Here is a 144,179-nt window from a genome sequence, read left to right on the forward strand (position 1 = left end):
AAACAAATCAGGGAGGAAGGTTCAGTCCAGTCTGTTGGAAACAGGGTAAGCACCTGCCTCCCCCTAGGACTGTCTCTGCTTCCTTCTGCCCTGCCCTCCCCAGTAAGAGCTACCCCAAGAAGGCTCTTATCCCTGCCACCTTCCACTGATATTTCGCTATAAACTGTGAGACTCAACTAACAATGATTCCTTCTCCTTCCATCTTGGGGTCTCTACTCTGGTCAACTGCCATTTTATTAGAGCCTTTCTTGATGATTTCCCTCAGACGTCACACAAGCGGGAAATATCCTCTGAATTCCTCTTGCTCGTCTGCAAAATGTATTTCTTAGTCTGGTCAGCGAATGGTATGAATGCTCTGGTGAGGCTTCCTGGGCCCAGTCCAGCCAGAGCCCTCCGGCTTTCAGTGCTGCAGATGAGGAATCTGCTGCCAATGTTTTTTTTTTTTCTTCTTCCTTGGTCAATTATCTGTTTATTCTGTTGGGAAGTCTCTTTGATTTTATCTGTGGATTTCAAGAATGTCACCAGGAGATGCCAAGGGTGTATCTTTTTCTTTAATGTAACCCTGCCTGGAACTCTACCAACCTTTTCAATGTGCAAACTCATGCCCTCTTCTGCTCAGGGAAAATTTCTACTATTATTTATTGATCATATTCACCATCTCCAGACCTGCTTCCTCTTCTCCTTCCGGAGCCCCTAACATTCACAGGTAGATGAAAAGACATCCGCCAAGCCTATCTTTTCTTTCGTGACTTCCACCTGTGTTTCTGGTTTTCTGGGAGGCCTTTGTTTCCCAGAAACAATCTTCTTTTCCACTTGATTTTTTGAATTTTCTAAATTTGAAAATCCTGGTTCTAGAACCTCTTTTTTTGGGCAGTGTCTGGATTTCCCTGGGTTTTTGAAACCTAACATTTGCCCAGTATGTGCCCCTTGACTTTCCTTCTCCCTCCAGCTGCGGGTCCCTCAAGGCCACTCCATGTCCCCTGCAGCCAGGTCCAGCTGTGGGGTCCCCTTCCAGTGGGTGCATGCTTATGCCTCTGGCCCCAGACCTGCCCGGGGGCAGCAATAGCTTTCAGCAACCTCTGGGACAGAGGGCAAGGGAAGGAGAGCGCGGAAAGACTCGAACCCACCCGCCTCTGTTGGAAGGCCCCACTCAGGACTCTAAGGACAGGAATTAATTCCCACTTTCTCTTCTGACTTGTTTTTGTAGAGATAAGGTTTTGTCATGTTGTCCAGGCTGGTCTTGAACTCCGAGGCTCGAGTGATCCTCCAGCCTTGGCCTCCCAAAGTGCTAGGATTACAGGTGTGAGCCTCTGCACCCAACCAAGTGCCTTTGTAAGAGACCTTAGCCCCCTTGCCTCTTCTGCCATGTGAGGACACAGGGAATCAGAAAGTGGTCCCTCACCAGACACTAAATTTGCTGGCACCTTGATCTTGGACTTTGTCTCCAGAATTGTGAGAATAAATTTCTGTTTATAAGCCACCCAGTTTATGCTTTTTGTTTTTTGTTTTTTTTTTGGTCACAACAGCCAGAATGGACTAAGACATCCTCCCTGGGGAAAGCCCCCATCTCAGCCCCCCTGTTTCTCTGCTTCATCACCCAGCACCCACTGGAATGTCAGCTCCACCCCGGCAGGACCTTCTTTGTTCCCCCCACTGGACAGGCCTGGCTGTGAGTATGGTGGGATCTGCGCATGGGCCTGCTGGCTGACAGCCTGTCCTTCTCTGTGCTGGTGAAAAAGAGGGTTTGTTTCTTATTTCCAGCTTTCTAAAACGTATTTTTAGAATTACAAACATCAGAAACACAGTTCCTATCTGTAGGGCTGCAGTGGGCCAGAGTAAGATGGAGCCAGGGAGAGAGGAGAACACAGCCTGGCTTACCTCCGGGTGTGGGGTACAGAGCCAGGCCCTGCCGTGCCAGCTGTGCCTCCTCCCAACCCAAGCAAGCAGGCAGCCCAGCCTCGGTGAGGGGATCCAGGCTCTGGTCTGTCTTGCTGTGTGGTGTTGGCCACAGGTTCCCCTCTCTAGACCTCTGAGGTTAGAGTCGGCCAGTGGGTCCCTGTGGGGCTGGCTCACTGCCTTGGAAAACAGCCAGGAAGGCAGATTTCCAGGCCCCACCTGAGACCTAGGGAATCAGCCCCGGGGAGCAGGTGGAGATGAAACCCGCATTTAAACTAGCCTCTTTAGTGGTTCTCAGGTGGCTGCGGGGACTGTGGGTTGAGACCGTCTCCAAGGATAGATTCAGGAAGATCCAACTCAGTTTTGCTTTTAAGTCTCAGCTCAGCCCCCTCCTGGCTGCATAGACCCATGAGCCTTCTTGCCTCAGGTTTGTCATCTGTGAACCGGGCTGGGGAGGATTCTAGGGGCCGGTCCACGCACAGAGAGGACTTCACACCGAGCCGGCAGGACGCAGAGATAGTGCCCGCCCTGCTGTTCTAGGGCAAGATGCTCTGGCTCTCTGCCCATTGCTGTCCACACCTTCGCAGGAAGTGGATGATACATGTTAATTTAATTAATCAGCTGAAATCCTGAAGGCTTCCTAAGGGCATCTTTTCAACTGTCTGGATGGGTCGGGGGAAATCCCGGCCCCACAGCAGGGCTCCTGGGCCCAGCTAGCAAAGGTCCCAAATAGCTGCGGAAGACCTAGGAAGAGGTCAGGTGGCTTTATGGCCAGGAGCTGGGGCCTGAGCTGTCGGTTTGAGGCTTGGCACTGACAAGTCAAAATTCTGCCCGACTGGTCGCTTTCTTGCTATGAATAAACATTTGCCGTCATCTGAATTAATCTCCAGCCTCTCAGCCACTCAGTGGGAGTGACTCCTCCTTGCCAGGGGGTGCCCTCTGGGCCTCAGAGGGTGAAGGACCTGGGACCTCTTGTGAACAGCGCATTCAATCCCACAGTTGCCACCACGGTGTGTGAGTTTCTTGCATTGCCATTAGTTGGGAGCATTTAGTTTCCCAGGGCTACCATTCGGGTGAGCTGTGTGGGCTCCTGGCAGGCTGGGTGCCATTCAGAACCCGCTTCGCCTTTGAGGGGGTCATGAAGACCGAGGAGGCTTTGCCCAGATTGTAAAAGGACCAGAAACTCAATGGGGAGTGATATAAATAGACACATGGCAGAGTGCTTCTTGGAAGCCAAAGGTGTGAGTGCTGTTAGATTCTGGACCACAGAAAGGCCAAGGTGCACAGGCGGCAGCCCCACCTTTGTTCCTTCCTGCAAAGCCTGAGTACGAGCTACCATGGGGCTCACGGCAGGAGAGGCGGGGGGCAGATTAGCTTTGTGCTCCCACATCCTCAGAGACACAGGAGACTAGAGTCGGGAAAGCCAAAGCACTAATTGAACTGAAACTTGGGGGAGGATTTTGGGACATCCTCCTGCCTTGGCACTTTGGGAGGCAGAGGCGGGAGGATTGCTTGAGGCCAGGAGGTCGAGGCCAGGAAGTCAAGACCAGCCTAGGCAAATTAGTGAGACATAGTGAGCCCCTGTCTCTACAAAAACAATTAAGGAATTAGCTGGTGTGGTGGCATGCACCCAAAGTCCTAGGAGGCTGAGGTGGAAGGATCACTTGAGCCCAGGAGTTCGAGGTTACAGTGGACTATGACTGTACCACTGCACTCCAGCCTGGGTGGCAGAGCAAGATCCCGTTTCTAAAAAAATAAATAAATAAAAGAAAAAGGATAAGTAAGTCGTCCTCAGAGGAAAGGAGATGGCAGGGAGGGCAGCCGGCTCTTTCAGGCAGGTACAGCGGTGTTAACAGGGGACAGAAAAGCAGCACCCAACCCAACCGGCTTCTGCCTTCTCCACTGTGGAAAGCAGAACAAGAAGGCATGAGAATAAGGCAATAAGGGAAAGCAAAACCCACCAAAAGTGAGCAGTAGGAAGGACCTGCAGGCAGGTCACCACTGAAACACAGGCAAAGTTTAGGAGCTGAAAAATTCTAAAACTAACAAAATGACTTTTAGGAATCATTGAAGATAATCATGGTGTAATTAGGGCTAAGAGGTGGGAAAAATAAAAGCCAGCAAAGATTGGCACAATTCCTTCAACATTCTTTCAACGAGCATTTGAGAAAGCTCTAATGTACAAAGGTCACACTTTTTTTTTTTTGAGGCAGGATCTCTGCTCTGTCACCCAAGCTGGAGTGCAGTAGTACGATCACGGCTCACTGCAGCCTTGACCTCTGGGGCTCAGGTGACTCTCCTGCCTCAGCCTCCCAAGGAGAATTCCAGAGCAGATTCTTAACTGGATAACGTGGGATTGTATAGAAGGAGCAGATGAATGCTGGGGCAAAGGCACGGATCTCTATCTTGGCAGGGCACTGCCCAGAGGCTGGGCAGGGAAAGCAGCAGTCATAGGAGAGGCTCAGGCAAGGCCCTGTGGGAAGTGTTGGCACCATGTAGAGTGACTGGTGGGTGGGCCTGTGGGACTGAAAAAAACAAAACAAAACAAAACTAGCAAATGGATGCTTATCTTACCTTTCCAAAAAAAAAAAAAAAAAAGAAGGTCTTTTCTCATCTTTAAAAGGATTAGCACTGCTACCTCCCAGTAAGAATTAAAAATGAGAAAACATAAATAAGGCACCCACCCGGTGCAGCTCCTGGAACACAGCTGAAGATCAGAAATGTACAAAATTCATTTCCATTGTTTAATAATATCCACATTAATTATAACTTTAAGAAAATTGCTATGACTTTCCTTCTAGTACGGCGTTGGTAAGAAAAGCAGAAAAGGAAAAAAAAAAATTGGCTGGGCCTGGTGGCTCATGCCTGTAATACCAGCACTTTGAGAGGCTGAGGCGGGCAGATCACCTGAGGTCAGGAGTTCGAGATCAACCTGGTCAACATGGAGAAACCCCGTCTCTACTAAAAAATACAAAAATTAACTGGGTGCGGGGCCGGTGGGGGGTGGGCGCCTGTAATCTCAGCTACTCAGGAGGCTGAGGTAGGAGAATTGCTTAAACCCAGGAGGCAGAGGTTGCAGTGAGCCAAGATCATGCCACTGCACTCCAGCCTAGGTGACAGAGTGAGACTCCATCTCAAAAAAAAAAAAAAGAAAGAAAGAAGAAAGAAAGAAAGAAAGAAAGAAAGACAGAAGGAAAGAAAGAAATTCAAAATTTTACCTAAATGAAAGGACACAAAACAAATTCACATGATACCTGGGAACAGGGACAAGGCTGCCTTGAGTTCTGCAGGGAGCATAGTTGGGAATCCTGAACTCCTGGAATTCAGCATCGCTATAGTGGCTGAGGCCCAAAGGACTATGCAATGGTGTGTGTTTGCACGTGTTCCCCCAGGGCGTGTTTCTGCTCCCACCGGCCGTCCTGTGCCCTGGGCACTGCTCACCTTGGTCTTGGTCTGCATGGCCATGTTGCTGAGGAAAATAAAGGAGTTGGGGTCGCTGGCACGCATTTTGGTCTGGACTTCCTTTTTGGGGCAGAGAAGGTAGAATGCAACAGGGCAGGTTTAGGATATCTGATCCTGGAGGCGATGTCCCTTGTCATTCTAAAGTAAAGATCCTACAGGGAGAGTAAGGATCTTCAAATTTGTAACTGCAAGCCCTAATGGAGGTTTGTGGTCTTAATTCATGCTACACATGCAGTTTAAGGAATCTTTAGCTGATAACTTATTTTAAAGTCCCAGGTTGTAAGTTCCCTCAAAGGCTAGTCAAAGCAAATGCAAATTCTCTCCAAATTCTTAAAAAAGAATCTTAAACCCAGACTCAAACAATTCTCCCAAATAACCTTCTAAGGAAAGTCAGGTTACACAAATCTCCAAGTATTCAAGTAAACAAGATCTTATGAATGAAAACCAAGAAAGCATGGCAATATCAGACCGATAAAGACATCAGGAAAAGCAATTGTCTTAAATCATGCAATAGATGCTACTGACATGTCAAAAAAAGAAGATGGGAGCCTGTAATCCCAACACTTTGGGAGGCTGAGGTGGGTGGATCACAAGGTCAGGAGATCAAGACCATCCTGGATAACATGGTGATACCCCGTCTCTACTAAAAATACCAAAAAAGAAAATTAGTCAGGTGTGGTGATATGCACCTGTGGTCCCAGCTACTCAGGAGGCTGAGGCAGGAGAATCACTTGAACCCAGGAGGGCGAGGCTGCCGTGAGTTGAGATTGCACCACTGCATACCAGCCTGGATGACAGAGAGAGACTCTGTCTTAAAAAAAAAAAAAAAAAAAAAAAAAAAAAAAAAAAAAAAAGGTCAGGAGGGGAATGAAAAATGTGGTTAAAAGAACAAGAAAATGAGGTTTACAAAGGATTCCTGCATCTCACAGAATGGTGAATTATATATATCTAAATGACTCTCCTATCTGAAACAACTGACATGCTGGATTTGAAACAAAATCATCTTAAATATGTATTTCCATTTAGTGAAAATGAGGAATAAGCTAAGCCCTCAATGATGTGAAACCACGAAACCAGGGAAGTAAACAAGGGCCAAAAATGGCTTTCATTTTTGGGAGTCTTGCTGAAGCTGGAGACCTGGAGCTCCTGCTGTGTAGACTATGTGGGTGGCGGAGGGCCAGAAGATCAGGTTCAAGGAACACCCCAGGTAATCTTGAAGGTAACCTGCAGAGAAAGCCCAGAGGGCCATATCTTCACTGTAAATAAGCAAGAATTCCCATAGATTATGTTCAACAAAATAAACAAACAAGAAAAATGTTATAGTTAAGAAAAAAAGCAAACATATAGAGTCAAGCCCCTGTAACTGAGAATCAGCAGGGAAAAAAGCAGGCCATATTAACAGACCTGCAAACCCTTCAGATACTATAATTATGAAAAGCAATAAGGCAGTTGGGGCTAGTTATAGCAAAACACAGATCGAATCTCCCCTAGAAAGAGATATGGCCTCCCCAGAGAGGGAAATATTGAGAATAGGTAAGAGATCTGGTGGCTCAGAGCATTGAAAGCTGATTAATCAAAAGAAAGAGGATGGCATATCTGTTAAATGGAATATTATTTGGCCATAAAAAAGGAATAGAGTACTGTCACATGCCACATACAACATAAATGAACCGTGAAAACATCATGCTAAGTGGAAAAGCCATTCACAAAGGACCATAGATTGTCAGATTCCATTTCAATGAAATCTTCAGAATAGACAGATATTTAGAGACAGAAAGAGGATTAGTGGCTGCCTTGAGATCCGGTTGGGAAGAGTATGGTATTTCTTTTGATAGAAGTTTCTAAAATTAGATTTTGGTGATGGTTTTAAAACTGTGAATAGACTAGAAACCATTGAATTGCACACTTTAAGTGGGTGACTTTTATAATATATGAAGTATGCCTCAATACAGAAGTTTAAAAAGAAAGAAAGAAAGAAACTTGAAAGTATACCGGACCAAAGGTGACATTCTTGGGTGAGGGAAGAGAGAGACCCTCTCATATTGTTTTATATTATACAATATAATTGTATAATATACAATTATATTATATTCAAAAAAGGAAAAGGAAAAGAGAAGTGAAATGAAAGGCAGGTAACCTCAAAAAAGGAAAGAGAAGTGAAATGAAAGGCAGGTAACCCGGTGCCTAGGAACCAGACCCAAAACCAAGGAACCAGACCGGAAACCAGGCCTGGGCCTGCCTGACCTAAGCCTGGTAGTTAAAATTTGACCCCTGACTTAGCAACTGTTGTTATCTATAGATTCCAGACATTGTATGCAAGGACTTTGTGAAACCTCCTGTTCAGTGCTGTTTCACTGGGACCACCAGTGCTCACAGCCCCAGTCATGTACCCCCTGGCTTGTTCAGTGGATCACGACCCTCTCACATGGACCCCCTCACGTGGACCCCCTTAGAGTTGAGAGCCCTTAAAAGGGACTGAAGTTGAGCACCTGAGGAGCTTGTATTTTAAGACGCTAGCCTGCCGATACTCCCAGCTGATTAAAGCCACTCCCATCACTATCTTGGTGTCAGGGGCTTTGTCCGCGGCTTGTCCTGCTACATTTCTTGGTTCCCTGACCCGGAAGCGAGGTGATTGGCGGATGATCCAGGCAGCTCCTTAGGCGGCTTTAGCCTGACCTGTGGAACATCCCTGCAGGGGACTCCGACCAGCCCCACAGGGATCCTGAGAGCGCTCCCGGGTAGGCATTTGCCTGGGTGGGACGCCTAGCCAGAGCAGTGTGTGGCAGGCCCTGGTGGAGGATCAACGCAGTGGCTGAACACCGGGAAGAAGCTGGCACTTGGAGTCCAGACATCTAAAACTTGGTAAGACTAGTCTTTGAAACTTGCTCACTCCATTTGGGTGGAAGCGTGGCCTGATCACCCACAGCGTGCCTTTATCAGGACTTTGGTTGTGGTGTTGACTTAGTTTGAATTGCTTGACAGGACTGGTCTTAGGAACTTGCCCACTCCATTTGAGTGGAAGCGTGGCCTGATCACCCATGGCGTGCCTTTATCGGCACTTTGGTTTTGGTTTTGGTTTGGCTTGAATTGCTTGACAGGACTGGTCTTGGGAACTTGCCTACTCCATTTGAATGGAAGAGTGGTCTGATCACCCAGGGTGTGCCTGTACCGGCACTTTGGTTTTTGTTTTTGACTTGACTTAGATTGCTTGATACTTTGGTTTTGGTTTTGACCCAGTTTGGATTTCTGGATACTCGATTTTGGTTTTGATTTTGGTTTGGTGTAAACTGCAAAAGTGTGTGTGTGCCTTTTTACCTGTTCTTTGTTTTGTGGTGTGCGTACGGTGTGAGAGTGGTGTTTTGTCTCGAAGAAGCATGGGTCAGGCACAAATAAGCCCACCCCACTAGGAACTATATTGAAACATTTCAAGAAAGGATTTAAGGGAGATTATGGTGTTACTATGACACCAGGAAAACTTAGAACTTTGTGTGAAATAGACCGGCCAGCATTAGAGGTGGGTTGGCCATCAGAAGGAAGCCTAGACAGGTCCCTTGTTTCAAAAGTATGGCACAAGGTAACCTGTAAGTCAAGGCACCCAGATCAGTTTCTGTACATAGACAGTTATAGTTGATTTTAGACCCACTTCCCCGCCACAGTAGGTAAGAGAACAGCAGCATAAGTGGATGGCAGAGACAAGGAAAGACCAGCAGAGAGAAAGGAAAGAGACAGAGAGAAAAAAAGGCAAAGAGAGAGAGGAAAAGACAGAGAGGAAGAGACAGAGAGACAAAGAAGGAGTCAAGAAAAGAGAGAGACAGAGAAAGAGAGAGGCAGAGAGGAAGAGACAGAGGCAAAAGGAAAGTCAGAGAGACAGAGACAGAAAGTCAAAGAGAGAAAAAGAGAAAGAGAAATATACAGGTAGTTAAGAAAAAAACAATATACCCTATTCCTTTAAAAGCCAAGGTAAATTTAAAATCTATCATTGATAACTAAAGGTATTCTCAGTAGCCCTGTAACACTGTAATACCACTTTTTTGTCAGTGTAAACAAGGGCGTATCCCGAAAGCACTGAGGCCTTCTTATCAAAAATCCTTAACTCAGTAACCCGCAGATGGCCCAGATGCATTCAATCTGTAGAGGCAGCTGCTTTGCTAACAGAAAAAAAAAGGCCATCTATACCAACTCTAAGTTAATTTAGAGTAAACGAGGTCTTATTAATAGCAAAGGATAATTGAAATCCCAAACTTACAAGGTTTTCAATAAAAGTAAAGTTTGCTAAAAGTTAACAGTGTAACATGTATTATAGTAACTTCCAATCTTGTGGCCTTAGACAGTCTAGTCCATAGACATAAAGAAAGTTTGCTTTAAAAAAAAAAAAAAAAAAAAGAGAATGGTTATCTTAAAAAAAAAAAAAACGGATAAAAAAAAGGAAAAAAAGGGAGAGGCAGTATTTATGTAAAAGGAGTGTTATATGGTAGATTCTTGTCCTGAAATAAATTAACTGGTTGTTTAAAGAAAAAAATGTTTGCAATAAGTCAGAAAGTTGAGGCATGTCGAAGAATTGTCTGTGAAAGTCATGAAAGAAAAAGAAGTTATAAAAAATTATTCAAAAAATGTCGTATCATTTAAAAATAATAAGGCTTTCTCAGTACTATTGAAAAAACAGTTTATGTGCAAGGTGTGTAAGAAAAGTAAAATATACCTTTGGTAAAAAGATTATAAGGAGGCATAAAAATGTGGATTTTTACCTACATTAAAAGGTTAAAAAAATTGTTTGAAAGTTTAAGAAAGTTTTAAAATGTCAATTGTAAAGAAAATACTGTGTGTAAACATATTAACTAAAGTTAAAAAGATATCAGCCAGTTTTTCTGTGAACTGGACATTAAAGGAAAAATGCAACAGGTTTCTCTGAAAGCACCGACCTGCTCTTTAACAAAAATTATAAAAGGTTAAAAAGAGTCTATAAAATCTTACCTTATGGTCAAGCATGAAAAATTGGATAAATATGTCTACAAGGTTTCATTAAAATTAAGTTTAACATTAATAACACACTAATATAAAGGTAAAATTTAGCTTATCTAGTATAAAAATCATACAAAAAGCATTATTAAATGTAAAATGGTATTTGGCTTTCTTTGGTCTAAAAACTAATAAAAATAGGTGCTAAAGAAAACATTCATTTTAGTAGAGGATCATAGAAGTTAAAGACTTAAAACAAACTTTGGCAATTAAGACAGCATACCAAGATGCAAATGCCTGGTTGGAGTGGATCAAATATTCCATCTGCACGTTAAACAAAAGAATTGTTATGCTTGTGCACATGGCAGGCCAGAGGCCCTGATTGCTCGCCTTCCACTAAGGTGGTCCTCCAGTTGACCAGGCATGGGCTACATAGTAGCTCTTTTCAAGGATTCTACAGCCTGAAGTAATAAGTCATGCCAAGCTCTCTCTGCTATGTCCCAAAGTCTGGCAACCTGTGGGTCAGCCCCCGAGGGCCTTCCAGCCTCCATCTCCCAACACTAAGTTCACTTTGTGTCTCTCACAACAGGGAGGAAACTTAGCATTCCTTGGAGACCTGAAGGGATGTGATGAGCTTAAGAATTTTCAAGAGCTTATCAATCAGTCAGCCCTTGTTCATCCCCGAGCAGATGTGTGGTGGTATTGTGGTGGACCTTTACTGGGCACTCTGATGAATAACTAGAGTGGCACTTGTGCTTTAGTCCATTTGGCTATCCCTTTCACCCTGGCATTTCATCAACCAGAGGAAGAAAAAAAAAAAAAGACATCGTAAAGTGAGAGAAGCCCCTTGTAGGTCTTTCAACTCTCACATCTGTTTAGATGCAATTGGAGCCCTGCAAGGAATACCAGATCAATTTAAAGCTTGAAATCAAATAGCTACAGGACTTAATTCAATATTTTAGTGGGTGACAGTTAATAAAAATATAAATTAGATAAACTACATCTATTACAACCAACAGCAACAAGCCCTCCATGAGTTAAAAGAAAAACACAGGTTGGCCCCAGCCCTGGGGCTACCTGACCTGACAAAACTTTTTACACTCTAGATGTCAAAAAAAATGGCAGTTGGAGTTTTAACCCAGACTGTAGGGCCCTGTCCAAGGCCAGTGGCCTGTCTCTCGAAACAACTAGACGGGGTTTCCAAAGGCTGGTCCCCCATGCTCTGGTGACTTTAATAAATACCAAAGGACACCATTAGCTAATGAATGCTAGACTAACTAGATACCAAAGCTTGCTCTGTGAAAATCCCCACATAACCATTGAAGTTTGTAACACCCTAAACCCTGCCACCTTACTCCTGGTGTCAGAGAGCCCAGTTAAACATAACTGTGTAGAGATATTAGACTCAGTTTATTCTAGTGGGCCCAACCTCCGAGACCATCCTTAAATATCAGCAGACTGGGAGCTGTACATGGATGGGAGCAGCTTTGCCAACCCCTGCAAAGTCACTCTGAAAAAGACAACAAGCCCTGCTCCAGTCACACCCAGAAGCTGACTGGTGCATGCATGGCCAAAGCATGAGAACTCATCGCAGGACTCATTTTCCTTAAAATTTGGACTTGTACAGTAAGGACTTCAACTGACCTTCCTCAGACTGAGGACTGTTCCCAGTGTATACATCAAGTCACTGAGGTAGGACAAAAGATTGTTACAGTCCTATTATTTTATGGTTATTATAAGTGTACCAGGACTCTAAAAGAAACTTGTTTGTATAATGCTATTCTATCCAAGGTATGTGCTCCAGTCTCTCAATGTTATGTTTGTGAAAGAACTGTAATAGGAGATCAATGGCCATAAGAAGCCCAAGAATTAGTGCCTACAGACCCAATTCCTGACGAATTCCCAGCCCTAAAGAATCACCCTGATCATTTCTAGGTTCTAAAAGTCTCAATTATTGGACAATATTGCATAGCTAGAAAAAGGAAAAAATTCACTCAATCTGTAGGATGACTTAGTTGCCTAGGACAGAAACTGTATAATGGTACCACAAAAGCAGTTAGATGGTGGAGTTCAAACCACACAGATAGAAATCCATTCAGTAAATTTCCAAAGTTGCAGACTGTTTAAGCCCACCCAGAATCCCACCGGGACTAGATGGCACCCACTAGGCTATACTGGATATGTGGACATAGAACCTACGCTAAGCTGCCTGACCAGTGGACAGGTAGTTGTGTTATTGGCACTATTAAACCATCTTTCTTCCTACTACCCATAAAAAACACGCGAACTCCTGGGCTTCCCTGTCTATGCTTCCGGCAAAAAGTGAAACGTAGGCATAGATAATTAAAAAGATGATGAATGGCCTCTTAAAAAAAGTATACAATACTATAGGCCTGCCACTTAGACACAAGATGGCTCATGGGGATACTGGACCCCCGTTTACATGCTCATCTGAATCATATGGTTGCAAGCTGTTTTAGAAATCATCACTAATAAAACTGGTTAAGCCTTGACTATTCTAGCCTGGTGAGAAATTCAGATGAAGAATGCTATCTATCAAAATACACTAGCTCTGGACTACTTGCTAGCAGCTGAAGGAAGGGTTTGTAAGAAATTTAACCTTACTAATTGCTGTCTACACATAGATGATCAGGGGTAAGTAGATGAAGACATAGTTAAAGATATAACAAAACTAGCACATGTGCCCATGCAAGTGTGGCATGGATTTGATCCTAAGGCTATGTTTAGAAATTGGTTCCCAGCACTAAGAAGATTTAAAACTCTTATGATAAGAGTTATAGTAGTAATAGGAAACCTGCTTACTGCTCCCTTGTTTGCTACCTGTACTTCTTCAAATGATAAAAAGCCTCATCGCTACCTTAGTTCACCAGAATGCTTCAACACAAATGTACTATGTGAATCACTATCAATCTATAGCACAAAAAGACATGAATAGCGAAAATAAGAGTGAGAACTCCCACTAATAAAAAGTGAGAGTCTCAAAGGGGGGAAATGAGGGAAGAGAGAGACCCTCTTATATTGTTTTATACTGTTTTATACTCAGAAAAGGAAAGAGAAGTAAAACTAAAGGCAGGTAGCCCGGCGCCTAGGAACCAGACCCGAAACCAAGGAACCAGACCCGAAACCAGGCCTAGGCCTGCCTGACCTAAGTCTGGTAGTTAAAATTCAACCCCTGACCTAGCAACTGTTATCTATAGATTCCAGATATTGTATGGAAGGACATTGTGAAACCTCCTTTTCGGTTGTGTTTCACTCTGACCACTGGTGCTCGCAGCCCCTGTCACATACCCCCTGGCTTGCTCAATCAATCATGACTCTGTCACATGGACCCCCTTAGAGTTGTGAGCCCTTAAAAGAGAGAGAAGTTGAGCACCTGAGGAGCTCGTATTTTAAGACACTAGCCTGCCGATACTCCCAACTGATTAAAGCCACTCCCTTCACTACCTTGCTGTCTGAGGGGTTTTGTCTGTGGCTCGTCCTGCTACATGGGAAGGCACCGTTTCCGAGGTAGATGTTCCTTAGAGATTTTTAAATGAAAGGGAAAAAGGAAGTGAGCCATGGAAATTAAACGTCCTTAGAAAAATTTTAAAATCTAGTAAAATACTACCTCATCTCTGTTCCTGAGTAAGTCACCATAAACAACAACAGCAACAACAAAAACCCCCTCTTTTTCTGATAGCAATGAAAGCAGAGACCCTTAAACTCAGAAACCTAGTACACTATTCAAACCCCATGTCCTTGTGTGGTCCTTGCATAACCCTGCACAGTCTCAGACCTCAAGCTCCAGTAGAGCGATGATGAACCAAGACTGCCAGGATTCCAGCCATTCCCCACCTGTTGCTGTGGCATGGTCCAAATATATCATTCATCAACAAGACATGTAGTGAGTAACTCCATGTTCTTGGGACAGAACTGAGTCAAATGACAAAGGAAAGAAAGGCAGCCCCTTAGAAGTATGATGAAGAAATTCACCACATTTCTTTGTAATAGCGATTTCTTTTTATGCATTCAAAGTGTGGCTTGACTTGTACGGATTTGAGTTCTATGAATTGTTAGGATTGTGTTACATGGCTGTGAAGAAGACATTTTTATTTTATTTTATTTTATTTACTTATTTATTTATTTTTGAGATGGAGTCTCGCTCTGTCCTTCAGGCCAGAGTGCAATGGTGTGGTCTTGGCTTACCGCAACCTTTGCCTCCCAGGTTCAAGCAATTCCCATGCCTCAGACTCCCAAATAGCTGCGACCACAGATGCATGCCACCTTACCTGGCTAATTTTTGTATTTTTAGTAGAGACAGCGTTTTGCCATGTTAACCAGGTTGGTCTCAAACTCCAGATCTCAGGTTATCCACCTACCTTGGTCTCCCAAAGTGCTGGGATTTCAGGTGTGAGCCACAACACCTACCCAAGAAGAACCAAATTAACCAATGAATATGAGGTGGCCTGTAGAATTGAACAAAGTATTGTATGTGTTTGGATGTCTCCTAAAATGAGATACCACAACGTAAAACTTGTCAGTTTTTCAACAATCAGTAGAGGGAGGTCCATCCTAAGATGCTCCAGTAACAGAAAAGTTAACACAAAGGTGGTGGTGTGATTAGAGGTAATGATAAAATTGCCTTTCAAGGGCGTAACTCTTTTAAAGTTTATATCCATCAACATCCGGTCTTCATGACAGCCTGGCTATGAGCCCACATCTGATGGGTGAGGGAGTACAAGCTAGCTTGCATTTGCTGAAGATGACCTAGCAAATGATCAGCAGAGGAGGGCCCAGACATGCCTCAGCACCAGGGTCACTCAAGGGGACAGAATGTTAACACCTTTCTGCAATGGCCATAACAAGATATTATTTTTCCTAGTTGACATTCCAGCTGGGATTATCCCTACAAATATCTTGGCATGAATGTCTGAAAGAGGCTGAATAAATCCACCTCTGCTCTGTTTCCAGAAGTTGTCTTTATCCCAAGGGTTTGCAACCGCTCAAGTCAGTCCCTTTTTTCTTTGGATAAATATAAAAAATTTTTGACTTTAAGAAAAATTCCTCCTTGAAGTAAGCAGAAAGTTATTTCCAAGTAACTTCAACCTATGACTTCTCATCTGCAAAAGGAACGTTAAAATGTCCTCTTTCTACTTGACAAGTTGCAGAAAGAGGTGACATTCTGCTTGAAAAGGTGGGTGGAGCTAAACAACCTCAATGTCCTCACTTACCCTGTTCAGGAGGGAGACTATAGGCAGAGAGCCTATCCAAGCTGTGTTGAGCTTATGACCTACAAAACTATGACATAATACAAGTCTGTTGTTTTAAGCTGATAAATTTGTGTTAATCCATTATGCAGCAATAGAAAACTAATAATTCTCAGTGTGCATTTTATTATGCTTCTTTTTAAAGCTACTCCCTCCAAACTTTGCAGCTGATATCCTGGTGAAGCTATTATTTTTTAAAAGTTCCTTTGTAGAAAAGTTGTCCAATTAAATTCAGAAAATAGTCACTAGGCATCTTTTTGATGCCAGGCACTGTGCTAAGCACTGAAATATAAAGATGAATAAGAACTTCAACCCTAAAAGACCTCGAAGAGAAACTACACAAATAGACACGACTATTATCTGAGTCAGAAAGTTCTGAGAACCATGAGGGTATAACAAGTACAAGCTGTGAGAGTTCAGAAAAGGGAGAAATCATATCCAGCTGAGGGTGTCAAGAAAGGTTGTCTTGAGGTGGCTGTGGGGAAGAGGATAGGAAATCAAAAAGAAGCTCAGAAAAAATTTGAGGAAGCAGTGAATGTCCTTGTGGAAAAAGAGGCCTCATTTAAATAGCTAAGCCCACCAGCAACCTGACTAAGGTTATGGATATCATGGGAAAAAACCAACATGGTGAGAGATGGTGGTGGGATTCACTGAGGGCTGGGCTAATGGGCTTAGGAATTTGGGAGAGCCTGAGAAGCACGAACTCATGAAAACCAAGAATAGATTGGCTGGGAGTTGCAGAGTAGAACAGGCAGTTTTAGTAAAGGGAAATTTTAGAGTTTGAGATTTTAGAATTAAGCAATTTTCTATTATGGTGAGGGTTGGAATGGGGCTGCCAAGTCATGTGACTGGGGTGGCATAGAATTTGAAGTTGGTGAGGTATGGAAATCAAGACAATGTATAGCCAGAGCATTAGAGGGACATCAACCTTAACATTGTCTGATGCATATTTCTCATTGCCACTATACCTGGCACAGCACCATTAAACATAGAGGGCTAAATAAATGTTGACTTGAGAGGCATACAGAAAAGTGAAATAATCACAATGAGATAAAGTCAATCTAGATTTTTTTTTTCTGCATTATGCATATTGAAATTTGGTGTTGAGGAGAGGCAATAAATGGGTAAGAAGGCATTCTTTGCCAGGTGTGGTTGCTTTTAAATTGATTGAACTAATTGGTGAGCAACTTGAGAAGAGTGATGTCTTGAGACCTCAACCAAAGATATAATGTAGGCAGTGCACAGAAACAACCTGGTTTTTGTTATTTTTCTGTCATCTTGCCTCATCTGGCAGAGACAATTTCAAGACTAATTTTAGATTTTCAGGACTAATTAATGATTCAATAAAATAAACGGATACATCATGACCTATAGCTTTCCCTCCTCTTTGCCCCAACTCTTCCCTTCCCCAAACCATCAACATCCACATAGACTGAGGTGTCCTCACTTGTGTGGCTTTTTATGGCCTCGCATAGATGAGGTCTTTCCCAGCATCTGGGAAGCAGCTGAGCAGCCGTCTCCAGTGAACATTCATCAACCTAACCGACTACCTCCAGCCACAACTGCCTCTCTTTCTTGAGATCAAGACCTGCCAACAAAATGCCACTTTTGAGATCAAGCAAGTTCAGGGTAATTATACTTTCCCCAAGTCACATCAGCTCTGGATGATTTTCAGAGCTATTTCCAGGTCTATTTTAAGGGATAACTTGATGTCGCAATGCACAAGAGTCAATAGGATACATAATTCCCAATGACTCCATGCTTGCCCATGTTCCTGGTTTCAGAAAGCTTTTTAAAGAAAAGCTCAGGGTGGGCTCTCTCAGCAGGGAATACCACATTATTATGGCTTCCCAGAAGAGGGCCTATCCCCCGCATCACTCCAAGCAGGATCAAAGAATCAGAGTCTCTTCAAAGAACAGACAGCAGGCACTATGGGTGAAAGGCCACAGATGCCCTACAGATGTGGTTGGGCAACTATTTTCTAGGTTTTACCAAGCTGGTTTATAAGTCTATTTGAAGACTGAGAACAGATTTCAGAGAACATCTATTTATTCTGGTTACAGCAAAATAAATAAATGAATGTTTATGTTACTTTCAATGAGCTAAAATAACTATTTACAAAGACAGACAAGACCTGCTTTAAACAAAAATATAAAATTCTACAACTTTGTCCTCTTTGCCACCACCTCCCTCTTTAAGCACTTCTCATCCTGATCCTGATTCTGGGTTCTTCGTTTTGTTTGTTTGTTTGTTTGTTTGTTTTTATGTGGGTTCTTTTTTTGGTTCTATGTGAATTTTAGAATTGTTTTTTCTAATTCTGTGAAGAATGATAGTGGTATTTTTTTTTTAAGCTGTACTTTCTCTCTCTCTTTTTTTTTATTATACTTTAAGTTCGAGGGTATATGTGCACAACGTGCAGGTTTGTTGCATATGTATACATCTGCCATGTTGGTGTGCTGCACCCATTAACTCGTCATTTACATTAGGTATATCTCCTAATGCTATCCCACCCCCCTGCCCCCTCCCCACAATACGACCCGGTGTGTGATGTTCCCCTTACTGTGTCCAAGTGATCTCATTGTTCAATTCCCACCTATGAGTAAGAACATGCAGTATTTGGTTTTCTGTTCTTGTGATAGTTTGCTGAGAATGATGGTTTCCAGCTGCATCCATGTCCCTACAAAGGACACGAACTCATCCTTTTTTATGGCTGCATAGTATTCCATGGTGTATATGTGCCACATTTTCTTAATCCAGTCTGTAACTGATGGACATTTGGGTTGATTCTGTCTTTGCTATTGTGAATAGTGCCACAATAAACATAAGTGTGCATGTGTCTTTATAGCAGCATGACTTACAAACCTTTGGGTATATCCCCAGTAATGGAATGGCTGGGTCAAATGGTATTTCTAGTTCTAGATCCTTGAGGAATCGCCACACTGTCTTCCAGAATGGTTGAACTAGTTTATAGTCCCACCAACAGTGTAAAAGTGTTCCTATTTCTCCACATCCTTTCCAGCACCTGCTGTTTCCTGATTTTTTAATGATTGCCATTCTAACTGGTGTGAGATGGTATCTCATTGTGGTTTTGATTTGCATTTCTCTGATGGCGAGTGATGATGAGCATTTTTTCGTGTGTCTGTTGGCTGTATGAATGTCTTCTTTTGAGAAGTGTCTGTTCATATCCTTCGCCCACTTTTTTGATGTAAATTTGTTTGAGTTCTTTATAGGTTCTGGATATTAGCCCTTTGTCAGATGAGTAGATTGCAAAAAATTTTTCCCAATCTGTAAGTTGCCTGTTTACTCTGATGGTAGTTTCTTTTGCTGTGCAGAAGCTCTTTAGTTTGATTAGATCCCATTTGTCAATTTTGGCTTCTGTTGCCATTGCTTTTCGTGTTTTAGACATGAAGTCCTTGCCCATGCCTATGTCCTGAATGCTATTACCTAGGTTTTCTTCTAGGGTTTTTATGGTTTTAGGTCTAACATTTAAGTCTCTAATCCATCTTGAATTAATTTTCATATAGGGAGTAAGGAAAGGATCCAGTTTCAGCTTTCTACTTATGGCTAGCCAATTTTCACAGCACCATTTATTAAATAGGGAATCCTTTCCCCATTTCTTGTTTTTTTTCAGGTTTGTCAAATATCATATGGTTGTAGATGTGTGGTACTATTTCTGAGGGCTCTGTTCTGTTCCATTGGTCTATATCTCTGTTTTTGTACCAGTACCATGCTGATTTGGTGACTGTAGCCTTGTAGTATAGTTTGAAGTCAGGTAGCATGATGCCTCCAGCTTTGTTCTTTTTTTTTTTTTTTTTTTTTTTCTGTTTCTTATTATTTTTTTTTTTTTTTAGTTTATTTATTATTATTATACTTTAAGTTGTAGGGTACATGTGCATAACGTGCAGGTTTGTTACATATGTATACTTGTGCCATGTTGCTGTGCTGCACCCATCAACTCGTCATTTACATCAGGTATAACTCCCAGTGCAATCCCTCCCCCCACCCCCCTCCCCATGATAGGCCCCGGTGTGTGATGTTCCCCTTCCTGAGTCCGAGTGATCTCATTGTTCAGTTCCCACCTATGAGTGAGAACATGCGGTGTTTGGTTTTCTGTTCTTGTGATAGTTTGCTAAGAATGATGGATTCCAGGTGCATCCAAGTCCCTACAAAGGACTCAAACTCATCCTTTTTTATGGCTGCATAGTATTCCATGGTGTATATGTGCCACATTTTCTTAATCCAATCTGTCACTGATGGACATTTGGGTTGATTCCAAGTCTTTGCTATTGTGAATAGTGCTGCAATAAACATACGTGTGCATGTGTCTTTATAGCAGCATAATTTGTAATCCTTTGGGTATATACCCAGTAATGGGATGGCTGGGTCATATGGTACATCTAGTTCTAGATCCTTGAGGAATCGCCATACTGTTTTCCATAATGGTTGAACTAGTTTACAATCCCACCAACAGTGTAAAAGTGTTCCTATTTCTCCACATCCTCTCCAGCACCTGTTGTTTCCTGACTTTTTAATGATCGCCATTCTAACTGGTGTGAGATGGTATCTCATTGTGGTTTTGATTTGCATTTCTCTGATGGCCAGTGATGATGAGCATTTTTTCATGTGTCTGTTGGCTGTATGAATGTCTTCTTTTGAGAAATGTCTGTTCATGTCCTTTGCCCACTTTTTGATGGGGTTGTTTGTTTTTTTCTTGTAAATTTGTTTGAGTTCTTTGTAGGTTCTGGATATTAGCCCTTTGTCAGATGAGTAGATTGCAAAAATTTTCTCCCATTCTGTAGGTTGCCTGTTCACTCTGATGGTAGTGTCTTTTGCTGTGCAGAAGCTCTTTAGTTTAATGAGATCCCATTTATCAATTTTGGCTTTTGCTGCCATTGCTTTTGGTGTTTTAGACATGAAATCTTTGCCCATGCCTATGTCCTGAATGGTACTACCTAGGTTTTCCTCTAGGATTTTTATGGTATTAGGTCTAACATTTAAGTCTCTAATCCATGTTGAATTAATTTTCGTATAAGGAGTAAGGAAAGGATCCAGTTTCAGCTTTCTACTTATGGCTAGCCAATTTTCCCAGCACCATTTATTAAATAGGGAATCCTTTCCCCATTTCTTGTTTCTCTCAGGTTTGTCAAAGATCAAATGGCTGTAGATGTGTGGTATTATTTCTGAGGACTCTGTTCTGTTCCATTGGTCTATATCTCTGTTTTGGTACCAGTACCATGCTGTTTTGGTTACTGTAGCCTTGTAGTATAGTTTGAAGTCAGGTAGCGTGATGCCTCCAGCTTTGTTCTTTTGACTTAGGATTGTCTTGGAGATGCGGGCTCTTTTTTGGTTCCATATGAACTTTAAAGCAGTTTTTTCCAATTCTGTGAAGAAACTCATTGGTAGCTTGATGGGGATGGCATTGAATCTATAAATTACCTTGGGCAGTATGGCCATTTTCACGATATTGATTCTTCCTATCCATGAGCATGGTATGTTCTTCCATTTGTTTGTGTCCTCTTTGATTTCACTGAGCAGTGGTTTGTAGTTCTCCTTGAAGAGGTCCTTTACATCCCTTGTAAGTTGGATTCCTAGGTATTTGATTCTCTTTGAAGCAATTGTGAATGGAAGTTCATTCCTGATTTGGCTCTCTGTTTGTCTGTTACTGGTGTATAAGAATGCTTGTGATTTTTGCACATTGATTTTGTATCCTGAGACTTTGCCAAAGTTGCTTATCAGCTTAAGGAGATTTTGGGCTGAGACAATGGGGTTTTCTAAATATACAATCATGTCATCTGCAAAGAGGGACAATTTGACTTCTTTTCCTAACTGAATACCCTTGATTTCTTCCTCTTGCCTGATTGCCCTAGCCAGAACTTCCAGCACTTGAATAGGAGTGGTGAGAGAGGGCATCCCTGTCTTGTGCCAGTTTTCAAAGGGAATGCTTCCAGTTTTTGCCCATTCAGTATGATATTGGCTGTGGGTTTGTCATAAATAGCTCTCATTATTTTGAGATACGTTCCATCAATACTGAATTTGTTGAGAGTTTTTAGCAAGAAGGACTGTTGAATTTTGTCAAAGGCCTTTTCTGCATCTATTGAGATAATCATGTGGCTTTTGTCTTTGGTTCTGTTTATATGCTAGATTACATTTATTGATTTGCAGAGGTTGAACCAGCCTTGCATCCCAGGGATGAAGCCCACTTGATCATGGTGGATAAGCTTTTTGATATGCTGCTGGATTCGGTTTGCCAGTATTTAATTGAGGATTTTTGCATCAATGTTCATCAGGGATATTGGTCTAAAATTCTCTTTTTTTGTTGTATCTCTGTCAGGCTTTGGTATCAGGATGATGTTGGCCTCATAAAATGAGTTAGGGAGGATTCCCTCTTTTTCTATTGATTGGAATAGTTTCAGAAGGAATGGTACCAACTCCTCCTTGTACCTCTGGTAGAATTCTCCTGTGAATCTGTCTGGTCCTGGACTTTTTCTTGGTTGGTAGGCTATTAATTATTGCCTCAATTTCAGAGCCTGCTCTTGGTCTATTCAGGGATTCAACTTCTTCCTGGTTTAGTCTTGGGAGAGTGTAAGTGTCCAGGAAATTATCCATTTCTTCTAGGGTTTCTAATTTATTTGCGTAGTGGTGTTTATAGTATTCTCTGATGGTAGTTTGTATTTCTGTGGGATCGGTGGTGGTCTCCCCTTTATCATTTTTTATTGCATCAGTTTGATTCTTCTCTCTTTTCTTCTTTATTAGTCTTGCTAGCAGTCTATCAATTTTGTTGATCTTTTCAAAAAACCAGCTCCTGGATTCATTGATTTTTCGGAGGGCTTTTTGTGTCTCTAGCTCCTTCAGTTCTGCTCTGATCTTAGTTATTTCTTGCCTTCTGCTAGCTTTTGAATGTGTTTGCTCTGCTTCTCTAGTTCTTTTAATTGTGATGTTAGGGTGTCAATTTTAGATCCTTCCTGCTTTCTCTTGTGGGCATTTAGTGCTATAAATTTACCTCTACATATTGCTTTAAATGTGTCCCAGAGATTCTGGTATGTTGTATCTTTGTTCTCATTGGTTTCAAAGAACACCTTTATTTCTGCCTTCATTTCGTTGTGTACCCAGTAGTCATTTCAGGAGCAGGTTGTTCAGTTTCCATGTAGTTGAGTGGTTTTGATTGAGTTTCTTAGTCCTGAGTTCTAGTTTGATTGCAGTGTGGTCTGAGAGACAGTTTGTTATAATTTCTGTTCTTTTACATTTGCTGAGGAGTGCTTTACTTCCAACTATGTGATCAATTTTGGAATAAGTGTGATGTGGTGCTGAGAAGAATGTATACTCTGTTGATTTGGGGTAGAGAGTTCTGTAGATGTATATTAGGTCCGTTTGGTGCAGAGTTAAGTTCAATTCCTGGATATCCTTGTTAACTTTCTGTCTTGTTGATCTGTCTAATGTTGACAGTGGGGTGTTAAAGTCTCCCATTATTATTGTATGGGAGTCTAAGTCTCTTCGTAAGTCTCTAAGGACTTGCTTTATGAATCTGGGTGCTCCTGTATTGGGTGCATATATATTTAGGATAGTTAGCTCTTCCTGATGAATTGATCTCTTTACCATTATGTAATGGCCTTCTTTGTCTCTTGATCTTTGTTGGTTTAAAGTCTGTTTTGTCAGAGACTAGGATTGCAACCCCTGCTTTTTTTTGTTCTCCATTTGCTTGGTAAATCTTCCTCCATCCCTTTATTTTGAGCCTATGTGTGTCTCTGCATGTGAGATGGGTCTCCTGAATACAGCAAACTGATGGGTCTTGACTCTCTATCCAATTTGCCAGTCTGTGTCTTTTAATTGGCCCATTTAGTCCATTTACATTTAAGGTTAATATTGTTATGTGTGAACTTGATCCTGTCATTATGATATTAGCTGGTTATTTTTCTCACTAGTTGATGCAGTTTCTTCCTAGCATTGATGGACTTTACATTTTCACATATTTTTTGCAATGGCTGGTACCTGTTGTTCCTTTCCATGTTTAGTGCTTCCTTCAGGATCTCTCATAGGGCAGGCCTGGTGGTGACAAAATCTCTAAGCATTTGCTTGTCTGTAAAGGATTTTATTTCTCCTTCACTTATGAAACTTAGTTTGGCTGGATATGAAATTCTGGGTTGAAAATTCTTTTCTTTAAGAATGTTGAATATCAGCCCCCACTCTCTTCTGGCTTGTAGAGTTTCTGCCAAGAGATCTGCTGTTAGTCTGATGGGGTCTCCTTTGTGTGTAACCTGACCTTTCTCTCTGGCTGCCCTTAACATTTTTTCCTTCATTTCAACTTTGGTGAATCCGACAATTATGTGTCTTGGAGTTGCTCTTCTCGAGGAGTATCTTTGTGGCATTCTCTGTATTTCCTGAATTTGAATGTTGACCTGCCTTACTAGGTTGGGGAAGTTCTCCTGGATGATATCCTGCAGAGTGTTTTCCAAATTGGTTCCATTGTCCCCATCACTTTCAGGAACACCAATCAGACATAGATTAGGTCTTTTCACATAATCCCATATTTCTTAGAGGCTTTATTCATTTCTTTTTACTCTTTTATCTCTACACTTCTCTTCTCACTTCATTTCATTCATTTGATCTTCAGTCGCTGATACTCTTTCTTCCAGTTGATCGAGTCAGTTACTGAAGCTTGTGCATTTGTCACGTAGTTCTCATGTTATGGTTTTCATCTCTATCAGTTCTTTTAAGGTCTTCTCTGCATTCATTATTCTAGTTATCCATTCATCCATTCTTTTTTCAAGGTTTTTAGTTTCTTTGCGCTGGTTATGTAGTTCCTCCTTTAGCTCTGAGAAGTTTGATCGACTGAAGCCTTCTTCTCTCAACTCGTCAAAGTCATTCTCTGTCCAGCTTTGTTCCATTGCTGGCGATGAGCTGCGTTCCTTTGGAGGGGGAGATGCGCTCTGAATTTTTGAATTTCCAGCTTTTCTGCACTGCTTTTTCCTCATCTTTGTGGTTTTATCTGCCTTTGGTCTTTGATGATGATGATGTACTGATGGGGTTTTGGTGTGGATGTCCTTTCTGTTTGTTAGTTTTCCTTCTAACAATCAGGACCCTCAGCTCTAGTCTGTTGGAGTTTGCTTGAGGTGCACTCCAGAACCTGTTTGCCTGGGTATCAGCAGCGGAGGCTGCAGAAGATAGAATATTGCTGAACAGCGAGTGTTGCTGTCTGATTCTTGCTCTGAAAGCTTCATCTCAGGGGTGTACCCCACCATGTGAGGTGTGAGGTGTCGATCTACACCTAGTAGGGGATGTCTCCCAGTTAGGCTACTCAGGGATCAGGGACCCACTTGAGCAGGCAGTCTGTCCATTCTCAGATCTCAACCTCCGTGCTCGAGATCCACTGCTGTCTTCAAAGCTGTCAGACACGGGCATTTACCTCTGCTGAGGTTTTTATTGCTTTTTGTTTAGCTATGCCCTGTCCCCAGTGAGTGAAACCCCAACTTTCTATACTCAAGTAAATAACTTTATAACTTGACTTCAGCTATATCAGGAAACATCCTCTTCTTTTGCATAGGGTATACACCAAGTCAATAACTTTTTAATTTCACTTCATCCTCTTCATTTACATAGGGTATAAACCAAGTAATCAATGGGAAATCTCTAGAGGGTATTTAAACCCCAGAAAATTCTGTAACCAGTGCTCCTGAGCCACTTGCTTTAACTAGCTCTCACTCTGTGGAGTGTACTTTCATTTCTACAAATCTGTAATTATCTTTCATTGCTTTGTTTGTGCATTTTGCCTAATTCTTTGCTCTAAATGTTGAGAAACTGGACACCCTCCATTGGTTACAATAGGACTATGTTATTGACATAACTGCAATGGCCAAGCATGGTGACTGATGCCTGTAATCCCAGCACTTCAGGAGACTGAGGAGTGCAGACCACTTGAGGTCAGGAATTTGAGAAAAGCCTGGCCAACATGGTGAAACTCCATCTGTACTAAAAAAAAATGTAAAAATTAATCAGGTGTGGTGGTGGGCACTGTAATCCCAGCTACTCAGGAGGCTGAGGCAGGAGAATCGCTTGAACTCAGGAGGGGGAGGTTGCAGCGAGCCGAGATTGTGCCACTGCACTCCAGCCTTGGAGACAGAGTGAGACTTCATCTTGAAAAAAAGAAAAAGGAAAGAAAAGAAAAGATATAACTGCAATATATATGATCCTTCTCCCATTCCAAGTGACTAGACAAGACTGGTTCTGTGGAATCTGAATTCTGAAAATGATTGTGGAGAGTTTTCTTGTCTTCAACCTCAGCAGGGCTATTTACATTTTAGCAGGGTTGAGCCACATACCAAGATAAAGAGGAATGAAGTTCTAATGTGGTAATTCCCAGATGAACACTATATTTGAAGTGTGGGGGGCATTTATAGTTCAGATCATTTTCTAGGGTATGATGAAGAAAATCTAGAAAAACTGACATGAGGAAAAGAAATGTGCTGTCTACCTTGATCGTTTCTGTCCCCTCCTCTGTTAACAGTGCCTGGCACACTACGTGTGTCCAATGAATAGCTTGTTCACTGCTTTAAAAAGGGTTATCAAATTATTACTATGTAGATACTGTAAACTTGTCCTAATCCTAAAACCACGGGGCCTTCCCTATTTAAAATATTGCATAGATGTCCAGAAAATTCTGGGATAGATCTAAAACACTAAAATAATGCAATATCAGAGCTAGAAACCAGCAAGCTTAGCCTTTCTTATCATAGGTAATAAAACTAAAGCCAAAAGACATGAAGTAATGTAGCATTTATTGGTACCAGACATAAAAAGTAGCATCTATATTTTATATCTTCAAGAGCAGCTCTTTCTGCTCTACCTTATTCTAAAACCTAGAGTCTCAAAGGTAGCTAGAGAGGACCCCAAGTAAACTGGATGATTTTTCAAAAATTGCAGATATACACTTGCATATACCCATGAGTCTAGAATACAAAAAAAAGTAGCCTGAAAGTTAAAAGAAAAAAAATGCTTGTTCAAGTTCTCCTGCTTCTTTATAACGTGACTGTTGGAAAAATTATTTCCCTGTCTGAATCTTAATCTTCTCATCTCTTGTATGGACAATAAAAGGATTAGTTTAGATCAGTGTTTTCTAGTCCACATTCCTTTATTCCTTACTTCTGTTTGTATGTGGAAGAAACTTAAAAACAAATTTTTTCTTCAGAATTTCAGAATATTAAATAGATAAAGTCCACCTTTCTGGTTAAAGTCAGAGCAGCAGGAGCTTGCTTGCTCCAACTTCCCCACCTTCAAGAGTGTTTGTCACTCTCCCATTCTGTGTTTCCATGATTCAGCAGTAATGATTCCAAGGAAAAAAAGGGGCAGACTCATTTACAGCTCCTTACACTCTGCATTTCAGTTAGATGGCGAAGATCAGATGCTTGGAGAAAGAATGAAACCCATCTCTGCTAGCACCCATAGTACAGGTTTTGGACAAAGAGATAAAAAGTGTTTGGATGCACCTGTGTTAAATTGGCTACCAAGTCCAAGGGAAGGACTTGATGGGGGTTGAAAGAGAGGCCAGTTCTCTCTTTCCTGGTTCTCTCTTTCCTGGTGTGGTTCTGATAAGGTATCCCTGGAGTCAGTGCAATCTGAGACTGGTTTTTGGCTCCAAAATATGTGATGATTTCAGACAATAGCAGTTACCTTTGTAAAGCACTAGATGTTTTACAGAACCCCTCTGACAAAGACAGACAGACAGAGAGAGAATTTTAGGAAAACAATACTATGGTTCAAAAGTAGAATAGATAGCCCAGAAAGCTTTAAATTTCTCATCACTGGAAGTGTGTAAGGAGAAGATGGTATGCTTGACAGTGACAGGATTTAAGATTTAAAAGACAATCTGAATTAGTTGACCTTATGGGCTCCTTAAAATCCTGAGATTCTGATTCTGTGAAATAAAAAGAAAGAAGAGAGGAGATTGACATGTACTAACATTTTTGATTGTGTGCATAGGGCCTCTTGTAACACTTTATTACATAATATCTTCATTCTTCCATACACCACTGCCCCTATAAGGACCTGAGAAATGGATGGCAATTTTTTTAAAAAAAAAAATCACCCGACAACACTTATCTTTCAAAAGATCAGTGGGCAGGGAATTTAAAAGAAAAATAACCTCTTACTGTTTGACTAAGGCCAGATTTCCCTCATGTATGTGTTTTGTTTTTGATTTATCAAATATCCATCTTGAAAGTACTTGAAGTCTGTTTGTGTGTCTTGGGGAGGACACGCAAGAAACAGAAGGAAGTGGGCATTGTGTAAACCCACAGGACACTGCAGCTTCTTTCAAGGATTTGTGAAAGATGGTGGCCACACCCTGTTGATGTTGGCAACTCTTCAACTTGCATCCAGATGAGAAAAATACGTTACAGTTTCCCTTCTCCACCCAAAACCCCATCAGCTTCTCCTCTGCCAGGGCCAGAGTCTCCTGCTGTGAAGCTAAACAAATTATACCCCCTCCTCGAGTTCCCAGCTCTGGGCATCATGCCTACATTCTTGGGATCTCTCTCTAAGGCTAGATATTGGGGAAATAATTACTATGGCCAATTCAGTAGTTTATAATTAAATCTTTTTTTAGGAAAAAAACCCCCAAACCTAAAGAAACCTCTTTTTTTAATACCTTATTGCAGACTGAACGGTGTAAGGATAGTAAACTAGAAGACTACGCTGCTTTACAATTCCTGCCTCCCTTGCTCCCGCCTTCAGAATGGATTGTTCTTTGATACTACTTGAAACATTATCGGTAGAATCAATAGAACCCTCTTTTCATGTCATCTCCAACTCCAAGAAATTTTTTTTGGGGACAGGGATTCAAGCAATTTTAAACTAATTGTTCATAATTTGCCTTCAGATTCTCTCCAATTTAATCCTTCCTCCGCAATCTGCAGTTGGACCTGCTTAAAGCACAGATCCAATCATGTCATTTTTTGCTCAAGAGCATTCATTAGTTTTTTTGTTCACTGATGGCCTGATGACATCCAAATTCCTTACCCTGATCCTCAAAGCTGTCACCGCTCAGTGATGCTTAATGAACATGGCATGGAACTCAAAGGGGAAAAATATAAACAGAAGGCCATTGATTTGGCAAGAAGGAAGGAAGGTGTGGTCTTCCCAGTGCAATTTCAACAGAATGGTAGGGGTGGAACTCACTGGTCTCAGATAGGGATATCCGGGATGGAGCGGGTGGATAAAGCAGGTGGATCACAAGGTCAGGAGATGGAGACCATCCTGGCTAACACGGTGAAACCCAGTCTCTACTAAAAATACAAAAAATTAGTGGGGCGTAGTGGTGGGCGCCTGTAATCCCAGCTACTCCGGAGGCTGAGGCAGGAGAATGGCGTGAACTCGGGAGGCAGAGCTTGCAGTGAGCCGAGATCACTCCGCTGCACTCCAGCCTGGGTGGCAGAGCCAGACCCCATCTAAAAAAAAAAAAAAAAAAAAAAAAAAAAAAAAAAAAAAAAAATTAACAAACATGGTTCAAAACCAAGGCAAGTATTATTAATGATGGGCTGGCCAAGGGAAGGAGCTATGAAATGCAGTTTAGTGCCCTTTACCAGGAGCCCTATGACTCGGTAGCTGTTGTCATTATTTTGGAGGCCAGTCAGCAGGCTTTAGGGTGACATTTCTTACTAATCCTGGTTGATTATTATTCCTGAAGGAGACGTAAGTCACCATTTGCAGCAGTTAGAAGATCTAGTCTCCTTTTATTTTGCAAAGTGATCACTGCCAAGGGATTTATTTGATTTCATAATGTTACAATACTCTGGGCAATGCCATTCAAGCTTTCCATAAAACCCTTGGACAAACATTGGTAGTAGGATAAGGAAGTTGCAATCTGGCTAACTTCCAATCCTACTCCTGCTGTTATTACTAGTCCTACAAAGGGGGGTATGAGTTGGATGGCTCATTTGTATCTGGTGGTTGCAGTTAAAGGTATAATAAGGAGTTGGTTGTTGGGAGCTATGTTAATTTTGAGACATACAATAGTTCTCTCTTCAATCCACCACTTCCACGAAAGACAAATCACAGAAGAACCAATCTACCTGCAAAATAAGCTTCAGTCCCATATACTTGTCCTGATTACCCACACAGAGTGCAACAAGAATCATTGTCCATATAGACTCTCCTAAACTGGCTTTCTTGGAACATCTCACAAGGTCATTTCAGTCAAAGCCCTGAGAAAATAACTATTTCCTTCAACTGTGTCACATTACAAAAGAAAACATGTGGTTATTAACTGTATGCAAACAAACACATTGCCATGAATTAATGATATTCACAAATAGTTTACAAATTTGGGAGAAATTAGGCAGAGAGAGGGAAATGACTCAAATTCTGTTTATAAAAGCATACTCAATACACTTAAAGTATATTTCGAGGCTATAAATAACTCAAAAGAAAAAGATTCTCCAGACTTTAGACACAAAACAAAAAGAATCTGCAATATTTGGAACAATAAAAGCCATAAAAATCATTTCTGTCTTCCATTAGTTCAATCCATGCAATCAACTCCTGCTCTACTTCATATTAGGTTAGCAATCTTTATGAACACATCAGCCTTTCAATTGGTACCCTGGAAGTTTTCTCTCTAATTCAATGACACAATCTCCAAAGCTATCAGAAACTTGTATTCAAGAGTCCTTTTCATGATTTCCTCCAGAGAAGCAAGCACTGGACTGTAGCTTATTATAAGTCACATTTATTGAGAAGGAACAAAGTAAAACATCAATGATGGATGACAAAAGTCTTAAGACAGTCATAGATAAAAGACATAATTGACAAGGAAATTTATTTATTTCTGTGGTATACAGCAATATAACATAATAATCATATATTACTGACAACCTATATTAAGACATATCAGAATTTTAGGAATCTCATATAATCCTGGAACACATATTAATAACACATCTATATAAATATAACTCAAAGGAAATTAAATACCATCTCAGATTTGATAATGCCTCCTCTATAATTCTAACATTACAAATAAGCCTAGCAAGCCCAACATGTCTCTTTTGAACTTCAGGAAACTTAAGATCCAAAAAATTTGAGGTCAGAAAACTGAATTTAAAACTCAAAAAAGTCTGTCAGATTTCAAAGGTCTCACTGACGTTCAATATCACAAAATAAGATCACAAGTTACTATAAAATTGTCATTCAGGTAGCCAAAATTATAATACAAAAACGTTTACTCTTCCATACAGAGGAAACACAGTTTCCCAAACAGTAACACCTAATACTTAAGACAGCATGAGGCCAACTAAATCTGTCTCTTCCCCCTCCGTTTTCTCCCTGCAGTTCACTCAAAAGGTAAACAAAAACTTTTTATCTCTTAATACTATCCAAACACTTTGTTCAAAAGCAAAAACCAAAATTTTACCTTCCTGTAGTGCATTACTAATGTTAAAGCTAATTTTAATAAAACCTTATAAACAAATCTAATTTTAATCAGTTTGACCACAAGGTAAGATTTCATAATTTTTTATCAATGTTTTCAATTTTCTATTAAACATCAGATCAATGCTCTAAGAAAGCCCTGTTATTGTAATACATGCCCTGATTCTGGTTTTTCATTAGTGTCCTTTTTATATTAATGTTTAATTACAGAAAATCTTTGAACTTATCTAGTCCATTAGATGGGCCCGTACAATCTCACAGGCCCACCTTTTCCATGATAGTCCCTGGGCCTAGAGGGATCAAATAGTTTAATTTCTAGTCTTGTGTTTCACAAAAGCAGTTCATTTTGTTGACCCCCTTCTCCTGAGTGTGATGATGATGCCTCAACTGGTGTTAATGCTCATAATTTAGCAGGGGTCATTGCCTTTTTCCAACCCAGGAGTCAAAGCCCTGTAACTTACCAGCACAAACATTAGTTAATAAGATATTTACACTACAGAAAGTCTGATTATTCTTTTTAACATGTTACAAATTAAAACACTATGATTTGGCATTTAGGAGTTACTGCCTGCGGTACTTCAAACCATTGTATTAAAGTAGTTAGGTTGCTCATTGCATATATCTAATTGCTAGCATTCTAGTGACAGAACTGTGACAAAAAACATCCAAAGTGTCATAGGTCCTATGCCAAACATATCAAAGGAAGACAACTAACTTTTCTCTCCATCATTAAAAAATGGTAAATGCAAATACCAGTATAAGGATAAAAAATCTCCTTTCACTTAAATACTATACAATGAAACAAGAATGAAGTAAAAACAAACACAAAATAATTTCTTTTCAGCTATTTTAAAAGGGCATTATCACATCTTTCCAAGATTGGCTTCTAGATAGAGCACTGACATCTAATTAGCTACCTTTCACCACCCAAATCTTCAAACCAGTCTAACACTTGCACATGTTTTGTTTTCAAGCACACACATGAAGGCCCATCAGTAGTAAATGGCTTGGGATAAAAAAAATCACTAGAAAGTCTCACATTTTTATTGCTACATAATCCAAGTGAGTGTCACTTAATTTTAGTAATGTTCAATACAACCAGATTAGTTTGAGAGAAATCCCAATCAATATAATTTATTTAACAACAAGGCCAGTCTTTTTTGAATGTTAAAACTTCGTAGCCATATCATAGTATTTCTTCATTACCTAAAGGGAAAGATGTGAAACCTACTCAAATTACTAATTGAATTGAATTACCTTGGAAATAAACATCATTTAAACATTTTTATTCTTACCTACTTTTTCAAATAATAAATAATGTACAATTTCTGTTCAGAACTTATTTAGAAAGCCTTTTATGCAATTTTCTTTTGCCTGGAGCCTTAAAGCTCTCATAGCTCTCTAGATCATCAGAGGCAAGTAAAACCAAGTGAATTCTAAACGGCTGTTGTGCTCTGTCAATTCCTGCAGGCCCAACAAATGTAGCCTAGGAATTCAGATAAATAGAACAATTGATGACTTGCTAGAAATGCACAGGAAACAAAATAACTGTTCACAGAACAAAATAAAAGCCTTCCACCAGAAACTAATAAAAAAAAAAACCCACAATGGTTTTATATATATGAATACACAAGCCAACCCAAAGGAGAAAAAAACAGCAAACAAATGAAAATTTAGAAGCAAAAACAAATAAACAGAAAACCAACCCTAAATTTTTCCTACTCAGTTTATCTTAGAAGCTAACATGTTACCTACAGCCTAAAAACCTATATAATGAATATTTTATTCCTGATACACAATTCAATATCTTTAAGTCTACCAATATCACCATAAATCCTGTGCAATCAGGAAATTCACTCTAGGTACATGATCAGTAAATACTCCAGTGCCAGCAATATTCATGCAAAACAGTAAACATAGTATGAAGCAATGCAAGCAGATACGTGAAATTTGGTTCTACGCTAAATCTGGCTTCATGCTTCTCTGCACTGAAAAAGAATCACCAAACTGCCAATGCATTTCTTTACAATATTTCTTATTTTACTTGAATCAAGACTAAGAGTTTTAAATATGAAAATGTTAATTAGCCAAATTTCTACAAATCCTTATCATGTTTTAAATAATATTTTATTATGTAAACTTTTTCAGCTTTCTATTTTCACTCTATCTGTATGAAGACAGACACACAAAGAAACAGGAAAAATTACGTATGACTTACGTAGACAATCCACGACATGCCTGAGCTTTCTGTTCAGTCCCAGATTTTCTTCTTCTTCTTTAGATAACCAGTCATTTTACTCGAGGCCAAAACAATTTACCATACAAGATACTTTCTCATGAAAATTATTATCTTTTCTTTACAACCTTCCTTACCAAAAATATGTTTTTATAAGCATAACTTTCTTCATAACTCTTTGCCCTACTTACAGATTTCTTACTACCTTGTGTCATAAATAACTTTTTCAAATATGTAATTTGAAATAACTTTTAATTTTTATTATTTTTGCTACTAATAACACATCTTTTTGGCACATTTTATGTATATAATTACATATTAACTATAATTCTTGTCCTTAGTAGCCTTAACTTTTAGTGAAACCCTGAAAAGCAAGAAATCTTGAACTATCAGATATAAGCGTTTTATAGATAAGAACAATTCCACAATTTTTAGAAATATATTTCCCCATAGCACAACCCTTTCTTAATTGGAAATGATCCAGATATTCAATGAGCATCAAAAATAATTTTCAAATTTTAAATTACACAAAAAGTTTACCTAAAACATTTATCCCATTTATATGTACTCAATTCCTTCATTTTTAACAGTTTATTTAGGTTACTTCTGAAAACTGAGATATTAGACACCATCATTTAAACTCAGACGTTGTTAACCATTTTATAATCTATGAATATCAGGTCTTCACTGAAATAAGAACCTTAAAGTTAATTACATAGACATTCTCACCAATAACAGAGAAGATTCATCTGTTTTATTTTATTTTATGTTATTCTTTTAAGTTCTGGGGTACATATACAGGATGTGCAGATTTGTTACATAGGTAAATGTATGCCATGGTGGTTTGCTGTCACCTATCAACCCATCACCTATGTATTAAGCCCAGCATGTATTAGCTATTTTCCCTAATGCTATCATCATCTGTGTCCTCCCCTGACAGGCCCCAGTGTGTGTTGTTCCCCTCCCCATGTTCGTGTGTTCTCATTGAGAACATGATATGTGTCTCTTGAATACAGCACACCAATGGGTCTTGTCTTTTTATCCAGTTTGCCATTCTGTGTCTTTTAATTGGGCATTTAGCCCATTTACATTTAAAGTTAGTGCTGTTATGTGAGAATTTGATCTTGTCCTCATGATGCTGGCTGGTAAATTTTGCAGAGTTGTTAATGCAGTTGCTTCATAGTTCCATTGGCCTGTGTACTTCAGTATCTTTTTGTAGTGGCTGGTATTTTTCCCCTTGCCAATCATGTTTGGTGCTTCATCCAGGAGCTCTTGCAAGGCAAGCCTGGTGGTGATGAAATCCTTCAGCGTTTGCTTGTCTAAAAATGATTTTATTTCTTTTTCACTTATGAAGCTTAGTTTGGTCAAATATGAAATTCCAGGTTGAAAATTCTTTTCTTTAAGAATGTTGAATGGCCCCCAATTTCTTCTGGCTTGTGGGTTTCTGCTGAGAGGTCTGCTGTTAGTCTGACGGGCTTCCCTTTCTAAGTGATCTGGCCTTTCTGGCTGTCCTTAACATTTTTTCTTCATTTTGACCTTAGATAATCTGAAGATTATGTGTCTTGGGGTTGATCTTCTTGTGGAGTATGTTATTGGGGTTCTCTGGACTTGCTGAATTTGAATGTTGACCTGTCTTGCTAGGTTGGGGAAGTTCTCCTGGATGATATCCTGAAGTGCATTTTCCAATTTGGTTCCATTCTCCTCGTTTCTTTCAGGTATTTCTATCAGTCATAGGTTTGGTCTTTTTATGTAGTCTTATAGTTCTCAGATGTTTTGTTAGATCCTGTTTATTGTTTTTTCTCTAATCTTGTCTGACTGCCTGATTTCAGCAAGATAGTCTTCAAGCTCTGTTATTCTTTCTTCCACTTGGTTGATTTGGTTGTTGATACTTGTGTTTGCATCATGAAGTTCTCTTGCTGTGCTTTTCAGCTCTATCAGGTCATTTATGTTCCTCTGTAAACTGATTATTCTAGATAACAGCTCATGTAATGTTTTATCATGGTTCTTATCTTCTTTGCATTGGCTTAGAACATAATCCTTTAGCTCTGCAAACTTTGTTATTACCCACTTTCTGGCATCTGCTTCTGTCAGTTCATCTGTCTCAGCTTCAGTCTCATTCTATGCCCTTGCTGGAGAAGTGTTGCAATCATTTGGAGGAGAAGAGGCATTCTGACTTTTGGAATTTTCAGGAATTTTGCATTGATTTTTCCTCACTTTCAGGGATTTATCTACCTTGGATCTTTGAAGCTGTTGATCTTCGTATGGGGTTTTTGTGTGGTCTTTTGTTGATATTGTTGTTGTTGTAGCCTTCTGTTAGTTTGTTTTTCTTCTAACAACCAGGCCTGTTTCTGCATGTCTGCTGCAGTTTGCTGGGGGTTCACTGCAGACTCTGTTCACCTAAGTATCACCAGTGGAAGCTTCAAGACAGTAAAAATTCCTGCCTGTTCCTTTTTCTGGAAGCTTCATCCCAGTGGGGCACCAACCTGATGCCAGCCAGAACCCTCCTGTATGAAGTTTCTAGTGACCCCTGTTGGGAGGTCTTACCCATCCAGGAGGCATAGGATCAGGGCCCTGCTTATGGAAGCAGACTGGCTCTCCCTTAGCAGAGCTGGTGCATGGTGCTGGGGAAATCTCCCATGTCCAAATTATACAGACTCTTCAGAGCCAGCAGGCAGGAAAGATTAAGTCTGCTGAACCTGAGACTGTGGCCGTCCCTTCCCTCAGGTTCTCTGTCCCAGGGAGATGTGAGTTCTGTCTGTAAACCCCTAGATGGAGTTGCTGGAATTCCTGTAGGGAGGCCCTGCTTGGTGAGGAGGGATGGATCCAGGTCCCACCTAAAGAGGCAGCCTGGCCATGATCTGTCACAGCCACTGTGCTGTGATGTGGGGTGTACCACCCAGTCCAGACCACCCAATGTCCCTAGCACTTATAGGGGAAAACTGCCTGTCGTGGCAGTAACCCTTCACCCCAGGAACTCAGTCGTCTTAGGCAGACTCAAGGAGGCTGTGCTGGCCAGCCAAGATTTCAAACCAATGGGTCTTAGCTTGCAGGATTCCATGGAAGTGGGACCTGCTGAGTGAGGCCATTTGGCTCCCTATCTTCAGCCCCCTTTCCACTGGAGTGGAGAGTTCTCTTGCCTCACTGGAGTTCTGGGAACCACCAGAGTATGCAAAAACTGCAGCTCTGTGCCTGCCTGAACAGCCACCGACTGGAGCAGCTGCCATGGGTCTGCCCAGTTTTATGCTTGAGACCCAAGGCCCTGGTGGTGTAGGCTCACGAGGGAATCTCCTGATCTGCAGATTGCAAAAGTCCATGGAAAATTGTAGTACCCCAGGCAGGTAGCATAGTCCCTCCCTGCCTCCCTTGGCTTGGGGCGGGAGGTCTCTTTTTCCTGAGCAGCTTTTGTGTGAACCATCACCCCATCCTACTTTTCCTTGCTCTCCATAGGTTGCCCCAACTGCCTAGTCACAATGAGAAGATCTAAGTACCTCAGTTGTAAATGCAGAAATAACTTGTCCTTTGCATTTGTTTCAGTGGGAGCTGCAGACTGAAGCTGTTCCTACGTGGCCATCTTGGTCCCTCTCCCCTCAGGTGTTTTCATTAAACCAATAACATATTTAGTATTACTTATTAAAAAATCTGCACAAAGATCTTTTTGTTTTGGCTAGGTTTATATTTTTATAACCTTCTATGCCAAACCCTGACACCTCAAAATATCTACAAAAGACAAATATGAAATCCAGATGAAAATGTATGCTGACAATTTTGAAGGCATTTCTACTTTTATTTTACCAATAATTTTAAAGCCAGCTTGTTTAGTAAAGTTATACTTGTCATGTGAACTTGAAAATTGCTTGGACTTATTTGCTTAATTTATGAGTGCTCTTTTACTTATAAGCCAATTTGTAGACACAGTGTATAAGAGTAAGTGCATACAAATAAACGCATCTAGACATGTATACACACACACAAACGAAGATCCAATAGCTTTTGCCTAGATAGCCATGAGATAGTAATACAAGTTCACTGGTTTTACTTTCTTTGCCCCAATAGGTAATCCAATGAAGGCTGTGAACCAAAATCTTGGGTAAAGCAGTTTCCATGGCAGTTAGATTTTTAAAGGCCAACTTCCTCAGACTTCAAAGAACAATGGGGACAAATAGCACCACAGGAGAATATCACATACTAGCCAGGCCCGACCCTGCTTAGAACTGCAGCACAAAAGCCTGGGTACATGCGATTCCAACCCAGTTTCCCATCCAACTGGGTCAAACAGTGTTGTAAAAGAATATCAAGTTTACCAAATTCTAATTTCCTATGACTATATCAAAGACACACAAATAATCACCAGAACACAGTCCAACTGCTGCAGCAACAAACAAGCCCCACGAATGCCCAAACTGTCCCATTGTCATCTGCAAGAGAAAATTCTAAGGACAGCTTAGTACTAGACCTCTGAACCTCTGCCAAGGACATCCCCTTTGGAGAGGTTGAGGTCTGGAATAGGATCCCCTGGGAAATCCCCCTTTGGGGTCCAATCTTAGAGTGTCAGATATCTCTGACCTTAGGTGGGCCCTGGTGTCACTTTTTATGTTTTCTCTCCAGAGGCAATGGCCTACTATGAGCTTTCCCTTTGTCCCTGGATGAAGGCTTTGACTTCTAGCATCCTTGTAATTTGATAAAGCCACACTTTCCCAGGCTCCCTATTCCACTAGAGTGATAGCCATGAACTTTAATGATAGGAACTGGAGGCTGGAGAAAGAAGGTCAAAACACCTAAAAGACATTATCTTTTGTAGTTAAGGATTAACCCTATAGGAAATTTTAGCATAAGAAAGGGAGGTTTAAATCACTTGAAGTGTGTGTATTCACCATGGAAGAGCTCCCAAGCTACATTGCAGCTGCCGCTTGTGTCACACATAACAGTCAGGACTATAACCAGAAAGATAGAAGACTCTTCCTTTTTCCAGGCAGGGCAGCTGTAGAAAAAAGTGTTCCCATATATGGAAGAGAGAGGAAAAGGTAAAAAGAGAAGAAAAATAAATCCCAACCTTTGGGATTACCTCTTGGCAAGCTCCCCAAAATCTGTTACCGGTGGAGGATGTCCACGTTCTTGGGTTTTTGAACAAATAATTGAACAAAACACACAAAGCAATGAAAGAAAAGCACAGATTTATTGAAATGAAAGTACACTCCACAGAGCAGGAGTGGGCTCAGGCAAGTGGCTCAAGAGAACTGGTTACAGAATTTTCAGGTGTCTTTTTTTTTTTTTTTTAATGGAGTCTCATTCTGTCAACCAGGCGGGAGTGCATGGTGTGATCTGGCTCACTGCAACCTCCGCCTCCCAGATTCAAGCGATTCTCCTGCCCCAGCTTCCTGAGTAGCTGGGACTACAGGCATGCGCCCATATCTTTGAGCCCATTTTATATGATGGTTCTTGAGCAAAAGACAAACATTTCTGAAGACTTGCTTCTTTAATGGTTGTGTGTATAAACCATGTGAATCATCACAATCAACCCTAAATCACATCTGTTTTGGCCATAACTATTCTTCCTTAATCCCCTTGCAATTTCTACATCCTCTGATTCATCTATCAGCATATGTGAGATTTTGTTATTTTTCTTGTTTTACTGTCTTCTTCCAGAGTTGTTAACATTCTTTTCTAAACTTCTCTGTATTCTTTCCCCAAAGCATAGAACATGGGTAGGTCAAACTATATGCTTAATAAATATTTATTGGACAATGAATAAATATATCCAAATTCATTTGGTAGGAAATTTAGAGATTTTATTCTACAATAAGGGAATTAACACTTATTAGATGCTTATAATATGTCAAGCATTGTGCACAGCAGTTTTTTAAAGTTGTGTTTCAATTCTATAACATATACACAGATTCCTTGTTTGAAAAAATTCATATGCTAGCAGAGAAAATGCTTATTTGACTTTATCCTCAATTTCAATCTCTTTCTGTGCTCCCCAATAGGTAATGACTATTAAGAGTTGAGATGTAAATTTAGACTTTTTCTGCATATTCACATTCATGTATATGTACCAATTGAAAATAAATAATACTATTTTATGTGACTCTGTGTGTATTTACATAAATGGTATCATACTGAGTGATCATTCCACGCCTTGCTTTTTTTTCATTGAATATTATTTCTTGGAGCTCTTTCTGTGTTAATAGATCTACCTCGGTCTTTTTAAATTGTTTCATAGAATTGATACACAAAATCTATGTACCTATTCACCCATTAATGGATATTTAGGTAGTTTCCAGATTTTACCAATTTATTACAAAACAGTAATTGAACATGCTGCTTTATGCCAATAAGCAATGTTTTTTCTTTCTTTCTTTTCTTTTCTTTTTTTTTTTTTTTTTTTTTCAGATGGAGTCCAGCTCTTTTGCCCAGGCTGGAGTGCAGTGGCACAATCTCGGCTCATTGCAACCTCTGCCTCCTAGGTTCAAGTGATTCTTCTGCCTCAGTCTCCTGAGTATCTGGGACTACAGGCATGCGCCACCATGCCCGGCTAATTTCTGTATTTTTAGTGGGGACAGGGTTTCACCATATTGGCCAGGCTGGTCTCAAACTGCTGACCTCGTGATCCGCTTGCCTCGGCCTCTCAAAGTGCTGGAATTACAGGCTTGAGCCATCGCTCTCAGCCCTAATATGCAATTTTTATGGTAGAAACTGAGAGGTTGAATTGCTGTTTCTAGGGAATGTCTACCCATCTATGTAACAGGGCACCAATCACCTTACACTTTTTGGAAGAATGATATTGTTACTCTCTTTTGATGGGCTCTTTATATGTATCCCTTTAATCCTTGAAACAGTACTGTTAGATTGGGTTGTTTATTTTCCTCATCTACATACAACATACTACAGATGACAGAAAGGCTCCTCACATACACTATTTCTCTTTCAGTTCTCACAACCACACTATGAGATAGAAATTTTCATCATTTTTATGTGAGATAAGATATATAAAGCTGGAAAGGAGGTGAAGTAAACTATACTCTGACATACACTAATAAATTAAGAAAATCTCAAGTGCATATTTACATGACATCAGGGTCATTCATTGAAAATACACATTTTTCACTTGTATGCTTGGTACCACTCAGAGACAAAGAAGAAAATATTAAAGCAAATTCTTTCAAAAACTTGCTAAATATTTTCTCTAGTCAGGCGTGATGTAAGTGCAGAAAGAGAAAGAAGAACTGGCTTGCTTCTGCAAAATAGAATCAGTTTTAATAAGATCGCCACCTAAGTTATTTACCAGGAGTGATGAGCTGCATATAACATAGCATTATTCAAAAGTAATGAATTTCTTAATGGAGAAACTTTGTAATTTTTTTTTCATAAATGGCCATAAAACAAGGAAGAAACCAAAATGTTAAAACATAAACAGAATTGAATTAGTAATGAATAAGTAATGCTTTCCAAAGTTAATGATAGCAAGGAGGCTCTACCCAGTTTACAGCCACTGTCTACACTCAGCTAAAGGACTCACCAGTTGTGCTTGTAGCCTCTAGCAAAGGAAAACCGTCTTAAGTGTCAACGTACCAAGTATCAGGGGTTGGGGGAACAGTTCATAAAGAGAGGAATGGATGTTTTAAAGTCTACCCCCGGATTAAGCCAGGTACGAAAAGACTGCCACACGACATTGCATCAGAATCCACAAAGAACGATTTATACTGAAAGACTCTAGAAGAAATAGACTCTCTGACAACTGTCCTCTTCACTACAATTTTCCTGTATTCATCCTATTAACAATCTATACTGTATCATTGAACATGGAAACATAAACTCTTTCCACATTGGTCACTAACAAGTTTTGAGTGAAATTTGTGGCCCATCTGTAGCAAGAAGTTTAGTCACTCTGGGAGCACTTTTTTTTTTTTTTTTTTTTTTTTTTTTTTTTTTTTTTTAAGATGGAGTCTCCCACAGTTGCCTGGGCTGAAGTGCAATGGTGTGATCTCAGCTCACTGCAACCTCTGCCTCCCAGATTCAAGCTATTCTCCTGCCTCAGCCTACTGAGTAGCTGGGATTACAGGCGCCCGCCACCATACTGGCTAATTTTTTGTATTTTTTAGTAGAAATGGGGTTTCACTATGTTGGCCAGGTTGGTCTCAAACTTCTGACCTCATGATCCATCTGCCTCGGCCTCCCAAAGTGCTGGGATTACAGGAAGTGAGCCACCATGCCCAGTCTTTTATTCTTATTCCCGGCTTTTCTCTGCATCTCTGTTTTTGCTTTTATCATTCGTCACTTTTTTTTTTTTTTTTTTTTTTTTAGATGGGGTGTCACTCTGTTGCCCAGGCTGGAGTGCAGTGGCGCGATCTCAGCTCACTGCAAGCTCTGCCTCCCGGGTTCACGCCATTCTCCTGCCTCAGCCTCCCAAGTAGCTGGGATGACAGGCACCCGCCACCACGCCCAGCTAATTTTTTTTGCATTTTTAGTAGAGACCGAGTTTCACCATGTTAACCAGGATGGTCTGGATCTTTTGACCTCGTGATCTGCCCGCCTCGGCCTCCCAAAGTGCTGGGATTACAGGCCTGCGCCACTGAGCCTGGCCTAAATTTTTTATTTTGCATATTTTATATATCTTTGCAGAATGCTTGGTTAAACATTTTGGAACAAAGTAGAGTATAATAAAGTCCAAGATTTTGCTTTACCCAGAAAGATGATGCATCAGAAAGAGGATGTGTCATGGTTCTTTTGGTAGCAAATATCAGAAATGTCAATCCACTGCCACCAGAAGAAAAGAAATCATAAATACCCACGTTAGAAAGTCAATTAGGATAGGAATTCGAAGAATTGTGCTTGGTGTCTTACTCAAATTGGGTCTTTTTAGATAAAATAGACATCCCAGTGTCTTCATGTATATAATGGAAATATTAATAGCTGTTCTTCCATCATATGAATTACCCGTACAAGTTTGAGTGAGGGTCAAACTAAATAATGTAAGTAAAATAAATTTTGTGAACTATGAAATCAATGAAACTTCTAATATGTGTAAAGTGAACCCTCAAGTGTGTTTTGAATCTCTCTACATTTTGTGGTTTCGTGGATCCGATTAAAATAAGAAGGAAAACCATTTTTTAAAAGAAACCACAAAACCGCATCATAACCTAATTTTTGGTAACTCATTCATGTAATGTGGAACTGCCCCCTTTCTATCAAGATTATGACTTTAGTACTTCTATTTATGATCATTTTAACTGGACCACAGCTCCCTTTTTGTGACGAAAACTGCTAAAACTGCAGGGAAAGATAAACTGCTAAAAATCCGAAAACCTATGGAGATAACTCCTAATGAAGATGAGCACACTTGGTCTCTAATATCTGCTGAAAAATACTAAGTCCTTTAATCCATCCCTAAATCAAAGCATAAAATCAAATTGTAAGGGAGCAAATGAAGACCCTCTTCCCTTTATCAATTGCTCAATGGCAGTTTAACAGATTTTGACAAACACTTCAACGAATACTTTTACCTTCAATGAAACCAACACATTCTCTTGCTTGTAGAGATGCGGAGTAGAGTCAGGAATAAAAGAATAAAACAATAGTAAAACACACATGTTATTTTACTACTTTTCAATGTGCTGAGATAAAAATACCATATCATACTGTTGTTCTCACTGACAGTTTGCTGAGGAAGAGAATATACAAGGTGAAGGTGATTATTATTTGAAATGGAAAACTACATACAGTGAGAGTCAAGAATACAGTATGGGCTCCATAAACAATGTGGAATGAGTTAGCAGGTCTTAGAGGACATTCCAGGCAACTTTTCATATTTATTTTCACTGCCAAGTATTATCACTGTTATTTGTAAAGAATCACAGGAAATCCTACTATCCATGCTTCTGAGGACACTAAAGGGCATATGTGTTTGAAGCTTTGACCGTCACCTTTCAATCATGATTGTGGTCAGCTGAAAAATAAGCCCTCCTCTCCCAAAGATGCCCACATTCTAACCCCCAGAACTTGTGAATGTGCTACCTTATGTTGTATAAAGGAGTCAGTCATGGGGGACGTGACAACAGAAGCAGAAGGTTGGAATGATATGGAGAAAGGACCACAAGACAAGAATACAAAAGCCAAAAGAGGCAAGAAAACAGATTTTCCTCTGAAGCTTCCAGAAGGAATGCAGCTCTGAAAACACCTTAATTTTAGACTTCTGACCTCCAGCACACTGTTGGGAGTCAGACTTTTCTTACCTGGCTTAATCCAGGAGTAGACTTTAAAACATCCATCCCTTGTCTTATTAACTGCTCCCCCAATCCCTGATACTTGGAAAATAAATTTGTGATAATTTGTTGAGACAGCCATAGGAACCTACTGCAATGATCCACAAAATGACCCCAACCCCCACCCCCATGGAACATCCTGAGGGATCTTATAAAAGAGAAATTGTATCATTTTACTCTCCTGAATAAAACCTTTTATTAACTGCTGAAGTCCCCAATTCTTATTATACACAATGTACGATCAAATCCACTCCTTTACCTGTCTCTCGAGTCTCTGCTCAAACCACAGCCACCTCTGTAATCTGTAGTCATCCTAGACTTCCCATCATTATCTCCATTCTCTCTCAGTATGTCTCAATCTCTGTCTCTCTATCTGTGATATGGTTTGGATATATGTCTTTTCCAAATCTCCCTTTGAAATGGGATTCCCAACGTTGGAGGTAGGGAGGTAGGGCCTGGTGGGTGGTGATTGGATCATGGGGGCGAATCCCTCATGAATAGAAGGGCACCATCCCCTTGGCGATAAGTGAGTTCTCGCCCAGTTAGTTCACCTGACAGCTGGTTGTTTGAAAGAGTTTGGGACATCCACCTTCTCTCTCTCTTGCTCCCACTCTAGCCATGCGATGTGTGATGCACCTGCTCCCCCTTTGCATTCTGCCGTGATTCCTGAGGCCTCTCCAGGAGCAGATGCTGGTGCCATGCTTTGTGTAAAGCCTGCAGAACTCTGAGCCAATGAAACCTATTTTCTTTACATATTACCAAGCCTCAAATGTTCCTTTACATGAATGCAAAATGGCCTAAAACACTCTGTCTGTCTCTGTGTCTCTCTCTGCCTTTCTGTCTGTCTATCTCTCTGTCTCTATTTCTGACTCACTCTATCTCTGTCTCCCTGTCTCTGTGTCTCTATCCGTGGTCTCTCTGTTTCCTTTTTCCCTCTCTGTTTCTGTTTCTCTGTCTCCATGTCTATCTCTTTGTCTTTCTGTTTCTGTATATATCTCTGTCTCTATCTCTATATATCTGTCTATTTCTGTCTCTGTCTCTGTCATTCTCTCTCTGTTCTTCTATGTCTCTATGACAAAGATAGTCTCTGACTCTGTTTTTGTCTCTTCTTTCTCTGTCTCTCTCTCTTTGTGTCTGTTTCTGTTCCTCTCTGTATCTCTGTCTGTCTCTCTGTCACTCCGTTTCTCTGTCTCTGTCTCCATGTGTGGCTCTCTTTGTCGCTGAATCTCCATCTCCCTCTCCATCTGTCTTGGAGGGCCATGCTGATCCCCAGGGTCACATTGAGGTCCCTGCTATGTTCTCTCAGCACCTTGAACCTCCCTTTCGCATAGTGCATCCTGCTCAATGTCTGTCCTTGAATGACTCTAATCTTCATGGCAAAGCAAGTGGTGCCTGACTCAGTATTTGCTCAACAAATTTGGGGAGGAGTACCTTATTAATTTGACTGTACCTCACAACGTTTTTAGAGCTATCCGTGATCTCCTAGTGACTAGTCTACCCACTCTCCTCTGTTTACAAGCAAATAACTGGAGCTCCCAGTGGGGAAATAATTGGCTAATGTCTCACAGCTGGTTAATGAAAGCACTCTTCTGGCCCAGCAATCTTTCCACTTATCACACAACAGCTGGGTGTTGCTTGTTGACAACTTACCCAACAGGAGGTGAAAGGTTCTAGAAGGAAGAATGCAGTATGGTCTAAAAACCCTTGCTCCACTCTTTGGCGACTCTGATTTCCTGTTTTCAAGGAAATCATGCTACTTCAGCTCTATCCCATGAATCTTATAGCTTGGGAAATTTCTTCTCATCATACTTATTATGCCTTAAATGGAAGAAACCATAAGAGAATATATCGACTGGCAGTTTTCCAATTGTGTTCCGGGGATCCCAGGCCTGCTCTGAGAGGTGAGGAGGAAGTGAACCTCTGGGCTTTGGCACCCTGCTTCCTACTCAACCGAGGGAGCTCCTCTTTTATATGTATTATATTTTTGATTTCCATGTAAGCTTACATGGGAAAAGAAAGGCTCTACGGCTGAATAATGCTTATAATCCACAAATTTAATATAATCCTCTAATTTTGTAAATGAGAAAATGAAAGCCCAGAGAAAGGAAGCAATTTGCTAGATGGTGACAGAGCTAGGATTCACGCCGACTGCTCCTGACTCCTCATGTCCTGACCATAACCTTGCCTCTCTATGAAAAATTCCTTCGTATTATCTTACCCATCATGAAAGTACAGGAGAAGAACATTGCAGAGATCTGGCTCTTGTTAACATCCCACTGCCAGTGAAGTTAGTCTCCAGACCTTTCTCCACCCCAAGACCTCAGCTCTCTCTGTCTTTTTCTCTCTCCACTTCACTGATGCAATCACCAGCTGCTCTTTTGCCCTCTCCCGACTCTTAGGAAAAGTTCTGTTCTCATCACTTGAAGAAATAGCAGTTCTTCATCTTTATTCTAGCGGTTCAGGGAGAGGGAAGGCAGATTACATCTGCAGCCTGAGCTCTCCCTATGGAAAGAAAGTTGTTACCTCCGGAAAGAAAGGATTTTAGACTTCTGTGAAAGTATTATTTTATTCAGGGCAGGGGTGTGACAGCAGGAAGATTTGTTTCCCACAGCCCTGAAACCATAATACCTGCATGGCCACCTGTTATATCTATGAAAAAGTTAACCATTACAAAATAATTGTAACAAAAGGGAATTTGGCTGGGTGAGCTGACGCATGGAAACCCTGCCCTGCATATACTCAGGTATGGACACATTTCTTCAAACACAAAGATTCAAGCTCAAAACCAAGAAAGGGAAATATCTGAAGGCCAAAAAGAGAGAACTCAAAATCAGAGCAGTAAGTGGGAGCTGAAGCCCTGCGGCTAAGGAGCTTGCTGGGCCTTATGTAGACTTAATGGCAGAGTCTTGGGGCTTTAAGCGCTGTGGGTGGGGATCTAGGCTGCTGGTCCTGTGTACAATGTTCAAGGGGGTGATGGAACTGTTTTGGGAGTCAAGAAGGCCTATGACCACATAGGTGTGACGTTTTTGTTCACATTGATCCCAAACCAAGAAATTATCATAAATGCTGGTTCAGCATAAGACCTCATATACGGCCGGGTGCGGTGGCTTAAGCTTGTAATCCCAGCACTTTGGGAGGCCGAGGCGGGCGGATCACAAGGTCAGGAGATCGAGACCACAGTGAAACCCCATCTCTACTAAAAATACAAAAAATTAGCCGGGCGCGGTGGCGGGCGCCTGTAGTCCCAGCTACTCAGGAGGCCGAGGCAGGAGAATGGCGTGAACCCAGGAGGCGGAGCTTGCAGTGAGCCGAGATCGCGCCACTGCACTCCAGCCTGGGCAACAGCGTGAGACTCCGTCTCAAAAAAAAAAAAAAAAAAAAAAAAAGACCTCATATACTCAGCATATTCAGTATAAGTTTATTCAGTATATTGAGTCTAAGGCCTCATATACTGGTAGAGTAGGCCTCAGTAGAGGCAAAGTTAAAACCATCTTGGAGGGACAGTTCCATAAACCAGAGCAAACCAGCCTCCACAGCAAACAACCCCAGTGGAAATGGAGCTCAAGACTCAGAAATTACAAACCACACAAGGAAGCAAGTCACAAAGGGGAAGTATCAACAGAAACAAAATAGGAAAATTTCCACACCATGACCTGGATTCAACAAGATATTCTTTTTTTTTTTTTTTTTCTGAGAAAAACATCATGGTCATAATTTTTAGTTGAAGAAGTTTGTTATCACTGGATTGCAGAATCATAGACCATGTGTCATTCAGATGCTGGAAAGAATCTCAACAAGCTTTTTTCTATTTTACAGATGGGGAAACAGAGACTCAGAGAGGGAAAGTGACTTGTCTAAAGTCACCCTTAGGTTAGTGGGAGAAAGAGGAATAGAATCAAAGTTGCCAGGTTTCTAGCCCTGTGCTACTTTTTTCTGTCCCATGAGGCCCTGATTTCTCAAGGTAAAAATTAAAAATCTAGCTTCAAGAGAGGACCAGTAGAAAAGAGGGACAGAAAGACCTACCCAGGATCCAGGAAAAGTTGGAGTGAGGACCCTAGTTCTAATTAGCAAAGCTCCTATTTGGCTCTCTAATAACTAGAAACTTTAAATAAATGCCTTGTGTCTTGTATTTGTGTTATACTGACCTGGTTCTCTTTCCTAGCTTTCCCGTACTTAGTCCTTCTCCTGCTGTTGGCATAATGAAAGTGTTATTACAATTGGGGCAAGTCTGGTTCTGTGATAGTTCCTCCTTCCTTTCCAATCTGTGTCTTCTATATCTATGTAGGAGGGTTAGGAACAGGCAGAGGGGTAAGACCAGGTACCTGTAGGCCAGCCTCACTAGCTGCAGGCAAAGATGGGAAGCAAGGTGGGTATGGAACTGGCTATGGGTTCAGCCGTGCAGGGCCACAGCCTCGAAGACCAGATCAGATGTAAATAAGGCCAAAGCTTTTGGCATAGAGGAGCACTGTCTTTAGGCTTTGTAATTAATTCATTATATAAGACATCAGGTTTACACCATCCCCACCATCCCAGGTTTACCAAGGATATAACTTCAGACCAGAAAATCAATTCTTTTATAGTAAGAAACACAAATATAGTACAAACTAGACCCAGGGTAACTGTTCAAAAATATTGAAGTAAATTGAAACAAAAACTTCATAATAATGTTACTTAAGCTTGAGTATTCTATCTCAATGAGTCATGGCCTGCTTTTCCAGGGAAATGTTTGAGAAAAACTGTCGGATTTGTCTGTTTTATTCACGTCTTTATTCATTCAATATAAGCAAACTATGTACCAAACACTGCTACATTCCAAGAAGAGAATGATAAACCAATGACACAGTCCTCTGCCATTGAAGAGCTTACATTCACTCGAGGAGAGACCCAAACAAAAAGTCAATTGAAATACACAGTAATAATGCAAGAGGTGCTATTGGAGCACGTAAGAGGAAGATTCTGGTATTATTTAATGCCCTATCATTTAATAACACTTTACTGGGAGGTGCAATCCAAGGGCAGCAAATGTGAGGGAGCAAGGGAGATAAGGTAGAGAAGGAGAGGAAGCAAATCTAAAGGGGTATTTTACTGAGGTGACTGCAGCTCAGTGAAAAACACAGGTGGTTAATATCTTTAACCAGACCATATGTAACCACCAGGGCTCGGGACAATCCACTGGAGGAAGAAAGGAGAGGATCTCTTTTCTCTCCTGTATCTCAGCTCTAATTCATCAATGTTCACTGCCCTATGGAATTAAGTCCTCTTAACTTCTGGGCTGTGCAGCACCTCTGGCCAGCCACTGGAGAAGCCAGATGCCACACGCAATGACTCGGTGCTTCAGTGGAGTTCAGACATGATGAGACGAACCAGAGTCTCTTGGAGGTCCTTCATATATAGGGTCTTCAGATAAAGTACTGGATGCTCAGTTAAAATTGAATTTTTGATAAACAATGGATAAGTTTTTTATTCCCCAAGTATTGCATGAGACATTTTTATACTAAAAAACATATTCATTGTTTATGTGAAATTCAAATTTAGTTGAGTGTCCTGAATTTGTATTTGTTAAATCTAGCAGCCCTACTCTTGCTGGACTTGCAAAGGAACCACTGGGGAGGGGGAGACTATACCAGAGCCCAGGCCTCTTCCTGGGAGAGAGGCAAGTGGTTTTGGAGGTGAGGGGATGGAGGACAACCTGGGAGTCTACACAGAGGGAGTAGCCAAGGGCTTGGGAAGCTGGTGCTGCTGATGGAATCTAGGGAGACACATAAATCATTATCTTGCAACATAGGGCTATGGATTCAACAGTGGCTTCTAGGAAGAAATCATGTTTAAACTGAAATAGGAGGGCAAGCAAAAATTAGCCTGGAGAATTTAGGACATAGCCCAATCTAGATAAACAGCATGCACTGCCCAGGCTCTAGAGAGAGCACTTCAGGTTTGAGTCACTGCCCCCACCCATTTTTTTTTTTGCCTGCCCCTCAAAAGATAGCTCTTCAATTGAGGTTGCCTCTACAACCCTTCCTAATGCTCACTGCAAAATTTTCTTACATATTAAATTGTCTCTAAGTTTGTAAATATTTCCCACTTATCTTAGGTTGAAATTGAGGAAAGCCTCATGGCTCTCCCAGGAAATTGGGCATCTCCTGCCTCACAGTTATCATGTAGGGCAGGACTCTTCTGGGTCATATAGGACCTCTTCAGAAAAAAATCCCCACATTGAGGGATTGTGGAAATATTGAAATATTTTCTTCTTGAAAGTTAACTGGTGCTTCTTCAAGCACATTAATTGCCCTATTCATCTTGATCTCTGACCTGAAAACCACTGAAATTCTCCACAATCCAGTAACAAAAAAAAAATAATTGACCCAACAGGAGGCTTCTGGGACCCTTGCATTGTGGTCCTCATTCATTCCAATTAATCAGTAAACAAGATAAATACAGTCACATTCTCACAGGACCTCTTGGCTCATGGTCATCTAAAGCTACCATCTTCTTTTGCTTGGATACGATATACAGCATCACTGCCAAGACAGCCACAGCATAGAAGAAGAATGCGATCAGCCACCAGAAGATCAAACAGACCATTTGGGATCAGTTGAAGCAGGAGTGTTTTAAGATCAGAACTGTCTTCACAGGAGCTAGGGAGCCCTCAAGCTCTGGATGCCTCCAAGCAGAGGTTGGATGACCCCTTTGTCAGACTTTCTTGGAGGATGTTAAATCATTGGCTGGGAGGACAGGTCCTTTTCCATTATGGGATTCTATAATTCTATCATTCTAAATTGAGGGTCAGTAAACTACAGACTATAGACCAAATCCAGCCTCGACTTATTTTTTAAAAGATTTATTGGAACACACTCATGGTCATTCATTTTCCTATCACCTACTTTTGTACTACAGTGGCAGAGTTAGATAGTTACCAGAGAGATCATTTGATTGCGAAGCCTAGAATATTTACTAGCTTCTCATTTATAGAAAAAAGTTTGGCAACCCCATTGTAAAGCACTCCTAAAATGAATTTTTTGATAAAGCAACCAATCACTTCTCATTTACCAATGCCATTAATCCAGATGGCATTGCAATTAGATTGCTTTTCTTAAAGAGATTCATACCTTTGTTTAGGACATTAGTAAACAATAGTCAGGTGGTCTCTCTGAGTCAATATGACTTCTCATACTGTCAAATCCATAACTGGGGAGGAAAGTCAAGCTTCTGAGAGGCTCTAACATGCCTTTCCTCCAACTCCCATCCTGAAGACTGTACAGCAAGAAGAGTTGAGAGCTGATATACATTGAGCTCCTGCCTGGACCATGTTGAGATTTACAGGGATGATTGCAGTCAATCCTCTTAGCAACTTCATCTACTGTATAGAGGAAGCTCCTATTGTTTGTGTTTCACAGTTGAGAAGATGAAGGCTTGGAGAAACTCCAGAACTTGCACAAAATCATCTGTTGAGCCAGAATGTTGCCTGTATTTCAATTCTGAAACCTCTATTTGCCATCTATATTTGTCAGTCTAGCAGTTGAGATATTTGAGTGACTAGCAAAGCAAGAACAAAGTTTAGGGACTGAATAGGCTCACAATCCAGGCTTTGCTCTTAATCTCATATTAAGATTACCAATAAATAGAAGAGCCAACTGGAACATTTCAATAGAGGACCTAAAGCTCCAAATTCTATATAATTCTGTGATAGAAGAATCACCTCACTTAAATTGCTTGTTTCCACCTTAACTTATTCATGGTTATTTCAGGCAGAAAGAAAAATGGTGGCAATTTTACTTTGCTTCTTCTCAAAGTTTATCTGAATATCCCAGCATAAAGGAAGAAAAGATTGAATGTGAGACTGGTTTTATGTTACCTAATAATGAAACAAATTTAGAAATATGAAGTCTGACAGCAGTTAATCCAGACAGACTGAATGCAACTCCATCACTGCTTTTATTCACATCTTCCTTAAGGAAGTTACATGAGAGGGAAGAAGTGGAGACTGAGAAATGGGGACATAAGAGAAATTTCACTGTGTTTTCAGTCCTGTGTGTGCAAAGCTCTTCATACTAAATTGTTTTCAGCTGAAGGATAATGCAAGAGGTACTTTTTATGTTAGGCTAATGTTATTTGGAAGCCTGAAAGCAGATGAGCAGGGGAAGTGAGTTGGTCCTAATGCTCAATCATTGTAGAGCATAGCTTGGAGGAGAGATGGAGAGGAAATAATGGCTCTCAGGGCTTATTCTGTCTCCTAGACTCTTCAAATGACCAATAACAGATGCTCAAGGAGTATTTATTTAATGAATTGATGAATTGGGCTTCACTAGAATGTCCTAGAGAACTGTATTGAGAATGATGTTGAGGCAGCCTTAGGGCTCAGTGGAAATCAAGGGTATGACAGCTCAGTGATGTCTGCCATGACATGGAATAGGAGTGTGGAAGTCTACAGGCTAAAAAGGCTAAGCTTTTGCCACATCAGGGTGTCCTTCTTATTTTTCTTTTCTTTTATCTTTTTCTCTTCTTGTCTCTTCTTTCTCTTTTTCTTTTTTTCTTTCTTTCTTTTCTTTTCTTTTTTCTTCCTCCTTCCCTCTCTCCCTTCCTTCCTTCCTTCCTTCCTTCCTTCTTCCTTCCTTCTTGCTTTCTTGCTTTTTTTTTTCCAGTGTCTCACTATGTTAGCCAGGCTGGCCTTGAACTCCTGGGCTCAAGGGATCCTCCTGCTTCAGCTTCTTGAATAGCTGAGACTATAGGCTCACACCCTCAAACCAGCTCCTCTTTAGTCCAGTGGAAGTACCACACTGACATGTGTCCTCCAAATCTAAATTTGCAAATACTAAAGAGGAAAAAAAAAGAGCAGAAAGGGAATAACTGAAGATGAGAAAATGGATCAAGGAAAATGGAAGAGAGAGGAAGAAAAAGAGTGCTAATAGAGAACAGAAATGAAATGGCTTAGGCCATCAAATTCTGGCCTAGCTTTTAATGGGAATATGCAACATTTCACATGGGCCTTCTGTTTTCACCCTCCAGATTACACGGAGTCATGAAATCACTATGTTCTTAGTTTTGTGGTCAGTACCCAAATGACCCTGGTGGAAAGAGCCTCTGAGGGGAAGAAGCTGACAATGCAACTCTTAAAACATCAGGTTAGGAATCACTTGTTCAGAAGGAAAATACTGCCACTTTGTTCACTGAGACTTTCCATAACAAAGTTCACTCCAAAGTCTATAAAAGCCATAGTTCTCCGATCTACTTAGTGGTTATTTAACTATCAGTTTTCACACTGGTCTCCTAGATTCCTGCTGAAAGGGAATTGTCCCAGCAAATGCAACTAGACTTTCCTCCCCATTTGAGATCACAGGTGAAATGCGGAAGTAGCAAACACCTGGACTAGTTCCAAGCCCACACAGGAGTGAACCTCAGACATGAATCATGCTTTGGCTCTGGACGAGATGGTGTCAGAAGATTGCACGGGATCAAACAGAGAAAGAAAGCAGATGTGGGACTTCCTTCTTGCCTCGTTTTGGAGGAAGTGAAATCGCCTTTCAGCAATGCAGATGCAAAGGTTTTGTGGACAAGATGCCTCTTTTAGAGATCAAAGATCAGTGTTAGCCACAGGCCATTACTCCCCAAGTGTGGCCACCTGGGGAGGTTATGTGACTGCATGTGCATTCTAGCAGAAGAAAAAGCAAAGGAAATTTCTGGTGAACAGAATAAACCAGAAAATGTGTGGGTAAAACGCACTGGTCACCACTTCCTCATATGTGACTGTTATGAGCAGTTCTACTGCTCCTGGTATGTAAAATTAAGTTAAGCCAAATTTCCCATCATTTGCACTTCTCCTTTCACTGTTTCCCAGAGAATGGGAAAGAGAACTTCCTTGAGCACAGCAGTCACAGAATCCATAGGCTTTGGGTCATTTCAGGCATATGAAAATTCCAGAAATAATTTTTTTTTTGACAGTCTCACTCTGTTCCGCAGGCTGGAGTGCAGTGGTGCGATCTCAGCTCACTGCAACCTCAGCCTCTTGGGTTCAAGCAATTCTCCTCTCTCAGCCTCCCGAGTAGCTGGGATTACAGGTATGTGCCATCACCACATCTGGCTAATTTTTTTTTTTTTTTTGTATTTTTAGTAAAGGTGTGGTTTCTCCATGTTAGCCAGGCTGGTCTTGAACTCCCAACCTCACCATCTACCTCGGATTTCCAAAGTGCTAGGATTACAGGTATGAGCCACCCTGCCTGGCGTGTTTCTTTTCTTTCCTTTTTTTTTTTTTTTTTTTTTTACATGGTGTGCATTGGTTATTTTCCTGAGCACAAAAGTGATGATTACCCAACACCCATCATTGTTGGGTACTTAATAGGCTCTGAATACAAATTTCTCAAGTTAATAAATACATGTTCATTGTTGAAAACTCTAAAAACACAGAAAAGAGGAAAAAATTAAAATAATTTAGAAAAACCTCCCAACCAGATGTAATTACTGTCTATGCATTGGCATACATCCCTCTAGTTATGTACATAGTTGGGGTCATGCTGAATGTTTTTCTTTTTTTTTCATAACATTATTGTCAGAGGTATTTGAACAAGAATAACTCCATCTCGAATAAGGGCTGGGTAAAAGAAGGCTGAGACCTGCTGGGCTGAATTCCCAGAGAGTTAGGTATTCTAAGTCATGGGACGAGATAGAAGGTTGCAGAAGATACAGATACAGATGACAAAGAGCTGGCTGATAAAACAGCATGCAGTAAAGAAGGCAGCCAAAACCCACCAAAACTAAGATGGCGACAAGAGTGAACTCTGGTCATCCTCATTGTTCATTATATGCTAATTATAGCACATTCGCATGCTAAAAGATATTTCCACCAGTGCCGCCATGACTGCCAATTTCCCGAAGTTACCCTGTATAGTCTAAAAAGGAGAGGAACCCTCAGTTCTGAGAATTGCCCAACTCTTTCCCAGAAAACTCATGATTAATTCACCCCTTGTTTAGCATATAATCAAGAAATAACAATAAGTATCCTTAGTCAAGCAGCACATGCTTCTGCTCTGCCTATGCAGTAGCCATTCTTTTGTTTCTTTACTTCTCTAATAAACTTACTTCCACTTTACTCTGTGGACTTGCCCTGAATTCCTTCTTGTACAAAGTCCAAGAACTCTGTCTTGAGGTCTGCATTGGAAACCCTTTCCAGTAACATTATGGCATAAGCATTTCTCATGTTATTAAAATTGTTTTAAATAATTGTGATGGCTACAAAATATTTTGTCTTATGGGTACAATGTAATTTTACCCTTGTTGGACCTTTCCGCTATTTTCAATTTTTTTTTCCTATGATAAAATGAAGACAATAGCTGTAGAAGAAATAAAAAATAAAGTGACTGGACGTCTGGAGACACAGGGACACCTGAATATAGAATTGTCTGTATCAACCTTGTTTGTATTCTCATTTCAGGAGAGTGAGCTCTCAACAGGGTCTACTAAAGAGAAAGGAGAGGGTAACAAATTGTCAGCTTGTCTCCAAAGCAGTGTGAGAGTATTCTAATTTTGATGAACCATTCTAGAAATAGTTTTAAGAGAAGTATGTAGGTATTTCAACAGACTCATTGGAAGTACTCAAGGGCATTCAACTCTCACTTTTCTAATTCTGGGATCATGCTGCTGAGGTATACATTTATAGCTAACTGATTTATAAATTAACTAGAACATCCTGTGCAAAGATTTGGCTCTCTAGTCAAATATAGACTGGGCACTGGTTCATAAATTAATCCCTCTTGGGTGGCTGGTGTCAGTTTCCAGAAGCATGTTAACTGTGGCACAAATAGACCCAGAATGGCCAGGTGTGGTGGTGCATGACTGCAGTCCCAGATTCCTGGGAGGCTGATGTGGGAGGATTGCTTGAATCCATGAGTTCTGGGCTGTAGTGTCCTATGCCAGTTGGTTGTCTGCACTAAGTTCAGAATCAATATGGTGACCTCCTTGGAGCAAATCACCAGTTGCCTAAGGAGGGGTAAACGGGTCCAGGTTGGAAACGGAGCAGGTCAAAATTCCCATGCTGATTAGTCGTGGGACCACGTCTGTGAATAGCTACTGCACTCAACCCTGGGCAATAAGCAAGACCCTGTCTTGGAAAAAAAAAAAATAGACCCAGAATGCAGTATTTCTAGATTTACAGAACACCATCATGGTTTTGATAATAACTGGTGAAGCCCAGCCTGGGAAGGAAGGTAACTAGCCTCATTCTTTCTAAAAACACTTCTTAGCTGCATTAATAACCAACAGAGAAATTCAATTCCTTGGAACCTTCCTTCAGGATGCATACAGGTGATGGTGTAGTGATACCTGTGAATTGCAACATGACTTTTTCAGTCTCAGTATTGTATCTAATTCATGGTATAATCTTGGGAATGTTAAGGATGCGATTGGGAGCTTCATTAAGTCCTCTGGATTCCCTGGCTACCACTAAGCATACTAAGACACAGCCTAATTATCCCAAAGAATTAACAGAGTTGGGTTTCAACCAAACCTGGCACATTGTTTTAAATTATGGGCTCTAATAGAGTTGGCATTGGAACTTGAAAAGAAGCTCATGTAATTATATTCTTCTAATGATCTAGCAGATGAATTGTTGCTTTTAGAAAAAATATTGGATAATGAGGAGCCACATTCTTTTTTATGCACCTAAACTAATTACACACACTTAGCAATGGAATGAAAAATTAAAGGTATAACAGGTACCAACTTCATGTAAAATGCACACACGCAGAGGATATATAAATGTGTGTACACATACACATGTGTTCCTTGGCCCCTGCCTGCTGTTGGCAAATCAAAATATAGATTATAGTGCAGTTTTGTCTTGAACATTTCTATCTGAATGAAAACAACACACTGTAGGGGTTCCTTGCCCTCATTCTGAATGCTTAGGACAATGCAAATTGGGGTTTCCCAGCATATTGCAACCGAATCCTCTTCAGGCCCCGTCAGCTCTGCTCCAGACAATGCCATCCCCTAACACAGAACTGTTATGGTTCATAACAGTGAAACCCACAGGACAAGTGCCCAAGAGTTCACTCCTTTCTTTTGTGGAAACAGCCTCTGGCAAAGAGGAACCCCAGGGTTGGCCTTGACTAACAGCTTGCACAGGTATGGTGGAGCCAGGGTGTTTCACTCAGGGTGGTGTGGTCATTTGCCTCTGCATATACAGTAAAAGGAAACTGGTATTGGAGTTCCAAGAGACAGCAGTCAAGAAAAATATGAAACCTCAAGTCTAAGAGAGTGAGCAAAAAGCAAAGCAAAACTTTCTGGCGGAGGAAGCAGTAGGGTGTGGGGTCAAGATTTTTTTTGTAAGTGCACGCCCCTGCAGCAGAGTAACCAGTCAGGGCTGGGGGAAAATTAGGATAGTTAACTGTTAGGCATGTAGCGCTGTGTTTGCATGTTCAGTATGGCATAAATTCTTCAAAGAAGTGACTGTCTTTAGTATTTCAACCAACTCTCGTTTCCCCATTTTGTAAGAAATTAACTTAAAGAGGAACTGGTAGCTTTTAGAGAACTGATGAGTTTTCTGCTTCATCATCTACTTTTGTTTTCTCCATTTTAGGTTGCCCAAAGCTTGCTGGCCGCTGTGTAGGGCTGGCGAGTGGCCGGGGCTGTCTGAGCCATGAACAGCTTCAGGGCCACCATCCTCTTCTGGGCAGTGGCAGCATGGGCTACATCAGGCAAGCCTTTGGGACAGACAGATGAAGCTGGAGTTCAAAAATGCAAAAATGCCTTGAAACTGCCTGTCCTGGAAGTCCTACCTGGAGGGGGCTGGGACAATCTGCGTAATGTGGACATGGGACGGGTTATGGAATTGACTTACACCAACTGCAGGACAACTGAGGATGGACAGTATATCACCCCTGATGAAATCTTCACCATTCCCCAGAAACAGAGCAACCTGGAGATGAACTCAGAAATCCTGGAATCTTGGGCGAATTACCAGAGCAGCACCTCCTACTCCATCAACACAGATCTCTCTCTTTTTTCCAAAGTCAATGGCAAGTTTTCCACTGAGTTCCAGAGGATGAAAACCCTCCAAGTGAAGGACCAAGCTATAACTACCCGAGTTCAGGTAAGAAACCTCGTCTACACAGTCAAAATCAACCCAACTGTAGCACTAAGCTCAGGTTTCAGGAAGGAGCTCCTTGACATCTCTGACCGTCTAGAGAACAACCAGACGAGGATGGCCACCTACCTGGCAGAACTCCTGGTCCTCAACTATGGCACCCATGTCATCACCAGTGTGGACGCTGGGGCTGCTCTTATTCAGGAGGACCACATCAAGACCTCCTTTCTCCAAGACAGCCAGAGTAGTCGTAGTGCCGTGACCGCCTCTGCTGGACTTGCCTTCCAAAACACCGTGAACTTCAAACTTGAGGAAAACTATACGTTGCAGAATGTCCTCACCAAGAGCTACCTCTCAAACCGAACCAACTCCAGGGTGCAGAGCATCGGAGGGATTCCTTTTTACCCAGGCATCACCCTCCAGGTCTGGCAGCAGGGTATCACCAACCACCTGGTGGCCATCGACCGCTCTGGCCTGCCACTGCATTTCTTCGTCAACCCCAACATGCTGCCTGACTTGCCAGGCCCCCTGGTGAGGAAGGTGTCAAAGACGGTGGAAACTGCTGTGAAGCGCTATTACACATTCAACACCTACCCTGGCTGCACCGATCTCAATTCTCCCAACTTCAATTTTCAGGCCAACACGGATGATGGCTCCTGCGAGGGGAAAATGACCAACTTCTCTCTGGGTGGGGTTTATCAGGAATGCACTCAGCTCTCAGGGAGTAGGGATGTCCTCCTCTGCCAAAAGTTGGAGCAGAAGAATCCACTCACTGGTGATTTCTCTTGCCCCTCTGGCTACTCCCCGGTGCACTTGCTATCCCAGATCCACGAGGAGGGTTACAACCACCTGGAGTGTCATCGAAAGTGCACTCTCCTCGTTTTCTGCAAGACCGTGTGTGAAGATGTGTTCCAGGTGGCAAAGGCTGAATTCAGGGCTTTTTGGTGTGTGGCCAGTAGCCAAGTACCTGAGAACTCAGGATTGCTTTTCGGAGGCCTCTTCAGCAGCAAGAGCATAAACCCCATGACAAATGCGCAGTCATGCCCAGCCGGCTACTTTCCCCTGAGACTCTTTGAAAACCTCAAGGTATGTGTTTCTCAGGACTATGAGTTGGGAAGCAGGTTTGCGGTCCCCTTTGGTGGGTTCTTTAGCTGCGCAGTTGGGAACCCCCTGGTAGATCCTGCTATATCCAGAGATTTAGAGGCACCTTCCCTGAAAAAGTGCCCTGGGGGCTTCAGCCAGCACCTAGCCCTCATTAGCGACGGATGCCAAGTGTCCTACTGCGTCAAATCCGGGCTTTTTACAGGAGGGTCCCTGCCCCCTGCCAGGCTCCCACCTTTCACCCGGCCACCCCTCATGAGTCAGGCTGCCACCAATACTGTCGTAGTGACCAATTCTGAGAATGCGAGATCCTGGATTAAAGACTCCCAGACCCACCAGTGGAGGCTGGGAGAGCCGGTAGAGCTGCGGAGGGCCATGAATGTCATCCATGGGGATGGTGGTGGTCTGTCAGGAGGGGCTGCAGCTGGGGTCACAGTGGGGGTCACCACCATTCTGGCTCTTGCTATCACCCTGGCCATCTACGGCACCCGGAAGTTCAAGAAGAAAGCATATCAGGAAATTGGGGAAAGGCAGAGTTTGGTTCCAGGCACTGCAGCAACTGGAGACACACCTCACGAAGAGGAGGGGCAGAGTCCAGCTTAAATCTCTCCCCGAAAATGGTTTCTCTCATCTCCAGTGTGGTCACTGCTGACCACTCTGTTTTCCTAAACATTGAAATGGCATGTGCAACCAAAAGTAGGTATATTTGTGACTTCTTGTTTAAGTCTCTGGGACAGAAAATTCACACTGTTACATGGATAAGGGTGGGATTGGGGAGAGGGAACAGTTGGGAGTAGAAGCAAAAGCCATTCTGGGACTAAAATAGGAAGCAGATGCCGTTTCCCAGTGTGTGTCCCTGTCTTCACCTAAATGCATTTGTGTAAAAATAGAGGAGGGAGAATGCTAACATTTGGATTTGGAAGCCATGAATTTACTCTGAAGTTTGCAGTTGTTTCCAATTTGTGAGCTCTAAGAGTTTCTGCCTGTAACAACTACCCTCCCTTTATTTTGATTTTTTAAAAGCTGTCTGAATTTCACACTCTTAGAGCCCAGAAGAGTCCCGAAAAGACACAAGTCTTGCTTGGTTACTGCTTTTTAACTGTGAGGGCTCTATGTTGACAGACTGTTATCTACTCGGAGCCACCTCAAACATCTGAAAAGAAAGATGTTGCCTGTGCCGATTCCACTTTTTCCAGCTGCCCCTTGATGAACACTCCCTTACACCAGACCACTCTTGGACTTCTGACTTGTGTCATCAAGTCCTCAGAAAATATTTTAACTTGTAAACTATTAGTGGGTCAAAGAGGAAGGGATGATTTGGAGACAAGGAGTAATGAAAGATGGGTAAAAACTGAAAAAATTCCGGTGCTGAGTACTACCGCTTCATCTTCCACGGATGGTCATGACCTTTCCTGTCCTCCTGTTCATGAACACACACACACACACACACATATGAACGCACACACACATACACACACACACATGCACCCCACATTTCAATAATTCTGCATTGTTCTAGGTCCTTACCTTTCTTGTCCATTATATGCACACACACACACAAACACCCCACATTTCAATAAGTCTGCATTGTTCCAGGTCCTTACTATTCCTGTCCTCCTGTTATATGAACACACACACACACACACACACACACACACACACACACTCCACATTTCAGTAAGTCTGCATTGTTCTGGGGGTAAAACAGGCAAGAAATTAAAGTAAGACCACATTTAAGTATTACTCTGTAGAATCAAAACAGAGTAGTTAACACCAATTATGCAAGCTACTTTTTTTTCCAGCAGAAAGGGAGCTGACATGATCAAATCCATGTTTTCAAATGAACTGAAAAAGTCATCCAGCACCACTTGTAACCCATTTATTTCAGTTCCAGGCTGAGAGCCCTGGGGCATCTAGCAGAATGCATAATTGTCATCTGGCAATAGTTGGGACTTTGCTCAATTTTAATACCAATCTCTCCTGATTGCAATTACCTCCACTACTTTCATGATCCCCTACAATATTTTTTAAAATAATACATTTATTCACTGAATCAAATGTCATTAATGAGTTATCTTCTGTGGAGGATGACTGTTCTCTTTGTTAATGTTCACAATCAAAATCTTGGGCTGAGAAGAGGCCCTTCACCAACGAGTTTGAAGCATCACAGCGTGTGGGAAGGTGGGAACCAGGATCCCCATTCATTTCCAACTGAGACACAGAGAAGTGAGTCACAGAATTTGAGCCCTGCTCTCTTGACTGCCCAGCCAGGGACACTGATTTCTTTAATGTCTTCACTTAATCCTGCCTCTTAAGCATTAAAACATTCTCCTAAACCTCTGAGTGTTTTGTGGGTTCTGGGTGTTTTGTACATTTTAGCCAAGTTAACCACTTGTCTGCAAATACTGACTTTCCTATGAATTCTTTGAAGATTATTGAGTCAGAAAGGAAAAATATAGCCCCAAATTCCCAGGCTTTTAATGCGCTAACCGTGTATTGAAATGAGAAGTTCCTTACAAACCTATATTCCTACCAACAAGATTGCACATAAATATACATTAAAATATGTACTAAGGAACTCTCTGTCCAACAGCTCATGCATGTGAAGTTAGAACATGGGAGTCTGCCGGTTGCATTCATCAAATCATTTTGCAGAGTCAGATTCCAAATGCAAGAGCTCGCAGGCTCTGCCTTCCAAGTCCTGGGTTCCTAACTGGTGGTCTTAGGCTGGGGTCTGTGGGGAGACCAACCCTGGCTTTCAAGAAAACCTCATCCCATGGACTATCAGAAATAGACACAGATTTGGGTGACAAAGGTGGCTCTGCATTTGCATTTTATTTTTGTGTTCTTGTCAGTTTGGGGATGATTAATATCAAACATTTATTTGAGAAACAACAGCCTGTAAACCATTTAAACACATACTATATTGTAGTCAGGCAAAGGGACCTTTAAAAGTGAATATTCGTGATTTCAAAAGTGTTTTTTTCTCCCACACGTTCACTTACTCATTTTCCCGGCCGTGTGATCTGTTCCTTTAGTCTCACGAAGAGTCTAGCCAGGTCAAATGTGTGGGTGGGTAATATGTGGAAAATTTGTTTTTAAGTGGTGGGGGAGGGGCTTCCCCCATCAAGTGGAAGGGCTTGTGGTTGCTTACAGACTCAGGGAGGTAACCCAAATCCCTCACAGATAGGTGCACTAATCTACAAAAAGCAGAAGGCCAACAACAGCAACAATTTTGTGGTTGTTCATTTGCCATTTATTGTTCTGCACAGACACCTCATGAGCACCAGGTGGCGATGTCCTCTCACAGAGCAACACCAAAGACTTCAAAAACACTCCAGTTACAAACAGAACAATTCACTTAGGACATTCACCTGCCTCTCCCAGAACCCCCAATCTAATGCCGGGGACCACAGAGAAGGAAATGGGTCAGGCGTCCTTTCTTGTACCACATGAGCCTTCCCCCAGTTTTCTCATGCATACAACAGTGCAATACCAAGATGAGTACTTTTGACCAAGTATAAAACCACAGAGACGACCCAATTTTACAAAAATGGAAAGAGAATGAAAACACAAAGGCACACGCAGCCACAAACACACACTTAACCTTTTAGGGGATGAGCATCCGATGAGGTTTGTCTCCAATCCAATTTGTCATCCCAGGAGACTCTGGAAGGGAGAAACTAGGCTGCTGGCACTAAGAGCATGAAAGGGAAGGCATGGAATCCCCTACTTGGGCCAGGAGAGCACAGCAGGGCTTCTGGTGGGAAAACACTTTGTGTTAAGGTAGTGGATGCACAGGGCTCGGCTGGCAGGGTTCTCGCTGAAATCTAGACTGCACCTTACCAGGTTGGCACAAGAGAAAGGGCAGAGGAATGCTCCCTGCCTTGCCTGGCACAGTGTTAGAAAGGAAATTCAAGATCCCTACTGCCCAGAAAGCCACACAAGAACAGCACGAGAATGAGGTAGCCCCTACTGGGCATCTGCAGAGAGGACAAGAAATTGGGCACAGACATAATCAAAAGCCCAGGGGAAAAGGCTTGAAGGTGTGAAGACGACCTCTCCAAGTGGTATTGCCACATGCACAGCGGCTCCCTTTCCATCCTGAGTCCTCTTCCTTCTCCTCCTGGCCACCCCTTCCCGACCTATACCTTGTTCTCCCTGACGTGGGGAAACGGATCTCTCCCCACTGCCTAATTCCATTGTGAAAGTCTGTCTTCTTTTCTTCCCCACCTCCGACTGCCTCATCGTGTCTTTCTTCCCAAGAGCCCTCAGCCTATTTCTGCACCCTTGCAGCCAAGAAGCTCAGCAGACACTTGACCAGTGTGCTGAAGGCAGAGACGGCATGAGGCTCTCCAAGTAATCTCTGGCACATGGTAACTCGACAAAGGGCATGGGTGTGACATTAAACACCGCAGGGATGTCTCTTCCATTTAGTTCAGGGGTTTTCTTCCTGACTCTGGCAGGAAATTGCCCTGTGGTGCAGTAAGCTCGGGACCAGTCTCCTGGTCTGCTGGTGAGATATAATGGCTGCCTGCTGACAGGAGACACGGGGACAAGGATGGCAGAACAATTCCTCCCATCAGAGCTCCCTCTGGTGGAGCTGATCAACATCCCTTGTAGCCATTTGGAAAGAGAGCAAAGGCTCAGCACCAGCACATCCACAGAACTGGGTGACAGGCAAGTGAATCGACTATCCACACCCACGTCAAAATGGCTGGAGGCCTAACAGCAAGCAGCTATGGGGCTGGCTTTTATGAAAGCCTGGCCTCCGGTTCCCATCGAAGTACCATTTTTGAAGGTTTTCTTGTTTCCATTTTTCTAGCATCAAAAACCTTCCAAATATTATGAAATATATATGCATATATATATACGTCAAACCCCCAAAACATGAGGTATATAAATACAAATTAGTATCCAGAGGAACTTCCCCCAAACACATAGTTCAAAGAACCCACTTTCAAAGGGGGAATTCGGTTTCCCTTCTTGATCCCCCCTTTTCTCCTCCCTGGCCCCCAATTCATTCCTTACTGGGAGCCAAAGGCAATAAGAATGTTGGGGAGGAGACAGGGTCTTGGGACACAACCAAGATGCAGATTGGACCAGACCATACCATGGTCCCAACCCCATTAGGAATGAGCTAAAGAGGTTCTCTCCCTGCTCTAAGTCAATCTATAATAGATGAAGGAGATGAGGGACCCAGCAGCTCTGGGCTCTGATGAGCAAATTTGCATGGAAACAGATTGAAGCCTTTATAGAAACAAGACTGGATGGAGATGAGCTCTGCTCCAATCTCGAAAAGAAATATAAAAGGATGAGTCCAACCCTCACCTCATTGCATCTCCCCAGGCACAGTTCTGTCTCCATTGGGGTTTCAGTTCTCTGTGGGATAGGTTGGCAACAGGTGAGGAACATCAAAGGACCACAGCCTGGCTGTTGGAGCCCCATCAGAACTGGGGTTTTGCATCTTGCAAAACAGAGTGCAGGGACATGACGGGCCTTCCCATCAAGCTGGCCCAGCGATGCACACACGCCCCCTCCCCCACCCCACACACACGCATGCACAGACACAGAGGGCACAGAGCCCAGCATGGGCTCCACTCACAGTGACTTGATGAAACTCATGGAATCTTTGAGCTGGTCTAGAATGAGTTGGGAAGAAGGCTGTGGGCTCCTCTCCCTGAGGACAGTTCAGATGCTCAATGGGATGCAGGCTCTGGTTTGATCAGAGAGGGGCTAGAAACAGCATCATGGGATGCCACCCCGAAGAGGAACCCCAGAGTCCATCCATCCACATGAGAGAACCAGATGCCTCTTTGGACAGGTCAGAGCTGTGAGGAGGAGAGGAGGGCCCAGAGAAGCCAAGGACTGTGATGAGAGCGGAATGTGCTCCCAGAGGCTTTTCCTTCTCTGACCCTCTTGGGAAGGAGTGCTTCCTCGCTCTACACCAAGGCATCCGTTTCTGATGTCACAGCAGTTTAGTGTTTCACCCCTTTGCCCCCCCAACCTTGCACAGTGAGAGCTCCCTGGCTCCAGCAGAGGGATAATAGCAGAAACTCCACTCTCAAAGCAGAGTGGAAGTAGCAAGAAGCCGGCTGAGGCAAGAAACCCCGGCTTCCCAAAGCCAGGGTATGGAGTGCCCAGGCACTGCCCATACCCCAGGTGTGTTGACCATGCCCCTACTTGGGAGGTGGGGTAGGGAGGGGATTCTTGACTACCCAGCACCAAAAACTCCATGGGAACAGACCCAGGGTGGCCCTCATCCCCTCTCCCTTTGTGTTGGATAAGGTTTATGAATGATGTCGCTATATTCAGTCTGGCTCCCGCTGTGGTTGGGAGGGATGAGGGGTGGACACAGGGCAGGAGGGGAGGATAGAAAGTTGGGAGGGCAGGACACCAACTTCTTCTACATTGACTCACTCTCCTCACTTCCTGTCCTGCAGTCCCCACGGCCCCTCCCACCTCAAAGCTTTTCTGGCCTCAGTCCTTCTCCTGGGCAGTGCTGTCCTCAGAGATGCCCTGGGCAGCCAGTTCAGCCAGCACATTATCCAGGTAATTGGCATCTGGGTAGCCATGGCCAGTGAGATTAGAGCCAAACTCTGTCTTGTGGTGGACCTCATTCCAGATGACAGTATCTGACTCCCCCGTGGTGCTGGAGGTGCCAATGGCAAAAATGAGGCGGCGATCCCAGGCCACGAGCAGCAGCTTCAGAACCTAGAGGGACAAAAGTGGGTTATGAAAAGCAGACATTAATTGGCAGTCAAAGACTATCCCTTGGATGGTAGAGAATCTTCCCAAGGGCCCCATCCCTTACTGCATCATGATACCCTAAGCGCCCAGGGGAAAGAAAGAGATTTGGACTTGGAGTTTGGAAGCTACAGGCTGAGTCCCGGCTCTGTCACTGAATAACTGTGTGACCTTGGAGAAGTTATAGCACCTCTTTGAACATTAATTTTCTTATTTATGAAATGGCAATGGTACAATCTGCCTCTAAATATTGTGAACATCTTACTGGACACTACATGAAAAGTATTTTCACACCAGTGCCTACAACGCGCTAATTGATAAATGTTATCTGCCAACGTAACAGCTGCATTTTCAAAGATAGGATCTAGGAGTTGAAGGCACTTATGATCTGAGAACTTCTGAAGCTCTGCCCTTCATTACCACCACCACTACCTCAATGTAGTATTAATTTACCCAAAGCTGAAGTTGTATGATATTTCTCTAGTGACATCTTGGAGCACTTTGACTTTCTTGAGGTGAGAAAACTGAGGCTCAAAGAAAGTTTTGGGGCTTGCAGAATGTTCTAAATCAGTTAAATTTAAAAAATGTTTGTTGAGCAAGACCAATGCCTAATGCCCTGTTCCAGGCCTTCGTCAGAGTAGTGTCCAGCATGAAGGAAAAGCATCCAATGAAAATGTCTTGGGTTCAAAACTGAACTACTGTAAACATGGTATGGGCTGGAGGAGAGGAAACCATAATAGTATTAGTAATAAAAGCAGACATTAGAAATATGAGCTGCTATTTCCTGAGTGTTTACTTTCTAAGTGCTGGACATTGGGACATGTAATTGTTACATATAATCAGATGATACAGGTATGGCCATGTGCCACACATATGACATTTTGGTCAATGACTGAACACATATGCAATGGTGATCTCACAAGATTACAATAGAGCTGAGGAATTCCTACTGCCCTAGTACTTACTATACTGTACTTTTAATCATTATTGTAGAGTGCACTCCTACTTATTTACAAAAAGAAAAGCTAACTGTAAAACAGCCTCAGGCAGTTTCTTCAGGAGGTATTCCAGAAGAAGGCATTGTTATCATAAGAGATGACAGTTCCATTCCTGTTACCGTCCCCAAGGCCTTCCAGCAGGCTAAGATATGGAGGTGGAAGACAGTGATGCTGCTGATTCTGCCCTGAGTAGCTCAAGGCTAATGCTTATGATCATGTGTTCATTTTAAACAAAAAGTTTCAAAAGTAAAAAAAAAATTAAAGTTTTAAAAATAAAAAAGCTTATAGAATAAGGATGAAATATTTTTCTACAGCTGTACAACGTGTTTGTGTTTTAAGCTGTGTTGTTACAAACAAGTCAAAAGTTAAAAAAAGTAAAAGGTTTTTAAATGGAGAAGTCACAGTAAGCTAAGGTTAGTTTATTATTGAAGAAAGTAGTTGTATATAAATTTAGTGTCATTTAAGTGTACAGTGTTTATAAAGTCTTTAGTAGTGAACGGCAATGTCCTAGGTCTTCATATTCACTCACGGATTCAGCCAAAACTACTTCCAGTCCTGCAAGTCCCATTCATGGTAAGTGCCCTATACAGATATAGCACTTTTATCTTTTATACTGTATTTTTACTATAAGTCTTCAATGTTCAGATTCACAAATACTTGCCATTATACAACTACCTATGGTATTCAATAAAATAACATGGTGTACAGGTCTGTAGCCTAGGAGCAATAGGCTATACCATATTGCCTAGCTGTGTAATAGGCTATTCCATCTAGTTTTGTGTGAGCACACTCTATGATGTTTGTATGATGATGAAGCTGTCTAATAATAATGATATCCATGCCATTAAATGACAGAAAACTGGACTCTCATTATCCCTCTCAAGGAAACAGAGGCTCAAAAGGTAAAAGACTTGCCTTGGTCTTATAGCTAGTAAGTGGTTGGGGGCAGTGGTTAAGGGATTGATTTCAGGACTGCCTGACTCCATAGCCCATAGACTGAATCACCACTCTGTTGACTCTCAGATGGGAATCAGTCTAGAATTCATGGAGGAGGTTGCTTCTGAGCTGAGTAGTAAAGGAAGGGAAGGATTTGGGGTATATTAATAGAGAAGGATGTGCAGACCTAGTAAACAAATATAAACCTAAGGCATGGATAAATCACAATTGCTGTCACTGTGCTGTGCATTTTACAAATGATATTTTCATTTACTTTTTCCAACATCCTGTCCATACAGATGGAAATTATCACCACTGTTTTACAGATTAGGAAACCGAGACTTTAAGACATGAAGCCAACCAGTTCTCACAGCTAGTAAATGGCAGAAATGGGACTTGAACCCAGGCTGGTCTGGCTCCAAAGCCCATCCTCTAATTATACCTCAATCTACAATGAAGTCCAATGTTAGGTTCCTGGAACAGCAGATGTGAAGGATAAGGATGAGAAATTGGTGTGAGGAGAAGGTTTAACTCACACTGTAGTAGGTCTTATATGTCAAGCTGAGAAGACTGCACTTTGTTGTTTCTTTGTTTTATTTCTTTTACACACAAAAAGCTTGATTCTAGAAACTGTTTGAGATAACTAACCTGGTAGCAGGTAAAAGATGAAGAAGTCTTATCTATGTTGGCAGTGGCAGGGTTAGAAGAGGAGTCTAGTGGTTTGGAAGGCAGTGAGTGCAGGGAGGAATGAGCTAAATGGATGCAGTGGATAAGAACAGGTGGATAAGAATAGGTTCATGTGCCCATCTGGGTACCAGGAACTCTGAGTATGTCATTAACATAAAGAGGGAGGCCTGGAAGAAAAGCAGCTCTTGGCAACAGGATTCTAGTTTTAACTGCAGGACTTTAGAGTAGAGACATTTCGCCAAGAGTTGGGATGTAGCTCCAGGGCTCAAGCACAGAAATCTGACTCTTCAAGGTAAACAGTATCAGGGATGGTCCTCACCCCTAATCTGGGGACACTGCACTCGCACATCTTCTCTGTGTGGTTGATTTTCTATTTCTTCCAAAATACCTGCTTCCCACCTGTAGGGGGAGACCATATCCACACCCTTTGACAGGAAACCCAAAGGGCCTCCCTGTAGAAAGGTCACCGTCCCACCCCTTATCTGGCTTGCCCAGGACTTGTTGGGGCCTGTGAAGGGGTGAGTGGAAGTAACAAGCATCCAGGAGCTCTAAATGGGATTACACACTTCCACTTGGGTTCTCTGTCCTCTGTCCCCTCCACGGGAAGGGCATGGGCCACAGAAGGGCTGCTCCTTCCACCTGGGCTCCAGAACAGGAAGACACATGGAGCCGACTGAAGCTGCTGCGATGGTCTGAATATGTGTCCTCACCAAATTGCCATGTCGAAATCCTCACCCTCAAGGTGACAGTATTAGAAGGTGGGTCCTTGGAGAGGTGATTAGGTAATGACAGCAGAACCCTAAATGGATGACATTAGTGCCCTTATAAAAGAAGCCCCAGAGAAACCCCTTGCCCCCTTCTACCATGTGGGGACACAGTGAGAAGGCACCATTTACGAACCAGGATGGGTTCATATGAAGAAGTCCTAGCCAGACACTAAATCCACCAGCGCCTTGATCTTGGACTTCTCAGGCTCCAGAATTGTGAGACATAAGTGTCTATTGTTTATAAGCCACCCCGTGTACGGCACTATGTTACAGCAGCCAGAACAGACTAAGACACTGACCCACAGCAACAACATAGCCATAGCTGCTGACATGCAAAGTGCATGACAAATAAACACTTGTTGAAGTAAGCTGCGGAAATTTGGAGAGAAAGCTCACTAAAATACATCTTGTCCAATATTTCCCCCAGTACTCCCTGTAGATCAATGGTTCCTACTCCTTTTGAAATCAGGAAAGATTTTGAAAATCCAACGATTTTCTGGCCTCATCCATAGAAATACAAACATACATTTTTTTATTCGAATTTTAGAGTTCATAGAACCACTGACGCCTAATCATGAATCACTAGGAATCCAGAAATCCAATGATTGTTTTCTCTGCCCTTTTGGGAAAAATTCAAATGATATGAAAGTACATAAAAAGAAAATAATCTACATGTTAAGATCCCTATCCCAGACCAGTGTTTCTCAAGCTTCAAGGTGTTGTCAGATCAGCTACGCATCTTGTTAAGATGAAGTGGCTTCTGGTTCTGCATTTCTATCAAGCTCCTATGTGGTGCCACTGGTGCTGGTTCCAGGACCAGCTTTTAAGCAGCAGGACTCTCGACACAGGATCTTAAAATAGATAAATTATTGCCAGTAATACCCTAGAGAGGAAACAAACTGATACGGTCTGACTGTGACCCCACCCAAACCTCATCTTGAATTGTAGCTCCCATAATTCCCACACGCTGTGGGAGGAACTCAGTGAGAGATAATTGAATCATGGGGGCGGTTTCCGCCATACTGTTCTCGTGGTAGTGAGTAAGTGTCACAAGATCTGATGGTTTCATAAGGGGTTTCCCCTTTCACTTGGCCCTCATTCTCTCTTGACTGCCACCATGTAAGAGTTGCCTTTCATCTTCTGCCACAATTGTGAGGACTTCCCTGCCACGTGGAACTGTGAGTCAATTAAACCTCTTTCCTTCATAAATTACCCAGTTTCATTTATGTCTTTATTAGCAGCGTGAGAACAGGCTAATACACAAACGAAATGTCCCACTCCCACCCACCTGCAAAAAAAAACCAAAAAAATTCGAATCGTAGCCACCCCACCTATGGTTGACTCAAACTTGACCTTGCTACTGTGTGCATCTAGAGTTAAAAGAGACACAGTTCTCTTTGGTCTGTGCATTGTAAGAAGTAAAACTTTAGGCCTTGATATAGAAGTAAACTGCCCGATCTATTCTAAAACCTAGTTCTGTGTGGAAACCTCCGGTCTTACTTTTCTCCCTTTCTCGCTGTCCGGAAGGTAACAATGTCGTGGGAAGCCTCGGGCGCTGAAACTCTTCCCAGGATTCGGGTGTTCTGGTCCCTGAAAGCAGAAAGCAAGCAAGCAAATGGCATTTTTCAAAATATTTCTGATAAGAGGCGGGTTAGGCTGTGACTAATTTCAATAATAATGATAATAATAATTCCCACAGCGCCTCAAGAGAGAACAGACCCGGAAAGCACTGTGAATGGTCATTTAACACATGTTTCTGTGTCCTTAGACCTGGGTTTGGATGCAGAGCTGCTACCTCCCACTGTGTTAGCTGGAACCCTCCCTTGGGGCTTTTGTTCCCCATCTCTCTAACAGGAATGATGCAGAGTCCTTCCCTTATGGGGCTGTTATAAAGTTAAGTGAGCAGTGCCTGATGAGTAGTAAGAGCTCAGTAAATATTTAACATCATTGTCCATCATCTTCATCATCTATTGTCTTACAAAAGAAGAAATCTGCAGTGCAGAGAAGATAAGTGGCTTCTGTAACATTAGCGGCTTTGCTACAACTGAAGCCCAGATTTCCTGAGGCACACTCTGGATTTTTAACTACTCAGAATAAAGAAAGTGCCTCCAAGCTACGAGGCATGCCAAAAGAATTTTCTGAATGATTCTTGTGGATTTTCTCCTTTGTCCTTATGGGTTTTTGTTTGTTTTCTTCTTTAACAATAGGAATTGGGATAGTCAGGACTAAAAATCTTCTAACAGCATTTCAGCTATTGCCACCCAATACCCTATTAAGTAGGCAGTCTCAGGCCACTGAGTGAGAAAAAAAACTGAAGAACAATTGAGTGAGAACAGGTTTCCTAATCAGTGCCCAGAATGGGTCCACAGACCCCCTTGAGAAGCTCATGAAAAGCGGCAAATTTTCTCCCGGTAACAATGACCAAATCTCTCCCTCCCCATACAAAGGTTTGTCTATGATTTCTGAGCATCCTTGACCCCCTCAGGGATGGAATCCTCTTTAAAAATCCCTTCTAGATTCAACCAGTATAAAACTGATACTTCCATGCTGTCATGTACATGATCAGCAAATATATCCTGTCTGAATAAATGAATGAGTGTGGAAGAACAAATGAATGAAAAAACGGAAGAAAAAACCCCAGATTTTTCTTTCTCTCTTATTATGGACCATGGTTCCAAAATGATAAGAAATTCTGTGGTTTTCCATTTTCTTAAATAGTTAACCCGATTCAAGATCACCTATGGTTTGATGCAGTAAATGCAATGGGGTCTCAGAGAAGGGAGAGGTCACCGTGAGCTGAAAGAAGCAACAACGCCTTCTTGGAGATGCAGAATGCAGCATTTATGAATTTTACATTCATAGGAAATCACTACAAATTTACAACCTTCCCATGGCCCCGGCTGTTTCTAAATCAAGTTGCCTGACTGAAAGGCCAATTCTAACCACAGCTCTGACTGCTCCTGATCTGCCTGGGACTGTTGCTTGTGTGGCCAACTCAGATGCCTGCCTGGCACTGACCCAACACGGCTGTGCCCTCCCAGCTCGTTGCTAAGTGGAGCAGTCACGACTCTGCCTCAGCCCAACCCAGAGTTTCTCCCCAAGGGAATGGTTCTCTGCAGTGAATGCAGAGCTTGAAGGTCTCGACTCCTCACAGAGGCGCATGCCTGTGTGGTGCCTGGAAACTTGAGTGACATGGCACTGAGTGTCCTGCTACTTACACGGAGGGATGAATGTAGATCCTAACAGTGGAGAGCTGCATTTCTCTTGATACGAGCTTGGGTTTTTCAGGAGGAACCACCACGGCACCCATCAAGGCAGCATGCGCCACCTCTATCCCCTAGTGTGGGTTCTCTGCTCTTTAATCCTGGAGGAAATGGTAGCCCCAGGTTTGTCTTTGCAAGCTTCGGTCTGTTCTACTGCTCACCAGATCATTGGCTGTTTCTCCCAAGTCCTGTTTTTTTCATTCATGTCTGTATCACCTTGACTCACTGCCTCTGAGACACTCGAGAAGTCTCACCTGACCCCATATCCAACCGTATCTCTCTCTTCCTTATCCTGGCCTTCCCTTGTTCGAGCCCCATTCCTAGGGCCTGGACTGTGGCAGTGGTCTTTTAATTGGTCTTCTTCCCTCTGGCCATCCCCGACTCTTTTGCCTGACTAGCCTTCCTAGAGCATAATTGCAATCACACAGTGGTCCATACTCCTAACTGCACACCCAAGAGCTGTTGAGTAAAATCCATGACCCCCGCCCTGGTATTCAACGCCTTCTATGATCTGGATGCAACCTCCCTCATGGCCTAGTCTTTTCCCTGCACCTCCTTCATGCTTCCTCCCTGTACTTCCTTGCAAGTCTTGAGCCCCAAATGAAACCCTTCCTTCTTGTCCTTTGATACTCAAATTTTTCCTCTACAACCCTCTTACCTCCTCCCACTAAAAACATTCTCCTCCATTTCTTCATGTCTTTCTAGACTCAACTAGAGAATTCCCTGCACTAGAAAGTCTCCTCTGACCCTCCCCGACAGAGAGACATAAGCCCTCCTCTTTACCATGACAAGGAGGACCTAAAATAATGTTGACAAGCAGGTGTGGAGCATCTTGGCACTGTGCTCATCCTTCAATACGCATAGACAAACGTTATCTCCCATTCTCACCAAACCTCTGCCAGTTGGGCTCCTGGCTGTGCAGGTGAAGAAATCAGGCTCCAAAAGGTCAAGAGCCTGTTGTCTAAAACAGCGGTCCCCAACCATTTTGGCAACAGGGACTGGTTTTGTGGAAGACAACCTTTCCATGGACCGGGATGGTGGGGGATGGTTTTGGGATGATGTAAGAGCATTGCATTTATTGCGCACTTTCTTTCTATTGTTATTACATTGTAATATATAATAAAGTAATTATACAACTCACCATAATGAAGAATCAGTGAGAGCCCTGAACTTGTTTCCCTGCAACTAGGTGGTCCCATCTGGGGGTGATGGGAGACAGTGACAGATCATCAGGCATTAGATTCTCATAAGGAGTGAGCAACCTAGATCCCTCACATGCACAGTTCACAATAGAGTTTGTGCTCCTATGAGAATCTAAGGCTGCCGCTTATCTGGAGAAGGCAGAGCACATGTGGTATTACTGGCTCACCCACCACTCACCTCCTGCTGTGCAGCCTCTTCTGTGGCCTGAGGGTTGGGAACCCCTGGGCTAAAGGCACCAGCTAATAAAGACTCAGCCGGGAAGTAGAACCCAGTCCGTCGGACTTTGAAGGCCTGTGTTCTCACTTTGTCTACATTGCATCTCAGAGGTTTTGTTAGTGATGTACATTTATCTTCCCCTGACTGGCTGGTAAGCCCCTCCAGGAAGAACCATGATTTATTCACTTCTTCTGCAGGCTATCACAACTTCCTGTTTTATTTCCTCCACATCGATGATCGCTATCTGGAAGTACCTTGTTTATTCATTTGTTTCCTTTATGGCCTTCCTGGCCCCATTAGAATAGGGGATTCAAGGAGCAAGGATTACATCTACTTTGCTCATTGCTTCTCCAATGTCTAGAACATGTCTGGACCATAGTCCACACTCACATGTTTGTTAAATAAAAGACAAAATGGAAGAAGAAAACTAGGGGGAGGAAAAGAGGAATTAATATTTGCTAAAGAAATGCATACAGTGAATGCCCCAGAACACTCAGAAAAAGCTTCATTGTGTAAAGGAAGGTGCCACATTTGGATTTACTGGCAGGAATAGTGTTCAAATTTGTTCTTCAGGACTGTCTTTCAAAGAATCAAAAGAGGAAAGTAATGCCCACCAAAATCAAAGCCAAGTATAGCTATCAAATGACAAGTGCAAATACCGTTTGACAAAGAAATTCCACTTCTGGAAAATTATTCTACAGATATATTCACATGTGTACAAGGTTATTCATTCCAGCATTATTTGTTGTAGCCAAAGACTGGCAACAATCCATATGCCCATCAAATGGAGACTGCTGAATGCAAATAGTGGTGCATTTATACAATGGATGATTACACAGACACAAGAACGAGGAAGCTCTCTCTATACGGATGTGGAAAGATCTACAGACTATATAGTTAACTGAAAAATGCAGGATGCCAAACAATGTGCCTAAATGGCACTGTTTGTGAAAAAAAAGGGAGGGGTGGATGCAGTTCTCTGTTGCATGTGCACAAAGAATCCTGGAAGGATACATAGGAAAGTCAGAACAATGGCGATGAAGTCAGGGGATGTGGGCGAGGCTGGGTAGATGGAGGACAAGTGTGGGAAGGAGACTCTTCATATGTAACATTTTACCTACAAACATGTAGAACAATAAAAACCAAGGGCTGAAGGAAAGGCTCACCTGAGAGAAAGGCTCACCTGAATGCCAGGGGGGATGCTGTAGATAATCCGGATGGTTTTGCAGTCTGGGTGGCCAGGCAAGGAGTGGGGGATGAGGTGGTACTCCATCTTCCCCGGAGGTTGGGTGCCTGTCTTCACCCCATAAATGGTCTTGCAGGTTGGACACTGCAAACTCCCATCCTGAGGGGCCATGGCCAGAAGAGCCAGGTTGGGAAACAGTTTTGGCAATAACTTCCCCACCCAGTCCCAAAAGGTACCAGAGATAAAGGGCCAGGGGGACAAAGTGTGCCCTAATGAGTGATAGATCTTAGTTTGTCACCCCCAGCTCAGTCACGTAGGCCATTTCTGCTGTCTTCAAAGTAATAGGAGGTAAATTCCACAACTGGTCCCATGCTCCACGCTGAGGGATATGTAAGAGAAGCCCCTGTCCCTGAGGAGGGGACCAGCTCACTAGGGCAGGAGCAGACACAGGGAGTCATTATTCAGCTACTCAGTGCCAAATGGGTGGAACAGACAGCAAGACCTGGAGAGCAGCAACTGCCCAGTTCCTGAGCATCAGAATCACCCACACAGCTTGTTAATCATACAGATGCGTGGGCCCCACATCAGGTCCACTGAGTAAGAACTGGGAAGCTGCAAAGCGTAGTGGTTCAGGCTGTGAATGCGAAAATCAGGCTGCCTAGACGTAATTCTTAGCTCTGCCATCTGCCTGCTGTGTGACCTTGGAGAAATTAATTAACTTCTCTGAGTCTCAGTTTCCCTTATAGGAGAAGGATAAAAAATATCTGTCTCATTGGGTTGTTGAGAGAATTAAATGAGATAATCTATAGGAAGCTTTTAGCATGTGGTGTATCTAAATGTTATCAGCATTTTTGCAATTTCTGTGGAAAGACTGATGCTCATACAGGTTTGGAAACTACTGCTATGAAAAGAGAAACTGGCCACTAAGAGCTGGAGTAAGTGAGGATAACTTTAAGAAAACAGTCCTTGAAGAATAGCTATGAATTTGCTTAGAAGGATAGAGTGTAAGGTCTGCACAAATACCTAGAAGAGAGAATGAGGCCAGTAATTATAGTGCTTTAAATCATACTATAAAGAGAGTTTAACATTTCTTGTTTCATTTAGGCCTCAGCTTCTGACACTGGCCTGGAAGAAATTATTAGTCCCTTTTTATAGAGAGGAAAATCGAGGCACAGCAAGATTAAAGGACTTACTGCTTGTCAGGGGGTGGGGTCTGTTTAAACCCCCAGCTTTGCATTGCAACTCAGTGGCTCCATTAGTGGGAAGAGGCAGTTCTGGATGCAGGGATGTATGGTCTCACTGCAGGGCCTGGTGAGGTGCTGCCTGGAGGAGGGCCTGGACACCAAATCCTATTCCCAGGCTCGCAAAAAGGAGGGGCGAAGAGAAGGAAGGCGCATGGGCTGGGAGCGATGTGTGTAAAATGTGCTGCTGTGCAGCTGGGAATGAAAGCTTGCCAGGACATCCCCATCTCCTCAGGAAGACAGGGATCCTCTGCTGAGCTATTTAGGGACTTCTCCAGTCTACTCACTTAAAGCAATAGCTCGTATTCAGGGTTACTATTCTCTGAAACCAGGCTCCCACTCTCTGCTCTGGCCTTGACTTGCTTCATGACCTAGGGTGAATCACTCCCTTCTTCCTGGGCCCTTTTCTCTCATGTGTTTGATCAAATAAAAACACAAGCTTCAAAGTATTAGTGCAAAAGAGAATAAAGCATAGACTCTTGAGAAACATTTTTGAAAGCCCCACGGAAATAAAAGTAGAGTTACCATATTCTTCTTGAATATAGACATCAAATAGGGAACAAATGTGCTAAGGAACCCCTTTAAGCCCAAAATAACCTCTTGAAATGCAAGATCCCAATGAAATCTTTTAGCCCAGGGTTGGGAAAGTGAGCAAGTGATCCAGATTTGCATCCCCCATCAATGACCGACCACCCACCACTAGAAGCATGTCTCTCAGGGACACCAAGAAAGTGCTTTGAGAACTTCAATCAAATAGGCTACATGAAGATGAAGGAAAAAATTACAGCCTTTAATACAAAGGTGATATCAATTTGAATAATAATAGCATAACACCCCATAAAGTAGGTATAGTTTTAATCTCCATCTTCCAGATGGAAAATGAAATCTCAAAGAGATTGGAAAACCTTGCCCAAGGTCATTCAGCTAATAAGCCAGGATTCAAGTTCAGGTCTCCCACCTCTCTTGCCTCTACTTCTTTCCCACAGTAACAGATGTATAGAACAGACCCTGAAACCCAGACAAACTTCTTGCTTAGTGAGAGGTTGGGAGCTATCAGGGATATCACAGACTGTCATGTAATCTAAGCTTGGCATGAAGAAAGAGGTAGTATTTAAACTCATGGAGATGGGGAGTAAAAGTTATCTCGGGCATAGGAAAGAACGTGAGGCAAAGACTTAGGAAATGCTCAGACATTGTAAGGAAAGAATCATCACCTATGGAGCCTTCCAGACTCCAAAGAACCAGCTCTAATGAGGAGATACCATTGCATTGTCAGATAATAGTCAAAATAAGCATCCAAAACAGCCTTCCCCTCTTCCAACAGTGGGATTCTAGGGCAGGGATTACCAGGTGTACTTTGGCAACAGTCTTTAGTACCTTTGAAGGGCCAATCAAGGGTATTTTGAAACTGTCCAAAGAAAATTGTAGCTGAAAATCACTATCCCTGGAGAAGAAAGGGTGATTGGGAAACCCATTTACAATGGTATGAACGAATACTCACCAAGGGTCTAGAGCTGTGATAAGAACTTCCTTTTCTCTCACTGATGGGAACACACTTCACCTAGCAATGGGCCATGACAATGGGCCACTCCCCTCAGAACCCTCATGGACAAAAACCTACCCCCCTCTTAGATCTGACACTGAAGATGGAGAGTTAGATAGCACAGCCCAAAAGGGAAGGTGAAGACGGGTCTTACCAGTGCCGTAATTTAGTAAAGAACTGATCCTGCTGAGAACAGCCAAGATCCTCACTCTTGCCTAGGGGTAATCTCTAAGACTTCCCAGATCACTTGAGCAAGGACCCTATAGGGCCTTCACCATCTTGCTACTCCATAGCCCAGTGTGAAGGGTGGCAGGAGCCCCATAGGCTGGCACTGACCTTGTTTCCATTGTTGTACATGGCGACCAAGCAGTAGATGTGGTAGATGTGGCCGCATCTGGATAGCTTCCCTACCAGGTCAGGTTTTACCGTAGGCTGCGGGCCCTTGTAGCCTGAGGGGGCCGTGAGGCGTTCCATACAGATGGTGCAGTCCTGGGGAGGGAGGAGACACAACAGAGAGGCCATCAGCTCTCACCCAGCCTGGGAGATTTCCATATGATCTCAGAGGTCAGATGAGCTCTTACCACTTCTCTTCTAAAACGTCCACAAATCAGGGTGTATGTGCTTTCTGGAATCTAAACATCGTTTTATCTTATTTTACACAACAACGTCCTGAAATAATTCCTGGTACTGATTAACTTGGGCTCATCATCTAAATTATCATAATCATGAGGGCCATGACAATGCACTGCCCTTCTGTTTTGTCCTCCAATGGCTTATGGAGGAAACAAATGCTGTCGACAAGCCCACTGACGAGCTTTACTTGAGGTGAACCTGTAAAGGAATGTAAAGGAATTGTGTTTTAACTGTTCCAGAGGGACTGCTATTTAAATAAATGTCCAACAGGGTTTCTCAACCTCAGAACTATTTACATTTTGGGGAGGACAATTATTTGCTGTGAGGACTGTCCTGGGCATTGTAGGGTGGTTAGCACCATCCCTGGCCTCTGCTCTACTCACAAGGTGCTGGTGACATCTCCTCTCCTGAGAATAATGACAACAAAAATGTCTCCAGACATGGCCAAATGTTCCCTCAGGGGCCAAATTGTCTCTGTTTGAGAACCACTGTTCTGTATCAAACCCATTTTAAGGTGAGTTCTTGTGGCTTACCATACTGCTTTTCTGAAATTGAGACTGCCGTGTTAAGGTAGCTTAAAATCAACCAGCACTAGGTTGAAGGGGGAGACGGGAGAGACTGAGGTGCAGCTGCAGCTCTGGACCATGGCCCTTGAACCCTCAGTGTCAGCTCTGACCAGTTCTGTACCCATCAGAGCTTGGAATGAAGCCTCTGCCATATCCCGTAGAAACTGACAACGGCAGAGGAAATGCGTGTGGGTGATGGAGAGGTGAATCCCGTTCTCCTAACTCTGAACTCACCTCATCTGGTGGGTGCCGGACTTTCTGGAGATATTTTTTTAGCACTTCCTCTGGGGTTTTACCTGCAGAGACAGGAGGTTCAGTGGGTCACCGAGGCAGAGGTAAGAGATCAAACAGCCTTGCCATGCTAGGCATGACAGAGGGGGAAGTTATTAGGCAAGTTAAAAGCAAAAAGGGGAGGAATTCCTTCTGCAATGGAAGTTAAGAACATGGAAGAGAGTATGGATTGTGCAAAAGCAAGTCAGATGGTTTGAAGAGAAAGCTTTACTTCTTGCAGTCCCTTTTCTGACATCTCTGCCTGTTTTCAACAAACCCACTTTTTAAATTGAGAAGGTTTGAGTGGGTTTCTCTTCCTTGTAATCAAATGATTTGATAACAGCACTTTGTAAACGGTTACACGTTAAATAGACGTTAGGCACTTACCACCTTCATTTTAAAATTTGCTAAGTATAGTCTCAATTTATAATGTGGTGTCAATGTGAGATTATTTGTATGGGAAACAAGGAAGTTACGACCCACAACTCCAGAACAATCTTTCCTGGCTGTGGATGACACTGTCACCGCCAGCAAGCACAGCCCTGCAGCAGGGGAAGGGTGATCCTCTGGGAAGCATCCTGATGGGCTGCAATGATTTAGGGATTTTTTTGGGGGGACTGGACTCTTAAAAGGTAGCCCAACCTGAAGGTAGAGGATGGGATGATACAGCCTGAAAAATGATCAGTGCCACCTTGGGCCACTCCCTTAATTTCTCTAAGCTTCTGTTTTCTCACCTAGAAAATGGGGATGAGCAATAGCACCTACCTCAAAGGGTTGCTTAGACAATTGAATGAGCAAATGGATGTAATGCCCTTTAGCTCTCTGCCAGATAAGGGCCCGATGTGCACTATTAATAATAACAGGAAGAGTGGGAAAGTGTAAAATGCTGTTATTTCCTATAAGACTATGAGCAAGGCAACTGAGCTCATTTAAGCAGGGAAATCTTGATAGACTGGAAAAGTGGGACAAGGGTTTGAGGAAGTGGATCATGCAACAGCCAAAAGCTTCGATGCAGGCCCTTTCCTCTGGCTGCCCTGCTTCTCTTGTAAGAATTAAGCTCTAGTAATTAAGAGCCTATTTCTTGCCAGGCCCTGGGCTAAGTGCCACACACATATGATCCAATTTAAACTTCACAAGTTTGCAAGGTTGGGGCTTAGGGAGATGGTCAAATTTAACAACTAATGCCAGTGACCAGAAAGACCAGCCACAGAGCTAAGCTGGGGTCCTGCAATGCTAGGAAGGTACAGATATTGACCCCTTACTTGCCGGATTGTGTGCAGGTAGGAGGGGGTTCCTAAAGGAGGATTTCTGAGCATCTGTGCATTCTAGGGGGACACAGGACAGTGACTATATCCTGTCATTGATGCATTCCAGGATATACCTGCTGGATACCAGTTATACCAGTTGTGACTATTTTTACTTCATTATAAAGATGAGAAAATAGGGGCTCCATGTGGTCACCCAACTTGCAAGAAACAAAGGTACGATTTGACTCCAGTCTATTTTGGTTCCAATGCCAAAGTCATCTTTCTCTTCTAACATATTTTCTTTGTACCACACCTTATATTTTTATGTTTCTACACTTTTGCACTATATATTTTTATTTCTCAAGGTGTTTCTATATGATCCATACACAATCAGCTTTGGTATAATTATCAACGTTTACTGGTTAGGCCCACTCAGCAGATGCAGAAATTGAGGCACAGAGGGTGAAGCTGTGGCTATGACCCTTGGAGGTGGAGGCAGAGTCAGAGCTGAGAGCCAAGTCTTTGACTCTCAGTACCCCATGAGACAAGAGGCTGGTACCTTTCTTGGCTTGTTTTTTGGTGGTCTTGCGGCTTGTGTTGGAAACCCCTGGGATGGATTTTATTTCACTCTTGCTGACGGGGGGTGGGTGTAGGACCAGCTTTGGTGGCCTGGTGAGACACACAGGCAGCCCCGCTGCACTCATGAGGATCCCAGTGATTCCTGGAAGGGGCAGGGCATGGGTGAGGAAGGACCGGAGACTTAGCTCTCAACATTCCCCAAATTCCTCTTTCCCCATTAACCTACTCTCCTCCTTTCCAGGAGAAAGTTCTCATAATTCCTGGATTCTCTACCCTGCACTTTCCCCAGAAACTTATTTATTCACTCACTTATCTTCAATTGCATGCTTTCCTTTCAGTAATAAGTTCTTCTCCAAACTCTTCATACCCTTCCCATGCAATTCCTAAAATCACCATTTCTTTCATTAATATCCAGATTCTCTCCTTTTTTCCCACAAATGCTCATGACCTATTTCATCACTCTGATTTCTCTACCTTAACCCAGAGCACCCTGGGGTTTCTCTTACCTGCCAAGGCAGGGTTGACAGGGCTGGACCCATTTAGGTTCTTCACTGGGACTGTGGGGACCCTGTGAAAGGAAAGAGCAGATACAATGTCATTTTGACATGTGGAACAAAATGGACTAGTATTTAATTCTAATAAAATGCAGTAAGTGCATAACACAGCAGACAGCAGGAAGTGGCATCTTCAAAACCTAAGTCGGGCCGTGTCACTCCACCACTCAGAACCTCAGAACTATGTTCCTCAGTTCACTCAGAGTCAAAGCGAAAGTCCTAGCAAGGCCCACAGAGCCCGGCACGATCTGCCAACACTGCCACCCAGCTTCTCTTATTCATCTTGCTTCCTCTCATGTCACTCAGCTGTCGAGGAGCCAGGTGCATTCCTGCCTCAGAGCCTTTGCATATGCTGTTCCCTGTACCCAAAATGCCCTTCCACCAGACAACTGCTTAGTTTCCTCCTACAACTCCTTCAGTCCTGGCTTAAATCCTACCTACCAGGTGAGGTTCCTGAGACCATCGTATTGAATACTGCTACCCACCCCTGCATCCCACGCCAGGACTCCTGCTCTACTTAGGATCCTTTAAAGGAAATTATTGCTTATTATGCCTCCTTCTAGAATCCAGGCTCTACAAGGGCAAAATATCTTTGTCTGTTTTGTTCAGAGCCAGACACTAGCAGGCATTCAACTGATATTTGTTGAAGGAATGAAAACACAAAGAAGCAAGTTCAAACCAGGGTACACACAAGAGTCACCTAAGACGCTTTTAGAAGGACAGAGTCCCAGATGTAGACCAGAATATCCACCTGTGGAGCACAAGAAGTTGCATTTCCCAAAGCTCCTGAGAGGATGCAGATATAGTAATCCCCAGCAAAACATTTGGAACCACTGCTAGAACAGCTGTCAAGTCTCCTTTTCCCTGAGACATATATAAATACGAGGCAAAGCCTCCTCCCCTTCCTATCCTTTTCCCCAGCAACTCCAGCCAGGCTGGAGAGGAGATGGCGCAGCTGCCTGGGAAAGGCACGACCCCCCACAGCGCTGACTCGGAAAATATGGGACACATGGGGCTGGGTCTTGCGCCATCCCTTCTGCCACCCACACTCCTGCAGCTGGGCTTGGAGAGGCTAATGGACCCGGTCACAGATGACTCCAGGAGGCAGACAGCCTGTGAAGCCAGCAGCTCTGCTGTGGGGGCAGGACGGTGCTGGGAAAGCAAGAGGAGGGAAAAAAGAATATCTGTGTATTGATTTATCCATCCAAAAAGTATTTATTGAGCCCTACTTTGTGCTGTTGGCTATTCCCAATGCTGGGGGTCAGGAGTGAACACACAGCTCATGGTCCTTCTTCACTCACATGTTATAGTTGCCAACATTCACGGAGCTCACCTCCTCCCAAGACTGGCTCCAACTGCTCACAGCATACAAACCTGTCTAATCCTTCCAACATCCTATGCAAGAGATGCACTTATTAACACCATTTTAGAGACAACTACATTGAGGCACAGAGAGGTTAAGGAAACTTGGTAAGATCACACAGCTAAGCCAGAAAATCTGGCACCAGAGCCCATTTACCCTGCCACGCTCTTGTGTTTATGTAATCCTTGTAACATCCCACACTGCAAACATAGATCAGAAACTCAGAGAGCGTAATGAATAAACCCACCATTAGGAATGGGGAAAGCTGCAACGGGACCTCCATGCCAAGCAATGGGGTCTGTCTCTTCCCCTCATGTCTGTAAGGGAGGTGCTTCCCCAGCTCTAAGCTACTGTGAGCCTGCCCGGGGCTCTGTCCCTTCCCAGGGATGACGACATGTGCACCAATGCTGAGAGATGGATGTGAAAGAACAGATGTGGGGATGGGAATGTTTGTGTCTCACCAGGCCACCCAAAGCCACTTTTCTTCTGAAACTGTCCCCAGGATAAATCAAACCAGGATGGGAGGATGGAAGAGAAAGCTGAATACAAAACAAGGGCAACTGGGCCAAGAAAAGAAGAATGGACTTGCTTCTGGACTCTGTGACCTGCTCCCCAGGGCCAGGCATGGTATGGTGGATGGGGAGTCAGGAAAATCAGGTTCAAGTACCATCCCTGACGGGAGTTTCTCACTAAGGTAGTTAGCTTTTCTGAGCTTCAATTTCCTCATCTGTAAAACTGTGAGGGTCTTGGGTTAGAAGATGCCAGGGAAACTGGTTGACAACTTCCCACCTCAATATCTGAGAACAAGGTGGCCACCCAAGCCCTGAGTCCCCCACTTACGGCAGATTCTCCTCCCCCAGCTCTTTCCGGAGAGGTTTTGGGAAAAGACCTGGCTTCCTGTGTCCTGCTCCCAGCTCCCCAGCAGGGGGCAGCACTCAGGGCTCAGTCGTGCACCTGCCTTCTCCCTCGCCATCTCCAGACCCCCCACTCCAGCTGATAAGTAGCTGTGATCTGGGTGACAAAAGCCACCTTTGTTCCCATAAACTGGACTGGCAGGTTTCCACACCCAATCTGGCGAACCAGGAAATAATCCAATCCCCGGAACACCACACGTCTCAGGCAGCTCAAGAACTCAGGGGCAAGGTCTGGAGAGAGGGAGGGAAGGGCCCGCATGCGCACCTGGGACACACAAGAAGACTGTGGGTTCAATAGGTGGGAGAGATACATGTCCCTGCCACTTGAGGAGAGGAATGACATGGTAGGTGGGCTTGTCAGTGGGCTCTGGGAAGGAGGGGCCTGGGAGAAGGGGGGATATTTGCTTGTGAAATCCAGAACGGTGTAATGGAAGGAGCTCTGCACTGGCGTCAGGGAGTCTGTTTTAGCCCTGCTCAGCAATGACCTGCTTTGCCTTTGGGAGAACCACACAGCCTGTCTGCGTTTTGTTGACCATCTCTGAGTTACCACAGCTGGGAACAGGGCATCCTAAATGTCTGCCCCACGGGGGCCCTGTGAGGATTTAGGAACTAGGTCAAATAACTGTGTAAACAGCTGAGCCCTATGCAAGTTTGGGTGCTTGTTTATGCTTTTACCTCCCAAGTATAAAAGGGGCATTGGGCTGAAGAAAGACGTTTTCTGCTCTAATGTTCCAATTTTCTGATTCTGATTCTTGAGGTCATGGGTATCCAGCAGAAAGCTGAGTGCTAGGTAGTACTGGAGATGGTTGAGTTGACAACACCTGATCTCACCTCCCCCACTATTACTGGTTAAACCTTGGAGAACAGCCCATCAAGTCCCATCTGGTCACACCCAGTTGGGGCCCCAGCTACAAAAGCCTGAGTTCTCCTAGAAAACAGCAACCCAATGGCAGGCATGCATCTCACATCCTTCAGGCAACTCCATCAGCCAAAACTGTCTGTGCTAACCCCTTCTTGGCCAATCAGAAGACACTCTCTGCCCCCATTCAGTTGGGCTGTTCCCCGATACGCAGGGTCCAAGGTTTTGTTTCTGTCGCTAAAACATAAAACTAAGACAAGAGAAGAGAGCTGGCAAGGTGGCAGAGAAAGGAGTTTTGAGGGAGGGAGGATATCGCTGCAGGCACCACAAGGAGAAGCAGTATTTTTCTCGGAGTTATGCACCAGCCCAGGAATCCTCCAGCGGGACAAGGATCTTGTCTCTACGGCAACTGAGGCCTAGCTGGAGACAGAGAATCCTCAGCTCTAGAGGAGGGGGCTAGAGGGGTGGCGCTTGCCTCCACTGCACAGCCCCTTTCTTGCTTCCCTTTAGAAACCCCCTGCTTCTGTCTCTGAATAATTCACAGGATCTTTTGTTCCTGCCCCCAAACCTTTCTCTTCATCCCACTCCTCCCGCCCTCCCTGGTCTTCCTTTTTCCGTGGGAAAGTTGCTGGAAGAGGTCATGGGCAGAGAGAGGAGGGGGAAAGGGGCCCTGCAGCGACAGAAGGTTGATGGCAATGCCAGACAAAGGGAATAAACACGCTAATTAAATGGCCAAGAAAGGCTGGAGGAGAAGATGGGAGTGGGGGTGAGAGAGGTGGTAAGAGGTGAAAAGCAAAGGGCTGGAAGATCGAGAGGAGTAAGCGGGGGCCTCCCTCGTCAGGAAAACAGAGTAGAGAAAAAAAAACAACTTGTTTCTCTAGCCCATTTGAAACTGTGCTGCCCAGACCTCCACCCATTCTCTAGCCCCAATTCTATTAGCGGGCAGAGGAAATAAAGAAGATAGATAAAGCTGCTGACTCCACTCCCTCATCAAGATTCAAAGCCACCTGGGTGCCTCTCCCTCAGTGACGACATGAAGTCACTTGGCATTTGTCAAGGGCACCAGAGACAAGGTGGGATGTCAGACTCTACTTAGCTTTGACTTCAACTACATGGATACCTGTTAACAATAATAACAGCAATCACAATGACAGCAGCCTATACTGACTGAACTCTTATTATGTGTCAAGTACTGTGCTAAGTGTATACACTTAGCATGTCATTTGATCCTCATGACAACTGTAAAAGGAAGTTACTATTACTATCTCATCTTACGGGTGAGGAAACTGAAGACAGGGGATGCAAATCTTGCCCCAAGTGACACAGCAAGGCACTTGGGTTCGAGCCCAGACAGTCCTAGTTTCTGTAGGATGTGTTCTTATCCAGCACAGGCCCCCAGGATGGTGCTGTGTGAAACTGGGGAGAAATTAAGCAGTAGCAAGGTTTAGCCATCCATTCCCCGCTCCCAAACACTTCTGCCATCTCAGGGGAAGTCATGAAAATCTCATGCATCTCGCCAGCATTTTGCCTTTTATAAACTGCCTTTGCGTACAATGAGGAGCTGGGCTTTAGCCAAAAGAACAGTGGATCAGGAGACCAAAACCTGGGTTCCAACCCCTACTGCATAATACATGAGCTCTGTGTTTCTCCTTGGGAAATCAGTTCTGAGCAGGATGTCTGTGCGTAACACTTAGATCACAGAGTAAGAGAACGCACTGCCAACGGCCAACTCCCTTAGTGGAGATTTTCACGATAACTCCATGGAGGAGGTAAGGCCACTGGATCTTGCAAAGATTCTGTGGCTTACCTCAGTGACAGCGGTAGCAGTAGGGGCTGGGTCTCTGGATTTCCAATCCAGCACTCCTCCCACTCTGTGGTGTACCCTCCTTCATTCCTCCTCCCAGTACCAAACCTCTGTGTGCAGGGACCCAGCCGAGTATCAAAACAACCTTCTTAGGGCGGTCTGGACTTTCAGACTTAAGCACCCAATGCAATCGAAAACCATCCTGATCAGCTGGGATCAGGGGCAACAAGGAGAGCCAGGCCTCTCTGGAGACAGGAAGGGAAGACTGGGTGGCTGTGAGATGCTAAGACACCAGGGGCTGGCAGGCAAAGGTTGCAGCCACCACATGAACCTGGGTCACTTCAATTTTATGATCAGGAAAATCAAGAACATAAAAAGCAATACAAACAGGACCCACAGCATCAACAGGTTGTCACAGAAATAACTGAGACAATGTATGGGAAGTGTCTGGCCCATAATAAGTCATCACTAAAAAGAGGCCAGTATTTCAATTTGGAGTCACCTCTCTGGCTTCCAGAGAGACTACAGGAAAGAAACTCTCATTTTGCACCTACTGAACGCTGGGCATTGTGTAGGTACTTGGTAGAAGAGGAGCACAGCAGAGTCAGAATATGGGCTCTAGTGTCAGATGTCCTAAAGTCTGAATCCCATTCTCTGCCAATGATTAGCTATGTACCCTTGAACAAGTGAACATTTACTGTCTTCACCCATAAATGGGGTAATGCCTACTTGCCTACTTCATAGAGTTGTTGCAAGGATTACATGAGATGATAAAACCCCAAACTATAATATAGTGGGAGTTCAATTAATGTTGCCTATTATTGCTTAGTAGGCACAATCTTATTTTTTCTTTCTTTTTTTTTTTTTTTTTTTGATACAGGGTCTCATTCTGTCACCCAAACTGGAGTGTAGTGGTACGATCACAGCTCACTGCAGCCTTGACCTCCTGGGCTCAAGCGATCCTCCAGCCTCAGCCTCCCAAAGTGCTGGGATTACAGGTATGAGCCACCACGCCTGGCCACAATCTTCTTTAAGCCTCACAGCCACCCTAACAGGAGTATTACTGCCAGCATTTACAGATGAGAAAGTTAGGACTCCATGATGTTAGGGATCTGGTCCTAAATCATATGACTAGTAAGAGGCAGTCTCAACCAGAGTCCAGATCAGAGGCTGAGCATCAAACCTTCCCTCATCCACCACACCATGCTGCCTTCACCTGCAGCCAGGGGTCAGCACAAGATGAGGAGAAGCTTAAGTCTTGGCAGCCCCTCCTTCTTCTGATCCAGAAGATCTGCTGTAGCCTATCTCTGCTGTGAGTAAATGCTCTGAGGCAGCTGTGGAAGCACCTACCCAGAGGCGATCAGCACCCGAGACTGGGCAATGGCCAGTCGCTGCAGGTTGCTACGATTCAAGGTGGCCAGGGCCACCCTTCCGGTCTTGCCGTTGGGTCCTGGGGGGCTGGCAGGAGAGCCTACGGTTGTCCCAGTGGGCACGCTGGAGGCTTGTCTCCGGATCACCTGTGATGGGGCGGTCTTCACCGGGCCTCGAATGGTGCCTGTGCTGTCCAGTGGCTTGGCCCCAGAGCCTGGTGGTGGGGGCAGCCTGACCACTCCGGGAGGGGGCAAGTTCTTGCGGGTCACTGGTGGCTGTAGGGGCCCAGTGCTGCCATTGACCACAGCTGCCTTAACACTCATCACCAAGACACACTGGGGACAGGAGCAGGGGGACATGGGGGGCGAGGTGGCTGGCCCAGAGCTGACTGGCCAGGACTGAGCCTTAGGCAAGGTCCCCGTGACCATGGGGTAGATGAGGTCGAGGCGCCGGCGGACGCGGCGTTGGCGCTGGGTCTGACGGTTGATCTGGCCCATGGTGTTGAAGTCAATGACATAGCTAAAGCCAATGGAAGTGAGGTCGATCCAGGGGTGCTGCTTCTCATAGGCGTGCTGGATGGTGATGCCCACTTCCATGTCGTAGGGCGTCCAGGAGCCATTGTCGTTCTCCCACTCCCACACCACGCCCTTCCCAGGGGCTGAGGAGGGGTCATAGTAGTTGCGGCGAACTGGGCGGAGAGTTCCTGCCAGGGTGGGATAGGGGAGAGGTCAGAGTCAGCATGCAATTACATGAATGGCATGACATTAACAAGTCATGCCATTGCAATAATGGCAAACATTAAACAAGTCCTACTGTGTAGTGGGCATGACACTGCCTGAAGTGCCAGCTTTGAATGAAACTCATTTCTCCCTTTAAGACGTCTACAGTCCAACCACGGTAGAAGCAGATGAGTTATGACATGAAGGATATGGGTGGCAGTGTAAGGTAGCAGAAAGACTGCCTCCTGGTTTGTAGTCAGGACAACTTGGTTTGCAGCCAAATTCATTCCATTTACTAGCTATTATAGAACCTCTTAGCCTCCCTTTCCCTCCTGGGAAACAGGATAACTCCTTCCTAGAGTTTTTGTACAAATTAAATATGACTCACTTATTTATTCAGCAAATATGTATTTGTACCTGCCAGGTTCTGGATTTCATGTGAACCCTATGAATGCACTAAGGCATGTAAAACCCTTGACAGACAGTAGGTGCTCATAATGATCATATTCCTTCTCTGTTCCTCTAAATGCTCTTGTGCCAAGAGTCATAAGGAAAAGAATGCAGGGCTGTGGAAGCCTAGAGGACTGAGGGAAGACTCTGCCTCCACGCGGGAAGGCTGCCCAGAAGTGGCTGTGAGGGAGCTGGATCTCTATACATTTATGAATGCTGTCAAAAAAAAAAATGGTGTGTTACTATGAGGAGACGGGAAATCAGGTTGGGAAAACTCTCTCATATTTCCCAACATTAAGTCTTATATCAGCAGCAAAAGTAACATTCTCAATGGTCATGAGAATAATTTTATATTTATCTGATGTCTTTCTTTAAGAAGCTCAAACCCTCCTAAAGATAGGATTGTCTTAATTTTGACAGTCTCACGTTGGGGCCAGGAAGAGGTCAGGGTTATTACACGGTCATGGTACAGCAGATATGAACTGTCAGGACTGCAAGGGAACTGAACCTGTAACTGTTACCTCTTTCTCCCCACTCAAAACCTGAATCCTGACCCATTCTCAACCAGGGCTCATTTCATAGTATCAACATTAAGGCTAAAGATGCCTGGCTCAGGGTAGGGTGGGGAGGTTGGGGAGGGCCCCTGGGATGCTGGAATCTCTGCATCTGTCAGCTTAAGCTCTATCCATCAAAGTGGTGAGAAAAGGCTCCCTTCACCAGCCTCTGACCCACCCCTCCTCCAACCCAGAGGGATATACCAAGACTGGGGACAGAATCCCATTCAAGGAGGGAAGAAAAGAAACAATGGCTATTCAGGCCTTTGCCAGGGTCATAACCCGCCCCCCACCCCAACTCCAAGCCCCTTAATGACCCAAACATCAACATTCAGAGGCACAAGAGAGAAGCAGAACAATCCCCTATTCATCACCAGGGCCTCTGCTGGGGAATATGGGGGTATCTGGATGGGGGAGCAGAGGAGGGGGAGGCGATAGTTCCCTGGTTTGTCTCCATTTCCTTCCTAAGTGCCCAGCTTGCTGGGGGCAAAGAGTATGCGCTTTGGAGCCAACAGGGGTGGTTTTGTCCCTTCCAGCTGTGTGATTAAGCCTCAGTTTCCTCATCTGTTTGGGCCCCGGGTAGCGACTTCAAACGGTGGATTTGAGGATTAAATGAAGAAATGAATATAAAACTCAAAAATAGCACCTGTCACCATGGCAAGAGCTCAGTGAAAGTTGGTGATTATTATTGTAATTTATTTTCTATTATATGTCTAAGCAGGATGGAGAAGCCATGGGGAAGGTTTAGCTCAGGGTGTGTGTGTGTATGTGTGTGTGTGTGTGTGTATGTGTGTGTGTGTGTGTGTGTAGGGTGGTAGAGGGGTGTAAGAAAGAGAGAGAAAGTTTCTATATAACTGACACAGGATTTTCTTCTCGGTCACTTTGCAAGCCAGGGACCTCTGGCCGGCAACAACCTGCCTAGGCCTCCCTCGGCCACACAGCCTGCTGCAGGAGATGGCAGAAGATGCCCTGCTCACTCTGCCTACCTGGGCCAAGTTTGGCTGCACACCAGTTCCTAAGTTCTTGTCCCACACCCAAGAAGAATGAGGATATGCTGACAATTGAAGAGTGAGCAAGGTGGGGAGTTTTATTGAGTGATGAAACAGCTTTCAGCAGAGAGGGGACCCAGGGGTGGTCCCCCTACCCAAAATTGGGAAAGTCCTTGCAATGTGGCTGAGTCCGGGGCTTTTATAGGCTCAGAATAGGGGAGGGGCAGGCTGTAGGTAGTACTGGAAAAGGCAACATTTGATTGGTTAAAAGGCATTATTCAGAAAGAATCAATTGGGAAAGGGTAGGGAAACAGGAACAGAAGTTCTCACACTGGGTTGCGGGTTTCATCCTGGACCAGCAGTCCAGTCTTTCAGCCTTCAGGCTGTTTTTGGCTTGAAGGTAGGGTTTCACTGGAGACCTGCCCCTATCTGCCTAGTCATTGGGCTGCATTCTACTGCTTTCAAATTGGTATTCTTTATTACTTACAAAGCACCTCACATATCCTATGTAAATTTCATAGCAATCCTAGAAATACCTTTCACAAATGAGGAATTTAAGTTTAAAGAGTTTAAATGGCACTATTTGATATTCTCTCCAGGGTGGCAGGGACGGTGCAATTAATTCCCTCACAGATGTGCCTAAAAGACTTTTTTTTTTTTTTTTTTTTTAAACACAATGCCGTTATCAATCCTGGCGATGCCTGAGAGTTGTCCCAGAACTTCTGGAAACTACGCCATGGACCTATAATGTACCTTTCTAGGTTTGTTTTCCTCAGTCTCTGTGTTTTCTTCTATTCCTGCCCGACAGAGGCCCCTTTTATCCTCGTGCATTCCCCCAGAGTTCTCTGACTCCCTTCCCCACAATTCGCTACGTCCCTTCTACTGAAATGGCCTCCTTTGCCATTTTTACCTATTGAAATTCTCCTTACCATTCAGGTCTTAAGCCATTCTCCAACCATTTCTTAAAATGTTCTCCCAGCCCAGGCTCCACCCTCAGGAAGCCTGAGCTGTGTAGCTTGACTATGCTGATGTGCACCAATGTTTCAGCAACACTTTTCATACCAGCCTGCCTTAAGCGGGGGCAGGAATGCCACTGTGGAGCTCTTTGCATTCTTAGTGCCTAATGCAGTGTCTGGCAGTTGCAAGGGCTCCACAAACTGCTGAGACTGATTGAAGATTTCTGGCTACTTTAATATTTAATCATTTATCACATATCACTGAGTACTCATTAACTGCTATGGGGAATGCAGATTCAAGCATTCCTGAAGTAGCTTTCAGTCTAAAACAGGGTTGGAAGACAAGTGTGTGAATGACTATTTATGAGGCAGAACGCTTCACAAGGAGAATGCCAACAAAACGCGTGTTGGCAGGAAAATCGACCACGTCCCCTCCCTGCATAAATCCCTTCCATGACTTCCCATTAGGTTGAAATCTAAATCCCCCCTACCCACCAACGTACATGGCCCCCTCATAGCCTAACTCTGCCCACATTTCAGCTACACGGGCCTTCAATCTCTCCTCATTGCTAGGTTTCTCTGATTCTGGGCCTCTTCACAATGCTGGTTCCTCCCCAAAACTCTCTGGCATCTTTTCCATAGCTCTTCCTACAGGAAGGGCTTATTTCTTCAAGGAAGCCCCCTAGGCAGTCCTGGCCAGGTCAAATTCTCATTCCTTTTAAAAAATTTAATAGCGCTCATCTCAATGTGCAGTTACATATGTACTTATGTGTCTAATTTGATGAACATCTGTCCCCCTCACTAGACTCCCAATCCCATGAGAATGGGCATCAAGGCGTGTGCTCATAGTGGTATTCTCTATGCCTGCATGTCCTAGACACCCCGAAATGGTGATTCAATAAATGAAGTAACGATGGTTTGGAAAGCATTTCAAGCTGTGGAGAACATTTTAAGAAATGAATAACAAATGGCCTGGGCTCGTATAACAAAAATAATTTTGACAGGTAAAAATGGCAAAGGACAGTGTTTCAGAAGAAGGGACCTCAAGGCTAGTTGTGGAGTGAAGGGTGTCAGAGAACTCTAAAGGAATGCATGAGGATAGCGGTGGCCTCTGTTTGGCAGATTGGAGGGAAATATAAGGCATAGAAGAAGACAATCCTGGAAAGATATGTTAGAGCCAGAGCGGGTATGGAAAGTCTGAAATGGCAGGCTATGATAGATTTACTTTGTAATCAATGAAGAGCCACTAAAGTTTGTTAAGAAAAGAGGGGCAAGACCAGAGCCACTCTGTCCATTAGCTCCAGGTGCGTAGAAAGCTGTTGGCATAGAAAATGAAATGAAGGTGGCAAACAGGAGAGACCTTACAGAGAAAAAAATGGGTAAGACTTGATCATCAGTAGCTAAATGCTTTCCAAGTGAGGTTTGAAGATTGCCTCCATCAGAATCTCCAGGGGTACGAATTGAATCAGCAATGCCCTTGAGACCTACAGGCCAGCATCTCCCAGGCCTGGGTATGGGAATCTGCATGTGAATGGCCACCTTGAGTGGTGCACAGGTACACTCAAATTTCAGCTGCTGGGCTACGGGATCTATGTGCCTGTACCTATTAGGTGCCCAAATAAGATTCTAAATGACAGAATGAGTCAAAGAATCCTGGGCTTGGACCATGGGAAAGTGGTAAAATGGTGTCAGAGGGCTGTCAAGAGGAAGAGCTGGTTTTGAAGGGAAAGTTGTTGAGTTCAATTCAATGCTAGAGGAGAGTCAGAGATAACATGCAGACCTCAGAACCAAAGTGTTGAGACAACAGACATGGTGGGATTTTATTCTCTGATTATTTTCAGAGACCACCTTATTTTGGATGTGCTGGTTCTCAGCTTTTCTAGAATCAGGATTATAAACCAGATAATCTGTGAAGTAATGCAAGGAAAAGGGCTCCAGTAGGATAGGGATTGAGGATGTTCATAAACTAAGGATGAAGAAGGAGAAAGAAAATCAGTTTTTTACTGATTTTCCACCTGCGTTACAAAGCACCCAAAATCTTTCGGCTTCTGGGAAGTGGAAGGCAATGCCTTCCAGGCATGCACTGAGGTCTCTGGGACATGTTACACACATCTATGTAAGTGACTCACTGCCTACAGGGCAGGCACTATGTCTAAGAAGTCTCAGGCCACTCTTACCAGCGTCCCCTATGCCCACCAGAATTTTCCACAAGGACAAAGAAACATTTGGATGCGCTATTATTGCTATATCCCACATGTCTGGAACAGTGCCTGCGCTAAACAGTTGCTCCATAACTATTCACTGAATGAAGAAATAGGACATAGGGCACCTCATTCAGAATCTCAGCCCTGCCATTGACTAGTTGTAAACCCTTGAGCAGCTTAATCACTTTCAATTTGTTTCCTTACTTATAAAATGGGGATAATAATAGGTTCTTCATAAGACTGTTGTAAGGATTAAACCAGATAGTGTGTGCAACGTGCTTGGCATGATGCAGTCACATGGTGCATCCTGCACATTGTAACTATCATGTGGTCATCAGGATGCCTGCCTCCTCCACTTCTATGCTAACATAGGGTAGGGGGCGTTGTCGGGGGTGGCTAAAACTCAGCTTCTGTCAAATCATTTAATTCAACTCAACCTCTTTCTCTCCATCTGACACTTCTTACCACTTTAAAAGACATAAAGAAGGCAACACTTGCACAGGAAACTGTGAGCTGGAAATAACTCTCCTTCACCCTGTGCTTATCAGTATCATCACTGGCACAGGGACCATCCCATTCATCTGTTGATGTGCATGACGGGAGGAAAGAAAAAGAGGGAAAAAAGAAATCTTAATGCTGCTCTTCATTCTAGAAAAAGAAAAAAAGAGAAAAAAATGAGGCCTGACCATTTAGAGACTTGCTCAGGGGCACGGAGTAAGCAGTGAGCCTGGAATGAGAGCCACAGTTGTTTCTCCCACCCTCAGCCTGGGTCTTCCTCATCCTGCTACTGAAACCCTGGAGTTGATAGGATCAGGCGTGTTGAAAGGTACAGGGGGAAGTGATGCTGAAGTAAAGTTCTTCAGTCGCTGCCCTACAACAGAAAAAGGGCAACCCAGTCAAGGTAAATGATGGCAGGTGGAGAAGGCCTCACCGAGGCTTTTGGAAATGGCCAAGAGCCAGTCCCATCTATCTCACCCCATCTCTTCCCTTCTTCCAGATTCTCTAGCCCAAAATGCCTAGAGGAGACTGGCATAGAATGCAAATAAGAACAGACCCCTAGGTGGTCTGGGGAAGGAGAAGGGCCCAGGGCAAACAGAGGCGGGCAGACGGGTGTCTGCAACCTCCCAGCCATCTCCCTGGAGACAGGCTAGATGAGGTCAGGAGCCCAGGCAAGCGGAGAGCCTGAGGACTCTCTCAGCAGCAGAGCAAGCAACTTCTAAAAAGACAAAGCTCTCATGTCAGGAAATGTCCCCATATAGAGGAGGCAACAAAAAAGGAGAGGAATCGCCTCTGGGCAGGGGACTTCCAGCTCTCTTTTGTTTGTGGGGATGTTTCTGGTTCCCAGCTTTGAATTATGGCTTAAGGATGGTGGGTAATTTAATTAAACATTGCAAGGGCTTGGCCGAGGTTGCCTGGGAGCCACTGGTTTAAAGTTCCTACCCTGTCATGGCCTCATCAATGAGATTGAGAGAAACTATGTGTGTGTTGGTGGAGAAGGGAGAGGAAGAGGCTCAGAGCTCAGAAACCCAGAGATTCTTTTATTCTTCTTTGACAAGCGCCCTGACAGACCCAGCTTTTCTGGGAATTCAGCCCAGTGTCTGAGCACCCAGCACAGGGCCTGGCGCACAGGAGAGAGGTACTCGGGATGGCTGACTGACTCTAGCAATGAGTGGATGAAACCACAGCAGTCTGATGATAAACACACCCTGGGGCAGCCTTTAAAATGATTCAGGGCAAGTTCTCTGCCTGAGGTTTAAAGTCCAGGGAGCGCCATCCTCTGACTAAATTGCTCATCACCAGGCAGTACTCAACCTGTCCTCAGGTAAGAGTGATCAGACCTGGGACACGTAGCTTCTTTCCTTCCACCCAGTTTTCTCTACAACTTCACTTCTGTAGAAAGGGTCATGAACCTTTGTAGATACCTTGCCTATCCTAAGTCCCACCAAACTCAGATTCCACCTTTGCCCTTCCCAAATGTGGGAAAGGGGCTGAGACCTTTCTGTCACAAGGGTGGTTTTCCAAATGCTGCAGAGATTTAGTCTGAAATAGAAAAGCTAAAACCCGCTTTTTTTTTTTTTTTCCCCGGGACTGGAATCCGCTGTCAGGTGCTTTAACTGCTGGTCTCTCTCTCTCTGGTTCCACCTCCACGGCTCAGCTCCCCACAACACACACCCCCTCCATCCTCACCTCCTGACACCTCCACCCTCACCTCCACAACCTTTACCCAAGTTGCACAATGACGTTCTCTCCCCCTACCTCAGCCACACTTAATCCTCTTTCTCAATCTCCCCACATTCCTCTCTATTCTCTCCTCCTCCCAGTCTCCCTCAGCTCCACACACCGTTTAAGCCCCTCTAGATTCTAACACTTCCAGAATCCTCTCCCCAGAAAGCTCTCCTCAATCAGCCAGTATCCGCAGAGTCCTTGGCAAAGGGGTTGCTGGGAGTTATGACTAAAGATGGGGACATGAGGGTGGAAAGATACCCCTTTCCCATGACAATCCTAATTAGCACACAGGATGTGGGGGCTTTCCAAGGAAGCGGAGAGACTCTGCTCAAACAGCTGTTCACTGGGGAGGGCCTCTCAGTCATCTTCTCTACTTCCTCCCCAGCACACCGGCCTTTCCAGGCTCCTCCGTTACACTCTTGGGAAAGCCGAGCCAGAATTCCAGAAACAATGGCCCCCTCCCCACCTGTCACCGAAGGAGACGGAAACTCTTCCCAGGTCATCGATTAAGCAAGCACCGAGCAAAGAGGGGCAGTTCTGCTCTCCCTCGGGCAGCACCCTCACTCCCCACCCCCCACGACCCCATCCTGGAGGCTCCCTTCCTGGCTCTGACCTGGAAAGGCAGGTCAGCTGGGAAGCGGGTTTGTGCTGGCTACAGTGGCAACTTGATTCTCATGAAAAGATAGTAGTTTGGCGCTCCGGAAGACCAAGGGTTCCTTACGGGCTATGGTTTTAAGAGGAAGCGTGGGGACAGTTTCTCCTTAGGAATCTGCCTCCTCCTCCTCCACAGACAAAGGGAGCGGCTTCCCTGCCATGCATTCCGAAGCCCTGAGCCTCCCCCTCCTCTCTCCATCTGCTCCGGCCTGTTGCTTCCGCGCTTGTAGTGTGTAGCAGAGGCATTCGCCAATGCCACGGCGTCCAGGGTACCCCAGCCCCAGTCTCTCCTCCCAGGGAGCCCGGCGCTTCCCTTACCCGACTGCAGCGAGAACCTCCGGGGAATCCCTTCTTCCTCCCCCAGTTCCCACATCCAGGACCCAGCTGCCGGGAGGCATCCCACACAGGAGACGCAGAGGCAGTGAGATCGGGGGTGAGGGGACGTGTGGCAAGCCCCAGCGTGCCTGAGGCAAAAGAGGGTCAGGTCAGCCGAGGTGCCGGCCGCCACGGGATGAGGGCAGGACGCCTTTGCGAAGGGCTGGAATTGCCTGTAGTCTGGGGTGACCCTAGAATTTCTACATGGAAAGACTTAGGGCCACCAAGTGCTGAAAAGGGCGGGGGGGCATGAAAGGGGGTGGGGAGTGGATTCTTACCGACTAGGTTGAAGCTGGGTTTGCAAAATCAGAACACCAATACTACTTGCATGGACGTTTAGGGGGGAGAGAGGATTCTGCGAGAATCCAGGGGAATGAATCGCCTCCCACCACCTCTTGGTGACACTACTGCACAGAGGTGACGACTAGGTGGCCAAGGTGGGTTCACAGGGAGGGAGGTACCTTGGCAGGTTGGGAAGGTGGGAGCAAGCGGGGCAGGGGCAGGGGCAGCTGGCTTACCCGTGTCTTGGCGGAACTGGTTCATGGACTGCAGGTCGATGATGTAGGGCGCGAGACGGCTGTCCACCTGGCCCAGCACCACGCTGCCCCCCGCGCGGGGGCCGGCGCGGACCACCGCCTCAATGTGGTGGCTCACCGCCGGGCTGTAGGGACGCCAGCGGCCGTGCTCGTTCAGCCATTCCCAGACCACCACCGCCGAGGCCAGGAGCATGGCGAGCCCGGGGCTGCGGCCCGAGCGCCCGACCTCCTCCGCTTCCTCCTGCGCCGCCGCCTCCGGGCCTCGACCGCGCCCCCTGCCCTGCGCTCCCCCTCCCCGGGCAGCCTCAGCTCCGGCCCATGGGATCCTCCCCAGCCGTGCATCCACCGGGTCCGGCACACCAGGGCCACCGGGCTGGGACCGCGCGCCGCCGCCGCCGCCGCCGCCGGGGTCCGCCGCTGCTGCCGCTGCTCCGTGGGGTCGAGTCGCTTCATGCAAATGTCCAGCTCTCTGCAAACAGGCCCCCGCCTTGCAAAAGCCACTCGGCGGGCGCGCGGCCCGAGCCCCGGCGGCCGCGAGCTGGGGCTGACGGGGAGGCGAGGACCCAGCCCTCGCACCAGTTGCGCCTCGGGCTCTGCAGACGCCGGGGTGGGATCTCGCCGCACTGCCGCGCTCGGAATGGCACGCTCTGGTCCCCTCCCCTCTCTCTTTCCCTCCCCACCCCTTCACCGCACGAATTGCAGTAGCCGCCGCGGGGAGAGCTCCCCCTCCCTGTGGCTCTGCTCAGTCCCTTCCAGAATGAACTGCCCCTCCCAAGCGGGGCGCTAAGGCAAACCCGCGCCCGCGTGTGTTTCCCAGGTTCCTTGATGCAGAGAAGCGACCCGCCATAACACGGCCCCGGGACCACCACTGTCGCCCAGCCGCAACTTTGCAGCCTCCTTCCCCAAAATGTAATTTTCTCTCTCTCTTTTTTTTTTCCCCCTTAATGGAGCACGATCAGTGTCCGCAGCGCAAACTGAAGACACGCATTGCCTCGGGGCTTGCGCACGCACTGGCACACTCACAGTCGCAGACACGCGCGCGCACCCCCAAGCCTTCCTTGCCCCGGCTCCTATTACCTCATCCGCTCCAGCATCCTTAGCTGTCAGTCAAGGAAGCAGAAGCCACGCCCCCTGCTGCTCGGGCGAGTGCCCTGGAGCTTACCCGCCCCCTGCTGGCCTAAAGTGTCGTGTGCCGGCCAATGGCTACTCCAACCTCTGTTAATAGACCCAGTCCGAAGGGATGCAGCAATTTGGCTAATGATGGATTTCTATTACCTAGGTAGGGAGCAAATGTGGTTTTTCTGGCCAGATTCAATGTACTAGAGTCAGGAAGACGCATGTTAAATTAGTTTTATCTGCATCGTTTCTGTAACTAAAATTATGAAACACTAGGACAAACACAAGCTAAACTTATTTTGATCATCAATAGTTAATATGGAAAATAACCTTAAATAGGTAGGTTCTGACTAAAAGGGAATATTGAAGTCAGGATTATGCATTATGCTTGTCAAAGAACACAAATTTTGTTTTGTTGAGATTGCAAACCACATAAAACAACGAATTGAGTCTATCAAGATCCAAGATATAGGATGTGGGAAAGTAAAAATAGATTATGTGTTAGAGAATGGGATTGTGAGTCTTTTGAAATTATCAATTTTTTCATAAATATCCTAAGACCCTTTTATGTTTTAGAAGAGTTGCTTCTCCCTCCCTCTCCTTACAGCTGTCTCCAGTTGTTAGAATTTTCCATCCCTCTAACCTTTATCTTTCTCCCAACAGAGTTCTGAATACAAGCAAAAGAAAAAGTGTGAGATCTGTTCTTCTTCAGGCCTCTAAAGGCACCAGGCTCAAGGGACCTCTCAGCTTTGTTCTTTCTGGTCTTCTTGCACAGCTTGACCTCCAAAATGCCTAGTCAGCCTCTCCCTTAATTGGTGACTGTTCCTAATCCAACCCAAACAACACCACTCATTAAAATGTCGAGTTTCAGAATTAGAGCAAAAAGAAAACAAGCTAAGGATACCTCAATTAATTCTATCATAGGCCATTATTATTACCATTTTACAAATGACGGGACTTAAGGAATTTAAACTATTTGCCCTAGATTGCATATCTAGTTAAAGGGGAAGCAAGTATTCAAAATTTAGTTGGGCTGACTCAAAAGAAAATGCCTGTTCCATAGCATGTCCTCTATGACACAGAGGTGGCACAAAAACAGGCAATGTAGAAGTGTCTCAGTGTGAAAGAAGGGAAGGGAGAAAATGGTGGTAGAATTTTCTGGAAAAGAAACAAAAGTCAAACTGAAGAAAAAGTAATTTAAACATTTATTGGGCTAGTTTTATTTCTAGTCATAAAAATGGAAAGTATCAAAACTCAGGAAACTTTCTTACAGTCTTGGTAAGTATGAATCAAAAAGGGAAGAGTAATGATTCAAGGGGATATTGGAAGAACCAGCGAAAATATAGTCCCTGACCAGCTAAGCCAGAAATTCCCAGGTGAAAAAAGTCTAAACTAGATAAGAGGGCTACTAGCAAATGTTAGATGAACTGTTTGAAAGATGAATGGAAGGTCGAAGGAAACTGACGCCTACCTGCCTATGTCCAGCCTAATTTTGTATCTGGTCTTCTTGTATCTTCCATGTTAAGCACAACAGAGTATTACAGCAGAATAAAAATACCTTATGACATGCGAGAAGGTTTGTATGTAGTCTGATTCATTTGCAAGAGGAAGTGAATACACACACACACACACACACACATACACATATCCACACACGAGAGGGGTCTTTAAAAGTTTATGGAAAATGCGTATTATGAAAAAACTAGGCAGGTAGTTCAAATTTTCTTTTGCACCCAAATAAACTCATACTAACTTGTATGAGTTTTTGAGACAAAGTCTTGCTCTTGTCCCCCAGGCTGGAGTGCAATGGCGCGATCTCGGCTCACTGTAACCTCCGCCTTCTGGGTTCAAGCGATTCTCCCACCTCAGCCTCCCAAGTAGCTGGGATTACAGGCACCTGCTACCATGCCTGGCTAATTTTTGTATTTTTAGTAGAGATGGTGTTTCACCATGTTGGCCAGGCTGGTCTCGAACTCCGGACTCAGGTGATCAGCCCACCTTGGCCTCCCAAAGTGCTGGGATTACAGGCATGAGCCACCGTGCCCAGCCAACATTCTATTTTAGTATCCAAACTATATCCCCCAAATTGCCTTCTGTACCCATAAGTGGCATAAAAATCTTTAACCAAATGATATTCCAAATTTTTAATTTGAACATATGGTGGCTATAATAAAACCTCACTAATTGAGACTATGAAGCCAGTTTTGAACTGTTCAAAGGTACAATTTGATGATACTTCCAAAAAGGTCATTATTGTCTAACACAAAGGTTCAATGAAAAAGCCACTTCTCTTCTTTTTCTGTAGAATGTTCATAGACAAAATCCCCCCCTTTTTTTTTCAATTACCTATTATTATGTGATAAACCACCCTAAAAGTTGTGGCTAAAAACAGCAACAAGCATTTATTTTTCAAACACATCTGCGCTTTGGGGAGGGCTTCCAAGGACAGCTGGTCTTTGCTCCACACAGCATTAGCTCAAGGGAGCTCTCAGGAAAGCAGGTGGCTGGAATCATCTGTAGGCTTGCTCATGCATAAGTCTACTGCTTGATACTGGCTGTTATCTGGGCACTTAGCTAGGGCTATCAGCCCAAGTACCTACACATGGCCAGTCCATGTTATTGATTGGCATTCTTACAACGCAGAAGTTAGTTTCCAAATAAACCAGAGGCAAGAAAAAGAGCCAGGCAGAAGAGGCATTGCATTTTAATTTTTTTATTTTAAAATAATTGTAAATTCACATGCGGTTATAAGAAACAAGACAGAGCCTGTGTATCCTCAGCATCCTATAATACTCTAGGAAAACTATAGTGCAATACCACTGCTGATATTGACACGGTTAAGATTCAGAATGGTTACAATTCTGCTCCTTTATTGATACAATACCATTGTGTCACACATTATACAATATACATTTTGTATACAATATACATTTTCTGCACCACAAGGATTTCTCATGTTGCCCTAAAAGGTACACCCACTAATTCCTCCCCACTACCATCCTGTCCATAACTCCTGGCAATAACTAATATGTTCTCCATGTTTATGATTTTGTCATTTCAAGAATATTATGTAAATGGATCATAGAGCATTTAATCTTTTAAGATTGGCTTTTTCCACTCAGCATAATTATCGAAAGATTCATCCAAATTGTGTGTATCAAGAGAAGTTTGTTTCTTGTTATTGCTAAGTAGTGTTCCCTACTATCCATGGACCATCTTACTGTTCATCCGTGGAAGTTCATGTAAGTTGTTTCTAGTTTGGGCTATTATGAATAAAGCTGCTATGGACACTCTCATCCAGGTTTTTGTGTGAACATAAAGTATCCATTTCTCTGTGATAAGTGCCTAGGAGTACAATGGCAAGGTCATAGGGTAGTTGCATGTTTAGCTTTTTAACAAACTGCCAGTTTTCTAAAGTGGCTGCACCATTTTACATTTTCTCCAGCAATATAGCCATGATCTGGTCACTATATCTTCACCATCATTTTTTGGTCAGTATATTTTATTTTAGCCATTTTTATAGGTGTGTAGTGTTATTTCATTGGGCTTTTAATTTGTTTCCTTATTGACTAATAATGTTGAACATCTTTCCCTGTGTTTATTTGCCATATATGCTCTTTGATATCTGTTCAGGTCTTTTGCTGGTTTTTGTTTTTCATTGTTGAAATTAGAGAGTTCTTTTTATATTCTAAATATTGGGCTGGGCACAGTGGCTCAAGCTAGTCATCCTTGCACTTTGGGAAGCTCAGTCAGGAGTTCGATTGCCTGAGCTCAGGAGTTGGAGATCAGCATGGGCAGCATGGGGAAACCCTGTCTGTACAAAAAATACAAAAATTAGCTGGCCGTGGTGGTGCAGGCTTGTAGTCCCACCTACTCGTGAGGCTGAGGCTTGAGTCTGGGAGGCTGAGGCTGCAATGAGCTGTGATGGTGACATACTCCAGCCTGGGCAACAGAGTGAGTGAATCCTAGTCATAAATAAATAAATAAATAAATAAATAAATAAATAAATAAGTAAGTAAATACTCTTAGTGGATATATAGTTTGAAAATATTTTTTCTCAATCTGTAGCTTATGTTTTCCATGCTCTTCATAGCATCTTTCACAAAACAAAATTTTTTAATTTGATAAAATACAACTTATCATTTTTTTTTTCTAAATGGCTTCTGCTTCCTGTGTTAATTTTAATAACTCTTTGGCTAGTCCTAAGATTTGAGTATTTTTTTCCTCTGTTTTGTTCTAAAAGTTTCATTCTTTTACAACTTACATTTAAATCTATGATCCATTTTGAGTTAAATTTTTGTGTATGGAGTGAGGTTTAAGTTGAGTGTCTTTTTATTTGTTTGTTTGCCTATAGATGTATTGTCCTTGCACCATGTGTTGAAAAGGCTTTTCTTCCTCCTTTGAATTGCTTTTGAGTCTTTGTAAAACAATCATTCTGGCATATTTGTGTAGATCTATTTCTGGTTTCTCTAGTCTGTTCCATTGACCTGTATGTTTATCCCTTCGCCAGTACTGCACAGTGTTAATTAATAAGCTGTATTAATAAGCTATGTAATGTCTTATATTGTAAATTGGGTAGATTGATTCATCTCACTTTATTCTTCTTCAAAATTGTTTTAGCTATTCTGGATCCTTTGATTTCCACATAAATACTTGAAGAATCTTGTCTATATGTGCAAAAATTCTCGCTGGGATTTTGATAGGAATTGCATTGAAGCTGTATATCAATTTGAGGAGAACTGACATATTTTTACTGTGTGAAGTCTTCCAATCCATAAACACGATATGGATATGCTTCTCTATTTATTTAGATATTCTTTGTTTTATGTGTTTTCTACTTTTAAGCATACCTGTCCAGTTCATTTTTTACTCAATGTACACTTAAGTAGTTCATTTTTTCAGAGTGATTATATTAATAAATGGCATTCTATTTTTAATATTGGTTTCCACATACTTATTGCTGGCACATATAAATACAATGGATTTTTGTATGTTTATTTAGTATTTTGTAAACTTGCTAGGGAGTCCAAATCTGGGTCTAAGAGTTTTTTTTATAGATTCCTTGGGATTTTACTTGTCATCTCCATATAGGGATAATTTTGTTTCTTCATTTCTGATCTTATTCTTTTCATTTCCTTTCTTGCCTTACTTAGAATTGTATTACCTGTAATTTCCAGTACTATGTTTAATACAGTCATGAGACTAGACATTCTTGCCTTGTTTCTAATTTTAGATAACATCTGGTTTTTCACTATTAACTATGATATTAACTCTAGGTGTTTATTTTAGATGTTCTTCATCAAGTTGAGGAAGTTTCCCTCTATTCTTACTTTCCTGAGAGGTTTTTTTTGTCATGAATAGATATTGAGTTTTATTAAATGCTTTTTTGGTATCAATTGATATGATCATAATTTTCTTTCTTTAGACTGCTAATAGGGTGGATTGCATTGATTGATTTTCAAATATTTAATGAGATTTGCATCCCTGGAATAAACCCCACCTAGTCATAGTGTATAATTCTTTAAAAATATTGCTGTATTTTATTTGTTAAAGGTTTCAGGGGGCTGGGCATGGTAGTGCATACCTGTAGTTCTACAGGATCTGGAGACTAAGGTCAGCCATATCTACATCACTAGCCCCCAGTAAAAACCCTGACACTGAAGCTCAGATGAGCTTCCCTGGTTGACGATACTTCATGTGTATTGTCACACATTGTGGCTGAGAGAAATAGCACTATCTATACAACTCCACTGGGAAGGGACACCTGGGGGCATAAATCTAAAAAGGCTAAACAAGCTCTTTATGAAGAAAACTACAAAATTCTGATGAATGAAATCAAAGAATGACTAAATAAATGGAGAGATATTCAATGTACCTTTATAGAAAGACTCAATATTGTCACATTTTCAGTTCTTCCCAACTTGTTCTATAGATTCATTGCAACTGCAATCAAAATCTCAGCAAGTTAGTTTGGATGGGAAGGAGGGGAATTGCTCAAACAAATGGTATTGTTTTTGGTTTCAAATTCTAGTTGGTACAATGTACAGCTGGAATTTGAGAGAGAATTCTCTCAAATAAAATAATAAATAAAAGGGAGAATTTATTTTATTTGGAATTTCAGAGAGAATTCTCCTTTTTCTCAGAGCAATTGATTTAGGGGATGTGACTGATTTTTACTGTCTCCCTTTTCTGGTGTCCATTCTAAATTACCCTCAGTCTCCCGTAATGCTTCTTCTAGTATTGGTGTCTTACCTGGTGGCGTGACCCAAATCTTCATTTCTGAGGGGTCTGAGACCCTGGCTCCCATGCTATTTTCAAGCTAGGGTGGTGCAATTGTCTGTTTACTATCAAATTTGGTCAAGTAGGGTCCAAATGGATCATGTGAGTGGCAAACATATTTCTTTCTGCCCTTACTGGGTCACATAAGCACTTCCTCCTCCTGAAGAACTGGGTTAATTGCCTGAGCCCAGACAGTGACTCTTCTTGCATAATGGTCTCTGGATACAAAGTCTTTGCAGTGACAGGCAGAAGCTATGGCTTAGAGTTCAGCGGGACTCTTTCCATGTCCCCTGGCAGAAGTGTGCCCCCATAGGGAATCAGGACCTTTCATCCTACAGAGTCCTGACTTGGGGGCTGGCAGGGCCATGGATGGCAGACAGAGAGACAGGAAGCACAAATTCCCTAAGTGTATTATTAGGAATACAGATAAAGGTAAGCAGGGCCCTTCCTGCCTCTACCCTTTGTTTCCCAGGCCCAAGTATAGGCCTGTATAGGTCAGACATCTGACATGTATCTTGCTGGACTAAAATGAAGTTCTCTTTGGAGGATTTAGAAGAGAATCTATTTCCTTGCCTCTTCTTTCTCCTAGAGCTCACTCACATTTCTTGGTTCACGGCCCCTTCCTCCATCTTCAAAGCCAGCAGTGTTCCATCTCTCTATGCCTCTTTCATGGTCACATTTCCCTCTGAATCTCTGATTCTCCCTTTTCTCATTTTTAAGAATCATTGTGGTTACATCAGGCCATCCAGATATCCAAGATAACCTTGCTATCTTAAACTTAGATGATTAGCAGTCTTAATTCCCTCTGCAACGTTAATTCCCTTTTCCCATATAACCTACATAGTCATATTCCAGGGATTAGGCTGTGAACATCTTTGGGAGCCTGCTCCTCACATTTCTCATACAACTCACTTGTGGCCTCCTTTCTTGCTCATGCTGCTCAATGCTAGGTATTCCAACTCCATTATATGAGAGACTGGTTTTTTGGCCACACTTGACATTATGACTTGATAAATCTGATAGAACTTATTACAAAATGGGGAGATTTGGATGCAGAGTCACTTAATGTCTCAAGATTAGGTGCTCCCTACCAGGGCCCAAAAGGTATATTTAAACAGTATATAATTCAAAAGGAGTTGTTATTGAAAAGATATGTAATTATCCACTGCAAAACATGGCCTTTCTCCAGAACCCCAAAACTTTGCCTTGTACTTTTCCCACTTGGGCTTGCTTTCAACTCCATATGGTATCTCTTCCCACATCTGATACTTCTGAAACCAGAGGGTCAGCCAGGGCACACGGTCCAAGTAGCCGTACTGTTTTCACTATAGCGTGGATCTTCTGGGACCCTTTCCTGAACCGGTTTGAGCCGGTCTGATCCTGTTTGATCCGGTTCCATCTGGTTTGATCCGGTTTGAACCGGTTTGAGCTGGTCTGATCCGGTTTGATCCAGTTCCACCCGGTTTGAGCTGGTCTGATCCGGTCTGATCCGGTTCCATCTGGTTTGAGCCGGTCTGATCCGTTTCCATCCGGTTTGAACCAGTCTGATCCGGTTCGAACCGGTTTGAGCCGGTTTGATCCGGTTCCATTTGGTTTGATCCGGTTTGATCCGGTCTGATCCGGTTTGATCTGGTTCCATCCGGTTTGAGCTGGTCTGATCCGGTTTAATCCGGTTGAGCCAGTCTGATCCGGTTCGAACCGGTTTGATCCGGTTTATTCCGGTTCCACACGGTTTGATCCGGTTTGAACCGGTTTGAGCCGGTCTGATCCGGTTTGATCCGGTTCCATCCCGTTTGATCCGGTTTGATCCGGTTTGAACCGGTTTGAGCCGGTTTGAGCCGGTCTGATCCGGTTTGAGCCAGTCTGATCCGGTTTGAAACGGTTTGAGCCGGTCAGATCCGGTTTTATCCGGTCCCATCTGGTTTGATCCGGTTTGAACCGGTTTTAGCCGGTCTGATCCGGTGTGATCCGGTTCCATCCGGTTTGATCCGGTTTGATCCGGTTTTAGCCGGTCTGATCCGGTTTGATGCGGTTGCATCCGGTTTTAGCCAGTCTGAGCCGGTCTGATCCTCTTTCATCCAGTTCCATCCGGTTTGAGCTAGTCTGATCCGGTCTGATCCGGTTTGATCCGGATTGAACCGGTTTGAGCTGGTCTGATCCAGTTCCATCCGGTTCGAACTGGTTTGAGCCGGTCTGATCCGGTTTGATCCGGTCTGATCTGGTTTAATCCGGTCTGATCCGGATCCATCCGGTTTAATCCGGTTTGATCCGGTTTTAGCCGGTCTGATCCGGTTGCATCCGGTTTGAGCCAGTCTGAGCCGGTCTGATCCGATTTGAACCGGTTTGAGCCGGTCTGATCCGGTTTCATCCGGTTTGAACCGGTTTTAGCTGGTCCGAGCCGGTTTGATGTGGTCTGATACGGTTTGATCCGGTTTAAACCGGTTTGAGCCGGTCTGATACGGTTTGATGCGGTTTGAACCGTTTTGAGCCGGTCTAAACTGGTATGATCCGGTTCCATCCAGTTTGAGCCGGTCTGATCCGGTTTGATCCTGTTCCATCCAGTTTGATCCGGTTTTAGCCGGTCTGATCCTGTTTGATCCGGTCTGATCTGGTTTGATCCGGTTCCATCCGGGTTGATCCGGTTTGAACCGGTTTGAGCCAGTCTGATCCGGTTTAATCCGGTTTTAACCGGTTTGAGCCAGTCTAATCCGGTATGATCCGGTTCCATCCAGTTTGAGCCGGTCTGATCCGGTTTGATCCGGTTCCATCCGGTTTGATCTGGTTTGATCCGGTTTGAGCCGGTCTGATCCGGTTTGATCCGGTTGCATCCGGTTTCAGCCAGTCTGAGCCGGTCTGATCCTCTTTCATCCAGTTCCATCCGGTTTGAGCTAGTCTGATCCGGTCGGATCCGGTTTGATCCGGATTTAACCAGTTTGAGCTGGTCTGATCCAGTTCCATCCGGTTCGAACTGGTTTGAGCCGGTCCGATCCGGTTTGATCCGGTCTGATCCGGTTTGATCCGGTTTAAACCGGTTTGATCCGGTTTGAACCGGTTTGAGCCAGTCTAATCTGGTATGATCCGGTTCCATCCAGTTTAAGCCGGTCTGATCCGGTTTGATCCTGTTCCATCCAGTTTGATCCGGTTTTAGCCGGTCTGATCCTGTTTGATCCGGTCTGATCCGGTTCCATCCGGGTTGATCCAGTTTGAACCGGTTTGAGCCAGTCTGATCCGGTTTAATCCGGTTTTAACCGGTTTGAGCCAGTCTAATCCGGTATGTTCCGGTTCCATCCGATTTGATCCGGTATGAACCGGTTTCATCCGGTCTGATCCGGTTCCATCCGGTCTGGTCCGGTTTCAACCGGTTTGAGCCGGATTGATGCGGTTTGAACCGGTTTGATCCGGTTTCAAACGGTTTGAGTCGGTTTGAGCCGGTTTGAACCAGTTTGAGTCGGTTTGATCCGGTTCCATTTGGTTTGATCCGGTTTGAGCCGGTTTGAACCGGTTTGAAGCGGTTTGAACCGGTTTCAGCTGGTTTGAACCGGTTCCATCCGGTTTGATCCGGTATGAACTGGTTTCATCTGGTCTGATCCGGTTTGAAACAGTTTGAGCCGGTTTGATCCGGTTTGATCCGGTTCCATCCTGTTTGATCCGGTAGAAACCGTTTTCATCTGGTCTGATCCGGTCTGAACCAGTTTGTTCCGGTCTGACCCGGTTGCATCCGGTTTGAACCGGTTTGAGCCGGTTTGTTCCGGTTTGAACCGGATTGATCCGGTTTCAACCGGTTTGAGTTGGTTTGAGCCGGTTTCAGCTGGTTTTGTCCGGTTCCATCCGGTTTGATCCGGTCTGAACCGGTTTCATCCGGTTTGAAGCGATGTCATCCGGCCTGATCCGGTTTGAACCGGTTTGAGCCGGTTTGATCCGGTTCCATCCGGTTTGAAGTGGTTTGAGCCGTTTTGATCTGGTTTGAACCGGTTTGAACCGGTTTCAGCTGGTTTGATCCGGTTCCATCCGGTTTGATCCGGTCTGAACCGGTTTCATCCGGTCTGATCCGGTTTGAACCAGTTTGACCGGTTTGATCCGGTTCCATCCGGTCTGATCCGGTTTCAACCGGTTTGAGCCGGATTGATGCGGTTTGAACCGGTTTGATCCGGTTTCAACCGGTTTGAGTCGGTTTGAGCCGGTTTGAACCAGTTTGAGCCGGTTTGATCGGGTTCCATCCGGTTTGATCCGGTTTGAGCCGGTTTGAGCCGGTTTGAAGCGGTTTGAACCGGTTTCAGCTGGATTGAACCGGTTCCATCCGGTTTGATCCGGTATGAACGGGTTTCATCTGGTCTGATCCGGTTTGAACCAGTTTGAGCCGGTTTGATCCGGTTCGGTCTGAACTGATTTCATCCGGCCTGATCCGGTCTGAACCTGTTTCATCCGGTCTGAACCGGTTTGAACCGGTTTGATCCGGTTTGATACGGTTTGAATCGGTTTGATCCGGTTTGAACCAGTTTCAGCTGGTTTGATCCGGTTCCATGTGGTTTGAACCGGTCTGAGGCGGTTTGATCCGGTTTGAACCCGTTTAAGCCGGTTTGATCCGATTCCATCCGGTTTGAACCGGTCTGAACCGGTTTGATCCGGTTTGAAACGTTTTGAGCCGGTTTGATCCGGTTTGAACCGGTTTGATCCGGTTTGAACCAGTTTCAGCTGGTTTGATCCCGGTCCATCTGGTTTGATCCGGTTTGAGCCGGTTTGATCCGGTTTGAACCTGTTTAAGTCGGTTTGATACGATTCCATCCGGTTTGATCCAGTCTGAACCGGTTTCATCCGGTCTGAACTGATTTCATCCGGCCTGATCCAGTTTGAACCGGTTTGAGCCGGTTTGATCCGGTTTGAACCGGTTTGAACCGGTTTCAGCTGGTTTGATCCGGTTCCATCCGGTCTGAACCGGTTTCATCCGGTCTGATCCGGTTTGAACCGGTTTGAGCCGGTTTGATCCGGTTTGAACCGGATTGATCCGGTTTCAGCCAGTTTGAGTTGGTTTGAGCCGGTTTCAGCTGGTTTGATCCGGTTTCATCCGGTTTGATCCGGTATGAACTGGTTTGATCCGGTTTGAGCCGGTTTGATCCGGTTTGAACCGGATTGATCCGGTTTCAGCCAGTTTGAGTTGGTTTGAGCCGGTTTCAGCTGGTTTGATCCGGTTCCATCCGGTATGATCCGGTCTGATCCGGTTTCAACCGGTTTGAGCCGGATTGATGCGGTTTGAACCGGTTTGATCCGGTTTCAACCGGTTTGAGTCGGTTTGAGCCGGTTTGAACCAGTTTGAGCCGGTTTGATCGGGTTCCATCCGGTTTGATCCGGTTTGAGCCGGTTTGAGCCGGTTTGAAGCGGTTTGAACCGGTTTCAGCTGGTTTGAACCGGTTCCATCCGGTTTGATCCGGTATGAACGGGTTTCATCTGGTCTGATCCGGTTTGAACCAGTTTGAGCCGGTTTGATCCGGTTCGGTCTGAACTGATTTCATCCGGCCTGATCCGGTCTGAACCGGTTTCATCCGGTCTGAACCGGTTTGAGACGGTTTGAACCGATTTCAGCTGGTTTGAACCGATTCCATCCGGTTTGATCCGGTCTGAACCGGTTTGATCCGGTTTGAAGTAGGTTGAGCCGGTTTGATCCGCTTCCATCCAGTTTGAGCCGGTCTGATCGGGTTCCATCCGGCTTGATCCGGTCTGAACTGGTTTGATCTGGTCTGAACCGGTTTGATCCGGTTTGAACCGGTTTGAGCCGGTTTGATCCGGTTTGATACGGTTTGAACCGGTTTGATCCGGTTTGAACCGGTTTCATCCGGTCTGATTTCATCCGGCCTGATCCGGTTTGAACCGGTTTGAGCCGGTTTGATCTGGTTTGATCCGGTCTGAACCGGTTTCATCCGGTCTGATCCGGTTTCAACCGGTTTGAGCCGGATTGATGCGGTTTGAACCGGTTTGATCCGGTTTCAACCGGTTTGAGTCGGTTTGAGCCGGTTTGAACCAGTTTGAGCCGGTTTGATCGGGTTCCATCCGGTTTGATCCGGTTTGAGCCGGTTTGAAGCGGTTTGAACCGGTTTCAGCTGGTTTGAACCGGTTCCATCCGGTTTGATCCGGTATGAACGGGTTTCATCTGGTCTGCTCCGGTTTGAGCCAGTTTGAGCCGGTTTGATCCGGTTCGGTCTGAACTGATTTCATCCGGTCTGATCCGGTCTGAACCGGTTTCATCCGGTCTGATCCGGTTCCATCCGGTCTGATCCGGTTTCAACTGGTTTGAGCCGGATTGATGCGGTTTGAACCGGTTTGATCCGGTTTCAACCGGTTTGAGTCGGTTTGAGCCGGTGTGAACCAGTTTCAGCCGGTTTGATCGGGTTCCATCCGGTTTGATCCGCTTTGAGCCGGTTTGAGCCGGTTTGAAGCAGTTTGAACCGGTTTCAGCTGGTTTGAACCGGTTCCATCCGGTTTGATCCGGTCTGAACCGGTTTGATCCGGGTTGATCCGGTTTGAACCAGTTTCACCTGGTTTGATCCGGTTCCATCTGGTTTGATCCGGTCTGAGGCGGTTTGATCCGGTTTGAACCCGTTTAAGCCGGTTTGATCCGATTCCATCCGGTTTGGTCCGGTCTGAACCGGTTTCATCCGGTCTGAACTGATTTCATCCGGACTGATCCGGTTTGAACCGGTTTGAGCCGCTTTGATCTGGTTTGAACCGGTTTGAACCGGTTTCAGCTGGTTTGATCCGGTTCCATCCGGTTTGATCCGGTCTGAACCGGTTTGATCCGGTCTGATCCGGTTTGAACCAGTTTGAGCCAGTTTGATCCGGTTTGATCCGGTTCCATCCGGTTTGATCCGGTATGAACCGGTTTCATCCGGTCTGATCCGCTTCCATCCGGTCTGATCCGGTTTAAACCGGTTTGAGCCGGATTAATTCGGTTTGAACCGGTTTGATCCGGTTTCAACAGGTTTGAGTCTGTTTGAGCCGGTTTGAACCAGTTTGAGCCGGTTTGATCGGGTTCCATCCGGTTTGATCCGGTCTGAGCCGGTTTGATCCGGGTTGAACCGGTTTGAGCCGGTTTGATCCAGTTTGATACGGTTTGAACCGGTTTGATCCGGTTTGAACCAGTTTCAGCTGGTTTGATCCGGTTCCATCTGGTTTGAACCGGTCTGAGGCGGTTTGATCCGGTTTGAACCCGTTTAAGCCGGTTTGATCCGATTCCATCCGGTTTGATCCGGTCTGAACCGGTTTCATCCGGCCTGAACTGATTTCATCCGGCCTGATCCGGTTTGAACCGGTTTGAGCCGGTTTGATCTGGTTTGACCCGGTTTGAACCGGTTTCAGCTGGTTTGATCCGGTTCCATCCGGTTTGATCCGGTCTGAACCGGTTTCATCCGATCTGTTCCGGTTTGAACCTGTTTGAGCCGGTTTGATCCGGTTTGAACCGGATTGATCCGGTTTCAGCCGGTTTGAGTCGGTTTGAGCCGGTTTCAGCTGGTTTGATCTGGTTCCATCGGGTTCGATCCGGTCGGAACCGGTTTGATCCGGTTTGAAACGGTTTGAGCCGGTTTGATCCGGTTTGAACCGGTTTGATCCGGTTTGAACCAGTTTCAGCTGGTTTGATCCGGTTCCATCAGGTTTGATTCGGTCTGAGCCGGTTTGATCCGGTTTGAACCTGTTTAAGTCGGTTTGATCCGATTCCATCCGGTTTGATCCAGTCTGAACCGGTTTCATCCGGTCTGAACTGATTTCATCCGGCCTGATCCGGTTTGAACCGGTTTGAGCCGGTTTGATCCGGTTTGAACCGGTTTGAACCGGTTTCAGCTGGTTTGATCCGGTTACATCCGGTTTGATCCGGTATGAACCGGTTTGATCCGGTTTGAACCGGTTTGAACAGGTTTGATCCGGTTTGAACCAGTTTGAACCATTTTCAGCTGGTTTGATCCGTTTCCATCCGGTTTGATCCGGCCTGAACCAGTTTCATCCGGTCTGTTCCGGTTTGAACCGGTTTGAGCCGGTTTGATCCGGTTTGAACCGGATTGATCCGGTTTCAGCCGGTTTGAGTTGGTTTGAGCCGGTTTCAGCTGGTTTGATCCGGTTCCATCCGGTTTGATCCGGTCTGAACCGGTTTGATCCGGTTTGAACCGGTTTGAGCCGGTTTGATCGGTTTGAACCGGTTTGATTCGGTTTGAACCAGTTTCAGCTGGTTTGATCCCGTTCCATCTGGTTTGATCCGGTCGGAGCCGGTTTGATCCGGTTTGAACCTGTTTAAGTCGGTTTGATCCGATTCCATCCGGTTTGATCCAGTCTGAACCGGTTTCATCCGGTCTGAACTGATTTCATCCGGCCTGATCCGGTTTGAACCGGTTTGAGCCGGTTTGATCCGGTTTGAACCGGTTTGAACCGGTTTCAGCTGGTTTGATCCGGTTCCATCCGGTTTGATCCGGTCTGAACCGGTTTCATCCGGTCTGGTCCGGATTGAACCGTTTTGAGCCGGTTTGATCCGGTTTGAACCGGATTGATCCGGTTTCAGCCAGTTTGAGTTGGTTTGAGCCGGTTTCAGCTGGTTTGATCCGGTTCCATCCGGTTTGATCCGGTCTGAACCGGTTTGATCCGGTTTGAACCGGTTTGAGCCGGTTTTATCGGTTTGAACCGGTTTGATCCGGTTTGAACCAGTTTCAGCTGGTTTGATCCCGTTCCATCTGGTTTGATCCGGTCGGAGCCGGTTTGATCCGGTTTGAACCTGTTTAAGTCGGTTTGATCCGATTCCATCCGGTTTGATCCAGTCTGAACCGGTTTCATCCGGTCTGAACTGATTTCATCCGGCCTGATCCGGTTTGAACCGGTTTGAGCCGGTTTGATCCGGTTTGAACCGGTTTGAACCGGTTTCAGCTGGTTTGATCCGGTTCCATCCGGTTTGATCCGGTCTGAACCGGTTTCATCCGGTCTGGTCCGGATTGAACCGTTTTGAGCCGGTTTGATCCGGTTTGAACCGGATTGATCCGGTTTCAGCCAGTTTGAGTTGGTTTGAGCCGGTTTCAGCTGGTTTGATCCGGTTACATCCGGTTTGATCCGGTATGAACCGGTTTGATCCGGTTTGAACCGGTTTGAACAGGTTTGATCCGGTTGAACCGGTTTGAACCAGTTTCAGCTGGTTTGATCCGGTTCCATCTGGTTTGATCCGGTCTGAGCCGGTTTGATCCGGTTTGAACCCGTTTAAGTCGGTTTGATCCGATTCCATCCGGTTTGATCCGGTCTGATCCGGTTCCATCCGGTCTGAACGGATTTCATCCGGCCTGATCCGGTTTGAACCGGTTTGAGCCGGTTTGATCTGCTTTGATCCGGTCTGAACCGGTTTCATCCGGTCTGATCCGGTTTGAACCAGTTTGAGCCGTTTTGATCCGGTTTGATCCGGTTCCATCCGGTTTGATCCGGTCTGAACCGCTTTCATCTGGTGTGATCCGGTTACATCCGGTCTGATCCGGTTTGAACCGGTTTGATCCGGTTTGATACGGTTTCAACCGGTTTGATCCGGTTTGAACCAGTTTCAGCTGGTTTGATCCGGTTCCATCTGGTTTGAACCGGTCTGAGGCGGTTTGATCCGGTTTGAACCCGTTTAAGCCGGTTTGATCCGATTCCATCCGGTTTGATCCGGTCTGAACCGGTTTCATCCGGCCTGAACTGATTTCATCCGGCCTGATCCGGTTTGAACCGGTTTGAGCCGGTTTGATCTGGTTTGACCCGGTTTGAACCGGTTTCAGCTGGTTTGATCCGGTTCCATCCGTTTTGATCTGGTCTGAACCGGTTTCATCCGGTCTGTTCCGGTTTGAACCGGTTTGAGCCGGTTTGATCCGGTTTGAACCGGATTGATCCGGTTTCAGCCGGTTTGAGTTGGTTTGAGCCGGTTTCAGCTGGTTTGATCCGGTTCCATCGGGTTTGATCCGGTCTGAACCGGTTTGATCCGGTTTGAACCGGTTTGAGCCGGTTTGATCCGGTTTGAACCGGTTTGATCCGGTTTGAACCGGTTTGAACAGGTTTGATCCGGTTTGAACCGGTTTGAACCAGTTTCAGCTGGTTTGATCCGGTTCCATCCGGTTTGATCCGGTCTGAACCGGTTTCATCCGGTCTGTTCCGGTTTGAACCGGTTTGAGCCGGTTTGTTCCGGTTTGAACCGGATTGATCCGGTTTCAGCTGGTTTGATCCGGTTCCATCGGGTTTGATCCGGTCTGAACCGGTTTGATCCGGTTTGAACCGGTTTGATCCGGTTTCAACCGGTTTGAGTCGGTTTGAGCCGGTTTGAACCAATTTGAGCCGGTTTGATCGGGTTCCATCCGGTTTGATCCGGTTTGAGCCGGTTTGAAGCGGTTTGAACCGGTTTCAGCTGGTTTGAACCGTTTCCATCCGGTTTGATCCGGTATGAACGGGTTTCATCTGGTCTGCTCCGGTTTGAGCCAGTTTGAGCCGGTTTGATCCGGTTCGGTCTGAACTGATTTCATCCGGTCTGATCCGGTCTGAACCGGTTTCATCCGGTCTGATCCGGTTTGAACCAGTTTGAGCCGTTTTGATCCGGTTTGGTCCGGTTCCATCCGGTTTGATCCGGTCTGAACCGCTTTCATCCGGTCTGATCCGGTTACATCCGGTCTGATCCGGTTTGAACCGGTTTGATCCGGTTTGATACGGTTTGAATCGGTTTGATCCGGTTTGAACCAGTTTCAGCCGGTTTGATCCGGTTCCATGTGGTTTGATCCGGTCTGAACCGGTTTCATCCGGCCTGAACTGATTTCATCCGGCCTGATCCGGTTTGAACCGGTTTGAGCCGGTTTGATCTGGTTTGACCCGGTTTGAACCGGTTTCAGCTGGTTTGATCCGGTTCCATCCGTTTTGATCTGGTCTGAACCGGTTTCATCCGGTCTGTTCCGGTTTGAACCGGTTTGAGCCGGTTTGATCCGGTTTGAACCGGATTGATCCGGTTTCAGCCGGTTTGAGTTGGTTTGAGCCGGTTTCAGCTGGTTTGATCCGGTTCCATCGGGTTTCATCCCGTCTGAACCGGTTTGATCCGGTTTGAACCGGTTTGATCCGGTTTGATCCGGTTTGAACCGGTTTCATCCGGTCTGAACTGATTTCATCCGGCCTGATCCGGTTTGAACCGGTTTGAGCCGGTTTGATCCGGTTTGAACCGGTTTGAACCGGTTTCAGCTGGTTTGATCCGGTTCCATCCGGTTTGATCCGGTCTGAACCGGTTTCATCCGGTCTGGTCCGGATTGAACCGTTTTGAGCCGGTTTGATCCGGTTTGAACCGGATTGATCCGGTTTCAGCCAGTTTGAGTTGGTTTGAGCCGGTTTCATCTGGTTTGATCCGGTTACATCCGGTTTGATCCGGTATGAACCGGTTTGATCCGGTTTGAACCGGTTTGAACAGGTTTGATCCGGTTGAACCGGTTTGAACCAGTTTCAGCTGGTTTGATCCGGTTCCATCTGGTTTGATCCGGTCTGAGCCGGTTTGATCCGGTTTGAACCCGTTTAAGTCGGTTTGATCCGATTCCATCCGGTTTGATCCGGTCTGATCCTGTTCCATCCGGTCTGAACGGATTTCATCCGGCCTGATCCGGTTTGAACCGGTTTGAGCCGGTTTGATCTGGTTTGATCCGGTCTGAACCGGTTTCATCCGGTCTGATCCGGTTTGAACCAGTTTGAGCCGTTTTGATCCGGTTTGATCCGGTTCCATCCGGTTTGATCCGGTCTGAACCGCTTTCATCTGGTGTGATCCGGTTACATCCGGTCTGATCCGGTTTGAACCGGTTTGATCCGGTTTGATACGGTTTCAACCGGTTTGATCCGGTTTGAACCAGTTTCAGCTGGTTTGATCCGGTTCCATCTGGTTTGAACCGGTCTGAGGCGGTTTGATCCGGTTTGAACCCGTTTAAGCCGGTTTGATCCGATTCCATCCGGTTTGATCCGGTCTGAACCGGTTTCATCCGGCCTGAACTGATTTCATCCGGCCTGATCCGGTTTGAACCGGTTTGAGCCGGTTTGATCTGGTTTGACCCGGTTTGAACCGGTTTCAGCTGGTTTGATCCGGTTCCATCCGTTTTGATCTGGTCTGAACCGGTTTCATCCGGTCTGTTCTGGTTTGAACCGGTTTGAGCCGGTTTGATCCGGTTTGAACCGGATTGATCCGGTTTCAGCCGGTTTGAGTTGGTTTGAGCCGGTTTCAGCTGGTTTGATCCGGTTCCATCGGGTTTGATCCGGTCTGAACCGGTTTGATCCGGTTTGAACCGGTTTGAGCCTGTTTGATCCGGTTTGAACCGGTTTGATCCGGTTTGAACCGGTTTGAACAGGTTTGATCCGGTTTGAACCGGTTTGAACCAGTTTCAGCTGGTTTGATCCGGTTCCATCCGGTTTCATCCGGTCTGAACCGGTTTCATCCGGTCTGTTCCGGTTTGAACCGGTTTGAGCCGGTTTGTTCCGGTTTGAACCGGATTGATCCGGTTTCAGCCGGTTTGAGTTGGTTTGAGCCGGTTTCAGCTGGTTTGATTCGGTTCCATCCCGTTTGATCCGGTCTGAACCGGTTTGATCCGGTTTGAAACGGTTTGAGCCGGTTTGATCCGGTTTGAACCGGTTTGATCCGGTTTGAACCAGTTTCAGCTGGTTTGATCCCGTTCCACCTGGTTTGATCCGGTTTGAGCCGGTTTGATCCGGTTTGAACCTGTTTAAGTCGGTTTGATCCGATTCCATCCGGTTTGATCCAGTCTGAACCGGTTTCATCCGGTCTGAACTGATTTCATCCGGCCTGATCCGGTTTGAACCGGTTTGAGCCGGTTTGATCCGGTTTGAACCGGTTTCAGCTGGTTTGATCCGGTTCCATCCGGTTTGATCCGGTCTGAACCGGTTTCATCCGGTCTGATCCGGTTTGAACCGGTTTGAGCCGGTTTGATCCGGTTTGAACCGGATTGATCCGGTTTAGCCAGTTTGAGTTGGTTTGAGCCGGTTTCAGCTGGTTTGATCCGGTTACATCCGGTTTGATCCGGTATGAACCGGTTTGATCCGGTTCGAACCGGTTTGAACAGGTTTGATCCGGTTTGAACCGGTTTGAACCAGTTTCAGCTGGTTTGATCCGGTTCCATCGGGTTTGATCCGGTCTGAGCCGGTTTGATCCGGTTTGAACCCGTTTAAGTCGGTTTGATCCGATTCCATCCGGTTTGATCCGGTCTGAACCGGTTTGATCCGGTCTGAACTGATTTCATCCGGCCTGATCCGGTTTGAACCGGTTTGAGCCGGTTTGATCTGGTTTGAACCGGTTTGAACCGGTTTCAGCTGGTTTGATCCGGTTTCACCCGGTTTGATCCGGTATGAACTGGTTTCATCTGGTCTGATCCGGTTTGAACCAGTTTGAGCCGTTTTGATCCGGTTTTATCCGGTTCCATCCGGTTTGATATGGTATGAACCGGTTTCTTCCGGTCTGAACCGGTTTGAGACGGTTTGAACCGGTTTCAGCTGGTTCGATCCGGTTCCATTCTGTTTGATCCGGTATGAACCGGTTTGATCCGGTGTGAAGTGGATTGATCCGGTCTGAACCGGTTGAATCCGGTCTGATCCGGTCTGAACCGGTTTGATCCGGTTTGAACCAGTTTGAGCCGGTTTGATCGGGTTCCATCCGGTTTGATCCGGTTTGAACCGGTTTGAGCCGGTTTGATCCGGTTTGAACCGGACTGATCCGGTTTCAGCCGGTTTGAGTTGGTTTGAGCCGGTTTCAACTGGTTTGATCCGGTTACATCCGGTTTGATCCGGTATGATCCGGTTTGAACCGGTTTGAACAGGTTTGATCCTGTTTGAACCGGTTTGAACCAGTTTCAGCTGGTTTGATCCGGTTCCATCCGGTTTGATCCGTTCTGAACCGGTTTCATCCGGTCTGTTCCGGTTTGAACCGGTTTGAGCCGGTTTGTTCCGGTTTGAACCGGATTGATCCGGTTTCAGCCGGTTTGAGTTGGTTTGAGCCGGTTTCAGCTGGTTTGATTCGGTTCCATCCGGTTTGATCCGGTCTGAACCGGTTTGATCCGGTTTGAAACGTTTTGAGCCGGTTTGATCCGGTTTGAACCGGTTTGATCCGGTTTGAACCAGTTTCAGCTGGTTTGATCCCGGTCCATCTGGTTTGATCCGGTTTGAGCCGGTTTGATCCGGTTTGAACCTGTTTAAGTCGGTTTGATACGATTCCATCCGGTTTGATCCAGTCTGAACCGGTTTCATCCGGTCTGAACTGATTTCATCCGGCCTGATCCGGTTTGAACCGGTTTGAGCCGGTTTGATCCGGTTTGAACCGGTTTGAACCGCTTTCAGCTGGTTTGATCCGGTTCCATCCGGTTTGATCCGGTCTGAACCGGTTTCATCCGGTCTGATCCGGTTTGAACCGGTTTGAGCCGGTTTGATCCGGTTTGAACCGGATTGATCCGGTTTCAGCCAGTTTGAGTTGGTTTGAGCCGGTTTCAGCTGGTTTCATCCGGTTACATCCGGTTTGATCCGGTATGAACCGGTTTGATCCGGTTTGAACCGGTTTGAACAGGTTTGATCCGGTTTGAACCGGTTTGAACCAGTTTCAGCTGGTTTGATCTGGTTCCATCTGGTTTGATCCGGTCTGAGCCGGTTTGATGCGGTTTGAACCCGTTTAAGTCGGTTTGATCCGATTCCATCCGGTTTGATCCGGTCTGATCCGGTTCCATCCGGTCTGAACGGATTTCATCCGGCCTGATCCGGTTTGAACCGGTTTGAGCCGGTTTGATCTGGTTTGATCCGGTCTAAACCGGTTTCATCCGGTCTGATCCGGTTTGAACCAGTTTGAGCCGTTTTGATCCGGTTTGGTCCGGTTCCATCCGGTTTGATCCGGTCTGAACCGCTTTCATCCGGTCTGATCCGGTTACATCCGGTCTGATCCGGTTTGAACCGGTTTGATCCGGTTTGATACGGTTTGAATCGGTTTGATCCGGTTTGAACCAGTTTCAGCTGGTTTGATCCGGTTCCATCTGGTTTGAACCGGTCTGAGGCGGTTTGATCCGGTTTGAACCCGTTTAAGCCGGTTTGATCCGATTCCATCCGGTTTGATCCGGTCTGAACCGGTTTCATCCGGTCTGAACTGATTTCATCCGGTCTGATCCGGTTTGAACCGGTTTGAGACGGTTTGATCTGGTTTGACCCGGTTTGAACCGGTTTCAGCTGGTTTGATCCGGTTCCATCCATTTTGATCCGGTCTGAATCGGTTTCATCCGGTCTGTTCCGGTTTGAACCGGTTTGAGCCGGTTTGATCCGGTTTGAACCGGATTGATCCGGTTTCAGCCGGTTTGAGTTGGTTTGAGCCGGTTTCAGCTGGTTTGATTCGGTTCCATCCGGTTTGATCCGGTCTGAACCGGTTTGATCCTGTTTGAACCGGTTTGAGCCGGTTTGATCCGGTTTGAACCGGTTTGATCCGGTTTGAACCAGTTTCAGATGGTTTGATCCCGTTCCATCTGGTTTGATCCGGTTTGAGCCGGTTTGATCCGGTTTGAACCTGTTTAAGTCGGTTTGATCCGATTCCATCCGGTTTGATCCAGTCTGAACCGGTTTCATCCGGTCTGAACTGATTTCATCCGGCCTGATCCAGTTTGAACCGGTTTGAGCCGGTTTGATCCGGTTTGAACCGGTTTGAACCGGTTTCAGCTGGTTTGATCCGGTTCCATCCGGTTTGATCCGGTCTGAACCGGTTTCATCCGGTCTGATCCGGTTTGAACCGGTTTGATCCGGTTTGAACCGGTTTGAACAGGTTTGATCCGGTTTGATCCGGTTTGAACCAGTTTCAGCTGGTTTGATCCCGTTCCATCTGGTTTGATCCGCTCTGAGCCGGTTTGATCCGGTTTGAACCCGTTTAAGTCGGTTTGATCCGATTCCATCCGGTTTGATCCGGTCTGAACCGGTTTCATCCGGTCTGAACTGATTTCATCCGGCCTGATCCGGTTTGAACCGGTTTGAGCCGGTTTGATCTGGTTTGAACCGGTTTGAACCGGTTTCAGCTGGTTTGATCCGGTTTCATCCGGTTTGATCCGGTATGAACTGGTTTCGTCTGGTCTGATCCGGTTTGAACCAGTTTGAGCCGGTTTGATCCGGTTTGATCCGGTTCCATCAGGTTTGATATGGTATGAACCGGTTTCTTCCGGTCTGAACCGGTTTGAGACGGTTTGAACCGGTTTCAGCTGGTTTGATCCGGTTCCATTCTGTTTGATCCGGTATGAACCGGTTTGATCCGGTGTGAAGTGGATTGATCCGGTCTGAACCGGTTGAATCCGGTCTGATCCGGTCTGAACCGGTTTGATCCGGTTTGAACCAGTTTGAGCCGGTTTGATCGGGTTCCATCCGGTTTGATCCGGTTTGAGCCGGTTTCAGCCGGTTTGATCCGGTTTGAACCGGATTGATCCGATTTCAGCCGGTTTGAGTTGGTTTGAGCCGGTTTCAGCTGGTTTGATCCGGTTCCATCCGGTATGATCCGGTCTGATCGGGTTCCATCCGGCTTGATCCGGTCTGAACCGGTTTGATCCGGTCTGAACCGGTTTCATCCGGTCTGAACTGATTTCATCCGGCCTGATCCGGTTTGAACCGGTTTTAGCCGGTTTGATCTGGTTTGATCCGGTCTGAACCGGTTTCATCCGGTCTGATCCGGTTTGAACTAGTTTGTGCCGGTTTGATCCGGTTTGAACCGGATTGATCCGGTTTCAGCCGGTTTGAGTTGGTTTGATCCGGTGTCAGCCGGTTTGAGTTGGTTTGAGCCGGTTTCAGCTGGTTTGACCCGGTTCCATCCGGTTTGATCCGGTCTGAACCAGTTTCATCCGGGTTGAACCGGTTTGAGCCGGTTTGATCCGGTTTGATACGGTTTGAACCGGTTTGATCCGGTTTGAACCAGTTTCAGCTGATTTGATCCGGTTCCATCTGGTTTGAACCGGTCTGAGGCGGTTTGATCCGGTTTGAACCCGTTTAAGCCGGGTTGATCCGATTCCATCCGGTTTGATGCGGTCTGAACCGGTTTCATCCGGTCTGAACTGATTTCATCCGGCCTGATCCGGTTTGAACCGGTTTGAGCCGGTTTGATCTGGTTTGAACCGGTTTGAACCGGTTTCAGCTGGTTTGATCCGGTTCCATCCGGTTTGATCCGGTCTGAACCGGTTTCATCCGGTCTGATCCGGTTTGAACCAGTTTGAGCCGGTTTGATCCGGTTTGATCCGGTTCCATCCGGTTTGATCCGGAATGAACCGGTTTCATCCGGTCCGATCCGGTTCCATCTGTCTGATCTGGTTTCAACCGGTTTGAGCCGGATTGATGCGGTTTGAACCGGTTTGATCCGGTTTCAACCGGTTTGAGTCGGTTTGAGCCGGTTTGAACCAGTTTGAGCCGGTTTGATCGGGTTCCATCCGGTTTGATCCGGTTTGAGTCGGTTTGAAGCGGTTTGAACCGGTTTCAGCTGGTTTGAACCGGTTCCATCCGGTTTGATCCGGTATGAACGGGTTTCATCTGGTCTGATCCGGTTTGAACCAGTTTGAGCCGGTTTGATCCGGTTCGGTCTGAACTGATTTCATCCGGCCTGATCCGGTCTGAACCGGTTTCATCCGGTCTGAACCGGTTTGAGACGGTTTGAACCGGTTTCAGCTGGTTTGAACCGGTTCCATCCGATTTGATTCGGTCTGAACCGGTTTGATCCGGTTTGAAGCAGGTTGAACCGGTTTTATCCGGTTCCATCCAGTTTGACCCGGTCTGTTCGGGTTCCATCCGGCTTGATCCGGTCTGAAACGGTTTGATCCGGTCTGAACCGGTTTCATCCGGTCTGATCCGGTTTGAACCGGTTTGAGCCGGTTTGATCCGGTTTGAACCGGATTTATCCGGTTTCAGCCGGTTTGAGTTGGTTTGAGCCGGTTTCAGCTGGTTTGATCCGGTTCCATCCGGTTTGATCCGGTCTGATCCGGTTCCATCCGGTCTGAACGGATTTCATCCGGCCTGATCCGGTTTGAACCGGTTTGAGCCGGTTTGATCTGGTTTGATCCGGTCTGAACCGGTTTCATCCGGTCTGATCCGGTTTGAACCAGTTTGAGCCGTTTTGATCCGGTTTGATCCGGTTCCATCCGGTTTGATCCGGTCTGAACCGCTTTCATCTGGTGTGATCCGGTTACATCCGGTCTGATCCGGTTTGAACCGGTTTGATCCGGTTTGATACGGTTTCAACCGGTTTGATCCGGTTTGAACCAGTTTCAGCTGGTTTGATCCGGTTCCATCTGGTTTGAACCGGTCTGAGGCGGTTTGATCCGGTTTGAACCCGTTTAAGCCGGTTTGATCCGATTCCATCCGGTTTGATCCGGTCTGAACCGGTTTCATCCGGCCTGAACTGATTTCATCCGGCCTGATCCGGTTTGAACCGGTTTGAGCCGGTTTGATCTGGTTTGACCCGGTTTGAACCGGTTTCAGCTGGTTTGATCCGGTTCCATCCGTTTTGATCTGGTCTGAACCGGTTTCATCCGGTCTGTTCCGGTTTGAACCGGTTTGAGCCGGTTTGATCCGGTTTGAACCGGATTGATCCGGTTTCAGCCGGTTTGAGTTGGTTTGAGCCGGTTTCAGCTGGTTTGATCCGGTTCCATCGGGTTTGATCCGGTCTGAACCGGTTTGATCCGGTTTGAACCGGTTTGAGCCTGTTTGATCCGGTTTGAACCGGTTTGATCCGGTTTGAACCGGTTTGAACAGGTTTGATCCGGTTTGAACCGGTTTGAACCAGTTTCAGCTGGTTTGATCCGGTTCCATCCGGTTTCATCCGGTCTGAACCGGTTTCATCCGGTCTGTTCCGGTTTGAACCGGTTTGAGCCGGTTTGTTCCGGTTTGAACCGGATTGATCCGGTTTCAGCCGGTTTGAGTTGGTTTGAGCCGGTTTCAGCTGGTTTGATTCGGTTCCATCCCGTTTGATCCGGTCTGAACCGGTTTGATCCGGTTTGAAACGGTTTGAGCCGGTTTGATCCGGTTTGAACCGGTTTGATCCGGTTTGAACCAGTTTCAGCTGGTTTGATCCCGTTCCACCTGGTTTGATCCGGTTTGAGCCGGTTTGATCCGGTTTGAACCTGTTTAAGTCGGTTTGATCCGATTCCATCCGGTTTGATCCAGTCTGAACCGGTTTCATCCGGTCTGAACTGATTTCATCCGGCCTGATCCGGTTTGAACCGGTTTGAGCCGGTTTGATCCGGTTTGAACCGGTTTCAGCTGGTTTGATCCGGTTCCATCCGGTTTGATCCGGTCTGAACCGGTTTCATCCGGTCTGATCCGGTTTGAACCGGTTTGAGCCGGTTTGATCCGGTTTGAACCGGATTGATCCGGTTTAGCCAGTTTGAGTTGGTTTGAGCCGGTTTCAGCTGGTTTGATCCGGTTACATCCGGTTTGATCCGGTATGAACCGGTTTGATCCGGTTCGAACCGGTTTGAACAGGTTTGATCCGGTTTGAACCGGTTTGAACCAGTTTCAGCTGGTTTGATCCGGTTCCATCGGGTTTGATCCGGTCTGAGCCGGTTTGATCCGGTTTGAACCCGTTTAAGTCGGTTTGATCCGATTCCATCCGGTTTGATCCGGTCTGAACCGGTTTGATCCGGTCTGAACTGATTTCATCCGGCCTGATCCGGTTTGAACCGGTTTGAGCCGGTTTGATCTGGTTTGAACCGGTTTGAACCGGTTTCAGCTGGTTTGATCCGGTTTCACCCGGTTTGATCCGGTATGAACTGGTTTCATCTGGTCTGATCCGGTTTGAACCAGTTTGAGCCGTTTTGATCCGGTTTTATCCGGTTCCATCCGGTTTGATATGGTATGAACCGGTTTCTTCCGGTCTGAACCGGTTTGAGACGGTTTGAACCGGTTTCAGCTGGTTCGATCCGGTTCCATTCTGTTTGATCCGGTATGAACCGGTTTGATCCGGTGTGAAGTGGATTGATCCGGTCTGAACCGGTTGAATCCGGTCTGATCCGGTCTGAACCGGTTTGATCCGGTTTGAACCAGTTTGAGCCGGTTTGATCGGGTTCCATCCGGTTTGATCCGGTTTGAACCGGTTTGAGCCGGTTTGATCCGGTTTGAACCGGACTGATCCGGTTTCAGCCGGTTTGAGTTGGTTTGAGCCGGTTTCAACTGGTTTGATCCGGTTACATCCGGTTTGATCCGGTATGATCCGGTTTGAACCGGTTTGAACAGGTTTGATCCTGTTTGAACCGGTTTGAACCAGTTTCAGCTGGTTTGATCCGGTTCCATCCGGTTTGATCCGTTCTGAACCGGTTTCATCCGGTCTGTTCCGGTTTGAACCGGTTTGAGCCGGTTTGTTCCGGTTTGAACCGGATTGATCCGGTTTCAGCCGGTTTGAGTTGGTTTGAGCCGGTTTCAGCTGGTTTGATTCGGTTCCATCCGGTTTGATCCGGTCTGAACCGGTTTGATCCGGTTTGAAACGTTTTGAGCCGGTTTGATCCGGTTTGAACCGGTTTGATCCGGTTTGAACCAGTTTCAGCTGGTTTGATCCCGGTCCATCTGGTTTGATCCGGTTTGAGCCGGTTTGATCCGGTTTGAACCTGTTTAAGTCGGTTTGATACGATTCCATCCGGTTTGATCCAGTCTGAACCGGTTTCATCCGGTCTGAACTGATTTCATCCGGCCTGATCCGGTTTGAACCGGTTTGAGCCGGTTTGATCCGGTTTGAACCGGTTTGAACCGCTTTCAGCTGGTTTGATCCGGTTCCATCCGGTTTGATCCGGTCTGAACCGGTTTCATCCGGTCTGATCCGGTTTGAACCGGTTTGAGCCGGTTTGATCCGGTTTGAACCGGATTGATCCGGTTTCAGCCAGTTTGAGTTGGTTTGAGCCGGTTTCAGCTGGTTTCATCCGGTTACATCCGGTTTGATCCGGTATGAACCGGTTTGATCCGGTTTGAACCGGTTTGAACAGGTTTGATCCGGTTTGAACCGGTTTGAACCAGTTTCAGCTGGTTTGATCTGGTTCCATCTGGTTTGATCCGGTCTGAGCCGGTTTGATGCGGTTTGAACCCGTTTAAGTCGGTTTGATCCGATTCCATCCGGTTTGATCCGGTCTGATCCGGTTCCATCCGGTCTGAACGGATTTCATCCGGCCTGATCCGGTTTGAACCGGTTTGAGCCGGTTTGATCTGGTTTGATCCGGTCTAAACCGGTTTCATCCGGTCTGATCCGGTTTGAACCAGTTTGAGCCGTTTTGATCCGGTTTGGTCCGGTTCCATCCGGTTTGATCCGGTCTGAACCGCTTTCATCCGGTCTGATCCGGTTACATCCGGTCTGATCCGGTTTGAACCGGTTTGATCCGGTTTGATACGGTTTGAATCGGTTTGATCCGGTTTGAACCAGTTTCAGCTGGTTTGATCCGGTTCCATCTGGTTTGAACCGGTCTGAGGCGGTTTGATCCGGTTTGAACCCGTTTAAGCCGGTTTGATCCGATTCCATCCGGTTTGATCCGGTCTGAACCGGTTTCATCCGGTCTGAACTGATTTCATCCGGTCTGATCCGGTTTGAACCGGTTTGAGACGGTTTGATCTGGTTTGACCCGGTTTGAACCGGTTTCAGCTGGTTTGATCCGGTTCCATCCATTTTGATCCGGTCTGAATCGGTTTCATCCGGTCTGTTCCGGTTTGAACCGGTTTGAGCCGGTTTGATCCGGTTTGAACCGGATTGATCCGGTTTCAGCCGGTTTGAGTTGGTTTGAGCCGGTTTCAGCTGGTTTGATTCGGTTCCATCCGGTTTGATCCGGTCTGAACCGGTTTGATCCTGTTTGAACCGGTTTGAGCCGGTTTGATCCGGTTTGAACCGGTTTGATCCGGTTTGAACCAGTTTCAGATGGTTTGATCCCGTTCCATCTGGTTTGATCCGGTTTGAGCCGGTTTGATCCGGTTTGAACCTGTTTAAGTCGGTTTGATCCGATTCCATCCGGTTTGATCCAGTCTGAACCGGTTTCATCCGGTCTGAACTGATTTCATCCGGCCTGATCCAGTTTGAACCGGTTTGAGCCGGTTTGATCCGGTTTGAACCGGTTTGAACCGGTTTCAGCTGGTTTGATCCGGTTCCATCCGGTTTGATCCGGTCTGAACCGGTTTCATCCGGTCTGATCCGGTTTGAACCGGTTTGATCCGGTTTGAACCGGTTTGAACAGGTTTGATCCGGTTTGATCCGGTTTGAACCAGTTTCAGCTGGTTTGATCCCGTTCCATCTGGTTTGATCCGCTCTGAGCCGGTTTGATCCGGTTTGAACCCGTTTAAGTCGGTTTGATCCGATTCCATCCGGTTTGATCCGGTCTGAACCGGTTTCATCCGGTCTGAACTGATTTCATCCGGCCTGATCCGGTTTGAACCGGTTTGAGCCGGTTTGATCTGGTTTGAACCGGTTTGAACCGGTTTCAGCTGGTTTGATCCGGTTTCATCCGGTTTGATCCGGTATGAACTGGTTTCGTCTGGTCTGATCCGGTTTGAACCAGTTTGAGCCGGTTTGATCCGGTTTGATCCGGTTCCATCAGGTTTGATATGGTATGAACCGGTTTCTTCCGGTCTGAACCGGTTTGAGACGGTTTGAACCGGTTTCAGCTGGTTTGATCCGGTTCCATTCTGTTTGATCCGGTATGAACCGGTTTGATCCGGTGTGAAGTGGATTGATCCGGTCTGAACCGGTTGAATCCGGTCTGATCCGGTCTGAACCGGTTTGATCCGGTTTGAACCAGTTTGAGCCGGTTTGATCGGGTTCCATCCGGTTTGATCCGGTTTGAGCCGGTTTCAGCCGGTTTGATCCGGTTTGAACCGGATTGATCCGATTTCAGCCGGTTTGAGTTGGTTTGAGCCGGTTTCAGCTGGTTTGATCCGGTTCCATCCGGTATGATCCGGTCTGATCGGGTTCCATCCGGCTTGATCCGGTCTGAACCGGTTTGATCCGGTCTGAACCGGTTTCATCCGGTCTGAACTGATTTCATCCGGCCTGATCCGGTTTGAACCGGTTTTAGCCGGTTTGATCTGGTTTGATCCGGTCTGAACCGGTTTCATCCGGTCTGATCCGGTTTGAACTAGTTTGTGCCGGTTTGATCCGGTTTGAACCGGATTGATCCGGTTTCAGCCGGTTTGAGTTGGTTTGATCCGGTGTCAGCCGGTTTGAGTTGGTTTGAGCCGGTTTCAGCTGGTTTGACCCGGTTCCATCCGGTTTGATCCGGTCTGAACCAGTTTCATCCGGGTTGAACCGGTTTGAGCCGGTTTGATCCGGTTTGATACGGTTTGAACCGGTTTGATCCGGTTTGAACCAGTTTCAGCTGATTTGATCCGGTTCCATCTGGTTTGAACCGGTCTGAGGCGGTTTGATCCGGTTTGAACCCGTTTAAGCCGGGTTGATCCGATTCCATCCGGTTTGATGCGGTCTGAACCGGTTTCATCCGGTCTGAACTGATTTCATCCGGCCTGATCCGGTTTGAACCGGTTTGAGCCGGTTTGATCTGGTTTGAACCGGTTTGAACCGGTTTCAGCTGGTTTGATCCGGTTCCATCCGGTTTGATCCGGTCTGAACCGGTTTCATCCGGTCTGATCCGGTTTGAACCAGTTTGAGCCGGTTTGATCCGGTTTGATCCGGTTCCATCCGGTTTGATCCGGAATGAACCGGTTTCATCCGGTCCGATCCGGTTCCATCTGTCTGATCTGGTTTCAACCGGTTTGAGCCGGATTGATGCGGTTTGAACCGGTTTGATCCGGTTTCAACCGGTTTGAGTCGGTTTGAGCCGGTTTGAACCAGTTTGAGCCGGTTTGATCGGGTTCCATCCGGTTTGATCCGGTTTGAGTCGGTTTGAAGCGGTTTGAACCGGTTTCAGCTGGTTTGAACCGGTTCCATCCGGTTTGATCCGGTATGAACGGGTTTCATCTGGTCTGATCCGGTTTGAACCAGTTTGAGCCGGTTTGATCCGGTTCGGTCTGAACTGATTTCATCCGGCCTGATCCGGTCTGAACCGGTTTCATCCGGTCTGAACCGGTTTGAGACGGTTTGAACCGGTTTCAGCTGGTTTGAACCGGTTCCATCCGATTTGATTCGGTCTGAACCGGTTTGATCCGGTTTGAAGCAGGTTGAACCGGTTTTATCCGGTTCCATCCAGTTTGACCCGGTCTGTTCGGGTTCCATCCGGCTTGATCCGGTCTGAAACGGTTTGATCCGGTCTGAACCGGTTTCATCCGGTCTGATCCGGTTTGAACCGGTTTGAGCCGGTTTGATCCGGTTTGAACCGGATTTATCCGGTTTCAGCCGGTTTGAGTTGGTTTGAGCCGGTTTCAGCTGGTTTGATCCGGTTCCATCCGGTTTGATCCGGTCTGATCCGGTTCCATCCGGTCTGAACGGATTTCATCCGGCCTGATCCGGTTTGAACCGGTTTGAGCCGGTTTGATCTGGTTTGATCCGGTCTGAACCGGTTTCATCCGGTCTGATCCGGTTTGAACCAGTTTGAGCCGTTTTGATCCGGTTTGATCCGGTTCCATCCGGTTTGATCCGGTCTGAACCGCTTTCATCTGGTGTGATCCGGTTACATCCGGTCTGATCCGGTTTGAACCGGTTTGATCCGGTTTGATACGGTTTCAACCGGTTTGATCCGGTTTGAACCAGTTTCAGCTGGTTTGATCCGGTTCCATCTGGTTTGAACCGGTCTGAGGCGGTTTGATCCGGTTTGAACCCGTTTAAGCCGGTTTGATCCGATTCCATCCGGTTTGATCCGGTCTGAACCGGTTTGATCCGGTCTGAACCGGTTTCATCCGGTCTGAACTGATTTCATCCGGCCTGATCCGGTTTGAACCGGTTTTAGCCGGTTTGATCTGGTTTGATCCGGTCTGAACCGGTTTCATCCGGTCTGATCCGGTTTGAACTAGTTTGTGCCGGTTTGATCCGGTTTGAACCGGATTGATCCGGTTTCAGCCGGTTTGAGTTGGTTTGATCCGGTGTCAGCCGGTTTGAGTTGGTTTGAGCCGGTTTCAGCTGGTTTGACCCGGTTCCATCCGGTTTGATCCGGTCTGAACCAGTTTCATCCGGGTTGAACCGGTTTGAGCCGGTTTGATCCGGTTTGATACGGTTTGAACCGGTTTGATCCGGTTTGAACCAGTTTCAGCTGATTTGATCCGGTTCCATCTGGTTTGAACCGGTCTGAGGCGGTTTGATCCGGTTTGAACCCGTTTAAGCCGGGTTGATCCGATTCCATCCGGTTTGATGCGGTCTGAACCGGTTTCATCCGGTCTGAACTGATTTCATCCGGCCTGATCCGGTTTGAACCGGTTTGAGCCGGTTTGATCTGGTTTGAACCGGTTTGAACCGGTTTCAGCTGGTTTGATCCGGTTCCATCCGGTTTGATCCGGTCTGAACCGGTTTCATCCGGTCTGATCCGGTTTGAACCAGTTTGAGCCGGTTTGATCCGGTTTGATCCGGTTCCATCCGGTTTGATCCGGAATGAACCGGTTTCATCCGGTCCGATCCGGTTCCATCTGTCTGATCTGGTTTCAACCGGTTTGAGCCGGATTGATGCGGTTTGAACCGGTTTGATCCGGTTTCAACCGGTTTGAGTCGGTTTGAGCCGGTTTGAACCAGTTTGAGCCGGTTTGATCGGGTTCCATCCGGTTTGATCCGGTTTGAGTCGGTTTGAAGCGGTTTGAACCGGTTTCAGCTGGTTTGAACCGGTTCCATCCGGTTTGATCCGGTATGAACGGGTTTCATCTGGTCTGATCCGGTTTGAACCAGTTTGAGCCGGTTTGATCCGGTTCGGTCTGAACTGATTTCATCCGGCCTGATCCGGTCTGAACCGGTTTCATCCGGTCTGAACCGGTTTGAGACGGTTTGAACCGGTTTCAGCTGGTTTGAACCGGTTCCATCCGATTTGATTCGGTCTGAACCGGTTTGATCCGGTTTGAAGCAGGTTGAACCGGTTTTATCCGGTTCCATCCAGTTTGACCCGGTCTGTTCGGGTTCCATCCGGCTTGATCCGGTCTGAAACGGTTTGATCCGGTCTGAACCGGTTTCATCCGGTCTGATCCGGTTTGAACCGGTTTGAGCCGGTTTGATCCGGTTTGAACCGGATTTATCCGGTTTCAGCCGGTTTGAGTTGGTTTGAGCCGGTTTCAGCTGGTTTGATCCGGTTCCATCCGGTTTGATCCGGTCTGAACCGGTTTCATCCGGCCTGAACTGATTTCATCCGGCCTGATCCGATTTGAACTGGTTTGAGCCGGTTTGATCTGGTTTGACCCAGTTTGAACCTGTTTCAGCTGGTTTGATCCGGTTCCATCCGGTTTGATCCGGTCTGAACCGGTTCCATCCGGTTTGATCCGGTCTGAACCGGTTTCATCCGGTCTGATCCGGTTTGAGCCGGTTTGATCCGGTTGGAACCGGTTTGAGCCGGTTTTAACCGGTTTCAGCTGGTTTTACACGGTTCCATCCGGTTTGATCCGGTCTGATCCGGTTTGAACCGGTTTGAGCCGGTTTGATCCGGTCTGATCCGGTTTGAGCCCGTTTAAGCCGGTTTGAACCGGTTTGAGCCGGTTTGAACCGGTTTCAGCTGGTTTGATCTGGTTCCATCCGGTTTGATCCGGTCTGAACCGGTTTCATCCGGTTTGAACCAGGTTGAGCCGGTTTGATCCGGTTCCTTCCGGTTTGATCCGGTTTGAACCAGGTTGACCCGGTTTGATCCGGTTCCATCCGATTTGATCCGGTCTGAACCGGTTTCATCCGGTGTGTACCGGTTTGATCCGGTTTGATGCGGTTTGATCAGGTCTGAACCGGTTCCATCCGGTTTGATCCAGTCTGAACCGGTTTCAACCGCTCTGATCCTGTTTGAACCGGTTTGAGCCGGTCTGATCCGGTTTGATCCAGTTCCATCCGGTTTGATCCGGTTTGAACCGGTTTTAGCCGGTCTGATCCGGTTTGATCCGGTTGCATCCGATTTGAGCCTGTCTGAGCCGGTCTGATCCGGTTAATCCGGTTCCATCCTGTTTGATCCGGTTTGAACCGGTTTCAGTCGGTCTACCGATCCGGTTTGATCCGGTTTCATCCGGTTTAATCCGGTCTGATCCGGTTTGAGCCGGTTTGATCCGGTTTGATCCAGTTTGAGCCGGTCTGATCCTGTTTGATCTGGTCTGATCCGGTTTGATCCGGTTCCATCCGGTCTGATCCAGTTTCAGCCGGTTTCATCCTGTTTGATCCGGTTTGATCCGGTTTAAACCAGTTTGTGCCGGTCTGATCCTGTTTGATCCTGTTCCATCTGGTTTGATCCGTTTTGAACCGGTTTGAGTCGGTCTGATCCGGTTTGATGCATTTCCGTCCAATTTGAGCCGGTCTGATCCGGTTTGATCCAGTCTGATCCGGTCTGATACGGTTCCATCCGGTCTGAACCGGTGTGAGCCGGTCTAATCCGGTATGATCCGGTTCCATCCAGTTTGAGCCGGTCTGATCCGGTTTGAGCCCGTCTGATCCGGTTTGGACCGGTTCTATCCGGTTTGATCCGGTTTGAACCGGTTTTAGCCGGTCTGATCCGGTTTGATCCGGTTGCATCCGGTTTGAGCCAGTCTGAGCCGGTCTGATCTGGTTTCATCCGGTTCCATCCGGTTTCAACCGGTTTGAGCCGGTCTGATCCGGTTTGATCCGGTCTGATCCGGTTCTCACCGGTTTGAGCCGGTTTCATCCGGTTTGATCTGGTTTAAACCGGTTTGAGCCTGTCTCATCCTGTTTGATCCGGTTCCATCCTGTTTGATCCGGTTTGAACCGGTTTGAGCCGGTCTGATCCGGTGTAATCCAGTTCCATCCGGTCTGAAACGGTGTGAGCTGGTCTCATCTGGTTTGATTCAGTCTGATCCGGTTCGAACCGGTTTGACCGGTTTGATCCAGTCTCATCCGGTGTGATCCGGTTTGAACCGGTTTGAGCCAGTCTGATCCGGTGTGATCCGGTTTGATCCGATCCCATCCGGTTTGAGCCAGTCTGATCCGTTTCCATCCGGTTTGAACCAGTCTGATCCTGTTTGAAACGGTTTGAGCCGGTTTGATCCGGTCTGATCCGGTTTGAACCGGTTTGAGCCGGTCTGATCCGGTTTGATCCGGTTCCATCCGGTTTGAGCTGGTCTGATCCGGTTCCATCCGGTTTGATCCGGTTTGATCCGGTTTGATCCGATCTGATCCGGTTTGATCTGATTCCATCCAGTTTGAGCCGGTCTGATCCGTTTCCATCCTATTTGAACCGGTCAGATCAGGTTCGAACCGGTTTGAGCCAGTTTGATCCGGTTTGATCCGGTTCCATCCGTTTTGAGCCGGTTCCATCCGGTTTGAGCAGAGGAGAAACCACCTTCGAAAGTATGAGCCCTGCTTCGGGCTGAGCAGCTACAGGGAGCCCCCTTTCTGATGACGAAACTAATGCTTGAGCCCCGTCCGTATAACCCATGTGCCTGAGACATCTGCTGCTTGGCTCAAACTGTAGTCTTTCCGGGCACAAGAAACCGGAGTCCTGCCCAGCCTGCCCATCCCCTTCCCAGTCAGGGCTCCCCAGGGACAAGGGATGGCCAGGGGAGGGGGTCTGCGGAAGATTCAGGAGAAAGAAACGAGAGGCTAGGGTGGTGTTGAGGGGCTGGTCCCCTGACACCTGGGCAGATGGGGTCTCCTTCGGTCTCCCCACCCTGCACAAACAGGGCGTTGGTTTTCCTCCAGGCTTCTCTTCACAGGGGACTGGGAGGATCCGTGAGGGCTGTCCTAAGAGCTGGGCCCTGGAGATGGGGTGTAGGAAGAGGTGGCTTCTTTTGGAGGTGGGAGTGAGCTGGAGGACTCTGGAAAAGACCTGGGGTAGGAGTTGATGGGGGCAGGCCCACAGTGAGAAGCTGCCTCGGCTTCATAGGATGCCAGATCCCCTACAGTCCCCCAAGTAGGGAACTTCTTTCCCCTGCCCCGGGACCCTGTCTGCCTATTCCCTCCCCTGCTTAAGCCCTCCCAATCAGGGCTGGCCACCTTGTCTTGAGGGGTTCTGGACACCTAGCCTGTTCCTCTGCTCTCTGGGCTACTGAGGGGCTCAGGAAGGGGCCCCTCGAGCCTTCCTGGAGCACCGGAGTGCTCCCTATGCCTTTCCTAGCATTTTTACTTGGGGAATTGGGCCGCAGAGGTAGCGAACCAGTGTCCTGGGCCTCTAGGATGCCCGCCCCATCCCTGCCAATGCTGGCAATCCCTCCCCTGGCATGGCAGGACCATCACCACTCTGGGCACTCCCGAGTTCAGCTCTCCCCTGTTGCTCCTCCTCCTACTTGAGAGGCTGCACCCTCCAACCTCCCACTGGCTTGCTCCTCTCTTGCTGTCCATCACGCCCTGCCCCCAGGGTTGTTCATTTCCCAGCCCTGGGTCAAGGGCCTGCCTTCACCTCAGGGACTCTCTTCCTTTGGGTGAGGGGGTCCTTGGGTTTCCCAGATGCTTCCTACTCAGCTGGGCCACCCCCTCCCACCTTGGGGTTGGGGAGGAGCAGGGAGTGGATGCCTGTAGTTTTCCTTTGTTTCTCCCAGAGCTGGTTTGCACACCCCTTGTGTGTGGGGCTAGACTGTGCCTTAGTCCTGAGTCCTAGCCCTTACCCCCGTCCTCTCCAGCTGGTACGTCCTGACATAACAGCAGAGTCTGGTGTGGTGCTGGTGAGGGTTCGCCAGCCCTCCACTCCCCAAGGTCATAGAGGGGGCCATGAGGCTGGAATTGGCCAGTGACTGAATCTTGGAGACACCGGCCATTTCTAGCCTGCCCTAGTGGGAGGCGGTGATATTGGGAGTGGGATCTCCTGATGGAGCCCAGTGTGTGAGTCCCTGTGGGGCAGAACTGGTGAGGCCAGGGATGGTAGGGAAAAGTGATAACAGGCCTCTCTGCCCAACTGCTTCCAGTCCCTCTCTCCCTTACTGATTTTTTGATGCCCTGTCTTCTGGGCCCCTAGGAGGGATGAGAGAGTAGTAGCCCTCTTTTTCAGAGAGTTTGGGATCTGCCTCAGAGCTCTCCCTGTCAAAAAGTAGCTGCAAACCTTGAGAGGGTGGAGGAGGGGGAGACTGAGGACCAGTAGCACCTTCAGGGTACCCGTGGCTGTGGCCAGTGTCCCTTAGCCAACCTGCTGGGCTCATCAGTTCCCTGTCTGATCTGCCTGTGCGCCTCCCATTCTTCTCTACCCAGAACCTGTCATGGGCTGGGGTTCAGATTTTCCTGGCTTTGGGAGCAGACAGACCAGAGCCACCAGCCATTCAGAGAACTTCTTATAGCTGCCTTCATGCAAAACTGCTTTCTTCTTCCTTCTCACAATTCTGTTACAATTCTGCTCCTTTATTGATACAATACCATTGTGTCACACATTATACAATATACATTTTGTATACAATATACATTTTCTGCACCACAAGGATTTCTCATGTTGCCCTAAAAGGTCACACCCACTAATTCCTCCCCACTACCATCCTGTCCATAACTCCTGGCAAAAACTAATATGTTCTCCATGTTTATGATTTTGTCATTTCAAGAATATTATGTAAATGGATCATAGAGCATTTAATCTTTTAAGATTGGCTTTTTCCACTCAGCATAATTATCGAAAGATTCATCCAAATTGTGTGTATCAAGAGAAGTTTGTTTCTTGTTATTGCTAAGTAGTGTTCCCTACTATCCATGGACCATCTTACTGTTCATCCGTGGAAGTTCATGTAAGTTGTTTCTAGTTTGAGCTATTATGAATAAAGCTGCTATGGACACTCTCATCCAGGTTTTTGTGTGAACATAAAGTATCCATTTCTCTGTGATAAGTGCCTAGGAGTACAATGGCAAGGTCATAGGGTAGTTGCATGTTTAGCTTTTTAACAAACTGCCAGTTTTCTAAAGTGGCTGCACCATTTTACATTTTCTCCAGCAATATAGCCATGATCTGGTCACTATATCTTCACCATCATTTTTTGGTCAGTATATTTTATTTTAGCCATTTTTGTAGGTGTGTAGTGTTATTTCATTGTGCTTTTAATTTGTTTCCTTGTTGACTAATAATGTTGAACATCTTTCCCTGTGTTTATTTGCCATATATGCTCTTTGATATCTGTTCAGGTCTTTTGCTGGTTTTTGTTTTTCATTGTTGAAATTAGAGAGTTCCTTTTATATTCTAAATATTGGGCTGGGCACAGTGGCTCAAGCTAGTCATCCTTGCACTTTGGGAAGCTCAGTCAGGAGTTCGATTGCCTGAGCTCAGGAGTTGGAGGTCAGCATGGGCAGCATGGGGAAACCCTGTCTGTACAAAAAATACAAAAATTAGCTGGCCGTGGTGGTGCAGGCTTGTAGTCCCACCTACTCGTGAGGCTGAGGCTTGAGTCTGGAAGGCTGAGGCTGCAGTGAGCTGTGATGGTGACATACTCCAGCCTGGGCAACAGAGTGAGTGAATCCTAGTCTTAAATAAATAAATAAGTAAATAAATACTCTTAGTGGATATATAGTTTGAAAATATTTTTTCTCAATCTGTAGCTTACGTTTTCCATGCTCTTCATAGTGTCTTTCACAAAACAAAAGTTTTTTAATTTGATAAAATACAACTTTTCTTTTTTTTTCCTAAATGGCTTCTGCTTCCTGTGTTAATTTTAATAACTCTTTGGCTAGTCCTAAGATTTGAGTATTTTTTTCCTCTGTTTTGTTCTAAAAGTTTCATTCTATTACAACTTACATTTAAATCTATGATCCATTTTGAGTTAAATTTTTGTGTATGGAGTGAGGTTTAAGTTGAGTGTCTTTTTGTTTGTTTGCCTATAGATGTATTGTCCTTGCACCATGTGTTGAAAAGGCTTTTCTTCCTCCTTTGAATTGCTTTTGAGTCTTTGTAAAACAATCATTCTGGCATATTTGTGTAGATCTATTTCTGGTTTCTCTAGTCTGTTCCATTGACCTGTATGTTTATCCCTTCATCAGTACTGCACAGTGTTAATTAATAAGCTGTATTAATAAGCTATGTAATGTCTTATATTGTAAATTGGGTAGATTGATTCATCTCACTTTATTCTTCTTCAAAATTGTTTTAGCTATTCTGGATCCTTTGATTTCCACATAAATACTAGAATAATCTTGTCTATATGTGCAAAAATTCTCGCTGGGATTTTGATAGGAATTGCATTGAAGCTGTATATCAATTTGAGGAGAACTGACATATTTTTACTGTGTGAAGTCTTCCAATCCATAAACACGATATGGATATGCTTCTCTATTTATTTAGATATTCTTTGTTTTATGTGTTTTCTACTTTTAAGCATACCTGTCCAGTTCATTTTTTGCTCAATGTACACTTAAGTAGTTCATTTTTTCAGAGTGATTATATTAATAAATGGCATTCTATTTTTAATATTGGTTTCCACATACTTATTGCTGGCACATGTAAATACAATGGATTTTTGTATGTTTATTTAGTATTTTGTAAACTTGCTAGGGAGTCCAAATCTGGGTCTAAGAGTTTTTTTATAGATTCCTTGGGATTTTACTTGTCATCTCCAGATAGGGACAATTTTGTTTCTTCATTTCTGATCTTTACGCTTTTCATTTCCTTTCTTGCCTTACTTAGAATTGTATTACCTGTAATTTCCAGTACTATGTTTAATACAGTCATGAGACTAGACATTCTTGCCTTGTTTCTAATTTTAGATAACATCTGGTTTTTCACTATTAACTATGATATTAACTGTAGGTGTTTATTTTAGATGTTCTTCATCAAGTTGAGGAAGTTTCCCTCTATTCTTATTTTCCTGAGAGGTTTTTTTTTTTTTTGTCATGAATAGATATTGAGTTTTATTAAATGCTTTTTTGGTATCAATTGATATGATCATAAATTTTTTTTCTTTAGACTGCTAATATGGTAGATTGCATTGATTGATTTTTAAATATTTAATGAGATTTGCATCCTGGAATAAACCCCACCTAGTCATAGTCATAGTGTATAATTCTTTTAAAATATTGCTGTATTTTATTTGTTAAAGGTTTCAGGGGGCTGGGCATGGTGGTGCATACCTGTAGTTCTACTTAATTGAGAGGCTAAATCACAAGGGTAACTTGAGTCCAGGATTTCAAAGTTACAGTGAGCTATCGTGAGCCACTGCACTCCAGCCTGGGTGACAGAGGAAGAGCCTGTCTCAAAAAAAAAAAAAAAAAATTGGGGGTGGTCTATATTTATAAAGATTTTTGGTGTATAGTTTTCTTTTCTCTTTCTTTTGTTAAATTAAGCTTAGCCTAAAGCTACCTCCTTACGTACTTTAAGTTTGACCTAAACGTTTCTCAATACATAGTGAACTATAACCTAACTGAACGTGGAAACAGACCAGCCTACTTTTGTAGCAAGTACCTGAGTCTCAGGCAATCACAGTAGCAATACCTCAGCCACTCACAGGCGGCCAGCTGTTCCAATAGTGTTCAAACAAGGTAAATGCTGAGCTGTAGCCAAGGCAATGGTTACTTTTCTTTTTTTTCTTCTTCTTTTTCAAACTTTTTATTGCAAAATACTTTTAAAAATTGTATTTTTAAATTGACACATAATTGTACATATCTATGGGGTACATAGTGATGTTTTGATACACATAACATATAGTGATCAGATCAGGGTAACTAGCATATCTGTCCACCTCAAACATTTATCATTTCCTTTTTTGGGAACATTTAACATCATCCTAGATATGTGAGTTGCTCTCTCATTGTGAACTACAGCCAAGGCTACTGTTTCTGTACCTCACTTTCATTTTCTCTAAGCTGCTTTCCTTTCTCTGTCCATAAATTATCTTCAACTAAATGGCAGCGTTGGAGTGTCTCCAAATCTATTCTAGTTCTGGGGAGCTGACTGATTCTAGAATTGTTCTTTGCTCTGTAAAATTCTGTTAAATTAAATTTGTCTAAAGTTTGTCTTTCAATACTTTCTTTCATTTTGGGAGGGGTGGCATCAGAATAATACTAGCTTCATAAAAATGAATTGGGAAGTTTTCTACCCTCTTCTATTTTCTGAAACAGACTGTATAGAATTGGTGTTAATTCTTCTTTAAGAGTTTGATAGAATTGTCCAGTAAAAGCATCTGGCCCTGGAGATTTATTTTTCAGAAGATTTTAAATTACAAATTCAATTTCCTTAATAGAGCGCTATTCAAATTATCTATTTCATATCAGATGAATTGTGGTCATTTGTATTTTTTAAGGAATTGGTCCATTTTATACAAGTTGTCAAATTTATGTGTGGAGTTGTTCATAATGTGTGCTTATTATACTTCTGATATCTTCAAGGGCTGTTGTGATAACACGGCTTCATTCTTGATGTTATTGTCAAGTTGGTTTTCTCCCCGCACCTCTCCCTTTCTCCTTCCCTCCTTCCCTGCCAGTCTTGCTAAGCACTATGTCAATTTTATATATATATATATATATTTTTTTTTTCAAAAGAACCAACTCAGTGTTTATTTTGGCTCTTATCTTTATTATTGTCTTCATTTGGCTACCTATTTTGCTCTTTTTTTAGATTATTATAGTAAAAGCTGATATTATTGGTTTGAGACTTTTCCTCTTTCCTAACGTAAGCATTTAGTGCTATTGATTTTCCTCTCAGCATGGCTTTGGCTGTGTTCTACAAATTTTGAGATGCTTTATTTTCACCTTTATTCGGTTCAATGTCTTAAAATTTCCATTGAGACTTCTTCTTTAACCTGTGCATTATCCGAGGCGGGCGGATCACGAGGTCAGGAGATCAAGACCATCCCGGCTGACAAGGTGAAATCCCGTCTCTACTAAAAATACAAAAAAAAAAAAAAAAAAAAAAGCCGGGTGTGGTGGCGGGAGCCTGTAGTCCCAGCTACTTGGGAGGCTGAGGCAGGAGAATGGCGTGAACCTGGGAGGCAGAGCTTGCAGTGAGCTGATATTGCGCCACTGCACTCCAGCCTGGGCAACACAGTGAGACTCCATCTCAAAAAAAAAAAAAAAAAGAGAAGAAGAAGTGAGAAGTGTGCTGTTTGGCTTCCAAATGTTTGGAGGTTTTTCTGTTATTGTTAGGTTATTGATTTCTAGTTTTGATTCCATTGTAGCCCAGAGGACACATTCAATATGATTTCAGCTCTTTCAACTTTGTTGAGGTTTGTGTCATGGCCTAGGATATGATCTATCTTTGTATTCATTCTGTGGGTGCTTGAAAAGAATGTGTACTCTACTGTTGGATGGAGTGTTCTATAAATGACCAGTAGACCCTGTTGATTTATCATGTTGTTCAGTTCTTCCATATCCAGGCTGTTTTTCTGTATAGTTATTCCATAAGTTGTTGAGAGAGAAGGATGTTGAGCTCTCCAACTATAATTGTGGATTTGCCTATTTCTCCTTTTAATTATATCAGGATTTGCTTCACATATTGTGTCACTTCGTTGTTTTGTGCTTGCATATCTGTAATTACTATGTCTTTTTGGTGATCGATCCTTTTATTATTATATAATAGCACTCTCTGTCTCTGGTAATTTTCTCTGATCTGAAGTCTAATTTATTTAATATTGATAGTGGTGGCCTTGGGCCACACATTATCAGCACCACTTCTGGAGGATCTGGAGACTAAGTTCAGCCATATCTACATCACTAGCCCCCAGTAAAAACCCTGACACTGAAGCTCAGATGAGCTTCCCTGGTTGACGATACTTCATGTGTATTGTCACACATTGTGGTTGGGAGAAATAGCACTATCTATACAACTCCACTGGGAAGGGACACCTGGGGGCATAAATCTAAAAAGGCTAAACAAGCTCTTTATGAAGAAAACTACAAAATTCTGATGAATGAAATCAAAGAATGACTAAATAAATGGAGAGATATTCAATGTACCTTTATAGAAAGACTCAATATTGTCACATTTTCAGTTCTTCCCAACTTGTTCTATAGATTCATTGCAACTGCAATCAAAATCTCAGCAAGTTAGTTTGGATGGGAAGGAGGGGAATTGCTCAAACAAATGGTATTGTTTTTGGTTTCAAATTCTAGTTGGTACAATGTACAGCTGGAATTTGAGAGAGAATTCTCTCAAATAAAATAATAAATAAAAGGGAGAATTTATTTTATTTGGAATTTCAGAGAGAATTCTCCTTTTTCTCAGAGCAATTGATTTAGGGGATGTGACTGATTTTTACTGTCTCCCTTTTCTGGTGTCCATTCTAAATTACCCTCAGTCTCCTGTAATGCTTCTTCTAGTATTGGTGTCTTACCTGGTGGCGTGACCCAAGTCTTCATTTTTGAGGGGTCTGAGACCCTGGCTCCCATGCTATTTTCAAGCTAGGGTGGTGCAATTGTCTGTTTACTATCAAATTTGGTCAAGTAGGGTCCAAATGGATCATGTGAGTGGCAAACATATTTCTTTCTGCCCTTACTGGGTCACATAAGCACTTCCTCCTCCTGAAGAACTGGGTTAATTGCCTGAGCCCAGACAGTGACTCTTCTTGCATAATGGTCTCTGGATACAAAGTCTTTGCAGTGACAGGCAGAAGCTATGGCTTAGAGTTCAGCGGGACTCTTTCCATGTCCCCTGGCAGAAGTGTGCCCCCATAGGGAATCAGGACCTTTCATCCTACAGAGTCCTGACTTGGGGGCTGGCAGGGCCATGAATGGCAGACGGAGAGACAGGAAGCACAAATTCCCTAAGTGTATTATTAGGAATACAGATAAAGGTAAGCAGGGCCCTTCCTGCCTCTACCCTTTGTTTCCCAGGCCCAAGTATAGGCCTGTATAGGTCAGACATCTGACATGTGTCTTGCTGGACTAAAATGAAGTTCTCTTTGGAGGATTTAGAAGAGAATCTATTTCCTTGCCTCTTCTTTCTCCTAGAGCTCACTCACATTTCTTGGTTCACGGCCCCTTCCTCCATCTTCAAAGCCAGCAGTGTTGCATCTCTCTATGCCTCTTTCATGGTCACATTTCCCTCTGAATCTCTGATTCTCCCTTTTCTCATTTTTAAGAATCATTGTGGTTACATCAGGCCATCCAGATATCCAAGATAACCTTGCTATCTTAAACTTAGATGATTAGCAGTCTTAATTCCCTCTGCAACGTTAATTCCCTTTTTCCATATAACCTACATAGTCATATTCCAGGGATTAGGCTGTGAACATCTTTGGGAGCCTGCTCCTCACATTTCTCATACAACTCACTTGTGGTCTCCTTTCTTTCTCATGCTGCTCAATGCTAGGTATTCCAACTCCATTATATGAGAGACTGGTTTTTTTGGCCACACTTGACATTATGACTTGATAAATCTGATAGAACTCATTACAAAATGGGGAGATTTGGATGCAGAGTCACTTAATGTCTCATGGTTAGGTGCTCCTACCAGGGGCCAAAAGGCATATTCAAACAGAATATAATTCAAAAGGAGTTGTTATTCAAAAGATATATAATTCTTCACTGCAAAAACATGGCATTTCTCCAGAACCCCAAAACTTTGCCTTGTACTTTTCCCACTTGGGCTTGCTATCAACTCCACATGCTATCTTTTCCCACATCTGATACTTCTGATACCAGAGGGTCAGCCAGGGCACACGGTCAAAGTAGCCGTACTGTTTTCACTATAGCTTGGATCTTCTGGGACCCTTTCCTAATCCAGACCCCACTCAAGGTTGGTAGGCTATAGTGTCCCCTGTAAATTGACTGAAACAGTATACCCATGTGTAGAATATGCTATCTTTAGAACCCAAAGAGGTTTATCAGGCAGTGTACTTTCTTTTTCTCCATGGGGTATGCAAGATTCAATAATTCATCCTTTTCTTTGGATGGGTTGTCTTAGCATGCCCCTGATTTAGGGGGCCTCTGATTCCTCATAGGATTTACTTCCTGTCACCTGAAATGCACATGTACTGGCACCTCCAAGGTGTTGATTACTTCTTGCCATCTGGTCTAATTAGCATGTTAACATCGATATAGTAGACAGGTGTGATGGTCTGAAGGATGTACAGGTAGTCCACACCTTTTCTATCTATATTATAACAAAAGGAACACTATATTTAATATAGTCCTAGGGCAAAAATACACATGTATACTGTTGTCTATTCCATATGAGTGGAACTATTTATGATCCCTTTTTCTGATAGAGATAGAAGAGAATGGATTAATTCAATTGATGGCCACATACCATGTATGAGTCAATGTGCATTTGACCTAGCAAAGATTCCACATCTGGCGCAGTGGCTGCAATTGGGCCCACCAATTGGTTGTGATAGTGAACGGTCATTCTCCACAACTGATGAACTAAATGCATACACGACAGGGAGCATCATTTCTGTACCCTTTACATCCTTAAAGATGGCACTAAGTTTCATGCCTTGTGCCCATTGGAGTAATCCTATGAAAAGTGGAGCAGAGTGCCCTAAAGACTTACAGTGCTGAGGAGATAAAAATTGGAGTTCTGAATTTGATAAGGCAGGAAGTGGGAGGACACTAGTAAACATCCCAAGTCCTCGGCTGGGGCCCTTCCAGGCTACAGTCTAGAAGCGAAGCCAACCAGAAGTAGACAGAGCCTTGACGTTCTGCAACTGAGTCTCAAGTTGATTTTATCCATGACTGAAATCTGATCATTAAGAGGTCTGATTATCAATTAGATCTTAATGATCTGATTTCACTCTGTGTCAGGAGGATACAGTAAACCCTCATCGGAGGAAAATAACACAATTCAGGTAACAAAGTAGGAGATAACACTTCACCCAGAAAGGCATCTGACATTTTCTTTTCTTGTAAAACCAATATGATGCCAAGACCACCCCAGCTGAGCTCTTGAATATATCATTTTCATTTAACTGCTTTTTTTGACTTTTGGATTCTCCCTTTGTTAGTCAATGAGTCTTAGTTGACCCATCTCCAAAAAGGGATGCCAGATGGAAGAGGCCTCCTTGAATCAGGCAGTGGATCTCAAGGGTTTGGCAGCCGGTTAAGTGGTGGCTGCCTTTATTGGTGTGCATTTGTGGCTGCCTCCAGTAGGTGGCAATATTGTCCTAGAAAATGGCCTGTGAGCGCTTCTGTATTTAAGCAAAGCTGGGATTTCCCATTCTTTTGAAGAGTCTATATTGTTGCTAGACTACTGAGAGGCGACAGGGAAACAAACCGAGAGGATGATCTACATGTCCCACAGAAAGCAGTTGCTGAACAGGGTGATTCTCTCTGACACGAGATGAGGAAGTGAAGGCACGCAACATCATTCCACAACAACGGTATCTTAAATCCGCCCAAGGAGCTCCATCCACAACTTATTTTTGCTTTCTTTCTCCCACAGCAAATCATACCTAAACTCCATCAGTTGAATTCATTTGCTTTTCCTCCTATAGGAGCATAATGAAAATCAGGCTCCAACAATTGTGCCTGTCTAGGAGCCCAGGGAAGTTCAGGGTGACAGGGAAAGGACAGCTAGGGTGGCAAATGGAGGACAGTAGAGAGAAAGGGAAGAAAACTTGGTTGCTAGCCTTTTCCCTCCTTTAGCTCCTTG

The 144,179-nt window shown here is 44.8% G+C and overlaps 2 protein-coding genes and 2 long non-coding RNA genes across 4 annotated transcripts; 3 read left to right on the forward strand and 1 right to left on the reverse strand.

The window, feature by feature from the left end:
* The first annotated feature begins 8,089 nt into the window (after positions 1 to 8,089).
* Positions 8,090 to 56,608, forward strand: LOC141408443 (uncharacterized). Its single transcript, XR_012423205.1, has 3 exons — positions 8,090 to 8,220; positions 53,599 to 53,688; positions 56,502 to 56,608. It is a non-coding gene; the product is annotated as an uncharacterized lncRNA (long non-coding RNA).
* Positions 56,609 to 57,084: 476 nt separating this feature from the next.
* On the forward strand, positions 57,085 to 61,004 carry LOC102142120 (macrophage-expressed gene 1 protein). Its single transcript, XM_005577773.4, has one exon. It carries the CDS (start codon positions 57,121 to 57,123, stop codon positions 59,269 to 59,271), a length of 2,151 nt encoding a protein of 716 aa, XP_005577830.3. The 5' UTR covers positions 57,085 to 57,120; the 3' UTR covers positions 59,272 to 61,004.
* An 897-nt stretch (positions 61,005 to 61,901) lies between these two features.
* DTX4 (deltex E3 ubiquitin ligase 4) lies at positions 61,902 to 97,917 on the reverse strand. The gene is made up of 9 exons (XM_005577772.4): positions 97,261 to 97,917; positions 87,595 to 88,318; positions 81,257 to 81,318; positions 80,731 to 80,892; positions 78,889 to 78,950; positions 77,792 to 77,944; positions 74,669 to 74,830; positions 70,304 to 70,393; positions 61,902 to 65,382 (listed from the first exon to the last, which is right to left on the reverse strand). Exons 1-9 carry the CDS (start codon positions 97,469 to 97,471, stop codon positions 65,149 to 65,151), a joined length of 1,860 nt encoding a protein of 619 aa, XP_005577829.2. The 5' UTR covers positions 97,472 to 97,917; the 3' UTR covers positions 61,902 to 65,148.
* On the forward strand, positions 97,051 to 99,569 carry LOC135967011 (uncharacterized). Its single transcript, XR_010580790.2, has 3 exons — positions 97,051 to 97,179; positions 98,096 to 98,187; positions 99,058 to 99,569. It is a non-coding gene; the product is annotated as an uncharacterized lncRNA (long non-coding RNA).
* The last annotated feature ends 44,610 nt before the right edge of the window (positions 99,570 to 144,179 follow it).

The sequence above is a fragment of the Macaca fascicularis genome, chromosome 14, assembly GCF_037993035.2.
Source record: "Macaca fascicularis isolate 582-1 chromosome 14, T2T-MFA8v1.1".
NCBI lineage: Eukaryota > Metazoa > Chordata > Mammalia > Primates > Cercopithecidae > Macaca > Macaca fascicularis.

What these genes read in the sequence shown, in the direction of transcription:
- DTX4 (XM_005577772.4), bottom strand. Translation starts at nt 97,471, where the DNA reads ATGCTCCTGGCCTCGGCGGTGGTGGTCTGGGAATGGCTGAACGAGCAC. An exon ending in CGGGTGCTGATCGCCTCTGG is followed by an intron (nt 81,319 to 87,594) that starts GTAGGTGCTTCC and finishes TTCCTTTCACAG; the next exon opens with GGTCCCCACAGTCCCAGTGA. An exon ending in TCCGGCACCCACCAGATGAG is followed by an intron (nt 77,945 to 78,888) that starts GTGAGTTCAGAG and finishes CTCCCTCCCCAG; the next exon opens with GACTGCACCATCTGTATGGA.
- LOC102142120 (XM_005577773.4), top strand. Translation starts at nt 57,121, where the DNA reads ATGAACAGCTTCAGGGCCACCATCCTCTTCTGGGCAGTGGCAGCATGG.